The sequence below is a fragment of the Populus nigra genome, chromosome 7, assembly GCF_951802175.1.
Source record: "Populus nigra chromosome 7, ddPopNigr1.1, whole genome shotgun sequence".
NCBI classification, from domain to species: domain Eukaryota; kingdom Viridiplantae; phylum Streptophyta; class Magnoliopsida; order Malpighiales; family Salicaceae; genus Populus; species Populus nigra.
The window spans coordinates 20,929,269-21,073,447 of record NC_084858.1 but is presented as its reverse complement, the minus strand read 5'-3'; the positions used below and the strand labels follow the sequence as shown (position 1 = coordinate 21,073,447).

Genomic DNA, 144,179 nt, shown 5'->3' with positions numbered 1-144,179 from the left:
ACGCAAATGGCCATTAACAATCGAACGGCGTCGTTTCAAAGAGAATCGTTCGTCTTTCTTCCGCTCACCATACCATTGAAACGGACGCCCCTGCCATCACTACTCCTGCAATAATGGTCCTGAGTCTTCATTACCAAGGGAGACGGATGCCATTCTCCGACTATAAAAGCCAGAGAAGGGATGCGCACAGGGGGATCACGGAAAAAGAAAGGGAGACAGACGGGGGAAAAAATGGCATAACCGAAAAGCCACTAGAGAAAAAAAAGACCCAGAGGCTAAAAATCCCAGACGGAAAAAACCCAGTAGACGGGGGGAAGAAAAACTGGGGCAAAGCTGGGGAATTGGACTGAAAAGGGGACGAAAAACAAGTAAGAAAAACCCAGAAAAAAAGCTAAGAAAACGCAAGCCACACACAGCAAAAAAAACCAGACCCAAATTTCGAAAGGAGAAGCCCGCACCGTCCTCTGTTCTTCATCACCAGGAATGAGGAACCAGGGAAAAAATTAAAAATAAGAGCAGAACCGGGAAGCTGAAAGCAGAAACAGAGCAAATACAAAAAGGCAAAGAGACAGAGAAGAGAAGAAAAGAAAAACGAAGGGGCAACCATTTCGTTCCTGCAGAAAAAGAACAACCCAAAAGACAGTGGAGCCACACCGGGAAACAAAATAAAACAGCCACCGCGCCATCGTCTTCGTCGCCGTCCTCCACTGCACAGGTAAGTTTCCATTCTCTGCATTCAATAAAACTTTCAAATGCAGTGTGAAGGTAATTTAATTACCTTCACACTATTCATGAACGCGTGAATTTACTTCACGCGTGCTTCTTCTTCTTTTGCCTAGCCGGGCCATTGGCTGGGCCGGGCTGGCTGGGCCTAGCCCAGCCCAGCCCAAAAAATAAAAAAATAAAAAAATAAAAAACAGAATAATAAAAAAAATAGAAAAAATAAAAAAAAGTATATGCATGAATAAAAATAATATAAATTTATTGGTCTATTCACTGACGCCAGAGTTAGGAATAAAAATACCGTTTAAATTTATATTATTTTTATTCGTTGTATTTTATTTTATTTAGCTAGAAAAATAAAAAAATATGTGCATGCTTAAAAATAAATTTATTTTTATTTATTTATTCACTAGGCGTTAGAGTAAGGAATAAAAAATATTGATCTAATTTTTTTTCGTAGCTACGAATTTTTACCAACGCCAGAGTTGGAATTATTCGAGTTTGAATATTTACTGGCGTCAGAGTCAGAAATATTATAAACAAATCATCATAGCATAAGTGAATAAATGTTTGGCAATTTAAGACAAAACCAGCAATGCAGTCTGTCTCAGGCAGAACGTTTAAGGGGTGATAATATCTTTCTTTTTACGTAACCAATCCCGAGCCATAAATTCTCTGTTGACCAGTTAGGGTTTTTAGTGATCATAATACTAGGTGGTGACTCCTTAAATAAATTTTTTTTAAAAAAAACAAGATGCTAAAAATCTATTTTTTTTTATACACCAAGAGAATTAATTTATAGATTCGCCGTGATGTCCGGTGCGACACTAGTAAACTAATTTAATTGCATTCATAAAAGGAAGATCACATAACATCCATGCATACATCCTTGCTGCTGGTGAGTTCTTTTTTCCTACTAGATAGTCATGCAATATACGATCGTGTTGTTATTTTTCCGATGATATGTCATTAATTCACCACACAGCTCCTTAATTTTCTGAAACATAGAGAGTAGTGTCTGCATCAAGTCCTACATAATAGATGGCACAATTATCTGTAGGTTCATAGCCCGGTAAGTCAAGCAATTCGAATCTCATATTTGTCATGTCAATGCCATGTTTCGTCTGGAGCATCAACCTCAGGTCCCCGAATGTATTGCCCATGTGAACAAAGAGAGTATAGGGAAGGTGAAAGGTTATTCCAATTTTAGTCTGCGCGACCATGCAAGTAATAAAATACATATCTAGGACAGTGATATGAGAGTGACTAGGAATTTGATAACTTCGCAATGTGCTGTTACTCTGCAGGATCACCCCATTGAGCTGTAGCTGTGGAAACCGAAGGCCTAGGGTTTGACGAATTTGGATTTTGAGGTCCTCAACGGTTGCATTATCTTCAACCTCCATGCTAAAGACTCCATCGATTTCAATCCTGACCTGCATGGTGATCTGCGAAAAATATTGGCTAATTAAGCAAGAAAATTAAGTGCTTGAAACAATAAGAAATTGAATCGTTGTCACCTTAGATAATTTTTAGCTTCCCTAAGTTCTTAGGTTTATGTATGTGTGCCAGTACTAAATTCTGAGATAATACGTACGAAGATAGAATTACAATAAGTTATTTTCTTATGAACTGTAAATATCATGCCATGAGGATGTTGGGGTGGTTCCGATTTGATTTGAATGCTTTGCTGATCTGGTAGAAAATATGCAAATTGTGATTGTTAAATAACTTACATGCAAATTAATTTGTAAAATGTACTGAAATTAAATTTCTGAGTATGAGATATATTTTATGTGTAACAATCAATAATTTCTTGCAAGTGGAATTTGTGGTAACTTGATTCTTGATTTCTCTTGTGATTAATTTCTCTCCAGTGATAAATTAAGATTGAAGTCTCATTAGAATTTTTGTTTCTTGATATCATGACCATATTCTTTGATGTGATCTACTAGTAGTATTGGGGCAGCCACTTTCAAGTTTCAAGGGTCAAATTATAAAAAAAAGCTCGCTAATTCGAGATTCTTAATTGATTATATATTTACACTTGAGGATTCAAACTAGGAATATATATTTTCTTCTTCTAATTAACTCTTTATCATTTGACCATTGTCAACCAAGCTTTTCTTCTTTGTTTTCCTTTAATATATAGCCCAAACGATCGATGTTGCACAGATTGAGCTCTTGTTAGGATGCAAATGGAGTTAATTAGATCAGATTCTAGTTTTGACTTAACATTTTATCTTTTATTATCTTTTTTTATGGAAATAATTTTGTGTAACTAGGTTAATTTAATTTAATTTTGTGTAACTAGATTCTACAAATGCTATTGAGATACAAAAAAATATGTATTGATATATATAATTTAATTTAATTTTGTAATATTTATTTTAAATGTATAACACCAAGAGTCTAAAATCTTATTAGATGCTTCACGATGTAGAAATTGTTTTTTATAATTTCTTAAGTATACGAACTAACTGATTAATTATTCATTTTTTATGTTTTTTTTTCTTATAAATATATTAATCTAAGAATTGTTATTTTTTCTTCAATCCAACAATTAAATATACTTGAAGAAATTACAATTATAGTAGCTCAAATTACTGTAAAAACCACAATTGTTTTTATTTTATTGATCATTTAAAACTATCAGGCCCATTTTGTGAAAAAGAAATTAAGGGAAAGACCTTTCACAAGCATCCATGCTGCCTTTTATTTCTACAATAATCTTAATTATGACAAACCGTCAAAGACAGCATATCTCTGCTAACCTTCAAAGACATACTACAGTACTTCCAGCAAAAATGTCATAATCCCCAATTTTAACATCATCCATAAGATAATTACTCAAAAGATTTGGCAGTGTGAGTCTGATTCTTGTAATGTCGAAGCCAAACTGTCTTTGAAGCATGAGTTTCAAGTCCCCAACAGTATAATCCTTGTGGACAATTAGCCCATACCGTTCATTGGATTGTCCACTTGACAGGTTAAGAGGACGAAAAACACTAATACCATACATCTCCCGAACAAGGATTTTATCATAATTATCGATTTGATAGCATTGCATTGTATTTTCATCTTGCATTTCTAAGCCATTAAACTCCAGTTGTTGTTTCTCCACAGGTAATTCTCTGCCAAACGAACAATAAATTCGATTTTTAACTTCCAGGACGGTCTCATCGTCTCCAACAATCATATCATACTCCTTTGCATTAATGTAAACAATCTTGATTATATGCATGGTCTGCAAAAAAAATCAAACATTGGAGCATTTCCATTAGCTTAGAATTTATATGAAATTACATATGGCTAATTAATTAAGCAGTAAAATACCAGATTCAGAGGGAACTTAAATGCGTGCAATATATGAAGAACTAGATTATCACGTTAATTAGTTTCTGGATAATGAAATTTTGAGATATTTTCTTGGAAATTCGGAGATACTATGCAAAGAGAAACAAAAATCAAGTGTTTGCTATATATATTTCAACTAGAGGATCATGCCATGCGGATGTAAGGCTAATTTCAATGTGATTTGAATGCCTTTATGGGATGTGTGGCAGAAAACATGTGATTTTCTTTTCTTGAAAAGAAAATATGTGAATTGTTAAATAAATGAACTCTATGCTAAGTAATTTAATTACTAACCGTACTAAACAACATGTTATTAACATGAAACCAAGCTCCCATTCATGAACATTTAGTTTTGCATAATGTTAGAAATTCCACGAGGAAGCCATCATAACCCAAGGACATTGAAATATTGGCCATAGTTATTAAAATTAACTCGGAATTGATCTAATGCAAGATCCAGGTTTGGGTTTAATTAATAAATTAATTTAAATTGATTTAGATTAATAATTTATTTTTTAAAACCGATCAAACAATGTTATTTTTTAAAAGTTAGCCTATGTCTTCATAACTAGCTTATTAACTCACCAGGTCAAGTTATATTTAATAGAGATGAGCAAAAAAAATTAAAAAATTGATTAAATCGAGAAAACCTGAAAAAAAAATAACTGAAAAAACCGAACTGTAAAAAAAATTGATTAGAATTTTGAAAAAACCGACCGGTCTGGTTTCGGTTTTATAAGCCTGAAATAGAAAAAACCAAACTGAACCCAAACCGAAAAAAATCAAGCCAAACAAAAAAAAAACCGAGCCAAACCGGAAAAAACCAGTTTTTTCCTCAAAATAACTGAACCAAACCGAAACCGATCGGTTTGAATTGGTTTTGATTTCTTTTTTTAAAAAAACCAGTTTTGATTATATTTTTTTAAATAAAAACCGAACCAAACAAAAAATAATCACTCCTTATATTTAATAAAAGTGTTAGCATAATCACAAACATTTGTCCAGCACATAAATTAAATATTTCAAACATTTGTCCAGCCCATAAACTTTTCTCTTCAGGTAAGAGACTAGTTTTATGTTTTGGTTCAATCACCCACTCACTTTTTCGTGAGAGTAATCACATGGCAGACCATCTTGCTAAACAAGAAATGCACAGATTATCTGATTTTGTTGTTTGGCTATGAATCAGCTAGATTATCTGCGGGTCCTCTGTATTCCTCTACAGTTTGCGGTCTTCGGAGAAATGATATGTTTCTCAGGCATGATCCGATTCAGTTAGATTTTGCTTGCAAAACTCCTGTTACTGTCTTTATGTGTAGTCAGCTGGCTTATGAAGGGAAGGATCAGAAATGTAATCGCTTCAGAATCTCTGCCATGAATAGTATCTTATCACGAACCTTTGCCAGAGTTGCCCTGCAAAAAGCTTGTTCACGACCAGATGCTGAAAGGTGGAAAGAAACGCCCTTGATTGGTGTGATAGAAAAAATCTGTTTCTCTGGGGGAGGATCTCAAGTAGTCAGTACTTAGTAGAGGTGATCCGAGCTTTGTCTGCTCTTTGTCCTGTTCTTGCGTTCTTCGTAGCAGGCTACGCTGTTCATAGCTTTCCTGGAGCTTGGTTTTCCTCCAGTTTAGACAGCATATTGTTTTCGTCTTTCTATTCTGTGTGATGTTATGTTAGACTCTCTTGTGATGGCCGAACAAACTTATGTTCTAATTTATTATATCAGCTCCTTTCAAAAAAAAAAAATACGGAAATTGAAATCATCATGTTTTGTAATTTTTGAAGAATATATATGGATCTTGTGCATGACCTTAAATTTCAGCTAGTAGTGTCAGAATTCTTCTAATTTTCAGATAGTAAACAGATGTGTTAATTTATTTGTAATATTAATTGATAATTATCTCAAAACAACTTAATAATGCAAAAGGGAACTTATAATTTTGGAGAACTACTTTTGGGATTAAATTAATAAAAAAAACAAAGAAAAGAATAAAAGTGTTAAACTTATTTTATTGCATTCAAGAAGAAAGACAAGGCACATGCATGCATGCATCCATGCTGCTAGCTGGTGCGTTTTATTCATTCTAACTAGTCACACAAGATTATATTGTTGTGCTTTTTATTTTTCCTATGATATATCATAAATTCACCTCACTACTCCTTATTTTTTAGAAACATAGACAGGACAGCCAGCGTCGACCTTTACACGATGGAGGGGACAAAGATCCGGAGGTTCAAAAGAAGGGATCTCAACTTTCGGATAGAATTTCCTGTTTGTCATGTCAATGCCATATGCCTTGTGGAGCAAATACTTCAGATCCGCAAATGTATTATGCCTATGAACCACTAGGTTATAGGGAGCTGTCAAGGTAACTCCATTTACAGTATCTGAAACCCAGCAAACAATTGAATACATCTCTTGGACAATGATACAAGAATTATTAGGAATTTGATAGCTACACAATGTTTTCTGATCGTCTAGTAACCCCCCATTATACACCAGCCGTGGCCGCATGAGCCCTAGAGTTTGCCGAATTTGATTTTTCAGGTCCCCAACAGTTGCAGAGTCATCAACCTGCATATTAAAGACTCCGTCGAATTCAATCTTTACCTGCATGATGATCTGCCATAGATATTAAACATTGTAAATATATATCAGCTTAAAACGTATCATGAAATAAAATGAATGGCTGATTAAGCAAGTTAATTATATCCATTAAACAGTAAGAAATTGAATCGAGTCACCTTAGTTAATTTTAGCTGCTAAGAATTTGATATTGGTGCATGCCTCTTAGTAATTTTGAGATAATACCTACACAAAGAGAATTACAATAAGCTATTTTCTTATAAACTGTAAAGATCATGCCATGAGGATGCTACGGTAGTTTCGGTTTGATTTGAATGCTCCTCTGTTCTGGTAAAAAAATATGCAGATTATGATTGTTGAATAACTTATAATTAAATAAATTCCATGAGGGAAGCAAGTATCACACATTTACGGAAAATGAATGATACGAATAATAATTTATGTCATTTGAATGACGTCTCCATCGCTGATTCGGCAGTTTGATCGAAGAACCAGTGACCCGCAACCCTATTGAAAAAATATGATGTGTTCATCTTCACTCCTACCGGAACACATCATAATTCATCTTAATGGAGCACAATTTGCTTCCTTCCTTCCTACCGGAACACCTTCAAATATTGATGGGTTCACTATTGAGATCAAAGACATGATCAAGACAGGAGTGCCCCTTAAGATTGCTGGCATTGCTGCTCTGTCTTTTCTCCTGCCTACACTAGGTAAGATTAATCATTTCTTTCAGGGTTTTTCTTTTCTTTTTTGAACTCTTCTTGGAATGCTAAAATGGATGTTATTGCAGGAGCTTATGTTTTTGGGACAAATGGAGAAGTTCAATAGCTGCAAACTGTCACATAGAGTTAAATTTTTCATATCTACTCCTGCGTAGAGAAAATATAACATGATTTACTTTAAGTAATTCTATATCATTTTTTATTTTTTTGGTTTTATGATTATGTGGTATTTTTATACTGTGATTTAATTCATCTCTTTGATGGAACAAAACATATATAATTTAAACTGTATTAGAAAATTCTTAAAAAATTTACTTTTTCATAATGCAGTGAGAAACTTCAGTCTTCGGAGATTGAACATGCATCCTTTATTATTACTAGTATGATAAAAATAATAAAAAATAAATAAAATAACAAATCCCTTATGCTTGGGCTTGGCCCTAGGGCAAGGGAAAGAAAATACCCCAGTGTCCGGGCCAATCCCAAGCGCTGGGAAGAACATCACTGCCATGGCCCAAAGCATTCTAGCCCTGGCCAGCTCAAGTGCTTGACAGGCTCGAGCATATCCCCCGGAAAAAGAAACCTTCTTTCTATAGGTGAGGTGGTGGTTAATTTTTGTTCGGTTCGAGTTTTATTAAAAAAATAACTAAAATTGTTTTTTTTTAAATCAAAACTGGTTCAAACCGATCAGTTTTAGTTAGGTTCAGTTATTTTAGAAAAAAACCGGTTCAAACTGGTATGACTTGGTTTTTTTGGGTTTGGCTCGGTTTTTTCGGTTTGGGTTCAGTTTGGTTCAGTTTTTTCAGTTTCAGGCTTATAAAACCAAACCGGTCGGTTTTTTAAAAATTCTAATCGGTTTAATCAGTTTTTTTCACAGTACAGTTTTTTCGGTTATTTTTTTCTAATTTTCTCGATTTTTCAGTTTTTTTTTGCTGACCCTTAATCCTCCCCTAACCATCCTCAAATTGGGTCTCACACGCTAGCTTACACATAAAATAATATACAAAATATACAAATTCTTATCATTAAAAAAAAAAACATTTTCCATAATTCATGGTCAGATACTCAATTCTGACACTTTCATCTCTTATACTTGCTCTAGATGCACATCTCAATGTTTTTTTTTTTTTTTGAGTTTTCGAGAGTTACATGCATATTAATTTTCTATGCAAAGCAGGTATAATTATCTTGCCCATGATTATTTTTTGCTCACACTTCTTCATCAATGATGCATGCAAGCATAACAAGAGCAATGGCAGAGCCAACTTCTCAACCTACATTACCACTCTTGACGCTACACAACCAAAGTTTATGAATAGCTTGATCATATTATTTGAGAGGCAAAATCAGTTTTTAATATTTAATTACTCGTTTAAGGTCGAAGCTTCATGTGATTTATTTTAGACACTGATTTTTCTGAAACTAATTATTGTTCAATTTTCTTATAAAGTTAACAATTAAGGGAAGAGTGATACACTGACTTTGTTGTGCTAGATTAATTTTCTTATGTGCGTTCGGGAGTTTTGGTGCAAGAATTCGTACCATGAGGTCCTGATATCATAAGATCAGTACTAAAGTTTTTATTTATTTTATTATTGAAAAATCATTGTTACATTGTTGCTATTATATTGGATTCACACACAAATTCAAATTGAACAGACACTTGTATCCTCCTTCGAACAAATTAGTGTTCAAATTTGGTGAAGCTCAGCCTAATTAATGGCGGTCGACCTAAGTAGCCTTAAGGCTTCTTCTTGTTCTTGTTTTTTTTTTTTTTTTTTCATTTCATTTGAGAAATGAACTAAAAGAGTAAAAAATGTTAGACATTACTTGAGAAAACCACCATACCCCCAATGACATTGAACTACCAGCCATACTTATTGAAATTGACTGGATTAACATAAATGTTATTTTCATGAATATAACAGGTTAATCCAGTTTAATTTAGATAAATAATTTTAAAAAATAAAAATAAAAATAATAGTATTACTTTTTATAGTCGACATATATCTTGGAATGAGTTGGATCATGTTAACTCAAGGTAGAATTTTTAATAAATAGTTTAGGACGACAATCTTAAGTAAACTCAACAAGTCAATGAAGATTAATAAAAGTGTAATCAGCACCATTGCAAACATTTGTCCAGCCCACAACTTTTATTGATTTACAGAGGAAGAGTGATTAACAATGCAAAACTTATAGATCAATGGTATTAGAATTTGATTGATTTGGAAGAATATTATGGCATGGTAAGTATGAAATGAAGTTAACAGGCCTCCAAATCAACCGTTAGCTCTAAAGTTTATCAGTAAATTTTGAAGAATATATAATTTCCGAGAACTAGTTTTGGAATTAAATTAATGAAAAAGAAAAGAAAAGAAAAGAAAAGAATAAAAATACGAAGTTATTTTATTGCATTCAATAAGAAAGACAAGGCACATGCATGCATCCATGCTGCTGGTGCGTTTTATTCATTCAAACTAGTCACGCAGGATTATATTGTCGTGCTTTTTTATTTTTCTATGAGATATCATAAATTCACCTCACTACTCCTTATTTTTCAAAAAACATAGACAGGACAGCCAGCGTCGACCTTTACACGATGGAGGGGACAAAGATCCGGAGGATCAAAAGAAGTGATCTCAGCATTCAAATTGAATTTCCTATCTGTCATGTCGATGCCATATGCCTTGTGGAGCAAATACTTCAGATCCGCAAATGTATTATGCCTATGAACCACTAGGTTATAGGGAGCTGTTAAGGTAACTCCATTTATAGTATCTGAAACCCAGCAAACAATTGAATACATCTCTTGGACAATGATACAAGAATTATTAGGAATTTGATAGCTATACAATGTGTACTGATCCTGCAGTAGCCCCCCATTATACACCAGCCGTGGCCGCATGAGCCCTAGAGTTTGCCGAATTTGATTTTTCAGGTCCCCAACAGTTGCAAGGTCATCAACCTGCATATTAAAGACCCCATCGAATTCAATCTTGACCTGCATGATGATCTGCCAAAGTTATTAAACATTGTAAATATATATCAGCTTAAAACGTATCATGAAATAAAATGAATGGCTGATTAAGCAAGAAAATTAGATGCATTAAATAGTAAGAAATTGAATCGAGTCACCTTACTTAGTTTTAGCTTCTGAGAATTTGATATTAGTGCATGCCACTTAGTTTTGAGATAATACCTACACAGAGAGAATTACAGTAAGCTAATTTCTTATAAACTGTAAAGATCATGCCATGAGGATGCTTGGTTAGTTTCGGTTTGATTTGAATGCTTTTCTGTTCTGGTAAAAAGAAATGCAAATTATGGTTGTTGAATAACTTATAATTAAATAAATTCCATGTGGGAAGCAAATATCACACACTTGCGGAAAATTTTATGATGTTAAGACTGCAACTTAGGGCAAGAGGGTACTCATAATCATTGGGCAGTATTAGCCCAATACTAAACACAACGGTATGTTGGCTTGTTGTGGGCTTCACTAATTAGTACTCGCCCAATCTTCCGACAAGATGGCTTAAGCCATTTGGTGGTTTCTTATCGAATGCAGGATGTTACTTTCCAGCAATCCTGTCAGGAGCAACCACTATTATCATAATCGGACCAAACTAATCGATTCAATTAGTGAGAGAGTGAGCTAGCACGACGCCTATCTGATTCTCAAATTGAATCGTTTAAAATACCAATTCAACACCATCTAGCTCTTTCCCCAAAAAATCCAAGAAGAACCTAGACATTTTTTTACCGATGAATCGTCGGCCAAAAGAAATAAAATACTCCAACATTCTTCTCCAAGCCGTCGGCCACAACATATCGATAGTCTATTTTCCCTCACTCCATGACCAACCTCAACCACTGTGAGAAGCGTCCTCTATCAAATCCTCAACACCAGCAGCAGTGATGGATTCTCCTTAACGGCAACGACTCTCTCTGTATTCCTCTTGGCCAAAACAGTCTCCACTAGCTTCAAGCCTTCAACCATCAGCTCCTCAACATTACAGAAACCCCTGCCAGCACCAGATCCAACAACCCCAGTTCCAGCACCATCACCACTATGACGGTGAGTCTCACCGCTAACATAGGAGTGAAGAGCAGAAGGAGATCAACCCGACCCACCCATTTTTTGTCTTCATCGGCGAGGACGCTTAAACCCACATGCTGCCACTATTCATCCGCTTCCCAAAGTCTTCCACCACTGGTTCCTCGCTTATAACAACCACTCTAATTAATTCCCAGTTTTTGGAATAATCTCAAATCATTTTTGTTGACAATTTGAAAATTCTGAAATTTTAGGACAAAATGTTAATATCATGGCGTATAATTTTGGGTTGTTTGAACACATTAATTTTGTTTTGCGTGTGTTTTTTATTTTAAAATAATTTGATTATTCAGGTTGTGATTACTTTTTAAAGTTTTTTTTTTAAAAAAAGTTATGATTGTTTTTTTAATATTAAATGTTGATTCTTGAATTATGTTTAGATTTATATTGGTTTATTTGAATTAATATAAAATTTAAATTAAATATGTAAAATTAATAAGAATTGTATGGATTTTTTGTGCTTCTTAGTTCTGAGTGATGAATATTAATTCATTTTAAATTGATATCGTGGTTAAAATAATTTTAAATAAAATATATTTTTATGTTTTCTCAAATATTATATGTTTGATTTTAATAAATCTTTAAAATATCTTCTTGCAATTAATTTGGAGGAACTTGTATTTTTTATCCCTGCATATTTAGTTCCTGACATTTTTTATCCTATATATTTAGTATTTGGAATTGGAATTTACATGTGAGTGCTCGTTCAGTATTAAATAAATCAATTTCTTCCCCACAATTTTTTCCATAATAGTAAACTAGCTTATTTTATTGCATTCAACAAGAAAGACAAGGCACTTGCATGCATCCATGCTGCTGGTGCGTATTATTCCTACTAACTAGTCACACAGGATTATACTATTGAGCTTTTTTATTTCTCCAATGATATATCATAAATTCACCTCAGAATCTACAACATTGATAGCAGAGCCAGCTTCAACTTTTAAATGATGGAGGGAAAAACTATCCGAAGGTTCAAAGGGAGGGGTGTTCCTGTTACCGTTGCCCACCTTCAAATAGAATTTCCTATTTGACATGTCAATGTCATATCCCGTGTGGAGCATCCACCTCAAATCCCCAAATGTATTATGCCTATGAACCAAGAGGTTATAGGGAGTTGTTAAGGTTACTTCATCTTTAGTATCTGAAACCCAGCAAACAATTGAAAACATATCTTGGACAATGATAAAAGTGTTATTAGGAATTTGATAGCTATATAATATGTTGTTATCCTCCAGTATGAGCCCGTTATACAGTAACCGTGGCTGCATGAGCCCTAGAGTTTGCCGGATTTGATTTTTCAGGTCCTGAACGGTTGCAAGGTCATCAACCTGCATATTAAAGACCCCATCGAATTCAATCTTGACCTGCATGATGATCTGCCAAAGATATTAACACATTTAAACATTGTAAATATATATCAGCTTGAAACCTATCATGAAGTAAAATGAATGGCTGATTAAGCAAGTAAATTAGATGCCTTAAATAGTAAGAAATTGAATCGAGTCACCTTAGTTAGTTTTAGCTGCTGAGAATTCTTTGATATCAGTGCATGCCACTTGGTTCTGGGATAATACCTACACCGAGAGAATTAAAGTGAGTTATTTTCTTATAAACTGTAAAGATCATGCCATGAGGATGCTAGGGTAGTTTCGGTTTGATTTGAATGCTTTTCTGTTCTGGTAAAAAAACATGCAAATTATGATTGTTGAATAACTTATAATTAAATAAATTCCATGAGGGAAGAAAATATCACACGCTCACGGAAAATTTTATGATGTTAATTAAGACTGTAACTTAGGGCAAGAGGGTACTCATAATCATTGGGCAGTATTAGCCCAATACCAAACACAACGGGATGTTGGCTTGTCGTGGGCTTCACTAATTAGTACTGGCCCAATCGTTTCTAGTTATCTTAAACCCATCAAAATTATGGAATTGATAATTTAATTTAGGCTAAATCATGATATTTTTTTATAAAATTATTTTAATTTAATTATTTTAATCATGAGATTGGTGGATTGACTTAATTTCTTTTTTTATATTTTTTTTTAATTAATTTACTTTTCATAAGATTATCTTGATCTTATGACCTAGGTTATAAATTTAACTGATTAACTTGGATTATTTTTTTAAGTTTTTTTTTAATTTATTTTTATTCAATTTCATATATTAGTATTGGTTTGATTGAGAATTAGGTTTCATAATTTATTTTAATTTTCTTTCTATGAGGTTATCATAATCTCATAACTTGAGTTGTAAATTTGACATGTTAACATAAGTTGATCAAAGTTAATTTAATATGTTGTTATCTTAATATAAAAAAAATATCATATTTAATTTTTTTAATCAAACTATTTTTTTAGTAGTTGTATATCTTGCTTTTGGACCCACAAATTCTACCGGGTTATATCATATCAACCTTTATAAGATTTAAATTTAAAAAAATATTAACAACTTCTAAATATCTTTTTATATTTTTTTAAAAAATTAACCCGAATCACTGTATATTCTTTCACTAAAATGGTTTAGTGTATGTTCCGGGTATGATTTTGTTTCTGCTTATGGTGAGGCCATAGACATTATTTTAATACTTTTATTTCTGCTTTTAACGTGAGCTCTAGAAAACAAAAAAAAAACAGAAGTTGAAACTGAAGCGTGCTCAAATAGGAACTTAAGCCATGTGGTGCCCAAACTGAAGCAACCAATATTATCATAATTTGACCAAACTAATCTATTCAATACTCAAATCCAATCCTTTAAGAAATTTTTGTTAAAAAATAATTTAAGTCCTATCTTAAAATTTTATCTAACAATTTAAACTATTGAATTAAAATAGTTCTTTAGCATAATATTAGAGTCATAATAATCAAACAGTCATGAATTTGAATCTTATTATTTTTATTTATTTGATAAAAATTAAGTTCAAAGTAATGTAATATGTGTAAATTTCAAGTTTAAAGTTTTTATTTAATAAAACATGTTAAAGAATAATATAAATCATATCTTACGATTTCATCTAATAATTAAAATTAATAGATTACGGTAGTTCTTTGACAAACTTGTTGAATTTATAATGAATTGACTTTAACTAAATTAAATCGATAACAAAAATAATAATTTAATAAGAACTTGATAAATTGTGGATTAAACAACTTAATTTATTTGATTACTTGATAACTTTAATTAATTACTAACTTGGATTATTTTTTTCCTGTGAGATGTTATGCCTTGATTCGGCTTCTCTTGGAAGTATTAAGCACTTCCTTGTACTACCTAGGCCGTAACCCATTTGATCTTTCTTATTGATGACAGGGATCAAACCATCATAGACAGAATATTCCAACCACCATAAAAATTTAATTTTATTTAAATTTTTAGGCCAAAAATATTTTCATAAATAAGAAGCACTTCCTTCAACTTAAACATACATCTTAATTCTAAAAAACATTAATGTTGTTTTGACAAGAATGTAATGTTAATTCGAACCTTTTAAGTTGATACTTAAGGTTGTTCAATTTTTTGAGTTTAAATTAATATTTATATATATATAAAAAAAGAAACGAGAGAAACAATAAGAGTAATAAAGTAATTATTTATTTTATTATGGGAAAACTAACTTATTTTATTGCATTCAATAAGAAAGACAAGGCACATGCATGCATCCATGCTGCTGGTGCGTTTTATTCTTCCTAACTAGTGACACATAATTAATTATTATACTCTTGTGCCTCATATTTTTCCTGTGATATTATCATTAGTTCACGTCGCAGCTTCTTATTTGTCCACAACATTGACAGAACAGCGAGCACCAAGGCCTGCATGGAGGAGGGGACTGCTATCCGGAGGTTCAAAATCAGGGACTTCAAACAAAATGAATTTCTTATTTGTCATGTCAATGTCAAATGCCGTTCGGAGCATCCACTTCAATTCCCCAAACGTGTTATGCCCATGAACCACGAGGGGAAAGGGACGTGTATGGGTTACCCCAACTTGACTTTCTCGAACCCAGCACATAATTATGAACATCTCTCGGACAAGGATGCAAGAATCATTAACAATATTGTAAGTATACAACGTGTTGTGGTCCTCCAGTTTCACCCCATTACACAGTAATTCTGGGCACGAGAGCCCTAGAGTTTGCCGAATTTGAGTTTTCAGGTCCCCGACGGTTGCATCGTCATTAACCTGCATATCAAAGATTCCATTGAATCTAATCTTGATCTGCATGAAGATCTGCCGAAGATATTAAGACTGTAAACATTAGCTTGAATTTTATCATGAAAATAGAATACATATGGTTGACTAAGCAAGTAAATTAGATGCATCAGATAGCAAGAAATTGAATCAAGTCACCTTATAAGTTGGTTTTAGCTCCCGAAAACTTGAGATTAATGTATGCCGCTTAATTTTGAGATAATACGTACGCAGTGAGAATTACAGTAAGTTATTTTCTTATGAAGTGTAGTGATCATGCCGTGAGGATGCTAGGGTAGTTTCGGTTTGTTTTGAATGCTCCTCTGTTCTGGTAAAAAGGTACAAATATATGCAAATTGTGACTGTTAAATAACTTATATGTAAATAAATTCCCTGTCATGGCCAGCTACTGTTGTTAGAATCAGGGTACTAGACGACCAATAAATTGATAAATCGACTTCGAACTAGTACGGTTCTCTATTAGATCATTTAGATAATTGATCTGATCAATTTTAGAATGAATCAGTTGAAACTCAGCAAAATTAATGATCAAATCGATTTGAACCGGTCTATCTAACATAAGGGTAAGTTATTTTTCAAATAACATTTAGACCTTGTTTATTTTATGAAAAGTAATCTATTGCAAATCACTTTTTAAATTTTCCAGTATTTATTTGTTATTAAAAAAATTAGTTAATATAAAACAATTTTTAATCAAAGAAAAATATAATTTAATTTTTATAAAAATGTTTTTCTTTTATTTTAACCGGAAAACACTTTCTAGAAATTAAAAAAAATTAAAAAATATTTTATCATTTATTAATTGTATCAGATTTGATCCTTAATTTTTTAATTGTTATATATTTTGTTTTAATTTTTTTTCTTAAAATTTAATTTAATTTAATTTTTATTTTTAAAGAATTTACTTTTCATAAAAACTATTTTCTAAAAAACAATATTTGCTAGCAAACACATAGAATCTTAGTTAATATCTTGAGACAGGAAAGATAAAAACAATAAAAAATACATGAAACATGTCTCTTGTACCTTTTTATTTTAAATGAATATTCTAAAATTATTTTAGAGCAAAAAATTTATTATTTACACTCGGCTATTAGGCCTCCGATATGTGTGTGTAAAATGAATGGCTCGTTGGTCACTGATTTGGCGATCTAATCGGAGAACTGATGATGTAACACCTCTGATGGTTCAATATCCGGCCATTTTTTTATAACATTGTGGTTTACTACCATGCTCTTTTGGGGTTCTCAAGTCTTCTTCTTCTTCTTCTTTTTTTCTCAGGCCAGTTCTTATTATATCATTTTAGGCTCTACCATCTTATTGAATTTATAGTTGGCTTACGTTAGCATTTATTGTCTGTGCATTTGAGAGTTTATAGGCCTGTTCTCGGCATCTCTGACCCATCTTCCACCCAAATGCAAGAAGGATATGTTTGAAAACGACGTTGTGAATTTAGAAGTGGTTGCCGTTAATTATTAGTTGTTATTTGCGGTAGTGATGATTGTCCATGTCCACCTAGGCCTGTTCGGGATTATAATTGCCTGTTTGAGATTATAGTTACGGTTATTTTTCAAAGTATTTTTCATGTTGAAATGTATTAAAATAATTTTTTATATTTTTAAAATCAGCGTATCGAAACAATTGAAAACATACAAAAAAATTAATTTTTAGAAAAAAAATTAATTTTTTAAAAATACAGGTACAATCGTGCTTCCAAACACTTACTTAAAACAGAGAGCACCAGTTACTTTGATGTGGTTTGGATAAAAAAAATTTAGTTATGTGTGGTTAAGGTATTTTAGTCTTTTAAATTTGAAACATAAACTAAACTGAAACAATTTTTTGTATTTTCTTATTGGGTTTTTGGTTAGGAATCTCATATCATGTTTTTATATTAATTTTGATTTTTATTAATCATGATTCTTCCATAAGTTCTAGACCCGGGGTATATATGTGTAGGAAATTAGGATTAAGGATCTTAAAACAACCAGAAAAGGAAAAAGATTAAACTAATTTTATTGCATTAATTCATCTTGTTTTATTTATTCTTCCTAGACATACCATATATATTATTTTAATTTCCTCTCCTATGCCAAAACCATGGTACATTATTATAGTATACGTATGACAGTGCCAGTGAAAATTTGATACTCGTAAATATCTCTATGATCATCATTAGCATAAATAGGACCGAAAGGGCTCTCCACTCTTAGTGTCATATTATCCCTAATGGCAAAACCATGATGTAAATGAAGCATATTCTTCAACTCCCTCACCTTATTATTCTGATGGACTAGCAGTCTAAACCGTCGGATCCCATGCCCATCTGTTGAGTCTGCTTCAAAAAATATTTCATACAAATCTCGGAGGAGGATCAATTCGTTGGGATCGATTTGATAAGCTTGCAATGGAGTGTGATTAGACATAATAATGTCACCATAATCTAGCTGTTGATTCTCCACTGGCAAGTCAAGCTCTCGGCCAAGGAGTCGTTTGAGGTTGACAACGGTGGTATCGTCCCTGAGGGCCACATGATAGATTTGGTGACCATAAATAACGCTGACGTGCATGGGCTGTCAAAAAGCCAATTTGAGTTACCTTAAAATTAGTTATGAAGCATAAATATGGATAAGAAAACGAGAAACTGATACGATGTTGTAGGAAAATAGTACTGAATTAAAATCTTACCATGGTTAGAGTACCAGATTAAATGTTGAGAAACTGGATGCCACTTAATCAACTCTGAGCTAATATGTGGAGAGAATTAGTAAGCAGTATAATATATTTTGGTTGTTAATTAAAGTCTGATCATGCAATCAATCAGATATAATGGTAGTTTTGGATTTGTTATTGATGCTTTTCTGGTTCTGGCAAGAGGTGTATGAAATTCTGTTTTCTGTGCTAGACAACATGAAATGAATATGAAACAAGTGTCTACTAGTTCATGCAAATCAAATCTATCTCCCACGGGCCGTTTATACATGTGTATGTAGGTATCTATGAACAGAAACCCATCACACACTCTTTTAATGTGAGTTTTCTGTTATGGCTAAAGGTGTATCAAATCATGCTTTTTTTCTATATAATAGTCATGATTGTTTGAATAAGATTTAATTTTTTTTTTCAAATTTCATTCCACTTTAATCAAGGATTTCTCAGTTAATATCATTTGAGAACAGATAAAATATTTTTTTTTAATTCATCTAGGATGATGAATCATTTCTTGATCATTCAAATACTTTCATATAGTTTATATTATATTAAATATTTATCATTTCGTTACCTCGATTAAGATAACATATAACAGGATCAAAGCATAACATTATCTATATAAGATAACTTAATGATCTTAAGTCTAAGAATCACTTATCCAACCGTCATGTGAGCCTTTTCATAAATACAAGTAATTTATCCATATAGAATTTTCACGCGGGTCAGTTTAGTGTATATGTCTTATGATATCTTTATAATTTTCTTTGAAAAACATTTTAGTTTTATGGACTTTATCTTTACTCTAAAGTCATTAATCTAATATTATATGAATATTAAAGATAAATTGAGTCTTTAATAATAATAAATATATATTTACATGAATATAATAATGTTATGTATAACCAACCGATTGACTATAAAACATATTAACTAACAATCTTTAAAAAGATAAAAAAAAAAATTTACAACTTGGTTATGGACCTAACTTGGTCAAATAAGTTGATTTTATTTTAATTATATGATAAAAAAGACAACGACAAAAAATAGACCAAATAAATAAAATTTGGCCATGATAACCTGTGAAAAATATTTTTCAAAAAGGGAATAGACAATACAACTCAATTCTTAATCAATTAAATACACAAAACTGAAATGGAATAAAAAAGGACAAAAAACTCGTCCCAAGTTAATCTGAGTTTGCATGACAAACCAATAACTCGGGTAATAAAGATTGAGCTAATTAGGTTAACTTGTCAAACCCGCGGTAGATCATGAAACACCAAGACTTTTTATAGGAAGAAAGAGGTTAAAAAAATAGTAATTAAAAAAACTTAGATCAATACTGGAAAATAAAAGTAGAGGACAACTATAATTTTGGATTTTGGGATTGCAAGAAAAATCAACCAAATGAGAATCAAACTAAAAAAGTAACAGCATATGAAAGAATTGGGATTGAAAAATGAAATTGAATAAAAATAAAAACTTTAAAACAAGATCAAGGAAAAAAATTAGAAACCAAAAGAAAAGAGATCAAATATAAAAAAATAATAATAATTGAGAAACAACTTTTAAAATTTAGAGGGCCAGATATTAAAAATAAAAAGAGAAAGAAGAGGGTAAAAAATAATCATAAGTATCAAACTAAAGATCCGTTTAGGACATGTGTTGGTTAGGGATGGAGGAGTTGCTTAGATGATTTAGACATCACCCTAAAAGGCACTATTTGATTGTTCTGACATGTCGCACTTGCTTCTAGAAGACCACAACCATTCTTCAAGTGTTGAATTGTGGAATACACGAATTAATCATTTTTTTTTATAATATTTATTTTATAAAAAAGTACAAATCTACCCCTCACCCACTCAACAATAACAAAAAATATAAAGTGAAATGACTAAAATGACCTTGAACAAAAAGGTTAATAATTTTTTGGTTGTAATGGCAAAACAGTAATGTTACATTAAAAATCAAAAACCCAAAACTGCCTATACCCCAGCACAAATGTTTTTTGTTTCAAGGAAATTTTATACTTTAACTGTTAATAAATAAAAAAATAAAAAGACCCTATTAATTACTCCCATTAGCAAAACCAAATTTATTTGTCATTGAGTGAGGGCAAAATCATAATTTTATTATTATAATTCACAATGTCACTTTAAATAAGCCTATGTACATCACCGTTTATAGCTTATTTTGTTATTTGTTATGTATAAAACCGTTTTTTTTTCTTTTATATATATATACACAGAAATATAAAATCACAAACTGTTTTGTGTGTGTCTTGGACCACCATAAAAAGTAAAGAAATAAAAAATCACAAGTATAATTAATTATATAAAAATACATATGAAATTGGCTTTGTTTGTTAAAATTCAATATAAAAAATAGAACATATAAGTGTTACGCAAAATTGTTGTCTCATCAAAATCCTCAAATAACTCGAAACTCATTCTCTTTTTTTTCTCCTCTCATTAGCCATTACTAGCTATCAAAGTATAGAGAATAAAATCACTCATAAATAAATTTTACCCTAATATATATACACACACACACCACAATTTAAAATAAACTCATCAACCACTAAAAGAAAATTTATGAGAAGTAGGAGTTTCGATTCCATCGTCAACCACTAGAAGAAAATTGGTATAAAGTGGCAAACGTTTCTGCCAATATATATTGTATACTAGTGCAATTACCTCTAAACACTATTTGCGACAATTTAAATGTTGGTTAGGGATGCCTCGGTAGGGAAATGGATATAGCATCAGAACAGCGACAACCATCGTATCTGCCACAACTGTCAAGTTTCTGGCACTTTAATCAGCTATTACTTAGGTCAATAGAGGCATAGTTTTAAAATGTGGCCTGGTCTGGCGAGTTGATCTGGGAACCAACCGACTTGAAGCTGAAACCAGGCTGAGTTGAAGAAAAAATAAAAAAAAAAACCTGATGTGACCTGGCAAGATCCATTTGTAACCCGTTGACTTTTTTTTAACTAAAACGATGTGATTTTGATTAAAAAAATTGACTCAGATGACCCGATGACCCAGTTAAAACCCGGAATCCAGGCCTTGGATCGGGTCAGTTCTAAAAACCATGAATAAAGGTAAAATTTGAGCCACAATTTCCGGTCTTAGAGGCACTTAAATTTGGCCCTGTTTTGCAAGCTTGTCCGACAAATACCCATCATGAATTTAGCCCATTCGCAAGCTTCATTTCATCACAAATATTCATTCATAGAGAACATAAAAAGTTGCATAGGGAAAGAAATAACGATAGCATGAAACTTGTAAGTTTTAGATTGCTATTTTATTTTTGTCAAATTCAAACTTATTTATTCTAAATTCATCCAATACCATACAAGGATAATAGAGAGAAATTGTTACAAACTAAAAGCTATTTTATTTTTCCCTGAATTCATGCCCTTCCTTTATTCACCACTCCTATTTAGCCCATTGGTTTTATTTGAAACATCAAAAGCTGCATTCTACTCCTCAGCTATATAAATTCTAGTGCCACTAGAAATTCTATTAGCCCACAAAAGAGTACGATCTAGCAGGTATGATTCAGGCCCCATCTGGAGTCTTATATTGGTGATGTCCAAACCATGATCCTCACTGAGCTTCAGCTTCAAGTCCCCGACGTAATTATTCCGATGGGCTCTTACTTCGTATCTCTGGTATTGCCCATCTGGGTTTTTCCCAATGATCACAATAGTGAAAAGTAGTCGGAGGGTAATTTCAGAATCACTAACGAGTCGATAAGATGCTAATTTTGTGTTATCTTGCAGCAACAGCCCATTAAAAAGCAACTCTTGGTTCTCTACAGAAAAACAGGTGAACATATCATGGACTGCCTCTTTCAGGTCCTTAACAGTTGCATCATCAGGAAGTTCCATAGGGATCATTGTAGTGCCATCAGCAACAACCTTGACCTTCAATGTCTGCCAAAAACCACATTTTGTATCATAGTTAGTTCAAGAACTTATCATGGCATAAAACTATAAAATTAGAAAGTGAAACACACCATAGTTCAAGAAAATCAAGTTAGATGAAAAACCATACCATGTTTTTTCTCTCAAGTTCAGAATTTCAGATGTGTGCTGCTAAATTCTCATCAGCTAGCACTCCCAGAGAGAATGATAGAGGTCGGCTATGAGCTTTTGATGGGTATGATTATGCCAATAACTCTTAATTAAAGCATATTTCCAATATGATTTGGATGCCTTTCTGGTTTGCTAGATGGCATGTGAACCGACTGTCAGAAGATCATTGTATTAACATGTCAAGGCATGTGTGTGTTTATTTACTTTCAATTGTACAGCATGGTTTATGTGCCTCTCTGCATTTTATTTTATTTTATTTTATTAGTTAAATCATTCTATTTTATGGAAATGGTCTTCCATATTTCTCATTGCCTATTTTCCGATTGCAACATTGTAATATCCTCAGCATGCCCAAATAAAATATTCGTTAATCGTAAAACAGACAGGCTAAGGATTTTAATTGATTCTGAAAACAGCACCATCTGAAAACAGATCTTAAAAACAATAAAAAGATCAAGGACCAAAATTGACATTTAAAAAAAACCCTTTTCACACTTTCAATGTTCAAATGGCATGGAAATATTCAATTTTGTCCCTAAAGTTTCACTTTGTTCATATCCAATCTTCTTTGGGCTTTTACGCTTCTGTTCATAATTCAATTTTTTTGTCATTCATTTTCTCTAGATGTGTAAAGAAGAGAGAAAGTTCTTGTATAACAAATATCAAGCCGTCTTTGAATGCAGGAGAACTTAATATATATGGTTTCTTTTAATGATGTTCAACAGTTCAAAAATCTTTTGAATTTGATTTGATTTAATTTTTTAAAAATAAAATATATTTTTTAGTTAGTTATGAGGTTAGAGATGGTTTTCTTTCATATTATTTTAGTCAAGAAAATTTGAAATATTGGTTTTTGGAGTCAAAAAAAAACTTCAACCCTAATCTTCTAGGGATTGAAGCTAGCTTTGATGGTCATAAAAGATTTTAGATGGACTCCATGTCGTTTATCATGGTAGAGGATGGGTGGTCAGCATTAAAAATATATATATTGGAGCTTCTTTTGAGATAAATATATGGCAGATTGCAATAGAAATAATAATAATAAAACAATTCTGAAAAAAAAAACCCATATATAAATTTTGGCTTTGTTTTTTTTATTTATAATAATCAAGGAATTTTATTGAAGAAAATGATTGAGCCATAGAACAGCAAGCTAGCACGAGAGATAAATACAAGACTATTTACAAATGAAAAAAAAAAAAAAAGCAATCGAGATAGCAACAAACTAGGTAGACCTCTATTTGTTAAACCATAAAAGAATGATTTCCGAACCTCTAAACAAATTCAAATCCATGTATCTGAAGATTCCAGTAACATTCAACCAAAAAGCCAGGCAATGAAGAACTAACTCAAATACTGCATCCCAATGAACAGCCTCTTTCTGGAAAATCAATTTGTTCCTAGCCTCTTTCTTTATAATTTTGGCTCTGTAAAACTAATTCTTACAAATTATAAATATGCTATTTTATTTTTCCCAAATTCGATCTTATTTATTCTAAATTCATCCAATACCATGCAAGGAGAATGGAGAGAGATCGTTACAAACTAAAATCTATTTTATTTTTCCCTGAGTTCATCCCCTTCCTTTATTCACCAGTACTCCCATTGAGCCCATTGGCTATATTTGAAACATCAAAAGCTGCACGCTTCTGATCCTAAACTATATAAATATCAGTGCTGCTAGAAATTTCATTAGCCCACAATAAAGTACGATCTTGCAGGTAATATTCAGGCCTCATTTGGAGATTCATATTGGTAATGTCCAAACCATGGTACATATGGAGCTTCAGCTTCAAGTCCTGAACACTACTACTCCGGTGGGCTCTTACTTCGTACCTGTGGTATTGCCCGTCTGGGTTTTTTCCAATGATTCCAACAGTGAAAAATATTTGGAGGATAATTTCAGAATCATCAACGACTTCATAAGTTTCTAATTTTATGTAATTTAGCAACAACAGCCCGTTAAAAAGCAACTCTTGGTTCTCCACAGCATAGAAATTAAACATACGATGGACTGCCTCTTTTAGGTCCTGGACAGTTGCTTCATTTGGAAGTTCTATGGGGAACCTTGTACCATCAATAACAACCTTGACCTTCAATGTCTGCAAGAAACACATTTATATCATAGTTAACTCAAGAATTTATCACGGCATAAAGCTATGATATTAGCAAGTGAAAATACTACACACGTCAAGAAAATCAAGTTCGATGAAAGATCATACCATTATTTTTTCTCTCAAGTTCAAATGTATGTAGCTTAATTCTGACCTAGTACTGCCAGAGAGAATGATTTAGGTCGGCTATGAGCTTTTGATGGGTATGATTATGCCAATAACTCTTAATTAAAGCATATTTCCAATATGATTTGGATGCTTTTTTGGTTTGGTAGAGAACTTGTGAACTGACTGTTAGAAGATCATTCTATTAACATGTCAAGGAATGTGTGTTATTTGCTTCTCCAAGAGAGAAAAAAAGGGAAGAGAAAAAGAAACAAGACTTTCAATTGTGCAACATTGTTCAAGTGTGTACTGATTACTTGTTAGTAAAGAATAACATATATTCATAATAGAACAACATATATTCGACATACTTTTCAAGCTCTAAAAAAAATAGCAACTGGGATTAAAATTGACTTTTTTAATGTCAATAAAGAAACCACCAACGATTTGTTTTGCCTATATGAATCAAAACAATTTTTCACTCAACAATCTTTCAATATCACTATTGATGGAGACCATTTGTGTAATGGTGGATTTTTCTCACCTTAAACTCTCATATTTATTATCTGAGTTTAAAAAATTATACCCTTCAAAATATATATATATATATATCACGGTATACTCAGTGCTGAGAAACGGATTCGATCAGTACAATACCACGCCTTTAGAGTTCTTTTCGTTCTTGTACCTAAGTACATTGAACACCAAGCCAATCTCGAAAAATAAAAAGAAAGTGAACTTTGAGAAAGATTGCATCCTCGCATAAAAGAAAGGACTAGCTAGGTTAGTAAAGATTAAGGTTTTCACCTGAACGGATCAAATAGAACCCTCTTGCTGCTGTAGGTGCGCATCTACTATATTTCTTGGTTTGATTTATTTTTTTCACGCATCTATTAATAAAGGAAGAATCCACACTTTTATCATTTGAAAATGCCCACAGGGTGTCTTGTACCATCAATAACAATCTTGATTCAGTTTATCATCTGGGATTTCCACAGGGTGTCTTGTACCATCAATAACAATCTTGACCTTAATTGTCTGCAAAATACCATATATTTCAAAGAAATAATAGTCAAATTCATTTATAGAGAGAGATTATTGGATTGGATTGGATTAATTAGTTTATATACTGAGATTATTGGATTGGATTGGATTAATCAGTTTATTTAATTAGTACAACCATAATGAAATAATTAGGAAGACTGCGCATGCTTTTCTGTCTTTCATGCCTTGAAAAAATACGAGAATAGCATTGCCACACACAAAAATGAAAATTCCTAAAAGGTAAGATGTACGGTTTCTAGTGGCCACAATCAATAATGATAAAAAGAATAATTAATTACACAATTATACTCCTCTTTCACATAAATATAGGATTCAACATAAAAAAAAATTATTTACGAGTTTCATGATAAACTGAATAATTCCTTTTATAGAGGTACAATTTATTTTTTATGGAGTAAATTATAAATTTAAATTTACACCAATTAATAATATCGAAGGTATGTGCCCATAATTCCAACCAAATATTCAACATTTTACAAATTAATTATGGGTTATAAAAGCATGTATTAAATCCCAAAGCATGCACGTAAGGAAGATGCTTTCTTGATTTTGCTAAATCTTTTGAGACATTAACAGGGATGACAAAAGAGAAACAAATTAATTACCATTGACTTGAAATATTGATCAAATTCTCCAAAAATTTGGAAAAATGAATGAAAGAAAGAAATTGCTCAAATTAAAGAAAGCATCCTATGAATATGGTAGAAAGTATTCATAAATATATACCAAAAACACTGAAGAATTTTTAACATAATCTTGAACAAACTATCGAGTAGTGTGAAAGTAATTTCTCATCAGGAAGGTTTACGTCTTAAAAATCGAAGCACAAAAGCAATATATGCTATCTAAGTATTGAAAAGGAAATTTACTAACACTGCATGATCATAACTTGTTCAAAGAGTAGAATGTTGATGCTGAGCCTAAAGTCAGTGCTTGAGCCTTGATTTATACAGTACTTAACAACCCTAGAAAAATTGAAGCACATGTCATGGAAAATTACCCTAAGGAAAATTCAAGAAATACTAAGATCCACTGGTTACTCTTCCATTGAAGACATCAATTGTATCACCCTGGTTAACACGGTGCCACCGAAACGATCGATCATCGTCCATAACATCCTGTTTATGTATGAAAAAGTACCCTTCTTGTGGAAGATGGAATTGATTTTGCTGTTGCAAATCTTGCAGCTCTTTTCTAAGCTCTCCAACATTATCCGATGGATTCACTTCGACAGGAATCTTCTTAGTGCCACACCTGGTCACAACAATCACCCTCAGTTTCTTGAAACCTGTAGAGCCCCCTTTTGATCCTGAGCCAGATGGTGATGGCTTTACGCTGACGCTAATCTCACTATTATACTTCAACTCACATTCATGTAAAGACTGATGATCTTGCAACTCCGCACCATTCGATTGTAGCACTAATCTTTTAACTGGAACTGGCTCTATCTCACGAATCTTTTCTTTTAGATGTAGCACAGTATCGCTCATATCCATTTCAAGAGGGACAAGATTTTGGTTTGATGGAATCTTGATACGCAGCTGAACTTTCTTGGAGTGTGAGGTTTGTTCAACCTTGTCTTGAGGTATTTGATCGGTTTCAGGGGTTATAAGGAGTTGAATGCGAGAGTTTTGGAAGATTTCACAATATTCTACATCTTTATCATCTTGAAGAACTTGGCCGTGAAAAACTAGGGTTTGCTTGTTTATAGGTATACCATGGTACTTGTGTACCTTCTCTTTGATCTCCGAGACTGTATCAAAGAAACCCACTTCAATGGAGAATGGCCCGCCTCTTTGGGGCTCAAAAATGACATCCATTGACAATGATGGCTGTGGATAAGGTATGGATGGCAATGGAGATATTGTGGGGGTTGGGATGTGAGGAGGGTTTTTATGTGTTGTTGTAACAGTATGCGATTTTGCCTAACTGTGTGGCGATCGCGAGATGGAGGGTGAGATGTGAGTATGGATATTTGTAGTGTGTGTGTATATATATATATATATATATAGGTGTGTGTGTGTGTGTGTGTGTGTACATATAGGTATATTAGTGTTGATTTTTGAAGGTTTTGAGAGGAGATAGGAAAAGTGTTTCCCTTTTGCCATCAATCCTGCTGGCAGCATATCTTATTTTACTTTCAATTCTATGGATTTGGGTAGGGTTGGATATTATCTTCTTTTTTTTTGCCTTCCTCGCATCGCTCTTTTATAATCTTATCATAATATTTCCTCTAAAAAAAAACTAAATCTATAATGGGAAACAGATAAAATTCTAGCTCATCCGAAGAAAATCTCTTTTTTACAAGAGAAAATAGCAAAAATAGAATGTAAAAGGCTGTTTGCCTTGAGCCATCACATTGCAGGATCATGTGAGATTTGTTCTTAATTGAATCTCATGAATCTAATGGCTCGTAGTTTTCTTGTAATCTATTGTCTTTTTTTTCAATGAATTATCCTCAATTTAAAGATAAAATACTAAAAATAGATTTAAAAAAATTAACCTAGGATCACATAAGATTTATTCGAATCTAATGGCTCATAGTTTCCTTGTGATCTGATGTTTTTTTCCACAAATACCAGCAATTTAAAGAAAAAGAGCAAAAATAGATTATAAAAAAAAAAAAATTAACATTGCAGAATCACTTGAGATTTATTCGAATCTAATCACCATAAGCATTTTTCTTTCCCTCTTTGCTTCTTTTTAAGTGTTGTACAGAAACATTTTCACATAGCAAACTGTTTCAAGTGTTAAGATTTTTTAATGCTATTAAGAAAACAGATTAGGGGCTGCTTAATCATGCATGTTGAGATTAAGAGCTATGCATCAAACATAAAAAATCCAGATATACATTAAAAATGAAAAAAGAAAATGAACCTCTTCCCCTTGGCTTTAACAATATTTACAGAGAGGTAAAGCCCTTTATGGTTGAAGGCAAGGAGAACGGTAAACGAACAGATGATGTATGTTATACTATTCCTGAGAAGTATAAAGCTGTACGGTCCTTGGCCAAACCTGGCCGTAAACATCCTTCTTGCTATAGCGCCGGTCCCAAGACCAGGGAACATCTGCCATGACGATAACAGAAGTCAGATGCATGCAACAAAAAACAGGCAGAAATGAATGGGAAAGAGATAATGACCTTCTGAGCTGTATGGTATAGGAGGGAGTTCATAAGGCACTGGCAATGGAATCACTTTGGATGCCGAATCGCTTGTTCCTTGCCATTTCAGAGTCACTAGTGTTGTTCTCAGCTCTTCAGAATCAGCTAATGATCCACAATTATCCTGAAACTCAGAGGGCAGTAACTTGTCAAAAAATCTCATATAACAGGGGTAGACTTGTCATTAAATCACACTAAAAATTAGTATCAAAAGGCCCAGATATAGCAATTACCATGGATGGACCTCCATTACTTGTGCAAGAAAATCCAGAACCATATCTTCTTATGGAAGATGGTAGAAAGAGCACTCCCAGCTGGAAAGAATCACACAAGATGAATTAAGGCACCGATGTTTCTAGGGGATCAGAAGGCAGGAAACACATGAAATTGTTAACGTATGAAAATTAACCCTAAAAATATGAAGGAAAAAATCATAATTTGTTAGCGTTTGCTTATTGTCACATTATTGTCATAGAAACATGATTTGATGCTCAACACTAACTTTAACCTTTTTTGGGGGTGGCATAGTTCCTCATGCACATACCTCGTACGAACGGATCATCAACTGAGAATTATTCTTCTGCAAAGCCCCCCAGGCTGCTTTGCTAAGATTTGATGAAGTAAGCAAAAACCAACTGTTTGGAAAATGTTTAAATTCAGGTTCAATAGTAAAAAATTGATTGACTTCTTGCAGTCATTTAGCTCTTCTTCAGGCCACGCAAAACTCTTAAGAAACCATTATAAGTGAAAGAAAGCAACCCTTACGCAAGTTTCTGGCCGTTATAGCGAGTGAAAGTCTTTATATGAGGCATCGCCCGACTGAAACAATGGAATACACAAAGTTAAGTGTCTTTCCCCCAGTTTGAAGAAGCAACCACAGCAAAAGAGGCAATGCATGTGCTCACAACTTAAGTGGCCATGAATGAAAAAACCAAGATTTGGTAATGGAATTTAAATGATACAACTCCAGTTAGCATTTTGTAATCCAAACTGTCACTGGGAATGATATGGACATATACCAGCGGCCAGAATGGGAAGCCTTCCATTTAGCCCAATACTTCTTCAAAAATCCTTTCTCAACATTCTTTAGTGGGCCTGGAATAGCATTTCCAGCTGCATAACCCTGAAGAAAAAAGTAAAACAATCATAAGAGAATAGCATTGGATTTTTACAAGTGCAAAGCATAGCAATAACACTAGTGGAAAAATATGAACATAAAATAGGCTCCTAGAGCATACAACATGAGAATTGAACTATTCAACTTCATTTTCGAAAATTAACAATAGATAACATTAAACAAGACAACAACGTTCCAATAGCTCATAAAGCAGCACAACAAGACCCACATTTACACATTAAAATACCATGAGTTACAAGAAATCCCATAGAATTAGTGTTAGACTTGTGTTATATGATTGGTCAAACCAAGTCAACTTGACTTTTTCTTTACAGCATTGAACTTCTCCACTGGATCAATCATAATTGGTTGTTTATGACCATAATTTCTTTAACATCTTGTTCGCAAAACTACACAACCACGCAATCTTTTACTTTCTAGCAATGGGAACTTCAAATCAATCAAAGGATAATAATAAATAAAAATACTTGGCATCCAGGGCAAGAGAATTTTGAATTGACCATTCATATCCAAAGGCAAATTCATTTGAAATAAAGATGTGGGTTAACAGTGATGGTTGTTTCCATCTGGCTTTACTAATGATAATGTCAAAATCACAAACAAGATCAATGCACATAGCCTCATTTGACCCACATCTCAATAATATTCAGAAGACAGCTGAAAGCAATCCCTAGCCCCCCTTCCTCCAACTAAACCCCAAAGTGGGGAACATAAGTTGGTTCCTGGCTACCATGTGTCAAGTTTACTGGCTGGCTGTTTTAATGCTTTCAACATCTTATAACTCCATAAAAGACAAGCAATCTAAAATGATACCCAGGTCAACCTATTATTCAAGAAAAGCCAAAGTTCAAAACCTTAAAATGTTTAAAGATAACCAAGGATTTCTGGAAAAAAATGCAAGGTGCAGTGGAAAAAGCTCAAAGAAAAGACCTGCATGTTAGTACCTCTAAGGAGCATCTGACATCCTCTACAGTAGGCCATATTATTTGAGGCACTCCAAGACCAAGAGGTGTTTTATCTTCAGCGTATCCGGATGACATTGAAATGGCCAGTTCATTCATCCACTTTTCATCCAAAGAACCAAGGGAAGAGAACTGCAACAAGGAAAGAATACGAAAGAATTCAATAAAATTTCTCAAAGCGGAAGAAAGTGCATGGCAGCGCTAGTAATTTCCAAGATTTCACCCACAGCCCATTGAACAGTTCAAATAACTCTCTCATCTGTAACACAGGAAGATCAGCAGACTGCATCGCATGAATCAACCAGTCAGGTTTAAACTTTTTTTACAAAAGAAAAGAACTAAAAGAAAACTACTGATTAAGATGACATGTTATTTCACTTCAGCACCTGTTCACATCAAACCTCAATTCTCACATGATCAGTACTCATTATACTAGTAAAAGAGGAATCCACCATACCTGATAAACAAGAGGAGACCTTTTAAACTCATTGTCGAAGGTGCATTCTTGAAGAACACTTTGTAGCTTCATATGTCCCCACTTCCTTAGATTGGCACCAGTATGATATCCAGGAACAGATGCAATTAACCTGACCTGAAAATTGTGTAACTAGGTTCATAAAGATATAACATTCCCAGACAAAAATTCCAGTAAGGATAAGAGACGAATAACATACCGCTGCATGGCTATAATCAAATTTCTTGAAAAAGGATGCATTGATACTAATACTCCCAAGGTTTGGTAACTTTACAGTAAATTCAGGCCACTGTAGAAATTAAAAAAAAAGGATTAAACTTGTACAGAAAGAAATGCATAGGGGAAATATCCCTAATCATCTCCGCTCCAATATAATTATACCTTCAACATGCTAAGATAATCAACCAAGTCATTTTCAAATCCACATCCTTTTCCAGGCTTCTTCTCCTCCTTCCAAGGGAAATCTTGCATCCACAAACCTTGGCTTTTGTTATTCCAGTCAACATATATTAAATTTGCTGTATGTACAATAATTCGCACTCCTCGAGGATAGACAAGAAACATAGCCTTTGAATGGTGTGTCCCAAATGAAATGGGTAGCCGGGGTTTGTGCAGAATCCAATTTGCAGGCTTCCTTCTCTATAAAATACTACCGAAATCAAAATCCCATCACCCAAAAATAAATCTTCAAATGCTTAAATTGAAGACTCCTATAAAAACCATCTACAATCAAACCTTCATATGCTCCAATGTACCATCACCCTCCCCATGAATAACCATGACATTAGGAACTTTTGCAATTGTTGGACATGCTGCATCAGAAAACGGAAAAAACAACGAAATAAACCAGATTAAACTACCTAAAACCAACACTATGCAGGGTGAGACAAAAACAAATAAAAAATAAAAAAAAGCTCACCAGACAGTAACCAATCCATATCCACCATGTAATTCGAAAGTATAGCAACAAGTATATCTCCCTACACAAAGAAACCAAAAACCAATCACTCAATCAAAATCTTCCATCATCAATATACCAATAAACACTACAATATAACTCTTCCACATTCGCACAAAGTCTCATGCTCAAATATAACATCCTTATCCAATTCAGTCACAACAACAACCTTACTTAGAAACAACAAGAAAACACCATTACCTTAATCACATCATTTATCGAAACACAAGACGTATTAGCCCAAGCTGGCAACTCTTTCACTCTCAAAAGCCGAAATGTCAACGCCAATTCATCCTCCGAAACACCAAAATCCCTAATCGCCTCCTCCTCGCAATTCGTCGGCGGTCCACCACTTTCCATCTCAACCTATAAATTCCAATCAAATAAACAAATACACTAAAAAAAAAAATTACACAAACAATAAATAAATCAAATACCTTTGAGCTACTACTAATCCCTTCTCGAATCTTCTTCCGCTTGCTCTCACCTATACCATTTTCTCTTCCCTCGAAACAACCTCGCTTCTGTAAATTACTATTAGGAGTAATTAACACGTACTTATAAAAATAATTACCAGGGATTAACTCAATAATATCATCGTGAATTATCTCCGCTTTCTCTCCGGCTCTCAGTTTCCTCCTCCGTTTCCCCGATTTAACCACGGCCACCGGATTAGTCCCCTCCTACAAACAAACTAATCATTAATTTTTTTAAAGACAATTAAATAGTAAAAACAAAAACAGAGAGAAAAATAATAACTGACCACGGTTATAGTGGATGAGGTTAGGGATAGGGTTAGGGAGAGGTGGTTACGGCTGAGTCTTTTATCGGAGGCCGAAATGTCGTTCCTGCCGATGGTGTTTTGGCCGTTGGAGAGAGGGAGTTTAGGGATTGAAGCGTTTTCTTCGAGATTTGGACTCAGTGGAACTAAGTAGGCGATAGGTGAGTGAGTCATTGTTTCCGGACTCGGTGTTTCGGTCTCAGGCACCGAGAGAGGGTTTTGGAGAAGAAGACGGTGTGTATATTGAGGTGTCTTGTTGGTACGAAAAAGAAAGGGCAAACTTCAAATTTAACCCCTAACTATATAGATAGTTTCAATTTCACCCTTAAATAAATTTTGTATCATTTTTATTCATCCAATATTTCGTAACTAAGTCTTTTTATTAGCAATGAATTCCATCTAAATTATAATTTATTTGCAAGAAACATTGTCTTTTTATAGAAAAAAAATTATAGTTAGCTAGCACAATTTTGAATTATTTATTTTTTTATGTTTTTGTAATCTAAATTATTTAGAAAATGGATAAAGAACTTGTTTTGGAGCCAAATTGATACTATCCCAATATTCGGGGATATATTTGACATTTGCCTAAACAGAAAAAACAAAACGGTGTCGTTTGAAGAAAGATTCAATTTTGAGACCAATCCTAGCCTAACCATTTCTGGAATAAGAAAAATGTCAGAGCTGACAGAATTCAAATTTATATTTCATTGGAAAAAAAATTAAGTGATCCGAGAAAGAATTCATACAATGTCATAAAACCCTCTAAGAGGGTACTCAAAGCTTCATATATTGGATGTTTATCAATACATAACTTTGTTTAAATTGCAAAATTCACGTTGCTTTCATATGATAAAATAATTAAATAGATCAACTATTTCCGTACAACATTTAAGCAGGAACTCATATATTTGTTATCTATCACCAAAAAATTGTGTTGTCAGCATTTAAGCAGGAAAATCTGCTATCTTCTACGCTTGGATTCTTTACGAAGATCTGCAAAATAGGTCTCCAAGTTAGACTTCTCCCATAAACGTCTCTGAACAAGATCTTCCTTCGTCGATTCGTCTGAAAAACACGAAAGTTAAAAGCAGCAACTCAGTGAACCAATTACTTCTAAGCTCCGGACATGTTAAATCAGAGCGAGAACAGAGTCTGTAAGCCACTGCTGATTGCATCCATCACATGATTCCTACACAGCTAAAAGACATGTTTGACGATGCCAAAGTTCGAAATATTTGGCCAACTGTGTACCATGGTCATGAAATCTTACGAATACTGAGCAACCTTTAAATGATTAAAAGACAAGCTTGTAAGGCTATCCATAATTAAGCTATCCTTTAATCTGTAAATCAAACCCTACTTAATGCCTTGGCAAAGTTTCCTTTATATTGATTAACACAAACACAACGGATGAACATTTAAGTTGGTAGTTGGAAATATCTGTAAGTGATTACCAATGCTGCCCCATGCATCAAGAGGCACTCTCAGGGATCTTTGTGTTAGGTAGACGGCATCTTCCCAAGAATATGGTGCTTGTTTCACCTTGTATCTCCAGAACCAACAACCATTCCACAGTAATAGCTGGATGAAAAAGAAAATCAATCAGGAATGTTCATAGTCACAACTTAAGATTCAATTCTAAATGAGCATTATGTGGAGACAACAATAAGAACAAAGAAACAGATCGGTAACAATATTCTAATATACCAAGGTCTCGCCTGAGCTGGAAAAGAGATTTAACAAGATGGGTATTCTAACCTTGCCAATAGTGTAAGGCAGAACTATAAATCGGACACCAAGAAGTTCCCAGATGGAAGGTTTATGAGCGCCCTTTATGTCCAGTTCAAGTTCTTTGCTGAGATCTTCCTCCACTTTCCTGCCACAAAAATATATCTTATGATCACAAAGAGAGTCTGGCAAGATTAATGCACACACTTATCAGACATACAGGTTAATGAACAGATTCACAACCGTCAGTCAGATGTATCTCATAAAAGATCAAAATAATTTCATACTTGTCCATCTGCTTGTTGCTCTTCTTCTTATTTGTAACTCCTCCACTGCGTTCAAGTTCCAAAGCCCGTAGTCTATTTTTATAAGCTGGAGTTTTCTTGACCATTGCTACAGCCTGCAATGACAAGAAGAATTAAAAAAAAAAAAAAAATCTGCATATGAGAAGCTTTTTTTTCCGACAAAATATTTATACATAAAATCACACTGCAAATCCTTCAGCCTATAATTTCCTTGCCCTGCTTTACTGACATTCGATACATATTCATCACAAAAAAGAACACTGCAAATGACAGAACTTTCAAAACAAAAGAAACAGCCACCATTACAAGTGTATTGCAATAAATCAAACTAAAGTTTCTGCAAATAGAACCCATGCTAGGTCAACTACATCCAAAAAGCACAACAATATCAAGTTTAGATGCAGTTAAGTTTCGGGACAATACCTGATTATACCTTGTCATCTGATTCATATACTGAAACCCTGAGAGAATCAGAAGAAGACCAACCAGAACAAAACGTGGATCCTACAAAACATACATATCAATGTTAAAACACAAATTTAACCCAACTGCTACATCTATCAGCTACTACCAGCAGCAAGAACACTAAAATTCCAATAAATCAACATAGGCATTCTCACCGTTTTGTGACCATAATATGCATGATAATAACGAGCCGTATTGTAAAACACCTATAAGAATGAAAAGCAAACACCTTTAATAATTTTATTAATCTCAGTTTCAATAAATGTGAAAACTCATGTATAATAAGCACATGAACGGTCCATATAAATACAAGTGCTTAGTATATTCACCAACTAATAATTCAAATCATTCACCAAAATCTTCACTCCCCCAAACTTTTTTGCAATTCCTTTGAATTAAATAAAATTATATAAAACTAAATTAAAAGTTAAAAAAAAATCTCAATCCCTTCCTATTCAATAAAATTATATAAAACTGAATTAAATGAAAAAAGAAGAAGAAGAAGAAGAAGAAGAAATGCACCTCCTCTGGATGAGCAATTGCATAATCATATTGCTCTCTTGTAGCTTCATCTTTTAAAATCTGCACTTCCCAAAAACAATTAAAAAACTAAGCAAAAAAAAAAATTATGAGCAAAACTAAACAAAATTGACCAAAAATACTTTTCTTTACCTCATAAGCATTAGCAATTTTCACAAACAGCTTTTTGGACTCCGGATCTGGGTTTTTATCCGGGTGACTAACCATAACCCATTCAAAAAATATATATCAAAAATTAAAATTAAATAAAATTAACAAATAAAAATATGAAAAATAAAACTTACTGTTTCAACGAGAGTTTATAATAAGCTTTTTTTATCTCTGAAGCATTAGCAGTTTGCGTAACGCTGTAAGAAATAAAAGCAAATTCAGTAAATTGACAAAATCAAAAAAAAAAAGAAGCAAATATAGTAAAATAAGAAAGCTGACCCTAGTAGATCGTAGCAATCATCTTCATCACAATAGATAGCTGATGATGATGGAGAGATTATGAGGATAGAGAACATCAGAGTTAGTGCTGCTGCGCAACACCGAATCGTTGCCGGTGGCGCCATGGTAACGGAGTAGAGTTCAATTTTGATTTGTTGCTGTTTTGGAGAATAGAAGAGGAGAAGAGAGGCTGTTGGTTTTTGTGCAATTACAAAAGTGTACAATTTTATTAAGAGGAAAGTACAGAAGCCGAGGGGAAACTGTCATTTCACAAAGGAAGAGAGTCAACGGTTTGAAATACTGGATATGGGCCGTTCAATACATAGTTATGAAATCCGTAAGGGGTTTGACCCAGCCCAAGGTGAAGGTCATGGGTTAATCATGTCAAATTCAGGGTTTGCTTAAATTTTTTTACCAAAACCATTGATAAAAATAAAATATTATGTGAAACTAAATCTAAATCAAGTTTTAAATTATATTTTTCTGTATAGGGGTTTAAAACCATGTTTTAGATGTTGAGATATCAAAGCAGCTTAGATTTTTCTTTAGAAATTGATGAACCAAGATTTTTTTGATATATCTTTATATATCCTTGCCAATAAATATTGAATCAAGAAAAATATATAGGTATAATTTTCTTGAATTCTTGGATGTGTCGGGTTAGCACGCGCCAATACCAAACACACTCCAATGTAGGGGTGATATGTCTGGTGTTAACCAAACCTAGCCTTGCTAAGATTAGCAGTGTGCTAAGCCCAACTTTAGATGAGCTTGGCAATGTACCAAGCCCACCCCTGAGTGAGATTAAGTCTATCATGACCAACTATGTCTCATTTTTTAATTGGATAAAATAAGTAGAATATAACTCACATTGCAACTCAAAATATCACAAAGATGAAGTTATACTCTAATCTCTTTTATCCATAAAATAACAAAACTCATGGGTTATAAATACATAATAAGACCTTCGGAACAGAGATTTACAATCTTCGTTCTCTATTATATATATATTTTTAGAGTACTTTTCTCTAGAATGTTATTGTATTTTTCTCTTTAAAAAGATATTCATTTAAGTATCGGAAAGTCCCTATCTCCACAAAAAAAAATCTTTTACAGATAATAATCACAAGTCACCTTGTCCTACCAAATATCAAATATAAGCTATCTTAGCTAGGGGTAAGCAAAAAAACTGAAAAACTGATTAAACCGAGAAAACCAAAAAAAAATTAACCGAAAAAACCGAGCCGAAAATAAAAACCGATTAAACCGATTAAAATATTTAGAAAAATGTCTGGTTCGGTTCGGTTTCCGGTTTTGTAATGCTTAAACCGGATAACCCGAACCGAACCGAACCGGTTTGGTTTAGAAATAAAAAAACACTTTCTACCCATTAACCCTAGCAGGTTACAGCCGCCCCCTCCCTCTAAAACAAGTATAAATACCATATTTTTTTCTAACCCTAAATTTCAACATTCTCATTTCTCAGCTGCCCCTTCCCTGCTCTCTGTCTCTCACTCTCAAATCTGTCTTCTTCTCCTTAGATGGCAAAAATCTCTCTTTCAAAAACTTATTATCCTGTGCATCTTTGTCATTCTTACTTGTTCCCTCTTGTTGGGCTCTCATGTCTGAGTGTGTGCTGGCTTTTGTCCTCTTCGATTTGCTTTCCTTTCTTTTTTGGCATCTCTGGTCTCTCCCTAGCTTCAAATCAATTAGTGATGAAAGGGTTTTCTTGAATCAATACCAACACAACTACCACCAAACATCCCTGCACCCGTTTTGCTTACCATGAAAGGGTTTTCTTGGGATTTCAGAGAAACTAAGATCTAAAAACTCTGCACTCTCAACAGTTTCTGTATCAATGCTATCGATGCTTTTCTTGTCTCTCATCTCTCAGATCTGTATTCTTCTCCTTCATGTTTTTTGATGATTTTACATTTCAATAACTTTTGATTTTCTCTTTGTTTTTTTACAGGCAAATCCTTTTGTTTTGTGTATTTTTTTGCTGGGTTCAACTTCTGGACAAGGAGAACAAAATGAAAATTGGAGTTGATTTTTTGGAAAATGGAAGCAAGTATAAAAATTTCGGTTTGAACCGGTTTGGAAGGGGAAAAAACCGAACCGAAATTAATCGGTTTGAACCGGTTTTCGGTTCGGTTCGGTTCCAAAACTAAAAATAAAATAAAATCGGTTTGGTTATACATTTTGGTCCAAAACCGGACCGGACCGAAAATGCTCAGCCCTAATCTTAGCTAGGGAGAATTGATGAGATTACTAGAACTAATGGATTAACCAATTATCCAACGATATGATATAATTAATATTTAAATTAAATTCAAAGATTCCAAGATAGTGGCGAAAAGCAAATTATTACATGATTGACAAATTGAGCAGGGTGAAAACTTGTGTCATCCACTAAGTTCACCCCAATATTTTGTCAATTTTATTATTTTATCCTTAAAATAAGCAAAAAGTAAAATGACGAATACATAGATAAATAAACTCCCGTCGATCAGATGCCCATCACAGAGCTCACCCATCACAAGCATAGGTTATGTTGCAAGAATTACCAACATAAAGGGTATATTGATGTGCAGGTTTCGAGAGGAATACAGGGAGGCGATGAAGCAGGCCACACACACACTCTTTATCTAAAGCTCCCAACCATTTGCAACAATTTTTTTCTATAGATCCATGATGATTCTCTTTATGTATCATCTCTCGATGCTCGTGTTCAACATCAAGCGAGGGTGATGGCGGGGAGGGCGTGGGTGAAGGCGGACCCGGGGAGGGTGAGGGTGAGGGTGGGCTGGGAGCTGGAGAAGGTGGAGATGGATGTGGAAATGGTGTGTATGGAAGCATAGCACAGGCATAGCTTGCTAAAGAAAATTGATTCATGCAATGTGGAAGTAGAAGGTGGTGAGCATAGGTGTTGGGCAGAAGTAATAATAAGAAGGTTGCCAAAAATGTTAGTGTCGTTGTCTTGATTAATCTTTCCATTTTGGGCATTTGAGCTTGTGCTCTACATGTTATTTCCTGTCCTAATTGCTCCTTTTATACTTGAGCTAGCTCGTCTTGAACTTCTTACTAGCTAGTAAACGTTGTGGAAAGGTCTTGTTATCTGTATTCATTAGTTTTGTGTGATGAGTAATTGGTGCTTAATTTGTTAATTAATGACGTTATGGAAGAGTTATGTTAGCACTATTCATTGGCTTTGTGTGATATCTAGTTAGTTAAAGATTCGATCCTTAGGAGAAGATGATTTAATTTCAGACATTTTGTAGCATGGTTATGGGCAATATCAAGAGAGTGGACCAATTAATTACCAATATTGCTGTAGTTTCTATGTAATTTATAGATAATTAACATATATGTTTAACTTGTCATTAAAGACCGAGTGAATATTTTTATCAATCCTTTAAATAAAATGAGTATTTTTGCTCAAATTCATGTGAACTATATTGCTATTTAATATATTTTTTTATCTATTCAAAACTTACATAAATTCATACTAGTTTGTACTATTAATTTAGACTAAAAATAAATAAAAATAATGAAATTAAAATTTATAACTGTTTATCATTAAAAATTTGATATCATATCGAATAATCAATTCAACTAAAAAACTTAATTTATTATAAAATTTTAATATATGATTTATTGACTAACAATTTTTTAGTACTCTTAAATTAAACCTAAGCTTTTGGCAGCGAATTAAGTTTGGGTTGGAGTTTGCGTGGAATATTGGCAACAAGGTTGTGCATTCGGAGTGGGATGACCATCACCCATGGATGCAGTACTGAAGCTAATACATGCGTTGATGACTTGTTTTCCAGAGCCTCCAGCTTGTTCGAAGGAAAACCTGTAGAGATTTTTGTAGCATATGGGAGCCTAGGATATGCAAGTAGCTAGCTTGTGTTTTGAGCTTTGAAAAATCAGAAATTCACATTTATAATTTTATTAAAAAAAGATTTATATTTAATTGTGCTATCAATTAATTGATATACTGAAAAACTATCAATTAATTGGTTTTTTTAGTTTCCTCGAAAAACAAATCTTGCATAATTGTTTTTGAACTGTTCGATTTCTGTCACTTGTAAAGATTAACAGATTCATATCATAATTAAATTTTAATCATAAAACTATTTATGAAATTTATTTAATTACATTAGAATTGAATTGGGTTCATATTAATCCATTAACAACCTTAGTTAGTAACAATTATAGAAATAACCTGATACATGACTAATTAATTAGTGCTTGTATTGTTTCACGTTTAAGATTGTTAATTACCGCAATTTATGTAGATTAACCTTAGTTAGTATTAATCTAGGAATGGATTATTTGCTATGGAGGAAGATCTAGACCCATGTATAACATGCTTAGGGAAAAGCTCAAATGATATTCAATTTCTTAAAAATAATTAAGAAGATATTATTGAGCTGAAATTAATTATTGAAAGATATTTCTCGGAATGAGAAGGAGTGTAGTCATAATGTCGAAATCATTTCATCATCATTGTTTACAACCACATGAAGATTATGATGCAGAATCCGCCTGTGTGGTGATTTTGGCTTGGCTCACAGAGTCTTGATGATAGCTGCATGCAGCCTGTAACTAATTTTCCTCATCTTTCAACCTATCAAGATCCTTGCTTGCTTAATTTAATATTCTTTTTTCTTTTTGGTTTGGACACATAAAGCTTTTTTATATATATTGAAAAAGATTGGTGGATTATTTCACGCTTTTCGATAGAGAATATCGAGTCAATATCACACTACTATTTTATTTAAAATTATCTCATCGCGTTTATATAAAAGTCAAAACGTAAGATCTTTTCAATAATAGTTACGATTATATATAAAGATATAGATATACTATCAACTATAAGATTTGATATGTAGATTTGAACTCTTGATTTTAAGAGCGAGCGTTTTACAAGACGTTCATTTATGATAAATGTCTATCTATTTATTTTTTTTAAAGTTTTTTTTTTCACATATAAAGACAGATGCCAAAAATCAAAAACACAAAAACAATTTCAGAAAAAAAATTATGTATTCTATAAAATTAATTTGCAACCTCCCCCACCCTTAAAGGTCACAAATAGGCAAAAATCTCTCTTCCTCATTTTTTTTTTTTTATGAATTCCATCTCAACTGACAATCACGTCCAAGTAATTATATGCACTTCGAGGGGTGTGGATCTAAATTCTTCACTGTAAAAGATATTAGTTAATAGCCTCCTAATAAAACCATGAAAGAAAGAAGAAAGAAGGCATACGTGTATTTTATTTTATTTTTTACATCATCCATGAATTGTTTGTGGAATTTTAGAACTATTTCTACTCGCCAAATTTGCATATAAATGTTGTGTGATTCACTCACAAAGCAATGTGCCAAAACATGGAAACGTCTCTATCTTCACTTTATTCTGACCCTAGCCCGTGATTGCAGGGTCAAGTTTCTCTCATCATCAGGGGGATCCAACCCTGTCAAAACCTTTCAATAAGGTTGGCAATGTTCTCTGACAAATATCAGGTGGGCATGTAGCCTTGCCGACTACTCTTGAAGATAGTTAAATTAACAGCATAACTAGTTAGCAACTAATACACCAGCAATCCACAAGATTATTTTTTTTTTTCAGGTGGGTGTCTTCACTCATTTTCTACCCTTATTATCAACATATTTTTTAAGGAAAATTTGGAAAAATACAAAAAAAATACCAAGATTCACAAAAAATGTATTTTTGATGTAATTAATTTGACTAATTTTTGGTCATTTTGTACTTTCTAATAAATCCACATATTGTTTTTGTATTGACAAACTTTTCAAAAATAAAAGAAAAATTCATAAGAAAAAAGAAGAGAAGGAAAGACCAATCAAATGATTTTTTTAGTGATTAAAATGTAATTTGAAAAAAATATAATGGTTGATTCAGTTTTCAGTTTTAAAATAATAACCGCAAAAGAAAGGAGAGAAAACTAAAATTAGCTTAAAAAAAATATTAAAGCTCATTACTCATCATTTATCTCATAATACTTCTTCATCTTTTTATTGTCTCATATTTCAATTCAAATGAAAAAAGTGAACAATGTTCACTGTTAATCACTAACCTCGTTATTTCCTTGTTAATTAATAATATATATATAATCATGCCACACATTTTATTTTCACTTAAAATATCAATATTTTTTTATATAGACAATATAGCAAATCCAACTTTTTCTTTGATGGATAACCATCATAATCATTTAAAGACACAAGAAGCTTTATCACATATATCAAAAGAAATGTTCATAATTCAATATTTTCTTCTTTATTTTTTTCTCTTTTTTTTATTCTTGCCTTCATCATCGATTTTGGCATTTGCTATGTCTTTCTTCAATTAAAATCTCTTTTACCCCTTCTACACTTGATAGACATTTTCCTACCTTTAATCTTTTCATAGCATCACATCAATCATCAAAACTTGATTTTTTATGCCCTTTATACTATCTTCCTCCATTTTCTTTTCTTTTTTTTGCCTCCTTCCCTGATTTTCCAGCAAGTATTTATAAAGTTTGAAGCTGGGATTTTTTATAGATTTGATCAAAGATTGATACTCATTCATCAAAGCTTGGCTCTTTAATCAAACTGGAAGAGTTTTGGGTATGTTTTACAATTATGAACTTTGTACCTTCAATGATTTTAGGATGATGGTTTTATAACAAACTCAATAAGGCATTATATATATATATATATATATATATATATATATATATATATATATATATATATATATAACTTAGAGGCCAAGGTAAGGTGTTTTTGACCTTCTAATTTTGAGAGAAAGGTTTTAAGCCCTTGATAAGAACCATCTGAGCAGCAAAATGGGTATCACAGTCACCTAATGACTTAGTTATCCACTTTTGAGGCTTCTTCAGAGCAACTTTAATGTCATCGTCATTGTATACCACCTGAAGTTGGTAGAGTAGGTGCACACCTTTAGTTTGAATCCAATCTTACTCGATTTGAAGGTCTGTAGCTTCATATTTATTCGTTTGAAAATGTCAACTCGATCACCCTTGAACTTGAAAATGCAGTAAGGCTGATCGGGGACAAGATGTTACTAAGATCATTGGAGAAAATAGGATTTAAATGTTTGATGAGAGTAACTAATCTTTGTAGAGCAGATGTTTCTTAATCGAATGGTGGTGATTACAACCCCTGAGATGGTTGGAAACACCACATTTATTTGCCTGAAGATAACTAATTGATCAACCAAAATTACTAAAGAAGAAGATATATAGTGGCTGAACGACACGTCGTCTAGGATAAAACCTAAAAATTAGGATTTTTAATTTGGGATTTGAAAAACTTTAGTTTAGTTTCTATTATTCCAATTGCTTTTATTTGCACCTATAATTGCCTTCCAAACTTTCTACCCTGTCAAACTCAATTGTCAACCTCAAAGTTGACTACCTGTTTCATTTTAGTTTTTGGTTATGAAAGTGTGTATTTTGACCCTCAATTGATCAACAAATTTCTATTTTTCTTATTTGACCATTGATTTGATCAATTTCAACCCCTATATTCGTGCGTCCTTTTCGATTGGTTTTAGATTTCTTCATTTAAATTCTTAATTGTTCATCAAACTTCAATATTTGTGCAATTAAGTCCATGATTTGATCAAATTAACTATTTAAAATTACAATTCAACCCCCAAACTTTAATTTTCTCTAATTAAAACCTAAATTGACTTCAAAAATTAATTTTTCTTACATTTAAACCCTTAATAAATTCAGTCAAACCTTAAAAAATTTCAATTGATTCCTTAAACATCTAATTTTGATTTTTCCTCTTTAAATTGAATTTTCATTACCAATAGAGCTTTTATTAGTCAAAATTAAACTGTCATATTTTTCAATCTTGTACATTTTATTTTTTTTCAACTAGTTTTTGGCATGTTCTCCTTATATATATATAATACTATAAATAGCCACACATTAATCAATAAAATTTACGGTTACCCTATAACCACTTCAATGTTTAGTAATTCAATTCATTGTTTCTATCTATCTTTCTTATGATATAATAAATCTCTTAATTAGAATTTTTAAAGACTAATTAGTATTTTTAGTTACAATAAAACTAAATAAGAATTTTATTTTTCATGTTTTATTATTTTTACACGTAAAGTTGTCCTGATTTCTCCACGCAACAGTGGGCATGGCCCAAAAATGGACTATCGATGTGCCCACGATTCAGAATGTTAGTAGTAATACATGGATGATGATTAAAGTTGAAAAGAGCAGACTCTTAGGGCAGTCCATAATGATTGAATGCTGTGAAATTAAACACAATTATCTTCCAATCATCAAGACCTGAATGCAAAGACAAAACCTGCCAAACCCATTCTACCACTCAAACTTACCCTCAAATTGTCAAACACCCACTTGAACGAGAAGGGCTTGTGAATGACCACACTAAAAAAATCACATATAGTGCAATAGGCACCGTCGGCAATTACGATCAAGACATTCATTCATCGACCGTGCATGTGGCTGCAGATTCAACAGCAATAATTCAAGCGTCCTTTAACATTTGATGATAGGGTTTTCTCTGCGATGCAGGCCTTGAATTGTATATGTATTTAGCCATGTATGCTGGGAGCTCAGTTGCAGGACAAATTTACGACCTTAGACAACTCATGCCTTTGGCCCATTTATAAGTAAAAAGCGCTGCTCCTGTAGAGATGCATCACATGCTTTCCGTATTAAATCCTGGGCCATGCCCTATCCCTCGTATCTCCTATCTTTCTTTTTTATTCTTAGGCACCGTTTGGGAACGCGGCTGCGGCCGTGTTCCCAAAAAATTTGAAATTTTTTTTTTTTTGCTAAAATTTAATATGGTTTGTATGTTTTGGATCGTTTTGATGTGCTGATATCAAAAATAATTTTTAAAAAATGAAAAAACATCGTTGGCATGCATTTTGGCATGAAAAATTATTTGAAAAGCACCCGCAACCACACTGTCAAACACGCTCAATGTGCAAGAGTTGGCGTACCTTGTGGTGGAATGGTTGGCTTAAAATATTTCAGTAGTAGATTTGGGGGTCCAAGTTCCCCCTTCCATAAATATATATTGCAGTTATTAGATCCACCCGAAGCAAAATTTAGGTCATAATCAATCGGATTAATTATAATTAATTAAAAAAACCAAAACAATATTATTTTAAAAATAAATTTAAAAATAAATTTTATTTTAAAAACAAATTAAAAAATTTAATGATTTTTTTTATTGGGTCGTAATTAAGTCAACTCTCCTGATTGTTGTAAAAATTGAATTTCAAATTGATCATCAAGTCTTTCCGTTTAATAAGGGATCATTTAGAAACACAGTTTAACCTGCGTTCTCAAAAATTTTAAATATTTTTTAGTATTTTTTAATTATTTTGATGTCTTGAGATCAAAAATTATTTTTTTTAAATAAAAAAATATTATTTTAATATATTTTTAAATAAAAAAACACTTTAAAAATAATTATAACTATACTCACAATAGTCATTTCACTTGTATGTTGCATCAACATGACTATAGATGCATTTATTTAAAAGCCTAGCGGTCAGAAAAATGACTCTAAAATTATATATGAAAAATTTAAAAAACTTAACATTAATTCATCTAGCCTACATCTAAAAGACGGAGTTTGAGTTCCTTATAAAAAATCTTATTTATGATTCTAGAAAATATATCGCCACTCTAATCAGGGCGGAGGGAGGGGGGGTTAGTAGGGGACCAGCCCCGTCAAATTTTTTTCCCTACCTCCTATTTGAATAATTTGAACTTCTGGCCCTCTTTAGATTTTTTGTCTAATTTGGTCCCCGAACAAAATTTTCTGACTCCATCCCTGACTTTAATTCAGGTAATTAGGGAGTCTTAAGGATGCTTAATTAACATGATAAAAGGGACAAAACTATAAGAGAAAATCATCTAGTTAGATCATGACTAATCCTATTTACCAAACAATACTTCAATCTTCATCGGTTAATATTGTAATAATGTATTAATAATTTGATGTAAGAATTTCTGATCCAACAGACTGGGATATTCGAGAAGGTCAAACTAAAAAGAAAAGTGCCTTTATTTATTTATTCTATATACTTTTCAATATTTCGTGAGGGTGAGTAGAGATTATATATAAATGGTGGAAAGTGGCACAACATGGCATGCATGAAATACCGCAAATATAGATGAAGAGTCCATTTATTTTTATGTTTTAAAATTTTATTTTTATATATTTTTATTTTATTTTGATGTGTTAGTATCAAAAATAAATTTTAAAAAATAAAAAATATATTATTTTAATGTATTTCAAAGTAAAAAATATTTTGAAAAACAATTGTTATTATAATTAAAAAGGTTTGAATTTTTCTAAGCCTTAAGGTGACATTTATTGGGCCAAATATATAGTTTCAATTATTTTAATTTACACATAAAAATATATCACCATAACATAATATTAAATTGGTTGCAGGGCACGTTGCCCAATTGAAACCTTTGGTTTTTTTTTTTTTTCACAAATGATTTGTTTTTTTGACCATGGAAAGGGAGAACAAATTGTATTATGAGAACATCATGTATACCTTTTGATGATATTTTGCGTAGACAAGTGTTTCAAGAAGCTACGGCATGAGTCCATGAGTGATGATCCACATGTCCTTTTGCTTTGCACGTTAATCTAGAATATTTTTTTAATTAAAACTATATTAAAATAATTTTTTTAAAAAATAATTTTATTTTTGAAATTAGCATGCATGTCTATATTGTAAATATTTTTTAAAAAATACTTTTTGTTTAAAAATATATTAAAATGATGAATTTTTTCAGATTTATTTTATTTTTAACATTAACCATCAAAAACATTAAAAAAATTAATTTGATATTTTAAAAATACCGAAAAGTAAAAGTTAACATATTCTTACACATGCATGTTCTACCGAAAAATATCTAAAAAATAGTTTAAAGAACTGTTTATGCTTGAACCTCAATCTCATACATTGATATTTCTCCCTTAACACTGCTTAGAAATCTTGACGTGCAAAATTTAACATGCATGTGACTCTAGTTGCCTCCACGTAGGTTCCGACATGGAATCAGCAGTGACAGTTATACGGTTGGGTCCAGTACTAATCATGTGCCTTGCTTATCAGATTTCATTTCAGACAGACTGAGAGATAGGGATCGGTAGAGAGAGATAGGGAGGTTATTGGCACGCACCAAGCATGCCAATAATCTACTTGGCAATTCTTGGTGTGGCACCAAATCTACATTTTTTATATTTTTTAGCTGCTATTTTATTATTTTATCATCATATTTGTTTATTTTAAATGCTATTTGTTTTTTTAATTTTTTAGGTTGTTTATCATTTTATTTCATAGATCTGTTAAACTTGCTGTAAGCAAATTATTTATGTTTTATATGTTTTTTTCGCCAAATCTTGACGTATTCTAATGTAATATTATACTTCTAAAAAAAAAGCAGGAGGAGGGAGGGAGGGAGGGGGGAGGGGTTTTTTTTTGGCGCAGAGAGAGAGAGAGAGAGAGGGGGGGGGGGTTAAGTTCATTCAAAGTTGATACCAAAAAAGAAAGTCGACGATACCAGAAGTTTAATTGGTGGATATTGAACCAAGTCTCCCCTTATTGGCTCCTAATGTTTCAGTCACAACATGTCTTTTGGTCCTTATTGTTCCAAGTCTACCACTCCCTTATCTCTTTCTCAAAGATATCGACACTAAAAATGGAAATTGTACTTGGCAATCATCTTTATCTACACTAGTGCTCTTCAAAAAGAGGGGAAAAAATAAATAAAAAACAACCAGACACTTCTTATTTACGCTTAAATATTCAATGACAAGCTTCGAATTTCCTCACTTAATGCTTGAATTCGGATCCTGCTATGTTCATCGGTCATGTCAACTATACATAAAATATTTTTTAAAGAATCGGTGCATATGACAAGGAGAAGATGCCTCTAGATGGATGGTATAGCAAGTTTCACTCCCATTACTAGCCTTTTGAATTGTTAGAATATTTAGGTTTGATTCAGTTACGTCTAAATATATACTTCCATTAGCGACCGGTCTATTTCTAGCTACATCTAATTTTTTTTTTTAAAAAAGAAAAAACTATACATTAAGTAATCATATTTTACGTTTAGAGGCACTTTGCATAAGTTTTGAGCAAGATATGAGTGTATTGGGGATTGAATGAGTGTTAAATGTGCTTTATTATAAGCTTTGGATCGCTTACTTGTCTCTAATTTCATTGCCCAAATTAAAAAAAAATAATTCTAATACAATTATTAGCACGCGTGATTTCCTCTCAAGCAAATACTCCTTACCCTTACATATTATCTTCTTCCTGCAGTACTGTGCCGATCATAATCATTGATGGTCTAGCTTTTCTTCCCTATAAAATATCTCCCCTCCAAGCTTAGTGGACGACACAAACGCCCTTTCTCTAGCTCCCTCCCTCCCTCTCTCATTCTCTTTGCGTCTCTCTTTTAGGTACCATATCTCTTCTCATCAAATAGTCTCTATGTTCTTTCGCATATATTTTCTTTGCTACTCTAAACTCTTGATCTTATCTTGCTATGAACGTTTAGATCTTTTTCGTTTCCTGTCATCGTCTTGTATTTGTTTTCATAGTTTTGTTCTCTCTATATATCTACACTTGCGCGCTTTCAACATGGATAGGATTGTGCTTGTCACGATATTGTACTTGAAATTACATGATACAATCAGCTTAATTCTTTTTTTCCCCTTTGCCGAGAACTACTTGTAGCTCGACGTTAACTTTACCCGTGCACTGCCATGCAAGTAATTAGCTAGCTAGATACTTACCAAGCCTTTTTTCTTTTTTATTTTTCACAACAGTAAAATTACTTATACCGCATCGATTATTTTTATCGGGATAAGAATCACCGATAAATTTTCTGCTGGAAACATTTCGTCAGAGAATGTCTTGTCGAATTGATATTGTATATTTTGTGTTTATCCATTGCAGCAACAAACTACAGTAATTTTGTTTTCCTATATTTTGTTTAGAGACTGAAATAACATATAGTTTATCACTTCATTTTCTTGAGAATGCAGACCACAAAAGGTTTAACTCAAGTGCATATATAGGAAAGCTTTAATGGTGGAATCTAGCAGCTTTTTGCAGATTATAAACCAGGTAAGTTTATTAAATGAAACACTGCAGTTGTGATTCATGCATGTAACATAATTCCTTCAAATACACTGTTTTAGATGGGTGATTCATTACGAATCTGATAACCGATCATCCTATAGGATTCATAATAACATTGAATCCATTGCATCAATCATACAGTTTTGGCCCACTTGAATCTTTATATAATATTCATATATTATCTATCTCCTTCTATGATTCATACAAAGAAATTATTGGCTAGTTTCTTTCTTTCCTTTTCTTTTTATTTCTAATAATGCGAAGGGAAATTTGAGTGTATAATATATATTCACTGCCCAATATTAACTACTATATCTAGCACAAATTAACTAGGCCTTTTTTAAGCTAGACTCATTAATTTATTTATTTGATTTTTTATGGGTCCATCAAATGACTAAATTTGACATGATACCTGAGACAGCAACAGGCAATAGGGAAGTTGTTTGGGAGATATTAATATTTCTTAATAGTGAGTGGTTTTTTTTTTTTTTTTGAATTATGAGTGGCTTTATACCATCATTTGCTGCATGACCTTAGCATTTAATCTGACATTAGAGTCAAGACGTCAAAACCAAAACTTTGCCAAGTACCCTTAATTATGCAGATTAACAACACGAGACCAAATTAATGCTCCACACAGGAGAAAAAAGAGTGGCCACATGTTTAGAGAAGGCATGCCATTTTTATCTTTCAATTTGTGAATGAGATCATTAATATGTTAATTACAAAATTAGGATTTAATTTGTACATATATATAGCCTACAAGTAGATGGCAAAGAATCCAAAAGACGTCTTCAAAAAGAATAGCGAGCAGCACATGCACAACTAAAACCTTAATAATCCGATAAATTAATTATATATAGCTCATGCGATATTAATTTTTTCGTTTTCTAAGAAGTTTATTGAGAGTCCTAGGAATTCCATGGGTTAATCAAATAGAACAAAACTAATAATATTGAAAGGAATTCTCTCATTTCATGTCTACTACTAAAGAGACAAACTCATAATAGTTGATTATGTATGATTTGATAAGTGGGGCATAAAGAAATAAGTAGGAAATGAAAGGAACCCAGTCAAACATTTTTTCATTCACCTTACCTACAAATTGTATGGTCGACAACCGAAACATCATCATTATTTTTAAAATTAATGTAACCCCAAATTCTAGTATAACTTAGTAATTAATAAAGCTAGAAACTCTTAAATTATGTATGAACTTTTAGTTAGAGAAGGAGATAGAGTAGAACATGGAGTCGGATTTTGGGTCTATGTGATTTGGAGTGGATAAAAGGATTCCAAGTTAAATCATAGCGGGTTTAAGATAATAAGATAAGTAATCGGTTGATTTAGGTCAATTTAATTTATTTATAAAAAAAGATCAACTTTTTTTTATTGATATAATTCAAGTTAGACCACAAATTAACATGTCATCTAATTAACATGCTAAACAAACAATATCTTATAACTATGGTTATAATACAATGATTATGGATTGTTATTTAAATAAATTTATTAGGAATTAAAATATTGATTTAATTAGACTTTTTTTTTTTTTTTGGTTAACATATCACATGTCTTGTAAAAAAAAGACATTTTGTGCGCGATAACCTGTTCTATATGATTTTGCTTCTAGCCACAAGCCAAAAAGGGCTGAAAGAAGCAACCCGTTGTGATGACAAATGTCCAAATTTTGTGGTAGGGACCATCATCGGTCCAATGGCCATGTAGGCATGACCGACATTTATAATGAGGCCCCACTTTATAAATTAGCCTGTGATTGATTTCACCCGTCCCTTCTCAAGTGCGGTTAATTTGAAGAGTGCTAGTTACTAGCGAAAAGAAAATTAATTCTAGCATTAATTTGAAATTAATTGAATTGAATATTTTGTTTTATTTATTGGGTAGTTTTGGTTAGAAATTCTTTAAAAAAATTGCTTCAGTTGGTTTTAGCTTTAATTAAATTTTAAGAATAAAAAACCAACTTGAACTAATTAAATCAAACTAAACCAAGCTTGTTTACTTAATGGAAAATCATGAGAACATTGTTTCTTATGCTCTTTGTGTTCATCATATGAATTTAATATATAGTTAATTGGAATAAAACGCATCAAAATAAAAATCCAAATTTGCATAGCAAGAAAACATGAAAATATAGATATCTTCAAGTCTAGAACACAAAAAGACATGAAATCAACTTTGTCTCCAAGGTCCAAAAACTTTTTAATAGACGATGAAGGAAACAAAAACCTCTTGTCCCAGTCATCTTTTCCTCTCTCTTTGTCCCTATCTCTCCTTGGCTAGAAAGCCCACATCCATACACCGCCATATTTTTATTTTTCCTAGGCCTTAATTTCCTTTTCACATCTCCTTTCAGGCTCAAAGGATGGACGTTGACCCACCTTTCCAACAGACCTACAAGACCCTCTTGGAAAAAACCACAGAAGGGGCAACCGATCATAAAGATGTTGTGGATATCATTGAGGAATGCGAGCTTCCATTGATCGATCTTGGCCGTCTGAATCTTAAGAACTTGGAGAAAGAAAAGTGCAAGTCGGAGATTGCTAGGGCATCACAGGAGTGGGGGTTCTTTCAAGTTGTAAATCATGGGATTTCGCGTGAGATTTTGGACAAAATGAGAAGTGAACAAGTTAAGGTTTTTAAACAACCTTTTAATGAAAAGAGCAAAGAAGAAAAGTTTCTGAATTTCTCTAGGGGGACTTATCGATGGGGGACACCTACAGCTACTTGCCTTAAGCAGTTGTCATGGTCCGAAGCTTTTCATATTCCTATGAGTGAGATACAGGTTTCCAATGGTTTCAGTACTGCTCTCAGGTAATTGCAAATTCATTTCTTTAAATTTCTATAAATTTTTTTCTTCGAGTGGAATTTATACTTTATTTAGTATATCTCTTTTTTTTAAAAAAATTATACTCAATATTTGAAACTTTCATTTTTTACCCTTCAAAATTGAATCCCTTAATTCTCACCTATATGTCTTAACATTTTAACATAAAAATCTTTTAGGTTGAAATATTAAATTTAATCATTCACTTATCATAAGATTTTGGATCACAGATGATTATCTGTAGCTATTGAAGGTGATGAACTATCCAAAAATCAGATTTTGATGGATCACATGGTTTTATTTAGATGCTGATCCAAATTGAATAAGCAAGTGAAAGCATGGAATCAAATTTATTTTTTTATGCTTACAGAATAGGGAAAATTGTGCACTGCTTACTGCTCACAATCACATACGAAAAAATCATAAGCCATGGCATCAAACCTTTTAGGTTCAGCTTTCACGTGATAGAGTAGGACTTCTTCTTTATCTTTAGCCTTATCACTGTGAAATGTCTTAGAAACTTTCCTGCAATGCTTAATTAGGCAATACACACACCATAAAACTACTGGTACATAATTAGACTAGCAAAGTCAGCATCTGCTTCACATATATAGCACATCAAAATCATATAGTGTCTGTGTGTGTGTATTAATGCATGCATGGCCTGGTAATTGATCAACACAAAGTCCACACTTCCTAACGTGAAAGAAATGTCAAAAGTTGAATAATGAGCTATAAATGATCAGATCGACCATCCCATCTGCAACAAGCTAGATGATATTGTTTTCTGGAATTTGATCAAATGGACGCATGCATGTGCATTCATTTTTTTTTATATAATTCTCACTTCTTTCCTTGAAATATATGAATTGATAGGTGCTTTTTTGTGATTGTCCATTTTGTTAACAATTTTCTTCTATCTGTTTTTCTTTTTCAAATATACTTCCAGCTCGACAATGGAACAATTTGCTACAACAGTTGCCAATCTAGCACATAAATTAGCTGAGATTTTGGCTGAGAAATTCGGCTGCAAATCTGATTTCATTAAACAAAATTGTCTGTCAAGCACTTGTTATCTACGAATGAACCGATATCCACCATGTCCAATCCCTTCAGAGGTATTCGGACTCATGCCACACACTGATAGCGACTTTCTCACCATTTTGCACCAAGATGAAGTTGGAGGATTGCAGTTAGTGAAAGATGGGAAATGGTTTGCTGTCAAGCCAAACCCAGAGGCACTGATAATCAATATCGGAGACTTGTTTCAGGTAATTAATGGAACATTTTCTTAATAGGAAATTGAATGATCCTTGGCACGAAAAGGGCAGAACCAGACTTTGCTGCCATGGCACCTCCGAAGTTTTGAAAGTTTTCAATTTGACCCTTACATGTTTTCGTTTTTGATGATAGTTAAGCACTTTGCACTCCCGAAGATATCTTTTTTTTCTCTCAACCATCCTTTTAATTTAACTTATTTTGAAACTTGTCCTAGTACCTTTTCAATTTTAAAACCCTGTCTTGTGAATTCATTGTTTCATTCTTGAACATTGATTTGATGGAACCAACTTGTACACCCTACCTACTACTAAATAGTGGGAATAAAAATTATGTATGGTATAATTTTTATAAATTAATTTAAGTTAATTTTTAATTTTTTTTTAAATCATAAGATTATTTGCTTAGAAATAATTTTTAACTTAATAGAACGTTTGTTACCAATTGAGTTAAGTTTTTAATTAATTAAAAGTTAAAAATATTAAATTTAACTTATGAATTATAAATTATAATACATTTCTTTTTTCAAAACAAATTGTTTTTAGTCAATTTTTTCTTAGCATACTTTCAAAACAAATGTATTTTAATTCATTTTTGTTTTAATTTACTTATACAAATTAACTTTTAGATTATGATTCAAAAGAAGAAGAAAAATCATAAAATCATGCCCAAAAGGACCCAGAAATTTACTATGAAATGTTGTTAGCATGATTCTTTCCCTATATATATAAATGCATAAAGAGTTATTTTTCCTTTTTTTAAAAAAAAAACCAATAAATATCAACTCATTAGTTGGCAGACATGATGAAAATTTGCAGGCTTGGAGCAACGATGTTTATAAGAGTGTCGAACACCGTGTAGTCACAAATCCACGAGTTGAAAGATTCTCAACAGCATATTTCTTCTGTCCTTCCTATGATACGGTGATACAAAGTTGCTATGAGCCTTCAGTTTATAGGAAATTTAGCTTCAAAGAATATAGACAACAAGTGCAAGAGGATGTTCAAAAATTAGGTCACAAGATAGGGCTCCCTAGGTTTCTTGTATAACAATACTAAATAAATTTTGTGATTAAACAAGTAGGTTTTCTTTTCTTTTTTCCAAGAAAGAAAATGCATATCTTTAATTATTGGTTGTTTTGGAAAATGAAAATAATTGTTAGCAATTTTTAATTAACATGATAATTATTAGCAATTTTTCCAAGAAAGAAAATGTATATCTTTAATTATTGGTTGCTTGGAAAATGAAAATAATTATTAGCAATTTTATATTGTAACTCACATAAGAAAATCTCTAAAAGTCATTAATTTATCAAAAGATTACTTCCAGGTGAGGTTTTTTGAAGTCTTAAAATTGAATTTCTGGTTAGAATCTAGGATATATACAAAATTTTTAGGAAAAGGATTTTCCTATTGTTTAAAATTAAATTGAAAATCTCGAAGTAAAGTTATATAACTTTAAATTCCTTAATAAACTAAGGACAGTGAATATTGTTATATACTACCTATATATTGTTAATTAGTTATTAGACTAGGAGCCAAAATATTTCTTGGTAAATAAAAAAAAATATTGAATCAATTACATTTTTAACTATAATTTTCATAACAATAAATCAGTTGAGGCCTCAACTATACACACACACACACACACTTTAAATCTTAAAATGCATAGATATCCCACATTCTAAACACCGGCGAAGGACAGGAACATAATGCATTTTAGATGAAGTGAAAAAACAATTATTGATACATAGCTTTTGACTGGATTCTTCCCGTGCTATGCCTGGATCGGATTAATTTTTTTTCTTAAATGTAAATTTGTGTAGATGATTTGTTATCAATCACAAGCATGTAAATCAAAATTAACTGAGAAGATATTTAATTAGACTAGTCAACATATATGAGGCTAATGACATTAATTAATGAGATTGATGACCAACATAATTAATTTAATTAACTGACTTGTTTGGGGCTGGTAATATCAACAAGGTTGATGACCAACATATTAGAATTGACTAGTTGACCTGTTTGAAGCTAATGACACCAACGAGGTTAATGACCAATATATTTATTTGGCTAGCTGTCTGGAGTTAAGTTAATGACATCATTGTTATTGATTATTAGAATACTTGATTGACTAAATTGCTCAGAATAGAGTTGGTAGCATCAATGCAACTGTCTTGCCAGATTATTAATGGGTTATTAGATGTAATTAAATAGCTGACCGGTATAATAAAATAATACATTTGTGTTAAAGTGTTAACTGCAATTTAATAAAATAAAATAGAGGTGTATATGGTTTTTTTATATATTGTTGAATTCTATTCATTATTAGTAATGTAATGGTAAATGTCCATGATGGTAGGACCATGGATTTGTTTGGAATATTTGTAAATTGTTGATGTCGATACTTGGAATCATTTAATTTTTAGAGGAGATATTGCCGAAATTTTATTAAATTGAAAAAGTTTTCATTTGAAAGTAGTAAGTTGAGGTAAATTGTAAGCCTTAGATCTTTTTGGAAAGGAGTAAAAATAAATATTGTGAAGGATAATAGCATAGTTTATATGAAAAAAAAGAAAAAAGATGAATCATGATAATGATGATAATGAATATGAACTCTGTGAGGTTGAACTAGACAAATAATCGTATAAAAAGTTAAAACAACAAAATATATTTTAGGAAAACATGATATTGCTCATTCGTGTAAAATAAGTAAATAACAGGTCAAAAACATCACAGTAGTAGTTTTTTTTACTAATATCTTTTTTTAATAGTTCATGTTTCCAAGGAGTAGCCATATCAACTCATAGCTATATCAACTCAGTCCGTCCTAGTTAGAACAGCCTACCAATATATGGATTTAATGCTAACAAGCTTCTATTCTCTCTTTTATGCACACAGAAAATTCCACAATTCATTCAATTGAAAATTAATTCACATGAAATACTTTAAGGGTTTTTCATAATAGTTATGACTTCCCAAAAATAATCTATTCACTCTCTAATTATTTTTCTTTATATTTGTTCCAAGTCTGTTCTTATAATTTTCTGGTGGTATCCTCACTCAAAAAAAAAAAAAAATTCCAATTTCACTCAATTGGACTTCAAATTATTCATCAAATGGGCAGTCTCTTCAAATCTAAACGGTTCAATTTCTTGTGAGTTTCTTTTGGATAGTTTTCCTTTTTTTTTTCCTTTTCTTAAAAAGTATGAAGTGACAAATGATTTTTGTGATTTTCTTTTTGTTTACGTTGTCTTGTTCCCCTAAAGATCAACGATGGAAACAGTTTGCTTCCACTGTTATCGATTTAACATAGGTGAGAGATGGTTTGCTTACTTTGGGCAATCATAACCAATAATGTGAGCTTTTCTGTGTGGGACACAAATTTGGATTTGATTTATTTATTTTGTCCACATATATATGCCTCCCCTTCACTATCATTTAATTGCTTCATTAATTGGATATGATTGCATAAACAATTTTAAATTATTTAAATTATTTTATCAAGATTTAAATTATTTTTAAATGTTTTATGGAAGAAAGTGTGAGAGATTTTAGAATAAAAGCAATTGACTTGTGAGTCAATAAAGAAAGAGGGATTGAATGATTACATAATTAGCACATAAGAAACATAAAACTCGGGTGAAATAATATTTTTATTAATATTATTGGTCATGTATAGTTCATATGACATCATTCATATTTATATTATACGTAGGTTTAGGTTTTTATATATAGATTTGTTCTTATACTTCCAAATGGTTAAATCATGTTAAGTTAGACTAAGATGTTTGATTTTTTAGTATAAAGATTGTTGTAGGGTTTTGTAGATAAATAAGAATATTTTGATGGATTTTTGCATTGAAATATATAAATATGATTTTGTTAATTATCCCTAAAAACTATATAAAAAAAAAGACTCGGAGGAACAAAACAATTGTGAAAAATTAATATGTGGCTAGAAGCCTAAGCACAATTTTTTTTTTATTAGCATGAGTGTCCAGGCCTGCTTGCTTGTATTTCAACTAATTTTATGGGCCCTAAAGTTAACGACCATGTAAATCTTCAGTAACCCTGAAGTTTGTAAAACTTGAACTAATAACTTTTAAAGAGCAAATTTAAAACTTAATCAGTTAAGTTATACCTTTTAAGTTTACTTAAACATGGATTTTATACCATAGCATTGCTAACCCACATTAAAAAATACCAACTCAACTTATATAGTTCATAAGATTTTGGGAGATTTTGGATTCATAGATTAAAATCATATATGGAGCTCTCTGAAACATAGTTATTAAATTTAATTCAAACTAGTAAGATAATTTTATAACATATTGCTTTGTAATCTAATCCAGATGGAGTTTCATTTTAAACCAATTTAATCATACTCAAGTCAATAACATATAATTACATTAAGTTATTTAAGAGGATATATAATTTGCATGTAAAAAATAAAGGGATCTTCCCATTTATTTTTTCTTGAAATTGTTTTGATTAGAACCTTATAAATTTTTCTTTCACATTGATTAATCTCTCTATTCTTCATTTGTTTTTTGTTTTGTTACCATTCTAAGTTTGTATGCCAACGCAGTATATTGTTGTTAAAATCTCACGATGCACAATATGTTATATGTGGGAGTACAAGACTTCAATTAAAATAATTTGAGAAGTACAAGGACCAAATAAATGAAAAACAAACTTAATTTTCCAAACATTAAATTCAAAATTAATTTCAAAAACTTAAAAAACCCAGATTATAAAAAAATTAAAAGACAAGAAAAAAATGAAAAATATAAAAACAAAAAAACTAAGAAGATAAAAGAAGAAGAAGAAGAAATAAACCATAAATATATATTTAAAAATATCATAAAAAATGAAAAAAATAGAAAAATCCATGTCCTGCAAAATTTATTTTATTACTATAGACATCTGATTTTTTTAATTTATCTGATTTTATAAGTTAGTATTTTTTTAATATTTTTAATTTTTAATGTTTTATGGGTTTTTTTCTGGAAAATTTTATGAGTTTTTCCACGAGTTTTCATGTTTTTTTTCTAGGAGTTTCAAAATTAATTTTCCTTTTAGGGCCAGCTGGTAACAAGAAAAATCAAATTGGGCTGGGCCAGTTGGTAACAAGCTATGGCCACATATTTCAATAAAAAAAAATATCAGAACATAAAAATTTTTGGAAAAAATGATTTCTTCTGCCACGTTGGGTCTCTCGAGCCACCGTCTACCACCTCCACCACCACGCTCTTCCACTCCCGAGCTTAACCCCAAATCTCTCTCCGAACCTCAGGCTCGGAAACAAAAAGGCAGCCCTCAACTAAACCGGTGGTCGAGAGCTCGGTCCATTCGGTCTGGTAGAAAACTAGACCGGCTGCATCAGCGAACCACGCAGCGTCTGGAGCTGAACCCACAAGTTCAAAACCCAAAACAGAGTGAAAAAGGAGAGGTTAGTTCTTTAACGGGGAGTGACGGATATGATGACGTGGAGGCTACTTTTGGGAAGGCTATTTTCATGGTTTCCGACGGAACTGGATGGACTGCTGAACATTCCGTTAATGCTTCGTTGGGTCAGTTCGAGCATTGCTTGGTTGATCGTGGGTGTCCTGTAAATACTCATCTGTTTTCAGGGGTAATCATGAACTTTCACCTTTTCTTTTTAAGTTTCTTGATTGACTTGTCGTTTAATAATTTCGTGGAATTCTATAGGGCAACATTAGAAATGCTAGTTTATAGAGTTCAGATTTTAGAAATGCTTATGTTACTTAAGTGGGCCCCACTACCTGCAGTGTTGACTCGGGTAATAAGCTTGTTTGCACATAGCTATTAGACCCGGTTAGATTGGATAGGTTAGCCTATCCAAGGTTTGTGGATCAATATATATTCTAAAATAGTGTTGTTTTGGAAAAAAAAGGTGTTTTAAAAAATCAAAGTGTTTTCGATAAAAATTAAAAATATAATCTTTAGGGTTGACTCGGTTGGGTTTTCTCTGGGTTTGGCTTATAAATCAGATCAAAATCAATCTATTAACTTTCTCTAGTTTGATCAGATAAATTTTCAAAACGGACTAAAAATAAACTCAACCTGAATCAAAATTTGAATTAGCAAATCATCAGGTAAGGTCGGGTTTGATAACTATAGTTTGTAACCCACGTTATCATATGTGTTTTATTAGGAATTCAAAACATTAGATTTTGTTTTTTTTATCAATTTGAATGTATAAAAAATTAGCAAAAACTGGTTCAATTTGGACAGAATGTGTTGACATTCATTCAAGTTGAACAACAAATTACATATGCATAATGCGTGCTCCAAGTTGAACCGGTTGTATCTAAATTTTTATACATTCAATTTGAATAAAGTCAATGCTTTTGTATCGAACTGAATGTTCAAAAATTTATTTGATATTATTACAGGAAACAACAGTCTTCTGCTTTTTATCTTCTATTTTTTGGTGAAGTTCTTGAACAACGATTTGTTTACACCTTAGCAACAACACTAGGATTGAACTAATTATGTTGTAGTGATGGTTAGATTGATGATGTGGAGAGGTTAATGGAGATAATAAAACAAGCAGCAAAAGAAGGTGCATTGGTGGTCTACACATTAGCTGATCCTTCATTGGCTGAACATGCTAAACAAGTCTGTAAGTTATGGGGCATCCCAGCTACAGATATACTAGGCCCTATAACAGAAGCTATTGCTTCACATCTTGGTGTCTTGCCTTCTGGTCTTCCTCGTGGAGCTCCTGGTAGGAATTTTCCTCTTTCAGAGGATTATTTTCGACGAATAGAAGCCATTGAATTCACTATCAAACAAGATGATGGGGCATTACCTCAGAACTTGCACAAGGCTGACGTTGTTCTTGCTGGAGTTTCTCGGACCGGGAAGACACCGTTGTCGATTTATTTGGCACAGAAAGGATATAAAGTAGCAAATGTGCCTATTGTAAAGGGTGTAAAATTGCCAAAAAGCCTTTTTGAAGTCGACCCAGAAAAGGTTTTTGGTTTGACTATCAATCCTGTAGTGTTACAAACGATAAGGAGAGCAAGGGCGAAGAGTCTGGGTTTCAGTGAAGAAGTGAGGAGTAACTACTCTGAGATGGATCATGTCAGAGAGGAGTTGGAATTTGCTCGCAGGACCTTTGCACAGAATCCTGTTTGGCCAGTAATTGGTAATGTGTTTCAATCCTTAAATGTTCTACTTATTGGAAGTTTTGAACATATGCTAGTGACTGAACCTTTATGGTGTTTTTCACTTGTTTGCGATTGCAGAAGTGACAGGAAAAGCAATTGAAGAAACCGCAGCAGTAATATTAAGGCTATACCATGATCGGAAACACAAATGTTCAATGCCACGAATCTCAAAACTCTACTAATTGAAGATTGAAATTTATGCATATGTATTCAAAGAATGAGATATGGATACTGTATAGTGTTAAGCCCTTCATGGATCCACCATGAATCCGTATTTGTTATGGAATATAGCGAATGCAGCAAAGAAGTGTACCCCTTCCGTCTCTGTGATTACTGAGAGTTTCCGTTTTTCACTGTAAAAACCATACAATAGATCATTAGAACTGTCTTACAATTTCTTCTGCTGAAGCCAGGGTTATCTTGTTTACTTTTGTTTACATCAGACTCATACTTGTAACATGTCATATTACGTTTTACCCTGCACTAATCCTTGAGGAAATTGCTGTCAGTTTTTCAATGATATCGGTGACAGGCATTTGAGGTTTGTCTTCTGATGTCTCCCAGCTTAGATTCTCTATGCTCTTCAATTCTTCAACTTTGAGTGAGTATCCAGTTTATTCAATGGTAGGCATGATGTTAGTGTTCATTTTTAAGCCATTTTTTCTTCTCTGAGCTACCCCATGAATGCACAATATGTGGTAATAGGTGAAAGGCTTCGGGTACGCATGCTTTCGAGCACAGAAAATATCTTATTGACTTAAACCTTACGGTTGTTTGCTGTCTTGATCTTGTTTCACTCACATGAAAGCCATGTATAACAAAAAGGCAATCCAAGTGGGATTTTCGAAGAGAGGAAACACAATACGAAGGCATGGGGCGGCAAAATAAAGGTACAAGAAAGCTAAAGTAACTATCTGACCCTGCCCTCCATTAAGCTGTGTAGGGTTGCATAAGAGTAACGCATCATGTTTATCTTCCCTGTATTCTTTAAAGAAGATTCTTCTCCTTGTCACATCATTATATGCTCTTGTCTGCATCAGTAAGATCTTAGTGAGGCCCTGAAAAACGTTGAGCGCTGGAGAAAGTAGAAGCCGTGGTTATGGAAGGTCTTCGGTTAGTGTTCGCCATCCCCTTATCTTCTGTCATTCTTTCTGCTATGCGGCAAACCCCCTTTGTAAAGAAGCATATTGTTGCAAAAGGGACCCTCATCATCATCTAATTACATTCATCTCTGTTTCAGTCGAACATCATGCTCCAAGTGTACACTACAGTTATTTCCTCCTTATAGAATATGGTGCATGATGTTGCTGGTTTCAATCAAGGGAATTATCAATCTGTTTTGAGCTTCCTTATTGAAAGAGTGAGGTATATCAGCAACATTGTTCCCATACTCGACCTGTTGCAAATGAAAATACCTAAAATAAATTGCCTGTAAACAAATATCATGACATATGATCGATCTTTTTGCAGCTTTTTCAATGGTTGGTAAGCTTACAGTGTGGCAAAGAAGAAAAGAACCCTTTTGGGATCAAGGACCCAGGAAGGTGATGCGCGCTTGAAACTGCTTCTCCTAATGCATCTGCCTTCTGGGGTGCCATTGATGCTGCCGGTCGTGATAGTGATTTGATGATGAACTTGTGGGCTACTGGAATGATCTGGGGTCCCCACCGTTACCACCGCAGCCTTTTCAGGCGTGCTAGGCCCTATTAAAGCAGTTACAGATCAGTAAACACTATACTATATAGGTGTAAGCATTTGTTTATGGGTAGCTAGCATTTTCATCAACTTAACAAGTGCACATGCCTTCAACAATGGAGGGTGACCAACAAAATGGATGATGCTCTGTAATCTGTACTTTCTGTTTAATTAAACCCACCCATGTTTCATTTCGGTTGACCTAACTGTTTGGTAACATCTCACTCTCACCAACTGTAAATATTGGCCCCATTAACAGTGGTAGAGAGGGTTTGTTTTTGGGCACACTCTATCTTATCGAGGCCACCTAACCTTCACCAGTTAAACCTATATCTGTCTTGTTCTCCCTATATAAATTTATAAATTAACCAAATGTGTTTATTTATTCTAAAACTGTTTTTGAAATAAAATTATTTTTATGTCTCTGTTTTTTTATTTTAACCAAATGTGTTTTTATTTCTTTTGTATTTATCATTTCTAGAAAATTAATTAAACGCAACTTAAATGTCCTGAAAGGTTAAAAAAAATTAACAATAAAAAAACTTGGAAACCTACTGAGTCACCTATAAATCAACCAGTCTAAAATATATGTAATTTTTTTAAAAGATCCATTTATCATTGAAGAATAGAGACAACGGTATCTACAGCTTTTCTAAAAATCTATCTGAAAATGGTGACAGGTATACTATCATAATGACAGCACAACCAACATGGACATGGCCTCCGCACAAAATTATCAGAGTTTGTAATGCAAAACTAATACCTCTGGGCGAAGCTGAAGCAACAATAGCCTCTTTATCACAAAGATGAGAGAGATTAGAATGAATCTTCTTCTCGCCGCCGCCACCACCGCCCCGTGGTGACCCTTTTCTTGAAAGGTTCCTCTGCAACTTTTCATTCATTAAAAAAAAAAGAATCATATAGATAATGATGATTTGACAAAAAGACATTGGATTGTAATGGCATGCGTGTTGCTGAATCAACTACAAACAAAATTATCCACAAAAGAAAAAGGAGAGAAGAAGAAAGGAAAGGAGAAAGAAAAAGCAGAAACTCACTGTGATTCTTTGATTTGTATTGATATCTTTATTGATGCCATGAGAGAAACTTTCCATGTCAATAACAAAGCTATCTGATTTCTCCTTTGTGTATTGAAATCCATCTACACGATCCAAAACAGTGAGTTTTTGTGCTTCCATGGTTTCTTCTAAGAGCAATCCACCATCTCCACCAGACGAATCCATAGTCTAATCCAAAATCAAGAACCCAAAAAAGAGGGAAAAGAAGAAGAGAGAAATGGAGGGATATAAAGTTAGAAACAAAAAAAAAATGGTTATTCAGTTAAGGAAAGAACAACATAAATGAACAGAACAAACAACAAAACATTAAAAAAAGAAAGACTCGGAATCCAATAGAACAGTTGAAAATTTTGAAATTTACGAGGAAGAAAAATTATTGTTATAGAGAGAGCCCGGATAGCAAACAAAACAATGCTTACCACCTTTGGATTATACGCCATTTCCATCACTTTCTCGGGAAAAAAAATATAGAAAAGAAAATAAAGAAGACAGCTTTATTTATAGTGGAGTAGAGTGTCACAAAATGCGTATCCAATGGGTCAATAATCACTTTCCACCGCCTGATTAAGAGAAAATAAAGACAGACCCCATATATAAGTCAAGACTTAAGAAAAATATTTTCCTAACACATAAATTATTACAAAAACAATAGAAAATTGTGAGATAAACAAAGGTAACAAAGACTTGTTCTTTTTATTTAATTTTTTTCAACTACTACAATTCATTAAAAAATAAAAGAGAAAACAAGAACCCACAAACCTTAACAGAGGTAAAAATGGAAAGAACTTGTCAGCTAGCCCAGATAGACTTTGTTTGACAGGAGTAGGTATTGCATCTCCTTCAACAGAACCCTGTTAGAATTCAGTATGGAAAAGGGAGATGCATGTTTGCAAAGTTTGGTTCTTTGTTGATGAACTGCCTTTTAACTACTCTGTGTTTTGTCTTATGTTATGAGAGAGAGAGAGAGAGAGAGAGAGAGAGAGAGAGAGAGAGAGAGAGAGAGGGAGGGAGGGAGGGAAGGAGAGTTTTTCGTTTTCCTTTTCTTTTCTTTTTATTTATATTTTTTTTGGAAGAGGAAGATTGAGAGGAATTCTGTTCAGAAAAGAACAGAGGAGGGATAGCAGAGAAGTGGGATTATGGCCATGTGCTGGTGTTTGCAGTGAAAAAAGAAATGAAGACAAGCAGAGGAATTGTATATGGGGGCTTTTCTCTTTGGTATTTATACAATTAAGTTATTTACTTAGCTGTTGTTGTTAGCATTTGTCGTTGTTATCGATTTATAAATTAGGTGTGTGTGTGTGTGTGTAAAGAATCATGGAAAAATAACCATTCTTTAATCTCGTTGTAAGGAAAGATTATATGTTACTCATGGGAGTAATTAATGGAATCCGCAAGAGTAAATTTATCCATTATTAGTGGTTTCATGCAATAATTGTTTTTGTTAATTATTCTCTTTGTTTGAATCAAAGTTATTAAAGGTAGCCTCCACTCCGCTACTTCGAGTTGATATGAATTAATTAAATTAATTTTATTTTTTTAAAATAGTATTGATTTTATTATTTTATAAGTTAAATTATGTTGATTGGATCGTAAGTTAGGTTGATTTGTAGGATTGATGAGGTCACATTAGCTTGATTTCTACTCATTTTTTAAAAGTCAATCCAGGGCAAATTCTAGATTCACCGAGTGTTGAATTATCTATCAAACTAAACCGAATTTAATAATATTGATTTGAATTAAGGGAAAAAAAAGATAATGAATCCAAAAAGATATTGAATGAATAAACTAAGTTTATTAGGAATGACTGGTTTAAGATTTGATAAAAATTAAATTCTGGTATGTAAAAAATTCTTCAGTATTTAACCAATTAAGCATCGAAAAAATACAGTAAGAAAAAGAAGAAGAAAAAATCAAGTTAATGATAAAACATTTTTAGACACAATTGATGTTGTCCATTTTTCTTTTAAAATATGACTTGAATTAATAATTAATATAGAAGTTCAGAGACTAATATTATTGGAACAAGGAAGAACACATATAAGTTGATTGTGTTTGATTTTTGTACTAATAATTTGCTTTATTTTTTATTAAACCTGTCTCCTCCATGTTAGATGATAATATTTTAAATACTTGAATTCAAAAACAATTGTGAGACATCAAAATATATATACATGTGTGTATGCGCGCGTGTTCCTTCCCTTTTCTCTTCAGAAAAAGAAAAAAGTTTGCTTAAACTAATACTTGATTTTCATTAGCACAAGGCAAGTAATTAATGTTAATCTCACTAATATTCTTGCCAAATTCATTAATTTTTTCGTAAGATCTCATTCATTGATCGAGTTGATTTCACTAGAGAATCTCATAATCCAAATATTAAGAATTATCACTAAGATTAGCATTATCTCGAAAGATCATAAGAATTAATTTTTTAATTTTCTTTTATACATAAAGACTCGATTATTTTCTGAAATCAATCAAGTTACTCATAGAATATCGACACAGACAACAGCAACTACAGCAAACATGAAAATGACTACCTTAAAAATCATGTTTTGTATGATTATTCTTTGAACAGCCATGGTTATCATTCATTAAAACAGATCGATCGATCTGTCTTAGCTTTAGTGGTGGACCTCTAATCTCATACTAGATAAAGCAAACAATCAATAATCAGTGCTTGCGTGCTAACCTAAAATTCTAGAATATTATACATTCGGCAAGCCTCACCGAAAAACAATCTTGGCGGCGACAATGACCATGACATTATTCACTTACTGATTTATCAGTTTTGAAAGCAGGGCTTTATTAGTTAATCATTAAGTTAATTTATGCTTTGACAATTCATGACTGCTATGAATTATTACTGTTGTTTGAGAAGTTATATTGTTTTCCAGATGTGATTATGTTAATGCAGTTGATCAAGTTTAGTTGTAATTGTTTTTTAAAATATTTTTTGTTTGAAAATATATGAAAATAATATTTTTTATTTTGTTAAAAAATTATGTTTTACATTAACATATCAAAATAATCCAAAAACATAAAAATAATAATTTAAAGCAAAAGTATTTCTTATAAAAAATCATAAAACACAATTTCAACCACAAAAACAAACAACCCCTAATTTCAATACTTACAAAAAAAGTGTAGAGTTTTACATTCGTTTCCCATTAAAATTTCATAATAGCCATCTTTTGATGTGCTACTTTGTTTAAATTGAACCATTCTTCATATGGGGGATTTAGATCAAGGTACAATTATTAAACTTGACATGATCCAATATTTAGGTCATGCATGATCATAAGTTAAGTGAATTAATTCGAGTTAACTCGAGTCAATTTAAATTGATATTGTTTTTAAGATTTTTGTTTAGAAAGCTTCTACAAAGTTGTTTTTTTTTTAAATCAAACCGAACCTTACTTGAGTTTTGATTGGGTCATAGATCCCAACAAGTTAACTAAGTTTAACCGAATTAATTTCATTTAATTTAAGATAAAACCCGATTCGAATCAAGTTTTAGATTGATAGATCATCAAATTAACATGTGACTTGAGTTTAATAACTTTCCATTGCAATGATGAGAGACAAAATTAATCTAAATTTGATAAAATAATTTCATATAATTTTGGTTTTTTTTTCTTTTTAGAAAGTAGGTTCTTAAAATACCATAAATGTTTTTAATTATAAATTTGAAAAGGAGTTCTATAAACTCTTAGAGGGGAGCTAGAGCCTAGAGCCAACCCTAATTAAATTCACCCCTAATCGTAATGGACTAGTCAGGCCAAAAAATTGGATAGCCCTCCACCACCACCACACATACACACATATAAACAAATCCCAAATTCTGTTTTTTTCTTTAAAAGATAATCCAAAGGGTCAATTTTTTATTATACATGCAAGCAAGCGGATTTATTTGCATGTGCAGAAATTCACTAGAGTTCGCAAAATAGCCTAAGCTTTCTCTTATTAAAAAACAAAATCCTATGGAACTGCTTTTGTATCAAATAGGGGGAAAAAAAGAGTATTTTCCATTGTTTGATCCGGTGATGGGTCACCATATTTTCTAATAAGGGTTAGACCTCCACCACTACTGCATGCAGACACCAACACTTCACCTCCAATGCTCCTATCATGTGGTTGATTGATTACAGGAAGAATGCAGAAAAAAAATCAGAGTATGTAGGAAAGTTCTTGCTTTTAGAATTGCAGACTCCACTATAGCTAAAGTAATGACATATAATTTTGATTTCTTTCTTCTTTTTGGGGAGGAGAGAATTTCTTAAAATACCATAAATTCTTTATTATAAATTTAAAGGGGATTTTTGAAACATTTAAAGGGGAGCTAGTGCCTCCCCTGATCAAATTCATCCCTGATCAAATTCATCCCTGATCATAGTAATGGACTAGTCAGGCAAAAAAACAAAAACAAAACTTGGACACCACACCATCACATCAATAGTAAAAGACAAATTCCGAAATCTGTTTTTTTTTTTAATTAATCCAAAAGGTCAATTATTTTTATACATTCAAATATCAATTTAATTTGAACCATGAACATCAACATCAACATCAACATGGCCTGATTTAATAGATAATAAATAAAATATAAATATTATCAAATCCGACTCAACATCCATGTAAACCTAACATAATATACACAATATATATTTGAAGTATGTATTTGATTACAGAAAGAATACAAAAAACAAAAACATCAGAATTTGTAGGGAAAAGTTCTTGCTTTTAGAATTGCAGGCTCCACTGTAGCTAGCTAGCAACGAAGATGCCAAAATATTGATTAATTTATACGGGCGGTAATATAACTATAAATAAAGTTTCAATCATGTAGAATTCTTAAATCTGAGACGGCTAAAGTGAACAAGATTTTTAAAATCAGGAGTGAGACTAACTTTCTTTAATTTATATTAAAAAATAAAACAGTATTTAAAATAACTTATTTTGCTCATACAAGTGTTTCTAAAATCTTATAAAAAGAGAATTTAATATCCTTAAAAATATTCTTTATCATTGAACAAAAAAAAACAATAGATGACTAGATGAGTGCTTCAATCACCGCTAGATAACTATAACAAGCACATGAAAGCAGCTGCGGCGCCTGTCAAGGAAGCATTCTTGCAATATTTTTCTACCAAATTCTTCCATTTAATTACAAGGATATGGAGATCGTGCTTATTGCTTATGTCTTTTCTTAAACCTAGCAGATTAATTAAATGAATAAATAAATAAACAACCCATCTTAGTTCTTAAATAAATATTTTGCAGCTTTTGCTTAAACAAATAAAGAATGAAAGCACATCCTTGACGACAGGCTAACTATTAAGGGAAACAGCTAGCAGCATTAATGATTGTTCATAAGGCACTTCTAAGCGATCCCATTATATCATTTAATTATATTGGATAAGGCATGATCTTTACTGTTAACTTGACTCTAAGCAATGCATGCCTGCAGTTTCATTTTAATAAAATCCAAAAATTTGATTCTATAAAACATGATTTAAACTACCAATAACAAAAATAATAATTATGTATACAAATTTCTCTTGAAATCATTCTCTTAAAAATTTAAGAAAGTTTTTAGTAAGTGGTTTCGATAGGAAACTATTTTCAATAAAATTTCATTCCTTAAAAATTTCAGTAGTTATTTTTTTTTTAATAAGAAACATGGTTTAAGTAAAAAGTAGTAGTGTGTTTGTTTTTACTGTCAAAAAATATTTTTGAGAATTTTTTTATTTTTTTTAAATTAAATTTTTAATGTTTTTGGATTATTTTAATATACTAATATTAAAAAAATTATTTTAATATATTTTTAAATAAAAAATAACTATTACTTCAATCCTAAATACTATTTGAAAAAACAAACTACCCAGACAGGGTAAAGCGACCCATCCAGCATCAGCTTGAAGCAAACGAGTATAGCCACAGGACAAGCAAGCTCATGAAACCCAAGCTTCATATGATCAAAATTAGCTAATAAATATGCATAACAATTTCCTTCTCGTAAACCATCACCTCCCAGGGACTTTCCAGCAGCTTCGTGTTTGGTTGATGTTGTATTTTTATTTAGGTTCAGATTGAAAAATTATTAATTTGATTTTTTTTAGTATTTTTTTTGATAATTTAGATATGCTCATATAAAAATTAAAAATAATATGTAAAAATAAAATATTTTGATATATTTTCAAATAAAAAATCAATACTTTTAAAAAATATCTTATACCATAATACTAAACAAATATTACAATATATTTATTGAAACAAAATTTCAACCACCGAAAAATATTAATATTTTTGGATAGCTAAAACCAAAGTTTTTAAACCTGGCATGATCCAAGGCCCGAGTTCTGGGTTATGACTAGGTCACCGGGTCGGTCAGGTGAATCTCTATTTTAAAAAAAATTCAAAACGACGTCGTTTTAATAAAAAAAAAAAACAAAAATCAACGGATTGCAACTGAGTTTTTAACCAAATTTTTCCGGGTCATCGGGTCAACCTGCCAAGTCACATCGGGTCATGACTTTTCCTTTTTTTTATCAATCCAGTCCGGTTTTGATCCCGGATCAACTTGTCAGGCGAGACCTGGTTTCAAAACTATGGCTAAAACTACATTTTAACTATCATGACAAACAAACCCTTAATTTTGTTGGTTCTACCAAAAAATAGTTGTTGCTTTTATGTAAAACTGTTTCCATCTAGAATCGGTAAATGTTTTATTTCGGGAGATGCAGATGCTAGAAAATTTAACCAAAATAAGGATCCTTGGTGACTCGTCACTGTCCATTAAAATTCCAGATTAGCCATCTTCTAGGTTATAAAGAAAAGACTGTACTTGTATCCTATTCTACTAAAAGAAGAAAAGATCAATGGTATAAAGACTGTACTTGTATCCAAAGGTCACTCGTCACTGTCCACTAAAATTCCCCATTAGCCATCTTCCAGGGCTACTTTTCCTCTCGTATTGAATCTGTACTTTTCCTAACCTTCAGACGAGGGTTCTAGTTCATACTAGAGGATACTCTCAGAAAATTAGTAAATATAAATAGATATATCAATGAAATTTTTTTTTTAGTATATTATAATGATATTTACTGATAAAATTGTTCGTTGCTAAATCTGTCGGTAAACACGGATCGAAATATTCTCATGGTATTTATCGAGAAAATTGCAATGAGAAAAAAAAAAAGAAAAAGCAAACAGTACGATGACATGTATGTTTTATAGACATAGTTACCGATGAAATTAACCCGATGATAAAATTTGTTCGTGAATACGCCGACGGAAAAATTTTGTTGGTGTATAACGACGATATTACGGAGGGTATTTCAATGGGATTCAAGAAGGAAAATCGTATGGTGACATGAATTTCTACTGATAGAATGACTGACGCCGTTTCTATCAAAATAATTTTGTTGATCAGTCTGTCGGTAATACTTAATTTATGACCTAAGTCTCGACCCTCCTTCATTTCTACTTCTTCCTTATGCAATTTTTTCTACATCAAATAGCCACCCCCTTCCCCACAATCTCAACACAATTCAATCTGAGAAATATTAGTAGAGGCAGTATTAGATGCTCATATAAGAGATGTAAAAAATAAAAATTTCTTGATCTAGATATTGTAACGATGTATCTTTTATAAAAAAGGTTAATGGAAAAATATAAGTGATGGTATGCACACAAAAAACCATATGTTCCTTACGATAATATGGTAGAAAGGATGGTTGGGTCAACTTATAGTGCTAGTAATGTGCATGGAATTGTAGATGACAATAGTAATCCTTATAGGAACATGGATATGAATGCGATGAGAATGAATCAAGGTCATACTAGTCAACATCCAATTGTAGATGAAGAGCCTAATGTAGATGCAACCAGGTTTTTTGATCATTTGAAAGATTTTGACGAACCATTATGAGATGGTTGTATAAATCACAGTAAATTATTGGTCATTGCATAAATATTCACCATAAAATTGGATTATAGGTTGAGTGATACCAGTTATGAAAAAATTATCAAATGAGCGAGAAACATTTTACCTGAAAGGAATAGGATGAAAGCGAACTTTTATGGTGCTAAGTCCATGATGAAACTTCTTGGTCTAGGATATGAATGCGATGAGAATGAATCGACCGTTGGATTCTTGCAATCGGTCTCGAACACTCAATCACCAGAGTTCGCGACCTTGTTAGATCAAGGAGTATATGAACGTACGACCCATTTCAATAAAAAATACGAACAACTCACTGCAGCTTATGAAAAACTCTGTCAAGTGGTAATTGAGATGAGATCATAAATGGGTGACACATGTGTACCCCCTAATTAGCCCCACAATCCTAGTGATGACTAGACTCCCCCTCCTCCTCCAACGCCGCCTCTATTTTAGTTTTATTGTGTTTGAACATACATATATTTAAATTTTTAATTTTTTATATTAAGATAATTTATTTTTATATTATTTAAATTTATTTAAATTATTTTTCTACTTTTTTTCAATATATTAAAAAAACATATTTTAAATAATTACTGACGGAATAAGTCTGTCAGTATATTCTAGAGAGTTGAAAAAGAATTTCAGCAAATGCTATTGCTACTGTTAACTCACCGATGTAATAAGGCTGTCGGTATATGTTAAGGAGCTGGAAAAAAATTACTGCAATTGCCATTGTTATTGGTAACTCACCGTTGGAATTATCAATGACATTTTGTCGATGATATATAACTTTTCTGATGAAATTATATATTGTTTTTTTGTTGGTGATATGTTGAACTATACTAAGACAATTACTAGTGGAATGAAGCAGGTAATTTTTTTTAGGTGTTAGAAGTTCGAAGAAATGTTTAATAGTTGCAAACTTTGATAGACTTCACACTGAACAATTTCTTCTGTTCAGTTGTAACATGTCCCCAGAACATAAATGATTCATCGCAAAGGTTAGTGTATCGAAAAGTCATTCGGTTTGTCTTCTTGCTTCTTAAAGTGTGATGATCAATACAACTTGTGTTATTGTTGACTAATTGATCTTGAAGAGCAACCAAGGCAACCTTTTATGTTGAGGGCTATGAAAATATCGGTTGACTCGTATAATTAAGGGTGCTATTTGCATTATTTTTTTAAAAAAAATAAAATTGGAAAGCATAATTTCATATATAGAATAATAAGGGGACAACGATCTAGTTCAACATGAAAATTTCTTTTTGGATACCCTAGCTATTTTGGAGAAGAATTAACTTGATATATATATATATATATATATATATATATATATATATATATATATATTATTTTAGTAGTAAAGATGGTGCTTGATTATTTTTAGACATAATTAAATTGAAGGTTTGGCTCATTCTTTCAACTATGATGGCTGTAAGTAGATTCACCGAAAGGCAATAGGGTTTCAATTGTTGAACAATGATACAAAAGATAGTAATAATTAAAGATGTGAAATTCCAACATCAAAGCCTCAATTCTGGTAACTAATTAAGAAGCATCATGGATTTCTTTATTTTTTTTTCAATTTTTCATCCCAAAAGATGGTTTCAACTCCAGATAAAGACACAAAGCAAGCAAAATTTACAGCTGCTTCCCAAAATCAACATTGACAAAGTAGCTTCAATCTGTAACAGGGCCACCGATGTCCAACGTGACCCCAACGCTGGAGGCCAACTAGCCATTGTAATTATTCCGTCTTTCAATTTTCGGTCCCCTCTTTCTGGAGATTATCAAAATTCAAAGGGAATATAATATAATATAATAAAACAAAACTATACTTGTACATCACATGGAGAACAACCCTAAACCAAAATGAAAGGAGAGTGATGTGCATGCTCGTTGTGTTTCTAAAAAATTTATTTTATTTCTTTTGTAAAATATTAATTTTTTTATATATATTTTAAATTATTTTAATGTATTAATCTTAAAAATTAATTTTTTTTTATATATTTTGGATCATTTTGATGTGCTGATTTAAAAAAAAATAAAAAAATAAAAAAAAATATTATTTTAACATATTTTAACATAAAAAATTATTTTAAAAAAACAATAACTACACTTCCATACACTAACACCCTTTCAGAGATGCAAAAACCTACACCACAGCTTAAGTCATCCAGACATATCGTCAATCAAATCAAACCCAATCTTTTTTCGCATCATGGGATTATCTAGCATGGGGAAATAATTAAATACCCAGAATCAAGTTTTAAAATAAACAATATATACAACAGAAGATCAAGAATTCTCCCTACATAAATAAAGACATTGAAAATGTTCGTGCAGTGTTTTCGAAGCACTTAGGTGCATACTCTATAATATTTTTTATTCAACGTGTCAGGCCAACAGCCTTACCATAACCGTGGTATATACTATCAACGATGCTGCATATTTTCAAAGTACTTTCTTCAGGATTTTTTTTTTGAAGAGGGAACATATATATCTCGGTTATTACATAACGTATCACTTGATTCTTAATTGTGTCCCAAAACAATTTACTTTATCGTTTTCATCTTCAATTTTTCGGACATTTCTCAATCAGGTTCTTCCACCTAAAATCATTACAATTTTTATCCGAGCATGTGAAATTCTCTTGAAAAAAGCGTCAGTGTACGTATTGCATAAGATATCAATAATAGTAATACACATGGATGTGAGGACTAAATTGAAGAATGCATCGTACTTTGGGAGCCAACTGAAAAGATTTTTCATTTTAAGAACCTAATTAAATAAAAATTAGTTGATAGGTCGGAGCTGGTACAAGGTTCTTGCTTTCTTCTCTCGATGATTATCAAAAAAAAAAAAAAAAGGTTCTTGCTTTCTTCAATACTTTAATTTTATCTATATGTATAAGGTCCATGATCTCAAGTCGGGCCGGCTGCCATGAAATAAAATATCAACTGGAGCAGTTGTGGTTAATTAGGCCTCTAAAAAGTCCAAAGAAAGTAATTAATTATAAATGCTCACAGGATATTTACAACTCCCCATTTCCTGGTCTATGTTGGTTTCTCCCTTGCAGCATGAGAACTCCTGGGTGGATTACTTTCAATGGAAGTAGATGTTAAGTTTATTTTTTGTGTTTTTTATAACGTTGCTTTTTAATTAAAAAATTATTAAAATGTTTTTCTATTTTTAATATTAACACATTAAAATTATTAAACACATAAAAAAAATCAATTCCATACATTTTCAAATAAAAAGTAATTTAAGAAACATTTTAAAAAAGTATTACAATTCCAAACATCACATTAACTCTATTCTTTGCTGATGCATGTAATTATTACACGTGACCTCCTTCCAAGTTGCAATTTTTCTGAATATCGAAGTCAAATCTTTTCTATGTATGTTAAGAGAAAACCATATACTAATATTTTTCCAAACTAAAATATAGCTAAATGTGAATCCCCTAATGCACTTGATATATATGCTGAACACTACATAATACCATATATATATATATATTTATGGTATTATGTAGTGTTCAGCATATATATATTCGATGATATAGATTAGTCACAAGATGATATGGGAAGATACAGTTTTTTTAATAAAAAAATTAATCTTAGTTAATAAATAAAATGATTTTAAAATATACAGTACTACCATTAAATAAAAAAACATATTAACTTAACATAATGTTTAGTTCCAGTCCGACTACCTAGTGATCCTAAGCAAATCCAACATTATTGTCCCACCAATGAAGTTCTCATCCAATGACCTATCGACACACATGTCCAGTTTTCTCGAACACTGTCTACTACACAAGGGGCGGAAAGTCTGGAGAAGGAAGCATGAGGTGGATGGTATCATTATAGCCTCCACTTAAAAAAATGAAAATAAAAAGCACGAGGTAGCTTCGTGGATGGTGGAGAGTGACCGGAAGAGATGATACTATATCATATATGCTCTATCAAATGTGATCGTCGATTGGATATTGGGGAGCCAATACCATAATCAACAAATAATTATATTGTGTGTAGGGTACAAGATCAACTATCGTTTGATTTGTACTTTGCAAATCAGTTTACCAAGCCATTTTATTTTGCAAGTGCAGTTACACATCACTTTGTGTGATTCAGCTAGTTGTGCTTTTTCTTGAAGACTCGACTGAATTTATGTCTCCAGCTGACTGTTAATCATCATTACGTGATGTTCAGTAGAAAAGTTCATATCAATGGATTGCAGATCAACTTGTGTTTTTATCCTTTTTTCCTCCAATAAAACCTTTTACTTGCGTTTATTTTGCGAGAAAAAAGAAGAAGAAGAAGAAGAAGAAAGAAGAGTTCATGGAGTAGATTGGTTTGCTAGATCTTTCGAGGCATTCTAAGTTCAAGTGGCCACAATTTTGGATATGAAAAAAGTTGAAGAACCAACTCCTTTCAAGTTCTATTTAGAGATTGACGCTACAAATTTAACCACAGTAAACGAGAAATGACATATGCTGTCATTGTACAATGAGATCATGCATGCTAAGATATGCATCGTTTTTTCAATCTGACTTTTGCTTGGAGTAGATCGAACCCACCAAGAGACTTGTACAAGCACTCTAGCTAGGGTGTGGTAGCCTACGTGCCTAACCCTTTTCCATGGCAAAGAAGGGAACACCAATGGAAGATCGAATCAAATTATTCTCTTTGATATTTTCATCCTAAGAAAGGCCCAAATACTCATTAAGAACTGTGAATTTACTTTGAGTGACGTTTTCGAAGGTGACAAATTCCAATGTTTTTTATTGGAATGGTTTTCTAGCACAAACTGTCCTCCGTGTTATGTTTTTATATGTGCGTTATATATATATATATATATATATATATATATATATATATATATATATATATATATATAGAGAGAGAGAGAGAGAGAGAGAGAGAGAGAGAGAGAGAGAGAGAGAGAGAGACCACATCCACATTTTGGTGCCCTTGTCTTAAAAAGTATAAGAATCAATTGCATATGTTTTTTTTTAGATTAACATGAGTGTTCGGTCAGTTTGTACACATCTCGACTAATTTCACAGATCCTGAAGTTAACGACCATGTAAATCTCTAGTGACCATCATATGAGTAACCATAGGGTTCGAACTTGAGACCACAAAAAAAAAACAAACCCTTTAATCCCAAATTCTTACCACTAGATAACCACCTAGATAGTTATCAATTGCATATGTTGACATTGATAATGGTGATGTCCTTATGCAAACATATACAACAAAATAATAATAATAATAAATAACAAATTATTTTACAAAAAAAGTATGAATATTTTAAATTATCGAATCGTTACAGTGTACATGTTCATTATACAAGGCAAGATATATAACACTAGGGGTGTTTATGCATAGGGTTGATATCTATAATTATATTCAATTTTATTTCAGATATTTTATAACTTATAGAACGATTTATTTTAAAAAAATTAAACCCAAATAGGTTAAACTAAGATAGCTACTAGGTGAATATATAAATCTCTTTATTCTTTGACACTTTAAAAAACATATAATTATTTCTCTTTAATTATAATTGATATTGAGATGTGTTTTACAGTATTTTAAATATATAGTTAACGCTAAACTTAAAAAATGATATATTGAAACATGTAAATGAAAAATGATATATATCAAAAAATAAAGAGAAAGAAGGACACAAAAAATATTTATATTGAGTATTAACTAAATGTCATGCGGGTTGGGTCTTGTTGATTAATTTCTCATTTTTTATCTTTCTTAAGAAATCACTGTATGTGAATATTTAGTCATGGTTTGACACATATGATCCCTGGAAATTAGACATCTAAGGTATGTTAAAAAAAAATAGCATAAACCAATAGGCAGGTTTCCCTATCAGGTATGTTAAATTGACATGTATGTGTGTATATACTAAGGTAAACACGTACTCATAATTCGCATATAACTATACTATTATCAATATTCACACAAGATATATTAATAATTAGTGTTAAATTTACATTTTAATAAATGAAATGCTAAATCTATTAATTAAATTTCCTTTCCTTCGAGAAGATGGATGCAAGACTTGGGAATTAATCTTTTGAAGAGACGGTAACGAGTTACTTCGCGCGCGATCAAATGAAAGAATGAAAGTTCAAATAAGAGGTTAGAGTTTAAAGAAAACCCAAGTGAATTAAAAGGTTTAAATTGAATAAGTTAATGAAGGGTTTTTGGTAGAGAAAGCCTTAAAAATTTAATAACTACACTACAGAAAGCGGTAAGAAAACTGAAAAGAAAGATGAATTTAATAACTACCAGACATTCAATTCCAACATTAAAAAAATTATGGCAAACTATTTTTCAAGAAATAATTGAACTACCATCCAGATAAATAATAACAAATACATAAAAAATAAAGATAGAAAGGTAATGATTAAAAGATCTCAAGATGATGAATTTTCTTTTCCAATCGATTGACTAATAAATTTTGGATATTTATGATTCGATTAACCAAAAAATAATTAAAGCAAAGAAGCAACAACTTCAAGCGCTTTGAATGGAAATCAAAATTGCTTAGAATGAATATGAGATAGTCGATCATAAACTATTTTTCATAAACAATAAACATTATTAACAAGATATGAATTTATAGTGATAAATTAAAGGATATTATCATCATTGAAAAAACTCTTAGATCATCGACATTAAAATTTAATTTTATTGTTGTTTAATAGAGGAATCTAAAGATTTTGGAGAACTCTATATTGATGAATTACAAAGTTTCTTGTTAATTTATGAGCAAAAATTGAAATAATAAAATAAGAAGGAACAAGTTTTATAATTTTTATCTAATAATTATTTTTCTTCCTTACAAAGAGGGGGCTGGGGAAGAGGAAGGAACACGAAAAAATAATGGTAGATTTTCACATAAATTTTTTTAGAGATAACCGGTCTTCTAATTCTCAAAGAAGAGAAAAAATAGGATTAATTCCAGTAAATATTTGTAGGCGTGTGTGTTTGAGACAAAAAAAAAAAAAAGAGACAAATATTCATGCATTTGTTAAAACAGATTTGTCCAAATCTCATTTAATAAAAAATAAAAGTTTTCTCCCATTCAACAAAGATATTAATTAGCAAGGAGTTAGTTGGGTCGTGGGTGGTTAGAGAGATATATTTTACTCCTTAATCTTTTAGATTTAAATTTTGAAATTAGTACTCCGAAAAATTTATTTAAATTCATGTAAATACAATATACCAATATAATTAAAGATGTGCCATCGAAGATCCTTTTTTTTTTTTTTTTTTATCGTTGGATCGATAAATCGCACTTAATTAAAGTTATATATTTTTCAATAAACGAATACCTCTGCCTTATCATACAATATTGTCCTTTTATATTACTGCACGCCCAGAAGATTAATTATGGTCAGGACACGTTGATTTCTATGATTAGAAGTAGTAAGAGATAATGAGACCAATGATGTCTTAACTTCAAAATTAACGAAGGAAAATTTTAGTCATTAGCATGACATGCATACCTGACGTAATTGCACTATATCCTCCTAGTTATTAAACCTAGTCTGGAATTAATCTAGCCAAGAAATCAGTTCTTAGATTTTATAAGTCAACCCGAGTTAACTCGAATCAACTCGGAAAAATTAAAAAAAATTTAAAGTTTTAATATTTTATATAAAAAAATCCATGTAAATATAAGCTATATAGATTGTAAATAATGAAATTTAAAAGAATATTTAAAAAGTTTTTTATTCTATATTAAAAAAATAGTATGCTAAGCTTTCAAGTTGAAGTATTTAAATCAAAAAAGTTTTTATCCTATATTGAAAAAACATAGATTTTTTTTTCTTGTGAACATAGAGTATATATATTAATGGATTTCAAATCCCACATTGAAAAAAATAGCTTTTTTTTTTTTTGAAAACATAGAGTATATATATTAATGGATTTCAAGTATATATACTAATAGGTTTCAAATCTCACATTGAAAAAATATAGTTTTTTTCTTATGAACATAAAGTATATACACTAATGAGTTTCAAATCTCACATTAAAAAGATACTATATTATCCTTTTAAGTTGAAGTATTTAAATTAAAAGGTTTTTTTTTATCTTAGATTGAAAAAACATAACTTTTTTCTTGCAAACATGGAGTATATATACTAATGGGTTTCAAATCTCACATTTTAAAAAAAAAATATCAGGTCTCACCCAAGTCGTCCAGATCACGAGTTAACTCGCTGAATCGACCAGGTTGTTAAACCAACCGGTCTTTTAATAAATTCAGATCGGTACAGTCCCTAGATTCCGCATTGAGCCACCAAGCTGTCCCGCTTTTAATAACTATGGATATACCTAACTTTGTTTCAATCATAATTAGCCCATATGGCATTTGAGAGAAGCCGCCATCCATCGTGTCAACGGCCAATTGGGATGTTTCTGAATTAAAATATTTGTTCCTTTAATTTGAGCAATGAAATCAAACTTTCATTCCAGCCACTGATATCAATCGCAGGCAACATTCCTACTCTGTCACTGATCATCGTCGAGCTTTCTTTTTAATATTAAAAAAAATAAAATGGAACCATCATGATCTTTTAACAATTAATTAAGTCTACATCAAATTAAAATATCAAATTAAAGCATCTAACGAGTTTAATTCTTAAGGGAATAACATATCAAATGTCTTGTAATGACAGCTTTTTCCATGAAATGAGCTGATCAAGGCTAGTTATAAAAGAGTTGGCATGTGTCCTTGTGTTCTCATCAGGAAATTGAGGTTCACAACATAGTCATTATTGTCTCTTAGACATGGATAGTTTAAAGCTTTCTTCAGGTTTAATCTTTATTCAATTGGTTTTGCTAGCATTTGTCTTTAACTCGGCAAATGCGCAATTGAAGGTAGGGTTTTACAAGGATACATGTCCACAAGCTGAAGCTATTGTGAAAGGGGTTATGGATCAAGTGTTGAAAGTTGCTCCTAGTATTAGTGGCCCTTTGTTGAGGTTGCACTTTCATGACTGCTTTGTTAGGGTACGTAAGCCATTAATCCATTTCTGATCATTTGAAATTCTGAAACAGTTTATGCCTTTTTGCTTGAATTATAGCGAAACCCTTATGATCACTAGCTAATTATATATGTCTGCAGGGTTGTGATGCGTCAATTCTTTTGAACTCTTGTACTGGCCAAGCTGAAAAAGATTCACCTCCAAATTTAAGCCTTAGAGGATATCAAGTTATTGACAGGGTCAAGGCTGCGTTAGAAAAAAAGTGCCCTGGAGTGGTTTCCTGTGCAGATATCTTGGCCATTGTGGCTAGGGATGTCACGGCCGCGGTAAGAAATATCTTTCAAATTCATTAGAGAGTTTCTTTTGCAAGCAAAATGTTTGTATTTAACAAAAATTTATCCTCTCAGACTTTGGGACCATCCTGGCGAGTTGAAACTGGAAGAAGAGATGGAAGGGTGTCTAAGTTTTCAGAGCCTTTAACAAACCTGCCACCATTTTTCGCCAACATTTCTCAATTGTTAACACAATTTCGTTCTAAGAACCTAAGCAAAAAGGACCTTGTAGTGCTCTCAGGTATATAAACATTTCAAGTTCAGTTTCTTCATAGAGATTCTTGAAACAAGAAATCGAACTCGAATAATTCTATTTATTCTTCCTGGCACGTAGGTGCGCACACCCTTGGCACTTCTCATTGCTCTTCTTTCGATTCTCGGCTTTACAACTTCACTGGAAAGGGTGACACTGATCCCACACTGGATTCAGAATACATAGCACGGTTGAAGAAAATATGCAAGGCAGGAGATCAAATTACGCTAGTCGAAATGGATCCTGGAGGCGCCAGGACATTCGACAACAGCTATTATAAACTCGTAGCTAATAGAAGGGCACTTTTCCATTCTGATGCAGCTCTCCTTGACAACACTTACACAAAAGCTTATGTTAAACGTCAGTCTGTTACTACCGATGGATCCACTTTCTTCAAAGACTTTGGTGTTTCCATGAGAAAAATGGGAAGGGTTGAAGTTCTTACTAGTAAAGCTGGTGAAATCAGGAAAGTTTGCAGCGAAGTTAATTAACTAGACAAAGTTTAGTGTCATTATGGAATATATTTTTCTTGTGTGCATGGAAAGATATATATGGCTAGTGGCATGCAATAATTGTATCAAGTGTGGAAAGCAATTGATTCGTTAATCAATAATAGTAAGCGTAAAATAAATTTTTTTTCCATTAATTGTAAGACCTTATAAGCTTTCATATGAAATTTGCAAGATTAGTTTTTTATTCTCTTTTATTAATTTTTGTCTAATTGTTGTGCATGCCAACCTCTCAAACCCAATGAAACTGCATCCATTCAATTTCTAAATTGGACTGGCAATTAATGAAGCAATACCCTTTAAAATTAGTTGACATGTAGACACTCGATGATTAATAGCTTACATTTTGTTGTTGAATGGCAATTTTTTTTTTTAAGAATCGATTTAATTTAAAAATTTAAATTGTTAGATGATGTTTTAAAATATAATTTATATTATTATCTAATATATCCCCTCAAGTGAAAGCAATTTAAATTTAAAATTTGCATAAATTCATATTATTTTATGCTTAATTTTTATCAAATAAATAAAAATGATAAGATTCAAATTTATGATTACTTGGTCATCAAGATTCTAATATCATGATAAAAAATTAATTCAATCCAAAAATTTAAATTGTTAAATAAAATTTTAATATATAATTTATATTATTTTTTAATATTTTTTAACTTCTGACGTGAAAAGGAAAACATGTGGCAGGCTCTAATTATGGTAAGTTACTCCAGATATAAGACCTGCTTCATGAAGACCAAATTAATTGACATTGCAGAGATCGATTGCAGTAAGGAGTAATAAGACTGAAATTCCACTATATTAACCAGTAAAACAATTTTTTATCAATTCGAACGCAATTCTTGTAATGTTTTTCCAGATTTTTTTTATGAATAACGAGTGCTTAATTTGTACAGACGTTAGTCAACTGTGCATGGCAAGGACAGATGTTTTGAGAAACAATGTTGGCAAGTGTCCATTTAATTTCACTCTGGCACTTGGACAGCAAAAATTAATCTACAAAGATTTGGAATTAGAAGAAAATCTATAAACTAACAGATTTTGAAATTGCAGAAGAAAGGTTCTTGTTTATTATTTGTTACGAGAACCGTGAGCAACACACTCAAAATACTCGCGTTCTTTTTATATACAATAGGCAATAATTATCTTTCCATAAGAAAAGGCTGAGCAATATTCTTTTCATTTATTTGACAGCCTCCATACTGTCTTCAACGATGATTTGCTTGATCTTGATCTAGTGTTTTCGGATTGTACAGTTGTTGTTTCCTCATCTGCGACACTGCCATTCTGGCTAGAATTTGTTGCCGTTGAAACACCTTCATCACCAAACAGATTTCTATCTTTATCACCCAACATTTCTCCACTAATAGAAGCAGAACTATAGCTAGTGCTGTTTGAGTCTTCAGCTTTATTACTCCAGGAATCTTGAGTTACCTTATTACTCCATTGCTTCACACAATAGCTGATATGATTGGAGCATGTTGTGTTAACAGAGAGTAATAATGTGAAGTGGATTATCTCATTTACCAAAACACAATTGAGCTGTAAAGGACACAGCAAAGGAACAACTTTTATAGGTGGGATTAAGTTAATGAATTTATTAGCAGGGAAGAATCCTATTTAGAACAATGCTTATTTTGTTTTTGAAAACTTAAAACAAAAACACCATGATCATTATTATCAAAAAAAAAAAACACCATGATCATCTTTGACTAGTTAGCCTGTTAGCATCTTTGAAGCCTTCTACAATCCATTAAACCTGTTTTTGATAATATAATTTGGATCTCCAATTCCGCAGTAGCTGTTGTGTTAGCATCAAATTCCAATCATTCCACATCACCCATGTTTGCATAACCAATCTTCCTGGTCCAAATATAGACGATGAGCTATTATAACTTCCTCTTGTAATATAACATTTTTTAAACTTAATTACTCTGAAAAGAGGATTTATATTATTTTCTAACACATTTTTTTAAGTGAAAATTTTTTGGACTTGAAACTTACACATGTTCATATTACCTTATGACCGTAACCGTTTGATTATCAAAACTTTGATACCATGTTAAAGAATCAATTCAACATAAAAACTTAACCTGTTAAGTAAGGTCTTAAAATATAATTTATATTATTCTCTAACAAATTATAATTGATATTGCAATGTGTTTTACAATATTTTAAACATATAGCTAGCACTAAACTTAAAAAATGATATAATGAAACATGTGATAAAAAAATGATATATATAAAAAAAATAAAAAGAGAAAAGGATAAAAAAATATTTATATTAAATATTAGGGTTACTCATTAACTAAATGTTACTGGGTTGGGTCTTGTTGAATGGCTTTTAAAAATCTCAACATATATCTAACTTGTAATATTCATTTATTTGGTTTTTTAATTTGCTATTATTTGTAATATCCACAAATCATTTTGTTTTTATAATACCCCTCTATAACACTAACTAAGCCTAGTTGATTAATTTCTCATTTTTTATCTTTCGCTAGAAAACACTGTATGTGAATATTTAGTCATGATTTGACACATCTGTTAAAAAAAAATGTTCTAAATTTTTCAAATAAAATAAAATTATTAACAATTGTTTTCAGAGAACGAAGAATTTTCTCGTAAATAAGAGGGTAGAAGAAGAGTCGATGGGTTAAAAAAAAATAGCATAAACCAATAAGCAGGTTTCCCTATCAGCTATGGGCCTCTTTAGTTTTGGATCTAATGCAGTTCGTTTTAGTTTACAGGAGCTGGCCTTGTTTGGGCTTCTAAGAAACAGAATATATTTAGGTTCTCACCTCTTTCCTGCAATTTTGGCTGTTTCGCAAAAATCAAAAACAATATAATTTTTTTGGGGATGTTTTTTCCTTTTTGATTTCTTTTTTTATTTTTTTTTATTTTTTTTTATCTCGCACTTCCTTTGCTGTGGCTGTTGCATCTTCTGGTTTCTTGCCTCTCCATAAGCAAAGAAGAAAACAAAGGAAAACCACAAAAAAGAATTAATGCCTCCCTATATAAGAATGTTAAATTGACATGTATGTGTATATATTAAGGTAAACACGTACTCATAATTCGCATATAATTATACTATTATCAATATTCACATAAGATATTTTAATAATTAGTGTTAAATTTACATTTTAATATATGAAATGCTAAATCTATTAATTAAATTTCCTTTCCTTCGAGAAGTTGGATGCAAGACTTGGGAATTAATCTTTTGAAGAGACGGTAACGAGCTACTTCACGATCAAATGAAAGAATGAAGGGTTCAAATAAGAGATTAGAGTTTAAAGAAAACCCAAGTAAATTAAAAGGTTTAAATTGAATAAGAATTAAGGTTTTAATGTAGAATGAAGGGTTTTTGGTAGAGAAAGCCTTAAAAATTTAGTAACTACACTACAGAAAGCGGTAAGAAAACTGAAAAGAAAGTGGTAACTTGTGAAAGTAAAATAAGATAATTTTGTTTTTTGAAAAAAGAAAGAAGGTAAAGGACTTGAAATTTAACTTTGTTGAAAAAACATATATTATAATGGGGGAAATTATCTAAAGAATACTAAATTAATTTATTAAATTCATGTAAATGTAATATATCAATACGAGAGATGTGCCATTAAAATCGTCGAATTTTTCATCTTTTTCTAAAGATTCAAATAACACTTCAATTATTATTTTTCGGTAAACGAGTACCTCAGTCTTATCAAACTATATTCTTTTCTTATTATTGCAAGCCAAGAAGATTAATTAAGACCAGGACAAGTTGATTTCTATGATTAGAAGTAGAATTTTAGCACTAAGTGATAATGAGATCAAAGATGTCTGCAAAATTTTATTCAGCAGTCGTTAGCCTGACGTTATTGCGCTATATATCTGACTTTGGTCAATTAGCCCATATGGCATTTGAGAGAAGCCACCATCGTTTCGAAGACCAATTGGGATGTTTTTGAATGAAAAAAATTGCTCATTTTGAGCAAGGAATTATTAAATTTTCATGGCAAGAACATGTTGCCGCCCGCCACAAGGTCAACTGTTCATGCACAAATCAAATTGCTCAGATGAGCAAGGAATTATTAAATTTTCATGGCAAGAACATGTTGCCGCCCGCCACAAGGTCAACTGTTCATGCACAAATCAAATTGCTCAGATTTTGATTGTGTTAACTGTTCCTTCACGCCCAAATAAAATTGTTCAAATTTTGATTGTGTATAGCTTAGGTGCTTGTTATATAATCTGGCTTCTCATAGCAATCCCATGCAACGTTTCTATTCTGTCACAGATTCGAGCTTTCCTTTTGTATTGCAAAATAATAATAATAAAATTGAGCCATTATGATCTTATAACAATTAAGTCTACATCAAATTATAATATATTTTGCACCACCACAATATTAAAATATCAAAACTAAATAATCTAATTAATTTAATTTCTTAAGGGAATAACACATGAGATGTCTTGTAATCACAGCTTTTTCCATGAAATTGTCAAGGCTAGAATAAAAGAGTCAGCATGTTTCCTCGTGCCCTCATCAGAAAATTGAGGTTCACAGGATCATTTTTGTTGTTGAAAAAGAACTAGAATTTTAGTTTTTTTTTAAAATAAAGAAGTCGGTCTACCGGGTAGGAACCAGTCAACCGGTTCAGAAACAATCGATCGGTTAAATTGATAGAATAACTTTTCCTTTTTAGATTAGATCTTCCATTGCTTAGTTTAATTTCTTGATTATCTAAGACTTGAGACCTATAAATAGTCATAAGCATAATTAATAAGTGTAGAGAAGAACACATAAAAAAATATTTAATAAGATTGTCTTCCTCTCAAATCTTCTTCTTGTTCTTTAGATCCAGGCAAGTTTATATAGATTTGGATGGGTTTCGAGTTAGGTTTCAGCGAGTTTTAAGTCGGGTTTGATAATATTCATACTTTATCCATTATCCATCGGGTTTAAAAAATACCTATCAATTCAGGTTGGGTTGGGTCGACACTCATTAGGTTCAGATTAAATTGTCATCCATATTCAATTACAGTTTCTTATATATTTTGTTTTTCATTTCGGTACTTATTTTTTTAATTTTTTCATGGCATTGTTGTTGAAGTTTTTTAGCTTTCAATTTTATCCTTCAATCAAATATTTTGTTGTTTTGGTTTTTTCAATTTGACCATAATTCTTTTAATTTGTTTTTCCTTTTATTATAGCTATTCTTCAATTCAATTTAACCCTCCAATTGAAATTTTATATCCATCTAATTAATGTTTCTTTTTCACCCTAATTGTTTTAGATCATTTCATGTAATTGATAGTTTTTTCCTGATTTTATCTTTCAATATTTGATTTGTTGGGGATTCAACTTCGTACGATCTTATCATTCTACAATCATACGATCTAGATCATGCATTTTCCATACCTTTTTTTTAATCTATATTTTTTTTTGTTTTATAGAAATTAATTTTTTTAAAATATTCGTTTTAAAATAATATTGCTGATATGTTCAGCCTTGCATAATATTTTTTTATGGCGTGAGTTTATTTAGTCAATTTTATTTGTATTTATCTTTCAAGTCATTGGTTTATTAGTGTGTGAATTTATTGATTTAAATAAATAATTTCAGTATATACAATCAGATGAATGTCTCATTTTATATAATTAAGTATTTTAATTTATATTTATCTCTTAATTGTTTATTATTAATGATTCTTCTCTGTTTATTTAAAAAACAAATAGTCATTGATTTATTTAATTAGATATTTATGTAAGTTTTTTAATTTACATTTAAAATTTTTTCAATATTGTTTTTAAACACATTAAATCAACTTGTATATCCGATATTTTTCTAATATTGTTTTTAAGAAGATATTTATAACCCCTGGATAGCTATTGTACATACAGAAAGAGAACACACCCACCATTTTGCTGTACTCGTCTTGAAAAGTATAATGAATCAATTGCACCTGTCGGTGATGTCCTTATGCATATATATACACAACAAAATAAAAATAATAAATAAATATATAAATAAATAATTATCTGATAAAGAAGTATTTTGTAAACAAAAAAAGTACGAATATTTCAAAAAGGCAAACCATTATAGTGTGCATATGTCCCTTTATAGAGTGGGACATATATAACACTGACTAAGCCTAGTTAATTTCTCTTTTTTTTTAATCTTTGGCCAGCAAATACTGCATGCGAATATTTAGTCATGATTAGACATATTTGATCCCTTTAAATTAGAAATCTAACGTTTGCAAGAAAAATGTCCTTAATTTTTTTAATAAAATAAAATTTTGGACAATTTTTTTCTCATAATAAATAAGATCGGTTACAAGAAGAAAGAATTGTCTAAAAAATATAGCATAAACCAGTAGGTAGGTTTCACTATCAGAGCTGGGCCTCTTTAGTTTTGGATCTAATGCAGTTCGTTTTATTTTTCCTTTCTGATTTCTTCTTTTTTATAGCACTTGCCTTGCTGTGGCTTGTTTGTTGCTTCTGGTTTCTTGCCTCTCCATAAGCAAAGAAGAAAGCGAAGGAATACCATTAATTACAGCAGCACCTTGAATCTCCCATCAGTAGTTTCACAATGATCGATGCAGTAGCTTTCCATCGATCTCTTCAGTAGCAGCAGCAACATCAGCTTAAGAATCAACACCTCAAACTGGCACAACAAAAGGTCATAACAGCCTCTAGTAGCAGCAGCTCGAAGTATAGTTGACTTGACATTGCAGAAGCCTAAACAGCAGCACCTTGTAACAAATTACTCTATCAGAAAGTCTAGTAGCAGCATTGTTTCAGCGCACCAAAACAGTTGTTTCAACATACCAAAATAATTGAATCAAACACCAACACCAAACATAACTTTGTTCAATTACAATATAAAAAAATCATGGAAAATTATTTTTTAAGAAATAATTGAACCACCATCCATTTCAATAATAACAAATGCGCAAGAAACAAAGATAAAAGGGTAATGATTAAAAGATCTTAAGATGAAGAATTTTTTTTTCAATCCATTTACTAATAAATCTTGGATATTTGTGATTAATTACTTAGAATGAATATGAGAGACTCAACCACAAACTATTTTTTATAAATTATAGAAATTGTTAACGAGATACGAATTCATAGTGATAAAATAAAGAATATTACCATTATTGAGAAAAAATTTAGATCATTAACATTAAAATTTAATTTTGTTGTGTGTTTAATAGAGGAATATAAGGATATTGATGAACTCTACAATAATGAATTACAAAGTTCCTTGCTAATTCATGAGCAAAAATTGAATCAACAAGATAAAGAGTAAGTTTTACATATTTCATCTAATAATCATTTTTCTTCCTTACAAAGAGATGGTCGGAGAAGAGGAAGGAACACAAAGGAAAAAAATGATAGAATTTCACATAATTTTTTTAGAGATAACCAGTCTTTCAATTCTCAAAGAAGAGAAAAAAATATATGACAACAATCATTGAATTTTTTACAAGCTAAAATAAGTGGACAAATCAAAAGTTAAATGCTTCAGGTATCATAAGTATCAGGGTATGGACATTATAAATTTGAATCTTAAACTAATTTGAATATGAGTGGTGGTAGAAAATCTAATCTTATAAAAAAGAGAGATGAAACATCTTATTGATGGTTTGTCATTTATTTAAATGAGAAAAATCATCAAAATTTATAATACTTAGACACTAAATATAGCAATCACATGAGTAGAGATAATTTATTCTTCTCTGGTCTAGATGAATCTTATTAAAATTTTGTGAAGTTTGAAAATAAGTCTAAAGTTTCTATTATAGGAAAATTAATGATAGTAATCAAAACTAAGAAGAAGAATATTGTCCATACTATCTCTCATCTTTTTTTTCTATAATTAAAAATAAATTTACTTAGCATTAATTAACTTCAAGAAAAGAGGTATGAAGTATATATAAAAAAACAAAGTATGTAGAATTGAAGATAACAAATTGAGTTTAATTGTTAAAGTTAACATAACAAAGAATTGATTGTTTCCTCTTTATTTAAAATATTACTCATTCAAGTTTTTCTACGAGATTAAAGGAGGATTCTTATTTTAGACTAAGAATTCTTAATAAAAAAAGGATTTATTTTAAATTAGTTAATTAGAATTCTTTTTTAATGAGCTAGCCATTATTTTTATTAGATTATAATAGTTAGAAATTGTAATCTTTTTTATAAATATAAGGAGTAATAAATCCAGAATTTTAAGAGTGTCGAATAAATTAATAAAAGATTAGAAGGTTAAATACATACGTTCTTAGTGTTTTTAACAAGTTTTACCTTCAAAATCATTAAAAAAGAGAGTTAAACTTCACTACCACTTTTTCAATTTTGTTTCTGATTATTTTTTAAATCACTGACTAGAAGGTTAAACGTCCGTGTCAGTTAAAAAGTACTTTAGAGAGTATATCGTGCCATTGACTACACACAGAAATATAAGCACACAGAAATTTGTTTGAAAAGTATGAGTAACGTACAGAGTAATGCTCCTCTTATGAGAAATGAGTCAATAATGGAGTGCTTTGGAGGGTTCGTCCCTCAGATTAAATATTCAAGATCATAATGGTTAGTTTGCAGTCTTTTAAGATTCTTTAGTTAGATGCAACCTAGATAAATGCATGCCTGCAAGAGCTAGACAAAGGAGCAGATGGACATGATTGTTGTAATTAAGAGAATAATTTAAAAATATTCTGAACAAATTAGGATTAATTAATTCTAGTAAATGTTTGTAGGCGAGTGTGTTTGAGACAAAAAGACTAATATTCATGCATTTGTTAAAGCAGATTTGTCCAATTCTCATTTAAGAAAAAATAAAAGTTTTGTCCCATTCAACAAACATATTAATTAGCAAGGAGTTAGTTGAAAGAGATATACTTCACTCCTTAATCTTTTAGACTTAAATTTTGAAAATAGTATTCCGAAAAATTCATTTAAATTCATGTAAATACAATATACCAATATAATGAAAGATGACATCAAATTTTGATGTAATAAGAAATCTTAGATAATCTTTTTGTTTTTGTTGTAGTAAATTAATTTTTATTTTTATTTCTTCTAAGTCTGTTTTTTTTTTTTTGTCTTGTTCTTGTATTTTGCTTTGACTATTGATTTTATGGTCTTTTTAATATACTCTCGATGATTAAAAAAAAATGTGCCATCAAGATCGTTTTAGTTTTTTATTTTATCGTTGGATTGATAAATCGTTATATATTTTTCAATAAAATACCTCTGCCTTATCAAACAATATTGTTCTTTTATGTTATTCCAAGCCCAGAAGATTAATTATGTTCAGGACAAGTTGATTTCTATGATTATAACTAGTTAGAGATAATGAGATCAATGATGTCTTAACTTCAAAATTAATTAAGGAAAATTTTAGGCATTAGCATGACAAGCATACCTGACGTAATTGCACTGTATAGTAACTTTGTTTGAATCATAATTAGCCCATATGGCATTTGAGAGAAGCCGCCATGCATCGTGTCAACGGCCAGTTGGGATGTTTCTGAATTAAAATATTTGTTCCTTTAATTTGAGCAATGAAATCAAACTTTCATTCCAGCTACTAGATGGCATGGACATGTTACCGCCTGACACAATTAAGGTAGCTGGAATTAAAATCAATTTTGATTCCAGCTACTGATATCAATCGCATGCAACATTCCTGTCACGGATCATCGTCGAGCTTTCTTCTTAATATTAAAAAAAATAAAAATGGAACCATCATGATCTTATAACAATTAATTAAGTCTACATGAAATTAAAATATAATTCCCACAACCATATGATTAAAATATCAAATTAAATCATCTAACGAGTTTAATTCTTAATTAAGGGAATAACATATCAAATGTCTTGTAATGACAGCTTTTTCCATGAAATGAGCTGATCAAGGCTAGTTATAAAAGAGTTGGCGTGTGTCCTTGTGTTCTCATCAGGAAATTGAGGTTCACAACATAGTCATTATTGTCTCTTAGACATGGATAGTTTAAAGCTTTCTTCAGGTTTAATCTTAATTCAATTGGTTTTAGTGGCATTTGTCTTTAACTCGGCAAATGCGCAATTGAAGGTAGGGTTTTACAAGGATACATGTCCACAAGCTGAAGCTATTGTGAAAGGGGTTATGGATCAAGTGTTGAAAGTTGCTCCTAGTCTTAGTGGCCCTTTGTTGAGGTTGCACTTTCATGACTGCTTTGTTAGGGTACGTAAGACATTAATCCATTTCTGATAATTTGAAATTCTGAAACAGTTTATGCTTTTTTGCTTGAATTATAGCAAAACCCTTATGATCACTAGCTAATTATATATGTCTGCAGGGTTGTGATGCGTCAATTCTTTTGAACTCTAGTACTGGCCAAGCTGAAAAAGATTCACCTCCAAATTTAAGCCTTAGAGGATATCAAGTTGTTGACAGGGTCAAGGCTGCGTTAGAAAAAAAGTGCCCTGGAGTGGTTTCCTGTGCAGATATCTTGGCCATTGTGGCTAGGGATGTCACGGCCGCGGTAAGAAATATCTTTCAAATTCATTAGAGAGTTTTTTTTGCAAGCAAAATGTTTGTATTTAACAAAAATTTATCCTCTCAGACTTTGGGACCATCCTGGCGAGTTGAAACTGGAAGAAGAGATGGAAGGGTGTCTAAGTTTTCAGAGCCTTTAACAAACCTGCCACCATTTTTCGCCAACATTTCTCAATTGTTAACACAATTTCGTTCTAAGAACCTAAGCAAAAAGGACCTTGTAGTGCTCTCAGGTATATAAACATTTCAAGTTCAGTTTCTTCATAGAGATTCTTGAAACAAGAAATCGAACTCGAATAATTCTATTTATTCTTCCTGGCACGTAGGTGCGCACACCCTGGCACTTCTCATTGCTCTTCTTTCGATTCTCGGCTTTACAACTTCACTGGAAAGGGTGACACTGATCCCACACTGGATTCAGAATACATAACACGGTTGAAGAAAATATGCAAGGCAGGAGATCAAATTACGCTAGTCGAAATGGATCCTGGAGGCGCCAGGACATTCGACAACAGCTATTATAAACTCGTAGCTAATAGAAGGGCACTTTTCCAATCTGATGCAGCTCTCCTTGACAACAATTACACAAAAGCTTATGTTAAACTTCAGTCTGTTACTACCGATGGATCCACTTTCTTCAAAGACTTTGGTGTTTCCATGAGAAAAATGGGAAGGGTTGAAGTTCTTACTGGTAAAGCTGGTGAAATCAGGAAAGTTTGCAGCAAAGTTAATTAACTAGACAAAGTTTAGTGTCATTATGGAATATATTTTTCTTGTGTGCATGGAAAGATATATATGGCTAGTGCCATGCAATAATTGTATCAAGTGTGGAAAGCAATTGATTCCTTAATCAATAATAGTAATCGTAAAATAATGTTTTTTTCCATTAATTGTAAGACCTTATAAGCTTTCATATGAAGTGTTGAAAGATTAGTTTTTTATTCTCTTTTATTAATTTTTGTCTAATTGTTGTGCATGCCAACCTCTCAAACCCAATGAAACTGCATCCATTCAATTTCAAAATTGGACTGGCAATTAATGAAGCGATACCGTCTAAAATTAGTTGGCATGTTCAGATTCTAAGGGACTTTGATGTAAAAGAAAGGAAATGAAGAATTATGATAGCATGATGAAGACACTCGATGATTAATAGCTTACATTTTGGCAACATTTTGTTTTTTTTTTTTTGGTTAAAGAACCAATTTAATCCGAAAAACTTAAATGGTTAGTTGAGATTTTAAAATGTGATTTATATTATTTTTAAATAAACTCATTTAAGTGAAAGTTTTTTGGGTTTGAAACTTACAAAAATTCATACTGTATTGTGCTTAACTTTTATCAAATAAATAGGAATGGTGAGATACGAACTCATGACCACTTGATTATCAAGATTTTTATACCATATTAAATAATTAATTCAAGTCAAAAATTTAAATTATTAAATAAGATCTCAAATTATGATTTATATTATTTTTTAAAAACTTCTATGGTTAAAGGAGAAATTTGTGGTAGGCTCTAATTATTGTAAGTTACTACAAATATAAGACTTGCTTCATGAAAGAACAAATTAATTCACATTGCAGAGATTCGATTGCAGCAAGGAGTAAAAAGACTGAAATTCCACTATATTAACCAGTTAAACAATTTTTATCCATTCGAACGCAATTCTTGTAATATTTTTCCAGAATTTTTTTTTATGAACAACGAGTGCTTAATTTGTACGGAAGTTAGTCAACTGTGCATGGCAAGGACAGATGTTTTGAGAAACAATGTTGGCAAGTGTCCATTTACTTTCACTCTGGCACTTGGACAACAAAAATTAATCTACAAATATTTGGAATTAGAAGAAAATCTATAAATAAACAGATTTTGAAATTGCAGAAGAAAGGTTCTTGTTTATTATTTGTTAAGAGAACCGTGAGCAACACACTCAAAAGAGTACTCGCGTTCTTTTTATATGCAATAGGCAACAATTATCTTTCCACAAGCAATATTCTTTTCATTTATTTGACAGCCTCCATACTGTCTTCAACGATGATTTGCTTGATCTTGATCTAGTGTTTTCGGATTGTACAGTTGTTGTTTCCTCATCTGCGACACTGCCATTCTGGCTAGAATTTGTTGCTGTTGAAACACCTTCATCACCAAACAGATTTCTATCTTTATCACCCAACATTTCTCCACTAATAGAAGCAAAACTATAGCTAGTGCTGTTTGAGTCTTCAGCTTTATTACTCCAGGAATCTTGAGTTACCTTATTACTCCATTGCTTCACACAATAGCTGATATGATTGGAGCATGTTGTGTTAACAGAGAGTAATAATGTGAAGTGGATTATCTCATTTACCAAAACACAATTGAGCTGTAAAGGACACAGCAAAGGAACAACTTTTATAGGTGGGATTAAGTTAATGAATTTATTAGCAGGGAAGAATCCTATTTAGAACAACTTGTTTGATTGTTTCTCCACCATCCTTCATCGGGTTGCTATTTGGTTGCATACTCAAGATTCAAACTTTAATTATACAGGAAATGACCTCTTAAGATCTTCTGATGGCATCAAATTATGGTGTAATAAGAAATCTTAGGTAGTCTTCTTGTTGTTTGCTGTAGTAGATCAGTTTTTTTTCTTTTTTCTTTTTTCTTTTTTCTTTTTTATATTGCTTGTATTTCTCTTTGGCTATTCGCTTTATGGCCTTTTCAATATACTCTCGATGATTATCAAAAAAAAAAAAGAATCCTATTTAGAACAATGCTTATTTTGTTTTTGAAAACTTAAAACAAAAACTCCATGATCATCTTTGACTAGTTAGGCTGTTAGCATCTCTTTGAAGCCTTTTACAATCCATTAAACCTGTTTTTGATAATATAATTTGAAATTTGGATCTCCAACTCCATAGTAGCTGTTGTGTTGGCTTCAAATTCCAATCATTACACATCACCCATATTAGCATGACCCTGGTCCAATATAGACAATGAGGATTTGAACAGAACTTTTTTTCACCAGTGCAAGAAAACTCACTGTTACATGTGTTATCATTTTGGATTTTCTTTTTAAAAAGTACATGAGAATTAAACTTCCCATGATTCATGAATGCTTTATATTCAAAATATAGATACTTATGTTGAAACTATCTTATGAATATTCAACTCCGTCTCATTTAAAAATAGTTTTTTCAACAAATAAAAAGTTCTTACATTATTGCAACGATTTGGCAGGCTGTCCTAGTCCACTGGTCCAGATTCAATAACAAAAATGTATGATTTGGCCTTGCATTTTCTTAATCAAATATATAACAGAAACATACAAGGCATACCCTAGAGTAGGTTTTCTCAAGGAAATAATATTGAAACATGGCGAATATCCCAGGGCAGGTATTAAGTACAATTTAAATCAATAGGCATTAAACAAATCTTAATGCTTGCGAAATGCCTGAATCAGAGCAGTACTGAGCTATTTTCTTAATTGACTGATTGTGATTAAGTACCGACTACTGATAACCCCCACAATCCTGAAAAAAAGAACAAGAAGAAGATAAAAGAGCTGTTTGGATTCAGCACTAGATTTATTCTTTTGAATTCCTTTGTCTGTTTGCCAGTGTCTCTGCATGAAGTAGCTGTCGTGTCTGATTCTCTTCAATCTTCTTTTTTTAGAAGATTAGTGATGTCTTATTCTCAAATCTCCGAGTTTATCACAATCAATACGCGCATTTCGGGATTTAAAATTAAAATCTTTAATTTGAAATCTTAATATCTCAATACTATATTGCCCTATGATAGTATATAATAGTAATTGATTTACAGGCTGTTTTAATAAAAACCTATGTTCAAATTATTTTGAGTGTAAAAATTTGAATTTTAAATAAAATTCACTCTTTAAAAATAGTATAAAAGTAAATTAAATGCGAACTTCTCTATTTTATTATAATAAAAATTAATATTGAAACTAACTTTTCAAAATACTCATCTAATTATTTTTTTTATTTGAAATATCTTTAAATGAATAAGATGAAGGTCATAAATATAATATAGAAAATAAAATGAATTAAATTTTATTTTATTTAAATATAATTATTAATTGAATTCAAATTAAATTTTATAATTGATAATATATTAGAATGAAAAGGTGGACAGAACAAATGTTTTGTTTCTTTTTGTTTTCTCCTTTTTTTTCTTTGTTAAATTAAACATTCAAATCATTAATTCTTCAAAGAAATGCTTTAGTGCGCTCAAAGTAACATTTACCTAATTAATTAATAATAATATAGACATCAGAAAAAAAAAAACAAGTTAAGGAAACTGAATTATTTTCTATACCTCGTTTGTTTGTTGAAAAGTAGTTTTTTTTTTAAAAGTGAATTCTGGGAAAGTGAATTATTTTCTAATATTTGGTAGTATAATGGAAAATAAATTGAAAAATACTTTCCAAGTGTTTGGCTATGTCATGGAAAATGAACTGAAAAATAACTTATTAATATTTTATTTTTCTCAAGTTTATTAAAATAATGAGAAACAAATCTTACAAATTAAAAGTTGAATGAGAATGAAATTAAAAAAATAATATAATTTCATAAATTATCTCAAATAAAATAAATAATAATCAAAATAATAAAGATCAAATCTAAAAAATTAAAAAAAATAAAAAATGAAGAAATTAAAATAATAATAATCAAAATTTTATAAATTATTTCAAATAAAATAAGTAACAATCAAAAGAATGAGGACCAAATTTGATAGATAAAAAATTTCAATAAAAAAATGATAAGGAAAAAGCAAATAGCAATTATAAAAATAATGACCAAAGTTAATATAAAAATTAAATTTTAAGAGAAGAAATTGAAAAATAAATATTCAAAACAATATATATATACAGTAATCAAAAGTTTGAGGATCAAATTTGATATAATCAGCAAATAATGACATTTCTAAATTTTTCACAGCTTCCGGAAAGTGTTTTCCGTCCAAATTTTCCAGGAAAACACTTTCATGAAAACCAAGCCAAATTTTTCTTTGTCTGGAAAGTGTTTTTCGTTGATCAACTTTTATAATGGCAAACAAACACAGGAAAGTTTGGAAAGTGATTTCTCAGAAACCACTTTCCGGAAAACAAACACAGCCAAAAAGAAAAATATTTTTCTGGAAACCAAGCCAAATTTTTCTTTGACTGAAAAGTGTTTTCCGTTGACTGGAAAGTATTTTTTGTTAACTAACTTTCCTACAACTTTTCTAATGGTAAATAAATACAGGAAAGTTTGGAAAATAATTTTCAAAAAAGTACTTTCCAAGAAACAAACATGGCCAAAAATACGATTTGAAATTTCTACTAAAATAGATTTAGGACTGCTCATTAATTAGTTATCTAAATTCGTTCACCTACATGACAGCTTAAATGTTATTGTAAGTTAAGGCTTACGATTTCCACTTGGAGAGGTTCAAGTGGAACGCAGGAAGAAATTTGATAGGATTTTGGAAAATTGGATCCGATGCGTGGTGCATTTGGCTACTGATGAAAATAAACACAAAAGGTTTCAGTTCATTTAGAAATCACTATTCTAAATTTTAGTTATTTTCTTTCCTTTTTTATCTCTACATTTTTATTACCGATACCTATTTATAATTGATTTTAGTAATATCCTAACTAAATTTTTTTCAATAAGCACCTTAAATTTACAATTTTCAATGCTTATAAGAAAAACAAAATTTATTTATCTTAGATATCATTTAATATATATGATAATTAGTTTATACTTATGTGTGACGTTGTTGGTCAGATTAAAATTTTTTTAAAATGTAAAAAAATTAATTAATTATAAAGATTTATTTAGCGTTGTTATTAAACCTAGTCTCATTTATTACATTTGAGACTTTTTAATCTAACTTTTTATCTATTTCAAGTTTAAAATCAAGTCATGTAAAAATTGTTCCAACATGACCCAATCAACTTGGTTAGTCTAAAAGTAACCCAACCTACCGAAAAAAAATTCTAAGAATGAAATTGATGAGAAAAAATAAAATTGATAGAAAAAATAAAATTGATAGAAAAAACTTCTTGCTAAACTTATTTCCTAGCATGGGTTTAAAATTAAGTTGTATGAGAATTACCTTAACATAACCTAATCAACTTGATTGGTTGCTTTAAAAGCAATTGGCTTGACTAGTAAAAAAAGTTTGAAGATGAAATTGAGAAGAAAAAAAAGATGAAGTTGACAGAGAAAGGCCTCTCGACTTGACCCTTTTCCTAGTCTGAATTATTAAACCATGTAAAAGTTATCTCGAATGATCTAGTCTATTGTTAAAGAATAATATATATTACATCAAGACGTTGTGGCAACCATAAAAAAAATTGTTAGAAAAAAAAAATATCTAACATCTTGTTTTTTGAAGAAAGATCTAGTTCAACACGTTGTCAACTACTATTATAGTCACTAAAAACCCTAAAAACCCTAATTGGTTAACAAAGATTTTATGATGCGAGACTGGTTGCGCAAAGAAAAAGATATTATCACATCTTAAACAATCTTCTTAGAGTAAATTATATTGCTGATTTTATTTTAAATTGCTAAGAGTTTATTAATTTATGCTATAATAATCTGCCTATAATATTCATAATACTAGTGTTAGTGAATATTCCACTACGGATATTTCTAATTCTAACATTTGCAAATATTACATAGAAAAAAAACATATGGTATTATTGATTTTGACATTTATAAATATCAAAGATTAGAATAATTCATAATTCTAATGTCAATATCCCTAACTTCATCGTTCATAAATATCGAGAGTATTTTTAATTTTAGCATTAATAAATATTAATATTTTTAATTTTGATGTAAGTAAATAAATTAATAAAAAAAATCTTATATATATATATATATATATATATATATATATATATATATATATATTGCAATTGGTATCAACTTATATCCAAAAAAAAATTAAAATTCCTCATTCACCGCAAATATTCAATTAAAATCAATAGCACACCATACCAAATTAACAGTGCAAATATCATACAGGAATAACAAACACATTTGTTCCAAATTCGCAATATATAATCAATTTGTTCAAAAATGGTTTGAAATCATGAATAGACCTTCCGAGGTGTTTAGTATGTCCCCAGTATACTGAAATGGGGTCCAAAGTGTTGCTGGAACAGTGCTGGTAAGGTCCTTAGTCCAGGGAAAAAGTGGCGGCGCGTGTACCCACGCGTCACGCCACTGGCACGCTCCGCCGTAAAAAACCGGGAACGAGTGGATCTGGATTGGCTTCTTCCCCTCTTCCCTTTCCTTCCGACGGTGGCTTTCACCGCGACCTGCAAAGAGAAAAACGCAACAAGCAGTCGATTTTATTTCTTTACTTTTTACAGATATATTCCCTTCGTTTTCTCAAACAATTTCTTCTCCTTTTTCCGGTGGCCAAGGTGCTGGTGATGGTGGGTTTCGGTCCAGATCTGTCACTGTGGGGGGGGGGGCGAATCGGGGTTATGGAGAGGCTGATGTTGCTGTTGCTGCAGTCGTCGTCGGTTGAGTGGATATGGGTAATTAGATCTGAGAGAGAGTTTTGTTCTTCGGATCCAAGTGAAATTTGGTTTAGGAAGGGGGTGCTCTGGTTTGCGGGTAGCGAGAGAAGATTTGAAGGAGAAAAGCAAGAGAAGTGAGGGGAGGCGCACCCTCTGCGATTCTAGGCCGGGGAAGACAAGTGGGGAAGATGAATGGGGCCGCGGCTTCTAGTATCGGGTTCTCCGGGGGTAGCAGAAAAATTGGGAAAAAGACCAGGGCTTCTGGTTCCTGTGAGGGTTACTGGAGATGGAGCCGAATGTCGTTGGCCAGGAGAGGGACAAGTTTCAAATAAATTTATTTTTTAAAATTTTAAATTTAATTAAAAATCAAATTTAAAAGTAAATATATACCATTATTTTGATGATAATAATAGAATGGCAAAAACACATTGTAGTCTCTAGTTTTCATATAAGTTTACAAATCATATTTTTTATTGAAATAAATCTATATTCTTTTAATTATATATTTTAACCCTTGTAAAATTAAATTAAAAACCAACAAATTAAAATTGGATTATAATAATATAAATCATATCTTGTTTTTTATTTTTAAATCTCTAGTCTTTTAATTTTATATTTTAACCCTTGTAAAATAGATTAAAAAACTACGGATCAAAATTGGGTTATAACAATATAAATCATATTTTGAAATCTCATCTAACATCTTAAACTTTTAGGTTGAACTGATTCTTTGACATAGTATCAGAGTCTTGACAACCAGGTGGTCATGAAATTTGAATATCACCTTTCTTATTTATTTGATAAAAATTAAGTAAAATGTAATATAAGTTTATATAAGTTTTAAACTCAAAGTATTTTTAATAATTTAAAGTTTTAGATTAAATTGAATCTTTAATATTTATTTAGTAGGTATAGAAACAAAGTTAATGACTATTAAAACAAAGTTTTAAGCATAAAATGGAGAAAAGAAATGATCAAGGTAAGTATATCTTGTACGAAACATCTAAAAGTGAGATACTCAATTAGCAACAATTCACGTGGAAAAAAGTAAGAGGACTAACTATGGGGTTATAATAACTATTCATATACCCTATCCCTTCCATGATCTGGAGGGAACCTTTATGCCTTGTTCTCGTACAACACCAAAGACTAGTATATGCCATCACATGTTGTACTCCATTTGGATTATTCAATAGAGGTGCTTTAACCACAATTAATGATTGCTTATATCCGAGAATGGGTGCATATCGACAACTTTTCTTCTCTTTTTTATATGGTTTTGGGTTTTATACTTGATAATTCGGAGTCTTCATAGATTTTCTTTCCCTTTTCATGTGCTGAGAATTGATTTATGTGGTTCGAGAGAAGCGATGTACTTTTATCGAGTATATTAATTATCACTTATTACCAGCAAATGTTTAAGACACTTAACATGAATGCTTTTACAAAAACAATAATGCTTTTACCATTTATATGCAAAAGCAATTGAACAAACAATGACAAGAATATGTTCTTTTCTTCCCCATGCAAATAACTCCAATCCTTAACTTCAAGCCCCGCCTTCCTTGCTACACTACATAACTCAATTCCACGAAACACTTCCATTCATCCGAACTCTTTCGAAATTCCCTTCATTTTCTTGCCCATAAAAGATGTCCACCGCCCAACAAGTACCAATTCAACATGAACGAGAAGCCCGGCCACTGAAACGCCACCATTCCGCCAGCTACTATGTCCATCGAGCCCGTGATAGTTTGACCACTCGGGTCTCCAAGATTATATGTGGCATATTCCTAACCCTTCTATTCATTGTTGGCATTGCTGCATTCATAGCATGGCTCAGTTTGCGCCCGCATCGTCCTCGGATCCACATCCGGAATTTTTTGATTCCAGGTTTGGATCAGCCAACTGGGTTCGATAATGCTGAGATAATTTTCAATGTCACAGCTCGGAACTCGAACCAAGTAATCGGGTATTATTATGATTCAGTGGAAGCCTTTGTTCATTACAGAAATCAAGTGGTTGGGTATGCACCTTTAGTTGACTCGTTTTATCAAGAGCCCAAAAATACAACTATTTTGTACAAGGTTTTGAGTGGGGCCACCCTAAATGTGACTAGTGACAGTTGGTCTGAGTTTAGGAATGATCGTGCGCTCGGAACAGTTGTTTTTCGTTTGGATGTAACGGGGATGGTTCGATTTAAGGTGTCCACGTGGGACAGTAAGCGCCATCGGATGCATTCCAATTGTGAAATTGGTGTTAGCCCAGATGGGTCCATCTTGGCAAGTTATAAAAATAAGAGGTGCCCTGTATATTTCAGTAATTGATTTGTCAGAGTGTAAGTTATGTAATTTTCTTTGTAGTTCTCTTTATCTTTTTAATTTGAATATATTTTACTTGGATATTGATTTTTTTTCCTAAGAGATAGAAGGGTGTGATTCATACATTTCCATCATATTTTTCCTTCAAAATGATCCAATTTCTAATAGTTTATTAAGTTATTAATTACTTTATTAAGTTTTCCATTAATTAAGTTCTTCAATCAATAATGATTCACATTTAAAAAATAACTATAACTAAATTAATATTAATATCTGAATTAAAATAAAGCCATCTCCATTTATTTTTGAAGAGAACTAGCTTGATTACAAAATTATATCAAAATTTATCTTTGGTACTTTCACCTTTTAAGTTTGTATTTGAGAATGTGGTGGTGATTATGATTCAAAGTATTTTTCACTCAGAAATATATCAAAATATATTTTTATTTTTAAAAAATTATTTTTTACATCAGTATATCAAAACAATCTGAAAACACAAAACAAATTAATTTTAAGCAAAACAAATTTAAATTTCTAGGAAACGTGATATCAACCGCAGCCCCAAACAAACTCTAAATTCCCTTCTACATCTTTAAAGTGGTTAGTATTGCAAGAAAAAAAATAGATATATAAAAAATAAAAATAAATTTAATTAGAGAGATATAAAATAAATTTTCTTTTAATATAATTTTAAAATTAATTTTTATACTTTCAAAATAAAAATAGCATACAAAAAATTAAACTATTTGTATTATTTTTGTGTAGATAATAACCAAACATTATCCAAGAAAACAGTCAAAAGACACTTCTTTTTCTTCTTTCCGAAACAGTCAGACAATCCTGACAAAGGGTTCATTCCTTGTTTGAAATGGACCTTAAATAATTCTACAAAAGAAAAGAAAGCTATGATTCTTCCTCTTTGCTAGACTCGGATTAAACTGTAAAGTGCTTTTAAAAAAAATAACCCTTTACTGCCACCAATATTCTCCTCAATGTCCAAATCCAAATAAAGCTGAGGTTGTAACCCAATAATAGATAATAATGCTAAGCAGGAAATTGAGCATCCATAGACTACTTGAACAGCACTTCAGAATTCTTTGTAATTCTTCATTATTTTACTTGCTTGATTCTTTCCTAACTAGCTAGGTTGTGAAAGAGAACATGTTTGACTGTATGATTATAATTGTTTTTCAAAGTGTTTTTTACTTAAAAATATATTAAAATAATATATTTTTTTATTTTAAAAAAATCATTTTTAACATAACATATCAAAATGATGTAAAAACACTAATAAATTATTAATTTTAAAAAAAAAAATTTAAATTTTTTTAAAAATACTTTTAAAATATAACAACAAACAGTTCGAAGGTCGAAGTAATTTATATATTCCAGGCTTGATGGAAGAAGCTTCATGCCCTTTTTTTCCTTCTAAAAATTCCTTCCAAAGCAAAGCATGTATTCTCTGTTCTTCAACCTCCACTAAATATTCCCTCAAAACTGCCACCTTTGGGCACAAAGCATCAAACTTCTCACTTTTCTTAATTCTCACTCAAAGCACTATTGCCTCATGCACAAACAAATCATATTTCAAGCTACCTTTAATGAACCCTTAATATACCTCAATCTCTTATTCCACCTCTCAACGAAGGTTATAATAATGTGTGAAACTAAACGTTTCCACCTATGGCTTCTCCAAATTATAGGCCTCTTAGGCCTCCTTGCCCTTTGTTTCTGGCTAAGTTTACGTCCCAAAGAGCCAAATTTCGCCATCATCGATTTCTCCATCCCAACTTCAGTTAGTGATGAGAATCCAAGGGCTACCTTCAATTATGTTCTTCAAGTTAAAAATTCAGACAAAGAGTCCAGCATCTACTACGATGACATTTTGTTGAGTTTCAAATATAAGCAAGACATGGTGGGAAACAATACAATTCCAAGGTTTGATCAAGGCAAAGACAATAATGCTTATCAACATGTACCTACAGTGGATATTAATCCACTGGTATGGAGAGCTCTTGCCAAGGAAATTTCTCATGGAACGGCTAAATTGTATGTTGAGTTAATTACTAGCATTAAATACAAAACTTGGGGTATCAAGAGTAAGCATCATAAGGTGAAGTACCAAGGGGTTCTTCCTATTGGTTCGGATGGGAAAATAAAAGATAAGAAGAAGAGGGTTAAGCTGCATCGTTCCAAGAAATGGAAAATAAGGACTAGTGGATTTCTTTCAGCAAATTAATTAATGTCTTCTTCTTCTTCTTCTTTATTTAATTAATGTATTTTCTCAAAATTAAATCATTTTTCCATAGCCTATATATTTCAGTTTCTTTGTAATATAACTTTTTTTTGTTTTTAATGCAATCTTTATAATGATATTGAATGCCATCTCATGTTTTTAATTACACTAGAACAAGTATTATGCCCTTCCGATGATAATGGTATTGAATGTGCATCTCATGTGTATCTTCATTCCTATGAATCCTGAAAATTATGGCAGATTTCAGCAGAGAACAATCACTTTACTATCCTATGTAATATTGTGGGGAATTTGAAATGCCAGAAACAAACTCATTTTTTAAGATAAAGACACTTGCAGTGGGAATCTAATCTCATTTGCAGTGGGAATGAACTGGTAAGAGGTTCTGAAGACATTCTACTCTGGTTTAATTAATGTTGGCTTGTGTATAGCTTTTGCTCTTGTTTTCCTGCCTTCTATTTTGCTATTTTTCTTTCTTCCTTGTTCAGAACTCCTTTCCCTTACCAACTAGATTGTCATTAACTTATTGGTAATTTTGTTCTCTTTTAATAAAATCTCGACTATTATTAAAATAAGAAGAAGCAATCTTTATAATGTAAATTGGAGAAAGTGATTTGTTTTTTATAGAATTATTCTTTTTTTTTTCCAAGGTAATTAAAACGAAGCCGTTCTTTGAAGCATTGTAATTGTAGAATTCGACTATAGTGAATATATGTGAATTTTGTCTGCCAAATTTGGGAATAAACTGAATAACATGATCTGACTGTTTAGCACTTTCATAAAAGGATTTTTTTTATTTTAGGCAGGGTTATTCCTTCCCCTCTATTTAATTTAGAAAGATTCCCACTATTTATCTTGTTGAAATAACTTGTAACCTTTTTTGTATTTGATTTTGTATGACTTTTTTTAACTGTCATAACTTAATTTTTAACTATTTTATTTTATCTTATTTTTTTTAAAAAAAATGTGAAATACAAAAAATAAAATGAATAAAGAATAAATTAAAATTTGGGCTAAGTCAACATAATTGGAAGTTTGAGGACTTAATTAAACTTGGGAGTAGTTTCATTAATCAAATAAAGAGCTTAATTGAAAAATTGATAAGTTTGGGGACTTAACTGACCTTGGAATTAATTTAATTAAATGAAATCAGGGGCTTAATTTAAGAAATACAAAAGTTTGGGGCTGATTCGGGTTACAATTGCAAGAAATTAAAGTCTAAGGACCATTATGTAAATAGAGATAAGTTTTAGGGGTCTAATTACAATTTACCCTGGATTGATTACAAAATTTAAGGACTTCAGTGACCAAATTGAAAATGGCTATTCCCATCCCAAAGCGGCACCGTTTCAAAGCAAACTGTTCATCTCCTCCATCCCGATTCAGCGGAAACGGCAGAGAACGTGGTAACGTCTTTCCCCCACGATGTGCCACTAATAGTCCAATAATGGATGCTATCCCAGCGGCTGCACGATCACTCTGAGAGGTGCAAGGGCGTTCTCTTGCCTATAAATACGAACACAACAGGACGCGAATAGGGGGGGCGAGGATGGATGAGAAACAGAACCAGGGAAGGCAAACAAGCCTAACACAGAGACGACAACGAGAAAACACAAAGGAGGGAGCTTCCATTCAACCAGAAGCACCTCGTGCCTTTATCACCATCGTCTTCGTCCTGAGCGAGGGGAAGGCAGGAGAGAGAGAGAGAGAGAGAGAGAGAGAGAGACCGAGAGAGAGAGGGCCGAAAACACAAACCAGAAAAAAAAGAAAAGAAAAGAAACAGAGAGGAGGGGACGGACGGAGAGAAAGTAGAGAGAGTCAAGAGAACAGAGAGGGGAAGAGAAAAAGAACGAACGAAACAGAAGTGGAGGGGAAGTTTTTGGCCAGCCACCACACCTTCATCACCATCGTCTTCACAGTCTTCGGCAACCAGTGACGAGCGAACAGAGGAAGGAACCAGGGAAGATAGGAGAAAAATAACAGAACAACAGAAAAAGAAAGAGCAAGGAGAAGGAAGGAAGCTTGAAGACAGGAGCTTCGCCCAGCGTCTGCCGATTCGTGCAAAGTCCCTGCAAAACCAAGTTCTTCCTTCTCCCTGCTTTGCAAATTCAGTTTCATTTGTAACTGTGAAAAGGTAATATAATTACCTTGTTACTGTTGCAAGCATGCGTGAATTATTTACGCATGACTGCAACAGTGCCCAGCCGGTCACTAGCTTGGGCCAGTTACCGGTCGGCTGGGTCTAGCCCAATCTATACAGGCCGAGTCAGATCCAGCCAAAAAATAAACATAAAAATAAATAAATAAAATATATACATGTATAAAAATAAATTTATTTTATTTGTTTATTCACTGATGTCAAAGTCAGGAATAAAATACTGATTTAAATTTTATTTTATTTTATAACTACTTAATTTTTACCAACGCCAGAGCTGAAAGTATCCGTAGTTGAATATTTACTAGTGTCAGAGTCAGGAATATTCTAATCAAATCATCATAACATAAACTAATAAACATTTAGCAATTTAAAACAGAACTAGCAATGCAGTCTGCCTCAGGCAGAACGATTAAGGAGTGATAATATCTTTTCTTTTACGTAACCAATCTTGTATCATAGAATCTCTATTGACCAGTCATGGTTTCTAGTGACCATAATACTAGGTAGTGACTCCTTAAACAAGATCATTTCCCATCAAAGAACAAGATGTTAGAAATCTGATCTTTTCATTGAAATATTTTTAAGGTCGTCGCGATGTCGGGTGCGACAATCTTGAACAAACTTTTATCTAGTAAGGCATAAAGTTTTTTCCAGAGAGCATATTCTCTAACCTCTTTTATCAAGACCTCTAAAGCTATTGGCTCAAACAATTCTTCTACCTTGAGCATCTCATCATCGAACCTCTTCAAATATTCCTATATAGACTCGCTTTGTTGTTAGGTAATAATAAATAGTTTCGTGGAGTTTTTCTTAGTAGATATGCTAGTGTTGAAGTGTGCCAAGAGCTTAGCATATAGGTCATTGAACTCATCAATGAAGTTTGGCTCTAAACTATTGTACCATGCACATGCAGACCCCCGGAAGGTTATGGGAAGGATTTTACACATTGAGTCATTGTCATAAATAACCAACTCTAAGTTACCGCATGTATTTTATACATGCTCCCTTGGGTCGGCCATGTCATCATAGTTATCTAGACTTATTTTTATGAAAATATAGTCCTTCGAAAGTTAATTGTTCAATACTCATTTGGATAAGAGATAACCTCTTTATTAATAGGAGTTGTAGTTATTAATTCTCATGGGTATGCTTATGTATCAATTTTCTTTTAATTCTTTGTTTGTCAAGCTCTTGGAAGCTCGGGGATTTTGACATGGAACGATGGTTATAGTAACTGGTGTCCATCTTACGGTATCCTGGAGGAAGACATTTAGAGTACCAATTCTATTTATGAGTATAGCAAAGACATGAGTGACCTCTTAAGGAACTCTAAGGATTGTCATTATGTTTAGTCTTTCTTGAGTAGTGTAATCATCTACGGACGCCTGATACAGCCAGTGGTCGTGACACTAGGATGTTGTATGTTGCTAAGGGTGTTAATGTCTAAATTTGACCTTGGGTTACAAACACATTTTGAGTGAGGAGTTCCAACTAATTGATGAGTTTTTAAAGATCTAGCTGGGTAGAAGTGTTCGTGATAACAAGTAGATTTGTCTTGCGTTCTGACCTATACTTGGTTTTGTGTAATGGAATTGTTTGGAAATATATCAAAAACAAGTTTTAGAAATTGATGCCTTTTTTATTAGTTCCCATAGACAACGCCAATTGATAAGTGAAAAAATAAAAAATGTTTAAGAATTAGGCTAATGTGTTGGATAATTGATTGATCTTTTAGTTCAAGCAATCCGATCCATTCTTCAAATTCAATGTATCTAGTAACTTGATATGAAAAGCTCAAATGGTTGGTAAGTGGTAGCAGGCGATACCTAGTAAGTCAGGTGACTGGTAATTGTTGAAGTAGCAGGTGATGCCTAGTAAGTTAGGTGACTGATAACCGGTACCTACAAAAGGTCACATTTAATGGACATGGGGACTCTCTAATAAAAATCAGTAACTTTATAGAGAAAGAAAATACAATGATATTTTATAGAGATAGACTCTGAAAATATATATGCTAAAAATGTTGAGAATAAAGAGATTATGAACCTTTAACTTGAAGGATTCATGATGTATTTATAACTCATGAATCTTATCATTTTGTGGAGAGGAGGGGTCAAAGTGTAATTTTTACCCTTGTGACATTTTGAGTTGTATTCTACTCAAAATAATACGTATTAGATCAGTATAAAATATTAAAATACCCGTGTGGGGTCTAGGAAAAATTCTTTGGCAAGTGTTGAGCTTGGGTAAGGTACCCAAGCCCATTAGATGTGAAAGTGGTTCCAAACGCACTATCGGACCCAAACATGCTGGGTTAGGGCATGACTGCCCGAGCCCACGAGTGCGTGGGGATGCATGCCCAACACCCTTGGTGTTGTGCGTACGCCTAATGGGGTGCATGGCGCCCATGCACTGAGAGTCCATGTGCCAATGCTTTTTAGGAGTTGGGCTGAGGTTACCATGTTCGAGCCCATGTTTCTTGAGTGTTTTTTTAGCTTTTTTATTTTTTAGAGGATTTTTTTAGTTCTATTTGAAGAATTGTTTTTAGTTCATTTTATTTAGATCTATCAATAATTAAGATAACTTCACAGAAGCTTTAAAAAAAATCTCTCAAAACTCTACAAAGAAAAGAAAAAAGAAGACAAATCCTAAACTTACGTAATGCATGGATTTAATAAATGTTTGTGTATTAATGTTTGAGGTGAAGGTGAGGTGTGAGGGTGGAGTTGTTTATGTGAGGTGATGCGGGTGCTGTTGGTTCTGGGATGCTTGGATGTTGTCATGGGGTCTTTGATTTGTTTTTAGTGGTTTTTTATCTATAATGGTTTGGTGTCCTTTGTTCTAGTTGTGTTTTATTATTATTATTATTATTATTATTTGTGTGCATTTGATAATTTCATGATAATATTTTTTTAAAGTAATTTTTTTTTATAGATAATACATTAAAATAATATTTTTTTTCTTAAATTTTTTTAATTTTTTTATATAAATATATTAAAATTATTAAAAAAACATCTAAAGACATCAATTTAATATTTTTGCAATGAAAAGCAATTTTAAATTTTTTTTTAAAAAAACTTATAAATGCACTCTTTCTCTTCAAAAAAGATGTGTTATATTAAGAAATCTTTAGTGTTTAATTCTATCAATTTTATTAACAAAGAACCTTCAATCTCTGATATGATCTTGCCCTCGTTGATCACATTTTTCTTGATATGAAAGCCCGGCAAAAAGCTTAAAATACATACCTAGTACGTACTATGATTTGGGCTTAATAGATGAAAGCCCAGGATAGGGTGGAAAAAATCAATTTTGGTCCCTCTTCTCATAAGATGTGGTTAAATCGATCCCTCAACAATATTCTGGTTGTGTTACACACAGAAAATATATAATCCAGAAAAAGCTTCCCGTATTTTAGAATTTGTCAACAAAGGCAGGCATCAATAAGCAAATGAGAGTCTAGAATCTATAGTCACAGAAGTGTCAACAATCTAGAATTGATGAAAATCCAGGGCAGTTTCCATCTCAGCAATCTCAAAATACACATGTTGAACTGGTCTTTCTAATTCTTCAGAGGAGTTATAAGTCGTGGCCATGAAAGATGACATTGTTCAGGAGCAGTTTACAGGACAGTTGCAAGAAGTGAATTGAATTTAAGAGACGAGATTAGTTTAATATTTCAATATTACACAAATTTGAACGGGACATCATTGATGACCTGTCCGTCGCGCATCAAGCAAATTCTTACAACAACCAGCGAATTAGAACCCTTAATTTCCCCTCTTATACTTGTTCAAACATATCCGAAACCGCAGCGCTGTACAAAAACATCGATTGACTCTCTATTTGATATCCTTAATTTCATTGTTACATCACTTCTGCCGTCCTTTCATATTTATTTTTATTTAATATATCGTTGATCTTAATTTGTCTATTTTCAGCTATTTCCCTTTCAAATTACGTCTATTAAAAAACTGAGTTTTTTTTTTCATTCAGAGTATGTTTTGGAATATAATAATGGTTATTTTTTTAAAATGTTTTTTCTCTTAAAATATATTAAAATAATATTTTTATATTTATTAACATTTATTTTAAATATTAACATATCAAAATAATTCAACAAAATAATTAAAAAAAAATATTCAGATTTTAACTACCCTTCATCTAGCCCCATCCCGAAACGGGGCTCGAGAAAAATGTAATTGACGGCCTCAGTCGAATGCATTTGTGAGAAATATTAGCATCGTCATAGATTTGAAAATTAAATGGTAATTTGGAAAGTATACCAACTTACCGTCCCATTCTCGGAATAAACCCTCAGAAAGCAGCCCGCCTACTCTTTTGCTTGGGAGAATGGAAAACCCTACAACATTTGAATAAGCGGTTTTATTGCTTGTTGGGGTACTTTGGTCTGGACCGAAACACACGTTGTTTGACTTGGTACATTGCTGGTTGCTGTTGTTTGCGTCAATGATTCAAAGTGGATGTTTTTTTAAGAAGATATAGCATTAAGCCGACAGACCACTTGAAGTGTCGGTAAATGGCTTGGAATTAGATAACTCTTGCAACCATATTATATATTCTCCCCTGTGGAAAGGGAAAACTTTGTTCATAAAAATACATTTTGTCTAAGGTAGCTGAAAGAGCACTTGGTCGCTAGAATGAATTCTCCGATCAAACTCTCCAATACAATCCTCCTATACTTGCTTACCCTCTGTATCATTACTAAAGCACAGAACCTCAATAACCCCAATTACCTCCATCATTTTTGCGACGACACAACCACTTCCACAACAATCTACAAGGACAATTTAAATACTCTTCTCTCATCACTTGCTTCTAATGCCACCAGCAACAGTATTGGATTCTTCAATGCCTCTGCGGGCCTGGAACCTGATGATGTCTACGGCCTCTTTTTCTGTCGTGGTGATCTTAGCACCGACGTCTGCCAAAATTGCGTGGCCAATGCCACCAAGGATATAGTTCAACGACATTGTCCAACCCAAAAGGTGGCTCTCATATGGTATGATGAGTGCTTCCTGCGTTACTCGAATAAGATCATGTTCTCCACCATGGAAAGAGACCCTAATTACACTTTGTGGAATACAAAAAATGTAGCTGTCCTTGCAGATTTTAATCGGGTACTTGTGAACACTATAGTCACTGCAGTTAATCAGGCAGCAAATATGCCAGCAGGTGCTAAGAAGTTTGGAGCCACGAAAGCTAATTATACAACGGAAGACTATCTGTACGTCTTGGTGCAGTGCACACCAGATCTATCTAGCGGCGATTGTCAACAATGTCTTCTAGCAGCTTATTCTGGGTTGGAAATTTGTTGTAATGAAAAGCGAGGAGGAAGAATCTTGTTTCCGAGTTGTATTGTTAATTTTGAAACGTATATAAATTACAATGAAACTTATGTCGAGTCTGCAGCCTTGGCACCATCACCTGTACCACAAGGTAAGAGTTTCATTTTCTTCGTTATGACTGCTTGATTTTCATGTTGCACCCTAGACCATCATAGGTTATTATCTACCTGTATAACTGCCTCGTACAAAATGAATTAGGAATTTGTCTAATTGAATTAGTTCTGAAAGTTGGAGTTAGTACTGCAATTTGTCTTTGCCTCATGTAAAGCACAATACACATTCAATTCTCTATAACGATGTTGAAGAAAAACATTTTTGCTATCCAGGAGACAAAGGAAGTAGCAAAAAAACTTGGATTATAATCGGTGCAACTCTATCTACAATTGTCGGGGTCCTACTGTTAAGTTCTTTCGCCTACATCATGTGGAGAAGGAAGAAACGAGGTAAAAAAAAATTATGTCTACCATTATTTATTAATCATGGTCCTGATAATCATCATCATTGTTGTTATTCTAACTACTATTATTTCGTAATCTGCACCTTAGAGGAAATACGAAACAGCCAGGTGATTCAATTACTTGATATGGAAGGAAGGACAATTGAAGATGACTGCTCGAATGAAATTATGTATGGGGAGGTGAAATCCCAGGATTCTCTTTTGATCCAGCTAGATATTGTACTCAAAGCTACAAATCAATATTCTAATGAAAATAAACTTGGTCAAGGAGGTTTTGGCCCGGTGTACAAGGTACTCATGGCTATAAAGTCCATAATTATATGGTTGGTAGCTGTACTAAATTGAAAGAAAAAAAAAGTCGTTTTTTGAAAACATAATTCAATCTTCACTATGTTTTTTGATTATTATGTAGAGATGACGCTTTTTTTTTGGTTCATCGAATATTTAATTGCTTATTAGTTTAGAAAATATATGTGCCTTCAGGGTGTAATGGAAGATGGTAAAGAAATCGCAGTTAAGAGGCTTTCAAGAACTTCTGGTCAAGGATTAAGGGAGTTCATGAATGAAGTCAATTTAATTGCAAGACTACAACACAGAAACCTTGTCAAACTCTTGGGATGCTGCCTCGAAAAAAATGAAAAGCTGCTTGTCTATGAATACATGCCGAACAGAAGTCTTGATGTCTTTCTCTTTGGTTTGACTCTAAAACTTCAAAGAACCTGATACTGTATATTCTTTTTTTTTTTTTTTAAATAGTTTAGTTGATTTTTTGTGCGTCTATGGGCAACCACAACCTGTTAACAGGGTGGAAAAACTAACTAATTGAACTTTCCATCGATGTTTCTTAGATTCTACCATGCGTGTGCAACTTGATTGGCAAAGACGGCTAAGCATTATAAACGGAATAGCTCGGGGGCTCTTGTATTTGCACGAAGATTCACGTCTCAGAATTATTCACAGGGACCTCAAGGCCAGCAACATTTTGCTGGATTATGAGATGAATCCAAAGATATCAGACTTCGGAATGGCAAGGATTTTCGGTGGAAATCATAGTGAGGCTAATACGAACAGAATTGTTGGAACATAGTAAGTATTACTCTCCATTTTGTCCAATGGCCTCTCCCAACCCTACCGGTCTAAACTTCAAATATATTACGAATGCTTCTCATCAGACTCCTCTTTCATGCTCAGTTGTTCTTTTAGTACCAATGGATTGTAGTCTTTTTTCCTTATATATTAGCTTCATTAAAGATAGGCACCATAACTTTGAACATATTCTATGAACAATTCATTGCTTTCCAGGAAAAAGGATCACACTTGGTGAATATTCCAAGCATTGCACAAAACCTTCACAACATTCACATGCCTCTAAATTGATTTTTTGTTATTATATTTGGATTTAACAGTGGATATATGGCTCCTGAATATGCCATGGAAGGGCTATCTTCTGTAAAATCAGACGTATTCAGTTTCGGAGTTCTCATGTTAGAGATAATTAGCGGGAAAAGGAATGGCGGGTTTCATCTTTCGGAAGAAGGGAAAAGCCTCCTCAATTTCGTATGCTCCTATCCTTGTATTTCGTCCATAGAAAAGATATTACTCTACTATGTCTATCAAAGAATAGTCTAATATTAATTCAGGACATTTTTAATATTTCAGGCATGGAAGCTGTGGTCTGAAGGTAAAGGACTGGAATTGATGGACTCTTTACTAGAGAAGTCAAGTGTAGCAACTGAGGTGCTGAAATGCATCCACATTGGGTTGTTGTGTGTGCAAGAAGACCCAGTAGACAGACCAACAATGTCATCAGTTGTTGTTATGTTGGCAGGTGATAACTTAAAAATTCCTATCCCTTCAAAACCTGCATTTTCTGTTGGGCGAGTTGTTGCGGAAGAAACTACATCATCAAATCAGAGAGTTAGTTCTGCTAACGAGGTCACTCTTTCTAACGTATTACCACGGTGATTGTGGTGCAACTCTTCGTTTTTTCTGGTAACAAAAATATTGAATGGTGGAAAGCAGCAGCTAATCAAATTTATCAACAAGACACTTGGCTTTTTAAGATCAGATTTTGCTCGCAAAAGATGGATTAAGCCATTTTGGGGATCATAGGGCTGAATATCTTAACAAATTAAAGGTTGCTGCCTAAATATAGTGCACAGTGTGACACGGACGCATATCAACAAGTTTTATCTAAGAAGAAATCTGGATGCATTAAACAAGTTTTCCGCTGAAAAAGGATATAAATTTTTATTTGACCATTAGATCATGGAAAAATTCTACAAGAGTGTTCTACTGTTACGTATGGAGGTTGGCTGGCTATACTAGGCAGCCAAGGTCAAGAACTGTCCAAATTCAGCTCAGAAGTTTCTGTTTAGAATTTTTTTTTTTATTTTCCTGGTTAATTTTAGATTTCTTTTCTAGTTAGATTTTAAGATTTTATTTGATTTATATTTTTTAGATAGATCAGGTTAAGCTCCTATTTAAACAACCGTGTTTTTGTTATTTTCCATGAGAGATTATTATTATTGACAATGAGCTTTTTTAAATTAAAAATTCACAATCTTATAGTTTAACATATAATCCGGCCCCTCATAGATTTTTTCCAATAGCCTAGCCAAAGAAGCATTGCCATTTTTTAAAGAAAGATCCTATCTACTTGGCTGAAGCCACCAATCGAACACTTGGCTGGTTAGGTAAAAAGAAACGGAAGCAAAAATTACTCAGACGTCTATGATGACGAACAAATTGTCAAGCCAGACGACATTAGCTTGTTCCTACTTCAAAATTTCTAGAAGAATGTGATGCAGACGGAAGCATATCAAGATAGTACCAAGCATAGAAAGATAGACTACAAATAATTTTAAAATCTTATTTTATTTATGCAAAGTTAATTTGACCAAATCTACTTCTAAAAAACATGAAAAAGACTTATTGAGGAGGTAAATTATGTTTAAGGAGAGAAAATAATCCATATAAATAAGAACGAACTTTCATGCACCAGAATAAAAACTTGGCATATCGCTTAATACAATAGAATAAATTGCAATACGAGAATGCTCCATAAGAATAAATTAGCCAGAGCTTGGGCTGTGTTTCTTTCTTACATCTCCTTGTGAATTTGCAGTCAGAATGTGGCCTCTGCTACCAATGCTTCATAAGAATCCTCCGTGATCATCCTGGTAAGTAGTTTCAGTCTTTAAAAGACAATCATTCTCAAATCAGTCTTAGGTTTTATATTTTGATTTTCTTTTTTTATCTATATATTTTGATTTTGCTTTTCTTTTTATTTCAATTTTAGGAATATTGGGTTCTAATATAAGGACTATGTACTGAAAAGGTTTATGAAAACCACCGTGTCTTTGTCTAGTGGTGCAGTTCTCATTTATAGAATTTCTTTAGCAATATTACAGCAAGGTAATTACTATACAAAGTTAACGTATTCTTCTATATATAGCTACTGTCTATAATCAAGGAATTGCCTAGAATCATGGGATTGAGTTTTGTTAACAGATACAACATGATTTGAGGAGAATCTTGGGGATCCTGCTATATGCATAATAACCCCCGCAAGCCTAGGATCTCAGAATCAGAGATGTGAAGCTTGGAACGGAAAAAAAATAAATGCAGGGTGGCCAAGACTTTTGGTGAAAATGTCGGCAATTTGTAAGTGAGTGGGAACGTAACGAATGGTGAGAACTCCTGAGGTCACCAACTCTCGCACAAAATGATAATCTAAATCAATATGCTTATAACGCTTATGGGAGATTGGGTTGACAGCAAGAAAAATTGAGCTTTGATTATCACAAAGCAGGACCAGAGGAGATGGAGAAGAGACATGAAGGTCCTGAAGAAGATGTCTCAGCCACTTAACCTCTGTGGTAGTATGAGCCAATACTCGATATTCAGATTCACAGCTGGACCGAGAAACCGTTGGTTGCTTCTTAGAACTCCAGGACCCTAGAGCACCACCAAAATAAATGGCATAGCCAGAAACTGAGCGACGAGTATCTGGACATCCAGCCCAATCGGCATCCGAATAAGCAAGGAGTTCTTTAGAAGAAGATGGAGTGAAAGATAAGCCAAAGCGAAGAGTCCCCTTAACATAACGTAGTATCCGTTTAACAGCCTGAAAATGAGAAATAGATGGCTTGTGCATGAACTGACTGATAGCACTTACAGCGTGAGCAATATCAGGACGAGTAATTGTAAGATATTGAAGAGCCCTGACAAGTGACCGCTAAAGAGATGGATCATCAAAATCAGGGCCAAGCACGGAAAGATGCTGGGCAACTACCATGGGAGTGCCCACCGGTTTGGAGTCAACCAACTGTGCACACTGTAGAATCTCATAGGCATACTTGGCTTGGCTAAGAAAGAGACCAGTAGATGTGCGATGAGCCTCCAAGCCTAAGAAATAGTTCAAAGAGCCAAGGTTTTTGGTTGAGAATTCATGAGTTAGCTTGCCAATAAAGGAATGAAGGAGTGTTGAGTTGCTGTCAGTCATGACAATATCATCAACATACAGTAAAAGGTATATTAAGTCATCACCCTTGGAGAGCACAAATAAGGATTGGTCTGCAGAACTACAAGTGAAGCTAATGGCCAAGAGAAAGGAGCTGAAGTGATGAAACCATGCGCAGGGAGCTTGCTTGAGGCCATAGAGAGCACGACAAAGCCGACAGACATGTGTAGGATGTTTAGAATCAACATAACCGGATGGCTGATCCATGTAAACTTCTTCCTGTAAAAGTCCATTAAGAAAGGCATTATTGACGTCAAGTTGCCAGAGAGGCCAATTATTTAGACTACCAGGGACAAAACAACTCTAACAGTGGAAGCCTTGACAACAGGGCTAAATGTATCGGTGAAGTCAATGCCCGGTTGCTGTGTGTAGCCCTTTGCGACAAGACGAGCCTTAAAACAATCCACAGTACCTTTTAGTTGGGTGATCTAGGCACTAAATCCCAAGCGTGATTGTGATGAAGGGCCTGAATTTCTGCATCCATAGCAGCAATCCAGCCGGGATGCTTAGCAGCGGACTTGAAGCCTTTGGGCTCGCGCATGGTGAGAAGAGAGTGGAACAAGCTGGAGTGAGGAATTGTGCACACATGGGAGTGGTGAGAAAGTTTGAAAATGCTTGATTTGGAACGAGTCTGCATTGGATGAGTACTAGTCTGGGAAGGATAGTTGGGAGCTATAGGAGAGGATGCATCAGGGACAGGATCTTGGTCAGCAGACATAAGAGGTGAGGCAGGCAAAAACTCATGCATCAAAGGAATAGTGGAGTCAACAGTAGGAGCCTGCAAACCTGAAAGAGGCACAACACTAGCAGATGGGTCAGTTAAGCAAAATCGACATGCACGTGGTATAGGATTAGGTTGTGTTGGTAGGTCAGCCACTGAAATGGAAGCAGGCTCAAGGAATGCACTAACAGGGGAGTTGGGCAGGGACCGAGAGCAAGAGGTTCCTTGAAAGGGATAATTAAGTTCATCAAAAGTAGCATGCCTAGAAATAAATACATGATTAGTAGAACGATCAAGGCAACGAAAACCATGATGGGACATACTTAGCCAAGAAAGACACATGGACGACTGCGAGGACTTAATTTGTGAAGAGCATGGTCACGTAAGTAAGGAAATACAAGGCAGCCAAAAGGATGAAAATTGGAATAAATGGGAGATTTACTGTACATAAGCTCAAAAGGAGACAAGCCATCAAGAGTTGGTGTTGGCAACCGATTGACGACGAAAGCAGTTGTGCTAAAAGCATTAACCTAAAATCATAGAGGAATATGTGAGTGAAAAAGCATTGCTAAGCCAGTTTCAGTTGTATGTCGATGTTTTCGCTCGGCTCGGCCATTTTGGGCTGGTGTATAAGGACAAGACATTTGATGATGAATGCCACATTTTAGCAAGTGATCCCGAAATTGATGATTTGTATATTCAGTGCCTTCATCGCTTTGAAATGATTTGATTTTAAGTGAAAACTGAGTTTCTACAAATTTCTGGAATTGAATAAAAATGCAGAAAAAATCTGATTTAAATTTTAAAGGATAGAGCCACGTAAATCAAGAGTGATCATCAACAAAAATAACATAATATTTATAACCTAAATTTGATGGAACAGGAGATGGACCCCATAAATCACAGTGAATAAGATCCAAAAAATTAGATGCCCGTTTGTCATTCTGATGAAATGGTAGTCTATGACTTTTTGCAAGTTGACAACTAGAGCAAATAGTGGGAGTGGGCAGTAAAGATGTCACACATAATTGACGCTTTTTATTTAAAAGAGAAATAATAGAGTGTGACACATGGCCCAAACGCGCATGCCAAACATCAAATGAAGCTCAAGGACAATTATTTGGAAAAACAGAAAGCAAAGAGTGATGTCCACGCTTAAGCACATAACGATCTTTTTCACACCGCCTGATTGCCACCACCTTTCTTGTGACTAGATTTTGTATAACAAAGCGATCATCAGTAAAGGTGATAGAGAAAGGAAAATCAGAGGTAAGTTTGCTAATGGAAATCAAATTTTTGGTTAAGCCATGCACGACTAAAACATCCTTTAAAGTAAGGGAAGAAGTGGGAGAAAGGATACCAGTATGAGAAATGGGAAGAGTGGCACCATTACCGACAACAACACAATCCTTACCAGTGTACGTATCAGACTTGTCCAACTGAGCAACATCATTGGTCATATGTGCAGTGGCGCCGGTGTCTGTATACCAATCAGAGGCTTGAGTAAAAAACTCCACAAGGTTGGCAGATTTTGAGGAATGAGAGTAACGGTCATGACATGAAGTAGCATAATGACCTTCCTCACAACAAATCTGACAGCGAATAGGACGGTTGCGTTGAAAACGACCATTTCCACGGCTACGATCCCCACGAAAGGGACGATTACCACCACGAGCAAAAACAAATTTATTACTGTGATAGGCAATGAAGGCAGCAGAAGTGGATCTCATGGGAGGCAGCTCCAATGATTTAATAAAATTTTCATAACTCTCCGCCATGGGAACAATCTCAGTAAAGGAAGTGAGAGATGGAAGAGATAGCTGTGTAGTAGAAAAGGTGGAGAAAGTAGAGCCAAGTCCACGTAAATACCAGTATATTTTGTCAAGATCATCTACAGGACGACCCATTGCAACCAGCTGGTCACAAACAGATTTGAACTCATGGCAATATTCAACAACAGATCGAGAATCTTTCTTCATGTGCTGCAGTTCATCTTTGAAACGTAACTCCCTGGATTTGGAACGATGACTGAAGGTTGTCTCCAAAGTAGACCAGACAACATGTGAAGAGGTTAAGCCAACAATAGCAGACATGGCTTCTTTAGTCAACGAAGTAAGAAGGAGGCTTAGTATGAGTTGATCGGTCTGCTGCCATTTAGCAAATGCTGGATTGATAGTGGCAGAGTCATCAGAACCGATAGTTGCAGAAGAAGGTTTAATAGAGCCATCAACAAATCCAAGAAGATGTTGGCACTACAGTAATGGTAGCACTTGGCTACGCCAGAGGAGGAAGTTGGAAGAAGATAACTTGATGGTCAACAGATGGACCATTGTGTTGAAAGACAAAGTGGAGGACGGAGTTTCAGAGGCCATTTGGATCGAGGAAGGAGAATCCTTAGGGAAGCTCTGATACCATGAAAAGGTTTATGAAAACCACCATGTCTTTGTTTGGTGGTGCAGTTCTCATTTATAGAATTTCTTTAGCAATATTATAGCAAGGTAATTACTATACAAAATTAACATATATATAGCTACTGTCTATAATCAAGGAATTGCCTAGAATCATGGGATTGAGTTTTGTTAACAGATACAACATGATTTGAGGAGAATCTTGGGTATCCTGCTATATGCGTAATATGTACATTTAATGGACACATCATTAGCTATCTAATAGATTCTAATGAAAAATATTTAATTATAAGAAGAAAAAATAATACTATACAGAAATTCATAAAAACCTAGTATTTTCTTACTGGTTTTATTCTATGACCACTTGAACTCGTGAATCTTGTTAGGCAGGGAAGAAAGAAAATACAAGATAAGATGGGGAATGTCATGGGATTGGTCACCCGAACCACAAAGAGTTTCAACTCCAAAATTCCCAGAGAGATGGCCCCAGTAACAGGGAATCCGTATTCATGGATTTAACATCCATTTATGCAGCTACGAAAACTTCTCTGACTCGAATTTGCCTGGAGAAGATGATTCTGGCCTGTTTATAAGGTAAAAGAAACATATTCCCTTCATGTCCTGGCTCAAATTCACACTTCGCAGTACTCTAAACGGAGTGCATACTGAGCGATGGAAAGGAAGTAGCAGTAAAGAGACTTTCAACTTTGTCTGAGAAAGACACAAAGGAGTTTACAATTGAAGTTCTGCTAATCATGAAAATTCAGCACAAAAATCTTGTCAAACTTCTCTGTTTTTGTGTTGATAGAGATGAAAAGCTTCTGGTTTATGAATTTATGCTTGACAGCAGCCTTGACGCTTCCTCTTTGGTTAGTTTTCTTCAATGCTTTCGATCAGAAATTTCCATTCATTGATATTTAGATACAATCTGCTTATTTCTCTTCAAATACTGGATTTTAAGTTGTTATTAACTAATTCATTTCCACCGATATCGAACACGAACTTGTATTGTAAATAGAATTGCGAAGGGAACTCTTTATCGCCATGAGGATTCTAATCTCAGAATCATTCATCGAGACCTGAAAGCTAGCAATATCTTGTTGGAAAAGGATATGAACCCAAAAAATATCTGACATCGGAACGACAAAGATGTTTGCTGGAAGTGAAGGCGAGGCCAATACTGCTAGGATAGCTATAACAGAGTGCGTTTTCATCTCTGATATTATTTACTCAAAACTATATTAAACAAGATAATTATTACAAGGTCTTCAATTATGTGAAGAACCGAGAGATGTATGGGTCTCCCATTCATATTGGGCTTGTGTGTACGAAAGGCTTATAAACAAGTATGGACACCTTAAACCTAGAAGACTGCGTTGTTGGGTTATGGGTATGGGCTTCTATATCTAATATTGGGTCTGTGTGTGTGAAAGCTTATACAATATGGACATACTCCAACCCAAAAACCTAAATTACTGGGTAATGAGTACATTTTATATATAAATAATTTTATTTTATCATTTATTTTTAAAATGGGATAATTAGAACTCATATGTGCACCCAAAAAATCTCACTCAAAGTAGCCCGCGTGATACCGTGGGTTGGACAAAATTATTTTAACCCAAAAAAAAAAGTTTAAGAGATTATGTTTTTGATAAAGAAAATTTAATTATAATTAAATTAAATCTTGATTAATTTGATAATATAATAAAAAAATTAGACAATATCAACAACAACAACCAAAAAAATAAAATTTAAAAAATATTACCCTGAGCAATGTTGGGTAACATGTAAAATTTGTGACTTGTATATGAGATATGTTTAGATTACATGTCTATTGTGTATTGACTAAAGTGATGAATATGGATAAAATAGGTGATGAATTTAAAACATAATTGGGTATTAATTTAACTTCTCTTCCTCCTAAAAGACATAATTGGGTATTAATTTAGGTTCAAAATGGTTAAATCATACAAAATAAAATTAAGTTCGAGGATCATATTAAAAATTAAAAAAAAATAAACTACTTTAAATTCTCAATCCATAGATCCCTTTAAATTCTCAATCCATAGATCCATAGTGATTTGTGAGATGATGAATAGTGATTAATTTACAAAAAAAATATTAGTATATATTAATATTTAACAATCATTTACTCAACCATGAGAAAGCAAACAAAGAATGGGAGCCTCACCACAGTCCTCGCCTGTATTGATTCTAATACCAATTTGATAGAAAGTTTTTTTGTATTCGGAGAGATACATGGACCTTCTCGTTCATATTAGGTTTGTGAGTATGAGAACTCATACACAAGGATGGATATATTTTCAACCTAAAAGAATAGATTATTGGATCCATTTCGTTTTTTCTTTTTCTTTTTTCAATATAAGATAATTATCACACGTGTGTATATATATACCTAATAAATTATTAATTTGTGCACGTACCATAATTTCCCTATACAATAATGTCAGGAAGTTATAAACAGAATTCATTATTTTTGTTAGCTGTGTTTCATGTTTCAACTCTTAAATTCTATCTCCAAAGTGTCCAGAACATCTGGGAACACATGGGGTCTGCTTGATATTTATGCCTTTTGTTTTCACGAGTTACTTATTATTCCTGAAGTGATAGTGGATACACAGCACCGGAATACGCAGCGGAGGGACTTTACTCCACCAAATCTTATTTTTTCTTTTTTTTAGTTTTGGAGTTCTTCTCTTGAGATCATAACTAGAAGAAAGAAATCTGGATCCCACAAATCAAAACGAGCTCCTAGCCTCCTGGCTTATGTGATTTTACTCGGCGTAAATGTAAAATACACCCAACTCACTATTTCTGACACTGATAAAAAGGTTAACATTTAGTTACCCCTCTAAATGGTGAATCAGGCATGGCAATTACGCCATGAAGGGAATGAACTAGAGGTGGTAGATCCACTGTTGGCCGATTCATGCAGTCCAGATGAACTTTCAAGATACATGCATATCGTTTTATGAATTATGATGCGTTCAAGAAGATCCTTAATAAAGACCTACCATGTCATCTGTTGTTTTGATGCTGAAAAGTGAAAGTCCAACTCTTCACCAACCTGAACGGCCGGCCGCATTTTCTGTGGGGAGATTCACACACCAATATAAGGCTAATGCTAGCAATTGGTCCCTCAATATATGGTTTAACAATTTCTGGCATTTCGTCTTCCGGTGAGGAAGCTGATCACTGAGCCGTAACAATCTCTGATATTCACTGAAGCCTGACCTGCACTGTATTCTGTAGGGTTCGGTAATTTGCATGTTCTATTTACTTGTAGCATATATATATTGCTCAAGCAATTCTAGAAGTGGACAATCCCTCACTACCCTCTTTTCGGTAAATATGCATGATTTCGATTGCTGTGTCTATATATCTTGAACATTTAAACAAGGAAAACTTTGTGATATATATTTCCTCTTCATTTGTCAATAGCTAATTATCATAGAGTATTATCCTTCGTTTTTAATTTTCATGGATACGAAAAATCAGAAAATCTTTACTGAAATGGCAAGTTAGATTACCAAACCTGAGATTGTAAGAAATGGGAAAGGCCTGCACAGCTCAAGGGAAGGCCTGCATTGTTTTTTTAGTAGAAACATTGCTTTTTAAATATAAAAAATTATCATGATCTGAAGTATCAAGTAAAAAACATTGAAAATTATGTCTTAATATTTTATAAATAATTGAAAGTAGAAAAGAACAGTTAATTTGAAAAATAATTATAAAATATTTATAATAAAAAATAAAAAATAAAAATTTTATTTTTTATTGAATATTAATGATCACAATTTAATAAGAAAATCACCTTAGATTCATATATAATAATTAATGGAATCCTCGCTAATATTATTAAAACAAATGCTATTGTCTTATTTTAAAACAAAGCAACATTAAATGATATTTTTAATTATTTTATTGATAATAAATTTTGATTAAAATTTAAGAAAATAAATGGATAAAAAAAGGGGTGCATGAGCCTCAAAGTTTATTCTCACGTGTCTAGCCCAATATAAAGAAGCTTGGACAAGCGTGGGCCTCTTAGGCCCAGCCTTCTCTCTTAACCTTCTCACTTTTTTTTTTCTTTTAATTGAGTAAGTCGACGAACATAAACTTTTATACGAGAATTTGAAAATAACCCCGTTATTTTTTTTTGGGTAAATCTTTGAATTATTTTTATATTAAAAATTTAAATCATATTTCATCAAATTAATTTCTATTTCAATTCTAAAATTTTAGTAAACATCTTGAATTGTCAATTGTCAAGAACATTGAAAGAGATGAAAATATCAATAAATAAAAAATCACGAACATCACATATAAGGTTGAAATTAGAAAAAATCATAATTAAAGTTCATTGATAAAATTTAAAAAATAAAAAAACTTTATTGTTCAATGAAAGGAATGGAGACATTTCTACAAGGACAAATAGTGAAAGCATGTTAGGTTTATTATGTAATATATTTGAGTTATATAAAATATTTCATGAACAAAAACAAAGAAGGTAACTAACATGTATACGAAGATGAATCCATATCCCAACAGTCTAAATTTTTAAATCAATTTTCTCACCTCTTTGCATTTATTACTCTCTTTTCGAGGAATGGGCCATCTAGGGTTTGCCCCTCCAACCCCCGGTTCTCTCTCCCCAAACAAATTCACTTCAAACGATCAACATTGTTCTGAGTGTCAATGTGTAATAAAATTAGTTCAATGACAATTTACTATGATTTCTTATCAGGATTAGATTTTCTTACTGTTTATTTTTATATTTTAAAAGTATTTTTAATTTTAAAAAAAAATTAATTTTTTTGGATATTTTTATATTATTTTGATGTACTTATATCAAAAATAATTTTTTAAAAATAACAAAATTATTATTTTGATGTATTTTCGAGTAAAAAAACACTTTAAGAACAGACAGGAATACCTTATTTTTTTATAATATTTACCATCAATAAAGTTTAAAAATTTTTGTAGTCAAATATTTACTAACGCTAGAGATAAAAATATTATAGGCAAATTATTAAAAGTATAATACAACAAATCCTTAGCAATTCAAGACAAAACCAACAATACAGCTTATTTTAGATAGAATGTTTAATATGTGATAATATCATACCCTTTCACATAACCAATCATGTATCATAGAATATCTACTGATCAATTAGAGTTTTTACTAGTTTACAAATCCTTAAACTAGATCTTTTTCCCTCTAAGAATAAGATGCCAAATATTTATTTTTTTGTTTGAAAATTTTAAAAGTCATTGTAATATTGGGTGTGACAATCATGACCTGAAAATAAAGTATCAAATAAAAAACATTGAAAATCATGTTAAACTATTTTATATATAATCAAAAGAAAAAAAAAGTAATTAATTTGAGAAAATTTTATAAAATATTTATAATGAAAAATTAATAAAATATAAATTTCATTTTTATTGAATATTCATGATTACAATTTAAAAAGAAAATCAGGTTCATATAAAATAATTAATGGAATCCTCGCTAATATTATTAAAACAAATGCTATTGTCTTATTCTAAAACAAAGGCAACATTAAATGATAGTTTTAATTATTTTATTGATAATGAATTTTAATTAATTAATTTGGTGCGATTTTGGTGGGTTTTTCTTGAACTGATCCTCCCTTAGATGAGAAAGAAGGAGATGAATAATTGATTTAGAAACGACATTGTTTCTTTTTTATTGAATTTACTTCCTACTTTATAATTTTATCTTTATTAGTTTTTTTTGTCTTGATCAAATTCACAAATTATTTTTTAATATTTATTCAACAAAATCTTAATTTGTTTATTCACCTGTTATTCTGAATGAAAGTACATACCTTATTAATCTGAGTTATATTATTATTATTATTATATTTTAAATTAAATTATTTATGTTTTTATATATTGTTTTAGAAACTCAAAATGACAATACAAATAAATATAATTATTTATAGTGGTGCAAGAGAAGTCATACTTAGCTTATCATCTTTGCCCTGGTGTTTGTATTAATTCTCTATCAAGCTCGGTATCTTCTTGTTTTTTTTTCTAAACCTAACAACTAACCAGTGAAAAAAAAAAAAAAAAAAACTAGTTTGATTCATTCATCAAATAACCCGACCTTAGTTTTTTCAAGTACTCGTGGGCTTGGAAACTACGAGGACAGTGACAGATTCATTGAAATTTGCTACAGCGTACAAGTAGGTCACGGTTGATGTCTTGATCCAGTGATTTCCATATATATATATATATATATATCAACAGTGACAGATTCATTGAAATTTGCTACAGCCTACAAGTAGGTCACGGTTGATGTCTTGATCACAGTGATTTCCATATATATATATATATATATATATATATATATATATATATGTAAAGTCAACATCTTCTTGCACTGGCTCCCATCATAAACATAATGACAATGTGACAAGTGAAGAAACAACTGGCTGAAACCAGACTTGATTCAAGGGGAATGAGATGTAGATAAAATTTATAAATAAAATATTTTAAATTATGATTTTATGATTTTTTTATTTATGTCTGACAAGTGAATCTTTTGATAATATTTATTTTGTATTTGAATTTTTTTATTAAACAAAAATAATTTTCATTTCATTAAATATAATTGATAAATATAATTTATTTATTTATTTTTAAAGCTAGAAGTCATTGTCCAAGTGATTCTCAGCTAAAATCTGATATGATTAAATGGCATGACTATATTACTTCATTTTCAAGGCTCTTAAGCCCTTGCTGGAAAGTTTAGCCATGAAATATGGGCGAGGTTAGTATTCTTCTAATGCTAAGGTCATGTACTGTTCTAGTCACTTTATTTTGGTATTTAAAAAGAAGACATTTGAATAAAATATTGTGAGATTAAATAATTATATTAAAAAATATGTTTTTTTATTAAACTTGTTTTTTAAAATATTTTTGCTTGAAAAAAATATTAAATTATTACTTTTATTTATATATATATATTGATTTTAATGTGCTGATATAACAATAAAAAAATCTAAAAGAAATATTTTAATTAATTTGTAAGTAAAAAATACTTTTAAAAAACACTATATACCATATTATAAAACCTACACCGCGTATTGAGAAATTAAAATCAAGGATTGGGTCAATGTTAAAGAAAGAATTGTTAATCAAATAAAAAACATTTGTCCTTGTAGTAAACGTTTGAACAATAATTTTTAACCTTCAAATTTTCAAACTAATGAACAATAATTTTGCGAAGAAAATCCCTTAATCTTGATAGTCTACGGATCATTATTACTGACTGCATCCAATAGTTTTATTGATCAAGTAGATTCTAAGATTAGTCAGTCATCCCTTTAGTCAATCATCTCCCATAAGGTATATTTGTTATTTTAATAGTGATTTTAAAATATTCTTTACTTTAAAATAAATTAAAATAATATTTTTTTAATTTATATTTTACATCAATATATATATAAATTAATATAAAAATATTAAAAAAAATAAATTTTATAAAAAAACACAGTGCAACCAGGTAGACTATCGGTATCTTAAGAAAGTCTGCACCACTAACCTCCAAATTCAAGAATAATCTCTTCACAATAGAATGGTCAAGCAAGACAACTTAATAATAATCTATTGCCCATTTCGTGTTACACACAAGGATTATGTATTTTATTAATTATCCATTTAATTGATAATGATAAAAAAGTTTTCATAATGGTTGGAGTTTTTTAAATTTAAAATTTACATGATCGAACTAATTAAATTATTATTTTACGTCTAATTTTATCAAATAAAATTTAAATAATAAAATTTAAATTCATAATTAATTGATCAACAAATTTTTTATACAATATAAAAAAAAACTATCTCAACTAAAAATTAATAGGCAAGATTCTAATTTTAACATAACAAAAACAAAAAGAAATACACACTCAATTATAGGAGTGATCATTTTTTGTTTCGGTTTGGTTTGGTTCGGTTTTTTAGAGCAAAAACCGGTTCAAACCGGTTTGGCCTGGTTTTTCCAGTTTTGACTCGGTTTTCTCGGTTTTGGCTTGGTTGTTTTGGTTTGACTCGGTTTTTTTTCCGGTTTTTTTGTTTCGGTTCGGTTTTTTGCTTATAAAACCAAAACCGAACCGAATCGGCCGGTTTTTTCAAAATTTTAATCGGTTTAATCGGTTTTTTTTGTTCGGTTTTTTTAGTTTTTTTTCCGGTTTCTCGGTTTAATCGGTTTTTCGGTTTTTTTGCTCATTCCTACTCAACTATACTCGGAAAAGTGTCCATGTATTAATTTGAACTTATAATATAGCAATACAAGCCATACCCCATGTATTTGAACTTAGCAAATAAAAGGATAAGCTCTGCTCAGCAGGATTCATATAGAAAATTTTCATTTGAATGCCAATTTATTCCTGGTCAACCAATTAAGTCAATGCTCAGGCCGTTCATTTTTAATTTACAAAGTAAAACGTATTCTCAGGGATGATTACAGTTATTCTCTCCCCATGATATCACCTGTACAGCTTTAGCTTTAGTAGTTCCATTACTCCACATGGTTTCAAGTGAATTTCCAAGCCCCTTTTCATTGTTTCGTTAAATTTGCTCCAAAATGATCCTGATGACAACCATAGATGTAAATTTAGTCATGTTTTTGCTGATCATACCGTTTTCAGCTCTCCCAGCCATTACTGTTGCAGACCATCTTGTTACATCATGCTCCGATAACACAAGCAACTACACTCTCAACAGTCCATTTGAGAGCAACCTCAAGCTTCTTCTTGAGAACTTGCCTTCCATCACGTCATTAACAGGTTTTAACCACACCTCTGTTGGAGATTTCCCTGCCAAGGTCTATGGCCAAGCACTGTGCAGAGGTGATATTGTCAACTCAAGTTCTTGTCAGGCTTGTGTGGAGAAGGCAAGCCAAGAAATCTTTAATGATTGTAGAAATTATAAAGATGCAATCATATGGTATGAACTTTGCCAAGTTCACTACTCGTTTCAGAATATGACTTCCTTGTATGTTTATACAGGGAAGTATCCAGACTGGGATTCTCAGGAGAAATTTCTATCAGATCCAAAACATTTCTCTGATGTTCTAATCTACTTAATGACTAACCTGTCAACTGAGGCCGCTGTCAATCCTTCCAAGCACATGTTTGCAACTGGGTCAATCAAATTTAGAAGCGAAACCGTATATGGTCATGCACAGTGCACACGAGATATCGTAGCAGATGATTGTCAAACATGTTTGACAACTGCTTTGGCTGAACTCAAAGGATGCTGTTCGTCACGGCAAGGTGGAATTATTGTTAGCAGGAATTGCGGCGTGAGATTTGAGCTGTACAAATATTACAATGCGTCGAGTTACTCGTTAACATATCCGAATCCTAAAGGTTAGTGAACAGAAATTTTTTTGCTGAAAATCTGTGAGCGAAAAGAAGTAATCATGTCTTGCATTAATGACTGATATGGTTATTCTTAATTCTTGCCCGTGGCGGATAACATGTAGCGCAAAATTGTCCAGAATCTTAGTTTATTATTTTTGGAGATTAAATATTTTTCTTCATAAATTGAATCTTATGCAAGTCTCTGCTTTGCATGGCAGGAAGTAATTGGAAGATTGGGATAGTGGCATTTGCTGCTTGTGCTCCTGTAGTGGTGATTGTAATTGTCATTGGGTCTTGCATTGTCTGTCTGCTGAAAAAAAGAGGACAACAAAGAGGTAAATTAACAAAGCGATCAGCAGATTGTTAGGCTAAATTGATATGATCAGAACTACAAAAGAGTAAAACTCCGATTCTTTGTCAGGCGTGGAAAGAAGTCACCTAGCATTATTACAGGAATTGGCCTGTCCAAGAGGGGTCACAATGACAGATGAAGGTCAGTTGGTAAGTTCTGAGGACCTGCCTTTCATGGACTTGACTACTATCAGAGAAGCTACAGACAACTTCTCCGATTCAAATAAGCTTGGACAAGGTGGGTTTGGCACTGTTTATAAGGTAAGTGGTCAAGGGGCTTTGCTGTCATAATCCACTGAGATTCAGGAGTATGTCTTTCCAATCCATCCCTCTAGGAAAACCGAGTTTTTTGTTCAGTTTGCCATGGCTTAATATTGCTTCAGTTGATAATACTTGCCTCATTGCAAATTTGTTTCAGGGTGTGTTACCAGATGGGAAAGAAATAGCTGTTAAAAGGCTGTCAAGGAAGTCATGGCAAGGCTTAGAGGAGTTCAAGAATGAAGTCAAAGTAATTGCAAAATTACAGCACCGAAACCTTGTGAGGCTATTGGGATGTGGCATGGAAGGAGAAGAAAAGCTGCTCATATATGAATTCATGCATAACAAAAGCCTTGATATCTTTATCTTTGGTCTGTTCCTTTCATTTAATTTGCCTTTGAATTCTTAAATATTACATTTTCAACAATTAAACGATGCAAGAGGCTGAAGTTTTTTCTTATTCAAATTTCAGATGCCGAAAGACGCGCACTTCTTGATTGGGAGACATGTTACAACATAGTTGGTGGGATTGCTAGAGGACTTCTTTACCTACACGAGGATTCCCGGCTTAGAATCATTCACCGGGATTTGAAACCTAGCAATGTGCTACTAGACCATGAAATGGTTGCCAAGATATCAGATTTTGGCATGGCTAGAATTTTCTGCGAAAACCAGAACAAAGCTAACACTAGAAGAGTAGTAGGAACATTGTAAGCCCTCTTTTAATTTCTTTTTTTTTACCTCTAATTTCTTTTTCTAGTTTGGTGATGATTTTAGTCCTAAATTCTTATAACTTATCCAAAGTACGTCTTACGCACGAAACAGCGGATATATGGCCCCGGAGTACGCAATGGGAGGGCTATTCTCAGTGAAATCAGATGTCTTCAGCTTTGGTGTTATACTACTGGAGATCACAAGTGGAAAAAGAAGTAGTGGCTTTTATCTCTCAGAACATGGCCAGACACTCTTAGCATATGTTTGTACAATACATCGCAGCCATCAAAATTTCCATTCAAATAATTTTCAACCTATCAAAAAGAATTTGAAGCCTGAAAATTATAACTAGGTACTGTTATGATAGTTTTTTTCATGCAATTTGACAGGCGTGGAGATTGTGGAATGAAGGGAGAGAAATGGAATTAGTGGATCCTTCGTTGATGGACAGAAGTCAAACAGAAGGGATTGTGAGGTGCATACATGTTGGGCTGTTATGTGTGCAGGAAGATCCAGCAGACAGGCCAACAATGTCATTTGTGGTTCTAGCTTTGGGAAGTGACCCAATAGCACTTCCTCAGCCGAAACAACCTGCTTTCTCTCTAGGTAAAATGGTTCCAATCTACAAGTCTTCACCGACAGATCCTTCTGTAAATCAAATGACTGTTTCTGGTATCACACCGCGCTGATTGTTAATAAGATTGCCACTGTTCTTGTCAATGTCTGTGCGGCAATTGGTGTGGTTCAGAATAGCTAGTTTTCTTAGCCATTTTGTTAAGATCTCAAAATGGTCAATAGAAGACCTCAAATTGTGTATAATAACAACGTGTCAGAATAGCTAGTTGGAATTATAAGGGGTTCTGACAAATTATAAGCCAGAAATAAATAGCATGACGAGACACTGTCCACTAATTTTAAGGTGGTACTGATATAGTTTTGGTTCTGGTCACGTTGGTCTCTATCACTAACCAAAGCTAAATTGTAAAAATACCCCTCTGATCTTACGCGGGAAAAAACATAGTTTAATAAAAAACATAATTTAATAATATTTTTTTTATAAATATTAAAACAGAAACATATTAGATCAATCTAAATTAATTCAGATTAAAATGTAAACTTAGACTATTATAATCTCATAAAAAAATATATTAAAATAAAATTATCAATCAATCCAAATATTAAAGGATGATATAAAAAAATTAATTAAAAAAAATAAAAAAACCCTGAATCAACCAAGTTAACCTACAAAACTCATGATCTGGATCATAAGATTATGATAACCTTAGAGAAAGTAAACCAAAAAAAAATTATAAAGTTCAATCCTTTAATAAATCTAATATTAAAGGATTAAATTAAAAAATACTAAATTAAAAATTAGAAAAGAAAGGAAAAAATTATTGTTTCAATTAACACTACTTTAGGAGGAGGTGATAAATGATTTTAATTATATTTTATATTTGTATAAATATTAAATTTCCCTTCAACCAACCTAATAATAACATAAAAATCAATGTGAAAATATAAAAAAATCTCTTAACATCAGTTTTAGATTTTTTACTTACAATTATATTTTAGTAATTTTACTATATATTAAAAATAAAAAAAACTTATTTATACTCAATGAATTTGGTCATGACTAATGATTCGGAGACAAGATAAAATCATCATTGCATTATTTTATTAATCATTATTTTCGCTCACAGTAAACATTGTTTACACTTATAGTGAATAGTTTTTTTTTCAAGGGGATTAATTAGGCTTTGTTAATGTTTTTCTAAGTAGGTTGAGAAAACGATAGGAATTGATCAGAGGGTTTTTATAGATTTTTTCCTTCAGTTTCTCAACAAAATCCTAATGGAAAGGAAACATTAAAAAAATCATATTGTTTAAGAGGTAAAATCAAGGATTTTTTTAGTTCAAAGGTTTTAAATTTTTTTGTTGTTGAATTGCCAAAGAGAGAGTTGGCTCTCTCGACTCACAAGTTCAACTAAAGGATTCATAAATTGGCATTGTCAAGGAATAATTAAGAGGTTGTATTTTAATAATTAAATCTATTCTTAAAAAAAAAGTGCTATTACTTTCATTAATAATAGTTAAAAATATTATTGGTTATGCTATTATTTCAATTTTTGAATGGTTCCAGTATGCTAGTAGAGTTTATTTAGCATCGTTGTAATTTTTATTTTTCAAAATACTTTTAAAATTATTTTTCATTTGAAAAATGCATCAAATTAAATTTTTAGATATTTTTAATGACTTTGACATGCTGATATTAAAACAATAATAAAAATAATAAAATAATATTATTTCAATATATTTTCAATTGAAAAGCACATCTAAAAAATACTCTATACTACAATACTAAATACATAATTAGTTGAGTAGTTTAATGAGTGCCCTCATCATAGGCATATGTGATGCAGTTTTTTTTCCTTTGTTTATTATAATATAGCTAAAATACGTGATAAAAGTACTTTAGTTTTTTTTATATGTTATTGTGGATTGTTATAGTGTTTTTTTTTGTTTTTTTTTCAAAATTATCTTTATTGTTTTTTTTAATATTAAAATATTTAAGAATTTAGCTTTGTAATGTTTTTTCTTTAAAACATTATAAATTGTTACAGTGTTTCCCCACATAGTTTTTATTATTTTTTTTCAAAATTATTTGTTGATTTTATTTTTTTAATATATATTGAGTTGGTTGAGAATTACAGCTGTAGCTTTTCTCATAAAACACTGTGGATTGCTACAGTGTTTTCCCATATGATTTTTTTTTGTTTTTAAATTTTTTTTTTTAAATTATATTTGTCGATTTTATTTTTTTAATATTGAGATGGTTGAGAATTTAGCTTTGTATTTTTTTTCCTTAAAACATTGTGGATTACTACAATGTTTCCCCACATGTTTTTTTTTTGTTTTTTTTTATGTTTTATAATTTTTTCCAAAATTATCTTTTTTGATTTTATTTTTTAACATTGAGCTGATTGAGAATTACAATTATAATGTGGGGAAAACACTGTAACTTTCCTCACAAATTACTATGGATTGCTATAGTGTTTTCCCCACAAGATTTGTTTTAGTTTTTTTATGTTTTTTTTTTAAATTGTCTTTGTCGAATTTTTTTTTTATATTGAGATGGTTGAAAATTACAATTACAAGCAATATAAAAAGGGCTAAATCATGTGGGGAAAACATTGTAGCTTTCCTCACACAACATTGTAGATTGCTACAGTGTTTCCTCATATCTTTTTTTCCCGGTCTTTTTTGTTATGATTTTTTCTAAAATTATCTTTGTCGATTTTATTTTTTTTAATATTGAGTTGATTAGAATTTAACTTTGTAATTTTTTTCTTTAAAATATTGTGGATTGCTACAGGGTTTCCCTACATGATTAGTTTTTTGTTTTTTTGTTATCATTTTTTCTAAAATTATCTTTGTCAATTTTATTTTTTTAATATTGAGTTGATTTAGAATTACAATTATAAACACTGTGGTTTGCTACATAGTCAACCCACATAATTATTTTTTCTTATGAATTTTTTAAAATTATCTTTGTCGATTTTTTTTTTAATATTGAACTGGTTAAGAATTATAATTACAAGTAATTACAAGCAAGGGTAAATCATATAGTAAAGCACTATAGCTTTCCTCGCAAAACGCAGTGGATTGCTATAGTGTTTCCAACATGGTTTTTTTTTGTGTTTTTTTGTTATGATTTTTTTAAAAAATTATCTTTGTCAATTTTATTTTTTAATAATTAGATTTGTAAATTTTTTTAAAACATTGTGGATTGCTGCAGTGTTTCCCCATATGTTTTTTTTTGTTTTTTTATTATGTTTTTTTTTTAAATTATCTTTATCAATTTTATTTTTTTAATATTGAGTTGGTTGAGAATTACAATTACAATAGAGCTAAATCATGTGGGAAACACATTGTAACTTTTCACACAAAATATTGTGGATTGTTATAGTAATTCCTTACATGGTTTTGTTTTGTTATGATTTTTTTAAAATTATCTTTGTCAATTTTACTAGGAAAAACATTGTAACTTTCCTCAGAAAACACTGTAGATTGCTACAGAGTTTCCCCTCATGGTTTTTTTCTTTTCAAAATTATCTTTGTCGATTTTTTTTTAATATTGAGCTGGTAACAAATTAAACTTTGTAATGTTTTTTTTAATTAACAGAAAAGCTAAATCATATGGGAAAAAACTGTATCTTTCCTCACAAAATATTGTGGATTGATATAAATCATTCTATCTGGTCTCTAAATTTTTTTTATCATCAACAGAACTTTTTTGTCTTCTTGAAATATTAGCTCCATCATACCTTCAGTTTTTATTACTTATTTAGTGCTGGTTTGCAATTATAACATCATCAAACATATTTATTTCATAAGCCCGCGGCAGTGCGCTGGCATGCCTTCTAGTTCTACACTATATCCCATATATAAAATATTTGGATATGTAGAAGGGGATATAAAATATTTGGATATGTAGAAGAATTCTACATTTTTATACATATTTTTGAATTTTATGTCCACAATGATATCATAATTTGTAGTTCAAACGATATTTTACAATTTAATCTTTCATTAGACTAAAAGAGTATATCCCATATATAAAAATAATAGAAATTACAACTTGGTATTTGAAAATTTCGTTGAGAACATTAATACATGGTCTTCTTGGCGTATGGAGAATATAAAAAACTCTTTGAACTTCCTAAATTTGGATTGTTTATGTAGAAACGATTGCATCGCGCATACATAAATGAGTTTAAGCCACCAAGAATCAACAACAAACGAGCTGCATAAGTAATAACTACCTTACGTAAAATATTAAATTTCAAATAAAACGATGGAATTCTACGAATCAGCTTGCATTGATAAAACTAATTTAAAGTTTTTTTTTTATTGTTTTCGTCTGTTTTTTTGGTGAACATTAACCAACAAAAAACACAAAAGTAACAACAAGCACAACTAACATAGAATCACCATACAAAAATCTTAATTTTAAATTTTATTATTGGATAGTTTATCTTCAAATAGTCTCTTGAAATACAAGCAGAATAATAATATTTATATAAGTCCAACATCTATCTTGAAGAGAAAAAAATCCTAATAAATAATTACATAGTTATTCTATGAATTTTTAAACTAATTAGGAAAAATAAATTTACTAAGTATAGTATTTAATTTTCTAAACTAAATAAAAGATATAAAAACACCATTAAAAAATAATTTTCCAAACCATATAGAAATACAAATAATTAATAAAATAAATATTTTAATTGCTAAAAATCCCCCGCATCCTAAACTGATAGACGATCAAATAAACTGATTTATATATGTTTCAATACACACAGCATAGTCATTACAATGCCTATGACCACTCAGAGGTTCTTTGGGTTGCGGTGCAACCTCTATCTCATGATTTTTTAAATTTATTTTTGTTTAAATTTATTTTTTATATTTTTAAATTTTAATATAATAATATTAAAAATAATTTTAAAAGAATAAAAAATATTATTTTAATGTATTTTTAAGTAAAAAATATTTTATAAAATAACCGCTACCACATATTTAAATACTCTTTTAAATATTTAATTTTTATGTATCATTAACTATATTTGAATACTCTCAAAATACATTTAGTTTAAAAAAATATTAAATTTATATTTTTTAGTATTTTTAAAAATACTAGTTTGCCTTGCACTTTTTGTTTTTAAACTTCTGCTGCGTTTTCTTTTCACAACGCACCTCTCATATATATACTTGTGATATTACGGGAACTGAATGTATAATTTTTTACCCATAAAATTTGGTTTTTCGATCCGTAGATGACAAGGGAAACATTCTAAGTAATTTGTGTTTCTTAAAATATTTTTTTTGTCCAAAAACAAATCAAGCTTATATAATTTTAAATATTTTTTAAATTATTTTAATATGTTGATATAAAAAATAAAAAAATATAAAAAGTTATTATTATTATACATTTTAATTAAAAAAATATTTGTAAAAATTACTTCATACAAATCACCGAATATGTACCTCGAGGCTGAAATTTAAATTCATGAAGAAAAAGTGGGCCGATCGTAAATGCAGATTCTTACACTTTTCCAAGTACGAAATATGAATCACAAAACAAGTCCTGTTCAAACTCGGAATTGTTGTTCAAAGACGAACATTGAATATTCATGAAGCATTGGTTAAAACTTTGAGTCCAGGTCAAATCATTAACGTCCAGCCATGTTCTTAACAAAACTTACAAATTACATAAGACCTTCCTGGAAACTACACACCACGAATAGATCGCTGTAAAAAATTCAGTATTCATTGTCTAATATAGTTTTCTTGACCATAGCAAGTCCATTTTTCGATGATCTTTAAGATCTTTGCTAATGTGTTGATTTTTTTCCAAGGATATGACATTAAATTTGATAATTAAATATGAATTTAATCCAAAATATTAAAAGTCAGTGGTGAATGACTCATTAATATTACCTTATATTCTTATAATTATTTGACGAGGGACTTCGTTCTATAACAATATTTTTCTTCTTGCCTTGATTTATCCCAATTCTTCCAAGAAAATTCCCATCTGCTATGCTTTTGGATGACCAACCATATTTGACTGCTTTATATATATAAATATGGTCTCCCGGCCGTAAGGTGAAGCAAGACAGCAAACAATTTCAGCTACAAATTATAGCTGATTCTTGATAGCTAGTGTCGAAATCTCAAAACACAAGATATGGGTCACAATTTCCTTGTTAAAAAAAGTTTTCAAATTCTTCTGCTGTATTTTTCCATTGCCAACCTTCTTGATCTTGCTTATGCTGATCCTCCTTACAGACTTTGCTCGAACAAATCTGACTATATAGATAATAGTCCATTTCAAAAGAATCTCGAGACCCTCATGGCTTCTCTTTCTTCAAATGCTTCAGTTTCAAAAATTTTCAATACCTCTACTGGAATTGATCCAGACAGAGTGTATGCTCAATATATGTGCCTCAACTATGTAACAAATGAAAGCTGCCGTACCTGCGTAGCTGCAGCATCTCAAGATATCAGGCAGCTTTGTCCAGGAGATAAGGAAGCAGTTGTGTGGGGAGACCTATGTCAATTGCGCTACTCGAATCAAAGATTCTTAGGCCACTTGGATGTTTCAAGAAACATTCCCCAATATAATGCAAAGAACATTTCAAATCCAGAACATCTTAGTTTAGTAGTCAATAAAACCTTGAGTAGTCTTATCAAGAAGGCAGCTTTTGATTCTTCAGCGAATATGTATGCTACTAGAGACGAACCTTTCACTGATAGTGACAGCTTTTTCTCTCTAGTACAGTGCTCTACAGACTTGTCTCCAAATGATTGTTACAGATGCCTTGAGGTTGCCATAAAAAATGTTACGACTTGTTGCTATTTTTCTCGTGGAGCAAGGGTTTTCAGCCGCAGTTGCTATTTAAGGTATGAGTTATATGCTTTCTATGACGGCGCATCCGACTCTTCTCAAAGTCCGGTGACCGGAAAAGGTACTAATTTGCTTATAGATTAATTAAGACGTAATAAGTGGTTATATTTGGTTGTATTTGCTAATAAAAAAAAACTATACTTCATGCACTGAAAATAATTTCTTTTCCCTAATGACAGGCAACGAAAGCGAAATATGGATAATTACCATCAGTACTGTGGCATCAACACTTTTGGTGGTAGCAATTTTAGGCTCCTTCTTCTGCCATCTTGCGATGAAATTCAGAAAGCGAAAATGCAAGGATGCTTCTTATGAAATTCACTCACATGTTCTTTTTGGTTTTCTTTGTAACCCTTGTTGACTACTTGAATCTTGTCATACAGGTAAGAAAGAAAATACTAGTCAAGATGGTAAATTCAGTGGGTTTGATCACCCAAACCGCAATGATTTCCAGAACCAAGATTTTCAGAGAGATGGCCTTAATGATCGGGAATCCGCAATTATGGATTTGGCATCCATAAATGCAGCTACCGAGAACTTTTCTGAAGCAAACTTTCTTGGGCAAGGTGGTTTTGGCCCAGTATACAAGGTACATGAATTACAATATCTTATGTTCAAGCTCAAATTACCTTACGAAGTACTCTAGAGAAGAGATAGAAGGAGGTTTTACTAATTCCTTTGTTGTGAATTTTTGAAGGGTATACTGAGTGATGGAAAGGAATTAGCAGTAAAGAGACTTTCAGCTTCGTCCGAGCAAGGCAAAAACGAGTTTACAAATGAAGTTCTGCTAATCATGAAACTTCAGCACAAAAATCTTGTTAAGCTTCTCGGTTTTTGTGTTGATGGAGAGGAAAAGCTTCTGGTCTATGAATTCATGCCTAACAACAGCCTAGACATGGTCCTCTTTGGTAACTAGTCCTCTTTAATAAGTTTCTTAGTGTTTTGAAATCAGAAATTTCCATTCATTGATCTCAGAGACAATATGCTGAAATTTTATTTCTCAAATACTGAATACAAGCAATAATTTGATTTCCTATCAATTTTGATTTAACTGTAGATCCGAGGAAAGGTGCTCAACTTAGTTGGAGAAGTCGTATTCATATTATCAATGGGATTGCAAAGGGAACTCTTTATCTCCATGAGGATTCTAGACTTAGAATCATCCATCGGGACCTGAAAGCTAGCAATATCTTGTTGGACAATAACATGAATCCGAAGATTTCTGACTTCGGAATGGCAAGGATCATGGAAGCTAATGAAGGCGAAGCCAATACTGTTAGGATAGTGGGAACATAGTAAGTGAATTTTCACCTGAATTATCTTTGTATATTAAGTATAATCACTTCATTAGTTACCCGATTTCCTAGACAATAATAATATAACAAAGCATAATGACATGATCCATCATTTGCCGTGTTTCATGTTTCTAACTAATTTTCCGAGTCTGGAGTTTTTTGGGCCACCTCTGTTGGAGCACAGCACATAGGGCTTGTTGGATATTTACTTTTTCCAGGATTACTAAAAATTTCCTGTCCCTTCTGTTGAATAGTGGATACATGGCACCAGAGTATGCAATGGAGGGACTTTACTCCACCAAATCTGATGTTTTTAGTTTCGGAGTTATTCTGCTGGAGATCATAACCGGAAGAAAGAATTCTGGATTCCACAAATCGAAACGTGCTCCTAGCCTCCTAGCTTATGTAAGTTTCTTCGGCATAGAATACACATAATCACTTACTTGACACTATGATAAAAATGTTTAGTTAAATGCACTTCCGAATCCTGAATCAGGCATGGGAATTATGGAAAAATGGAAAGGAACTCGAGATGATAGATCCAGTGCTGGCTGATTCATGCTGCTCTGATGAATTTTCCCGATGCGTGCATATCGGTTTATTATGCGTCCAAGAAGATGCTAGTGAAAGGCCAGCCATGTCGTCCGTTGTTTTAATGCTGAAAAGTGACAACTCAATTGATCTTCCCCAATCTCAACGGCCGGCCATTTTTGCTGGGAGATATACAGACCACCACGAGGCAAAAGCAAATGATTGTTCTGTCAATGGCTTAACAGTTTCTGATATTTTACCTCGGTGATGAAGCTGGTGAATGAAGTGTGTGACCACGAAGCTCTCTTAGGTATGTCCGCGGCTATATAGGATGGGGCAAAACACGTTCATTGTTTCTCAGTTACAAAAATTGGTATGAAAGAGTAAAAATGGAATGAAATCAATTATCTGTTAAAAAATTTGTTTAATATAATTGTTTTTTACAATATTTTGAATGTGGATACTGAATATTTGATTTGGTATTTACAATGATAATTGAAAATTTTCTTTGATAGTAATGTAAAAGGTATACACATGGATGGAGGGACCATGAGTCACCAATCACTGAAAGTATAGGGACTTGGATGACCAAAATTCCAGTAAAGGAGTTGATATGACTAATTTTCAAAACTTGAGGGATTACAAATAATAAAACTAGTTTTATACTAACTAGCTCACACAACACTCACTATGAATAACTAAAGCACACTCAAAACACACCACACCACACCAGGGGTGGGGATTGGAGAGGGTGGTAGGCAATCACCACCTTAGTGTTCTCTAAACCACACTCAATTGATGGATGCAAAAAATTGGGAGAGGAAACTATTTATAGTATCTTTTTAACATAAAAAGCAAAACTAAAAAAGGTGCATTAATTCACCTCTCCCGAGTCCATGCAGATCGCACGATGAGATTGTGCATGCCATGAAATTTCAACTTTGTCAGGTGAAGACAAAGCATGCATTACACAGTTGAAGACAAAGCTGCTGGTTCCCTTTCATGTCGGTGCTGAGTATCGGTAGAAGATGCGAAGCAAGGGCAGACAAATACCGTGTTGATAACAAGTCAATTTTCATGTATTGGATTCTTTTGCATGAATTATTAAAAAAAAAGAGAGTATCAATGACAAGAGAAGAAACTTTTTTTAGTCAATAATTTAAATTCAATGTTACCTTTTATCTAATCTTTGTTTAAAATGATTAACAAATTGAAGTCAAATTATTCATGCGTCACATGTACATATGAACTTCATTAATGTAATGAAATTGGAGGATTACACACGACCAAGTTGGATGACCCCACCCATTTTACAATTACTTTTTTATCCTAGTCTTATATAAATAATAAAGTGCACGCGTGATTTTAGTGGGTTTTTTCTCTCTCTTTAATTTCATTAGTTAATAAAGCACATGTAAGGAACATGTGTAAGTAATTAATAATATTTGGTTATTATATTAAGGTAAAATAGATAGGGATAGTATGGATGAAAATGACATGTCTATCTTTTATTTCTTACTTTAAAAGTCTACATTCAAACTTAGGTGGGGGCATAGCTTCCTTTTCTCTGATAATCCGAATATCCCTTTTGTTTCTTCTTTTGAAATTTAAGTTCATGGATTAAGTTTTGAAAAGTAGACGGCCAATACTGGATTGGGCAAGAAATGGGAAAAAGCCTTAGTGGCTATTGGATCTTCTTGTGGAAAACGCACACCAACCTTTCGGCTTTTTGATCTTCTTGTGGAAAAGGGCAGAGATATGAGCATGTTAGGGTGTGTTTGCGAAAACATCACCTCCGGACCTGCTAAAAAATCATTATGAAATGATGAATTCACCCTGCAAAGTTCAAGATACTATAGATGCCTGTCGAACTTGATGCATGTCGATGTTATGAAGTAGATCTATTCCTTTGGATTGCGATGGTGAATTTAGAAGTATAGAGCTATTTTTGAAGCTAATATATTAGTGAATGAAGGGGATGTAAAGATCACGTTAGGAAATTTTGAGATTATGCACGAACCATGTGGCTAATAGACCATTAGGAAACATGGTTGGTGAGAAGCACCAATCCTGGAATAAAGTACTAAATAGTGGCTTCGCTTTGGTAAAAGCACTTCGTTAAAGTAAGTAAGACTGAAAGGAGCCATCAACGGGTAAAGTAGCAAATGCCTGCGAGCAGGAGAATCTCAATATCCCTTTTTATGGATTAAAGTTTTGAAAAGTAGATGGCCAATACTGGATTGGGCAAGAAATGGGAAAGCCTTAGTGGCTATTGGATCTTCTTGTGGAAAACGCACACCAACCTTTCGGCTTTTTGATCTTCTGGGAAAACATCACCTCCGGACCTGCTAAAAAATTATTATGAAATGATGAATTCACCCATGCAAAGTTCAAGATACTTAGATGCCTGTCGAACTTGATGTCGATGTTAAGAAGTAGATCCATTCCTTTGGATTGCGATAGTGAATATAGTGAATGAAGGGGATGTAAAGATTTTAGGAGCAATGAACCACGTTAGGAAATTTTGAGATTATGCACGAACCGCGTGGCTAGAAGACCATTAGGAAACATGGATGGTGAGAAGCACCAATCCTGGAATAAAGTGCTAAACAGTGGCTACGCTGTGGTAAAAGCACTTTGTTAAAGTAAGCAAGACTGGAAGGAGCCATCAACGGGTAAAGTAGCAAATGCCTGCGGGCAGGAGAATCTTAATGGCTTTCCAACAATTAAAGAGTCATCCATTACAGGACTTTCTTTTCTTGTAACTTAAATGTCAATTGTTTGATGACTTATTTTTTCAATTTTATAGCAAAGGGAGACTTTAATTTTTTATAATAAACCAGAGGACGAGTTTTTCTCAAATCCGGAGAGTGTATTTTATAATTTCAAGTACATTTGTCTTTATTCTAATCTTGTATTAATTGTAAAGGCTTCCTAGAATTTCTTACCTTTAATTTATCCAGACAAGTGTTATTAGCAAATTAGTACTCTAGCTAGCATTTTATTTTAATTTTTCTTATTTAGTATTATTAGAGTATTCTATTTTTTAGTTATTTAAATAATTATAATAGCCTTTTGACAAATAAAAAAATTAATGAATAAAAGTTAAATTTTTGCGTTCTATTGTGTTTTTTTTTTTTTTTGTAAATTTTAATTGTCCTGGGGTTTATTTATATGTTTTCTAGCTATATTTTACCTAAAAATTTTAATTTATTTTAATTAATTAGATCCTGTATTTTTTTTTCACTTTGTATAAATTTCAATTTCGTCTCCAACATTATTTATGGAAAATCTCAATATTACCGAAAGGTGGAATGAAAAAATTGAAAAAATCATCAAAGAATGATAATTTTTTAATAAAAAAATATGATAAAAAGTTTTTTTTTTCCGCCAACATTATATAGCAGTCTTTTGACAATACAAGAATAAAATTGAACTAAAAACAGATATGAAAAAAATATATTTTTAATTAATAAAATTACCTACCACCATTATTGCTATCTCTTAGACACTCTTTCACTAGCATTATACACACACACTTTTCATCCATTTTTCTATTAAATTAATCTTGAAAAAAAAATCTAGGCAAAAAAAATTAATATCCCATATAAATGGAATATGGTAGCTTGAATACCCGATTTTACCCGATTTTACTAACTAGATATATT

The 144,179-nt window shown here is 32.0% G+C and overlaps 12 protein-coding genes and 1 pseudogene across 15 annotated transcripts; 9 read left to right on the top strand and 4 right to left on the bottom strand.

Moving 5' to 3' along the window:
* Positions 1-26,853: 26,853 nt before the first annotated feature.
* Positions 26,854-27,655, bottom strand: LOC133699285 (ubiquitin domain-containing protein 7SL RNA1-like). Its single transcript, XM_062122491.1, has one exon. The coding sequence runs from the start codon at positions 27,653-27,655 to the stop codon at positions 26,858-26,860; it is 798 nt and encodes a 265-aa protein (XP_061978475.1). The 3' UTR covers positions 26,854-26,857.
* Positions 27,656-28,625: 970 nt separating this feature from the next.
* On the bottom strand, positions 28,626-33,565 carry LOC133698399 (tyrosyl-DNA phosphodiesterase 1). Its single transcript, XM_062121299.1, has 15 exons — positions 33,295-33,565; positions 32,969-33,214; positions 32,733-32,897; positions 32,493-32,553; positions 32,309-32,385; positions 31,955-32,212; positions 31,773-31,862; positions 31,556-31,690; positions 31,081-31,230; positions 30,018-30,121; positions 29,764-29,817; positions 29,543-29,633; positions 29,232-29,312; positions 28,978-29,122; positions 28,626-28,903 (listed from the first exon to the last, which is right to left on the bottom strand). Exons 1-15 carry the CDS (start codon positions 33,484-33,486, stop codon positions 28,809-28,811), a joined length of 1,944 nt encoding a protein of 647 aa, XP_061977283.1. The 5' UTR covers positions 33,487-33,565; the 3' UTR covers positions 28,626-28,808.
* Positions 33,566-34,063: 498 nt separating this feature from the next.
* LOC133698728 (chaperone protein dnaJ 50) lies at positions 34,064-36,962 on the bottom strand. Its single transcript, XM_062121761.1, has 10 exons — positions 36,783-36,962; positions 36,638-36,700; positions 36,486-36,552; positions 36,336-36,395; positions 35,969-36,019; positions 35,772-35,852; positions 35,331-35,443; positions 35,074-35,191; positions 34,770-34,896; positions 34,064-34,380 (listed from the first exon to the last, which is right to left on the bottom strand). The coding sequence occupies exons 1-10, from the start codon at positions 36,905-36,907 to the stop codon at positions 34,277-34,279; spliced, it is 909 nt and encodes a 302-aa protein (XP_061977745.1). The 5' UTR covers positions 36,908-36,962; the 3' UTR covers positions 34,064-34,276.
* Positions 36,963-52,285: 15,323 nt separating this feature from the next.
* Positions 52,286-55,311, top strand: LOC133698423 (gibberellin 2-beta-dioxygenase 8). The gene is made up of 3 exons (XM_062121333.1): positions 52,286-52,844; positions 53,807-54,128; positions 54,954-55,311. The coding sequence occupies exons 1-3, from the start codon at positions 52,396-52,398 to the stop codon at positions 55,182-55,184; spliced, it is 1,002 nt and encodes a 333-aa protein (XP_061977317.1). The 5' UTR covers positions 52,286-52,395; the 3' UTR covers positions 55,185-55,311.
* A 3,985-nt stretch (positions 55,312-59,296) lies between these two features.
* LOC133699316 (probable pyruvate, phosphate dikinase regulatory protein, chloroplastic) lies at positions 59,297-61,883 on the top strand. Its single transcript, XM_062122527.1, has 3 exons — positions 59,297-59,775; positions 60,678-61,317; positions 61,418-61,883. Exons 1-3 carry the CDS (start codon positions 59,332-59,334, stop codon positions 61,519-61,521), a joined length of 1,188 nt encoding a protein of 395 aa, XP_061978511.1. The 5' UTR covers positions 59,297-59,331; the 3' UTR covers positions 61,522-61,883.
* Positions 61,884-62,068: 185 nt separating this feature from the next.
* LOC133699317 (uncharacterized) lies at positions 62,069-65,311 on the bottom strand. 4 transcript variants are annotated; one of them, XM_062122530.1, is made up of 6 exons: positions 64,873-65,311; positions 64,533-64,673; positions 64,093-64,281; positions 63,798-63,918; positions 62,835-63,042; positions 62,069-62,735 (listed from the first exon to the last, which is right to left on the bottom strand). In XM_062122530.1, exons 2-6 carry the CDS (start codon positions 64,557-64,559, stop codon positions 62,669-62,671), a joined length of 612 nt encoding a protein of 203 aa, XP_061978514.1. In that variant the 5' UTR covers positions 64,560-64,673; positions 64,873-65,311; the 3' UTR covers positions 62,069-62,668. The 4 variants fall into 4 exon arrangements, with proteins under 4 accessions (XP_061978514.1, XP_061978512.1, XP_061978513.1 ...); XM_062122528.1 differs by having other exon boundaries at positions 63,798-63,924; positions 64,873-65,310; XM_062122529.1 differs by having other exon boundaries at positions 63,798-63,924; positions 64,536-64,673; positions 64,873-65,310.
* Positions 65,312-80,773: 15,462 nt separating this feature from the next.
* On the top strand, positions 80,774-82,346 carry LOC133699985 (peroxidase 27-like). The gene is made up of 4 exons (XM_062123535.1): positions 80,774-81,110; positions 81,226-81,411; positions 81,493-81,658; positions 81,752-82,346. The coding sequence occupies exons 1-4, from the start codon at positions 80,889-80,891 to the stop codon at positions 82,159-82,161; spliced, it is 984 nt and encodes a 327-aa protein (XP_061979519.1). The 5' UTR covers positions 80,774-80,888; the 3' UTR covers positions 82,162-82,346.
* A 9,723-nt stretch (positions 82,347-92,069) lies between these two features.
* On the top strand, positions 92,070-93,666 carry LOC133699920 (peroxidase 27-like; annotated as a pseudogene).
* Positions 93,667-101,800: 8,134 nt separating this feature from the next.
* On the top strand, positions 101,801-102,654 carry LOC133699964 (NDR1/HIN1-like protein 26). The gene has a single exon (XM_062123506.1). The coding sequence runs from the start codon at positions 101,903-101,905 to the stop codon at positions 102,575-102,577; it is 675 nt and encodes a 224-aa protein (XP_061979490.1). The 5' UTR covers positions 101,801-101,902; the 3' UTR covers positions 102,578-102,654.
* A 1,574-nt stretch (positions 102,655-104,228) lies between these two features.
* Positions 104,229-104,810, top strand: LOC133700159 (uncharacterized). The gene has a single exon (XM_062123706.1). It carries the CDS (start codon positions 104,229-104,231, stop codon positions 104,808-104,810), a length of 582 nt encoding a protein of 193 aa, XP_061979690.1.
* Positions 104,811-111,583: 6,773 nt separating this feature from the next.
* Positions 111,584-115,388, top strand: LOC133698132 (cysteine-rich receptor-like protein kinase 10). The gene is made up of 7 exons (XM_062120961.1): positions 111,584-112,446; positions 112,682-112,798; positions 112,901-113,103; positions 113,296-113,506; positions 113,661-113,898; positions 114,219-114,369; positions 114,472-115,388. Exons 1-7 carry the CDS (start codon positions 111,648-111,650, stop codon positions 114,775-114,777), a joined length of 2,025 nt encoding a protein of 674 aa, XP_061976945.1. The 5' UTR covers positions 111,584-111,647; the 3' UTR covers positions 114,778-115,388.
* Positions 115,389-128,957: 13,569 nt separating this feature from the next.
* Positions 128,958-132,140, top strand: LOC133699177 (cysteine-rich receptor-like protein kinase 10). The gene is made up of 7 exons (XM_062122335.1): positions 128,958-129,894; positions 130,107-130,223; positions 130,310-130,500; positions 130,658-130,868; positions 130,970-131,207; positions 131,323-131,473; positions 131,601-132,140. The coding sequence occupies exons 1-7, from the start codon at positions 129,108-129,110 to the stop codon at positions 131,898-131,900; spliced, it is 1,995 nt and encodes a 664-aa protein (XP_061978319.1). The 5' UTR covers positions 128,958-129,107; the 3' UTR covers positions 131,901-132,140.
* A 5,725-nt stretch (positions 132,141-137,865) lies between these two features.
* Positions 137,866-140,959, top strand: LOC133699311 (cysteine-rich receptor-like protein kinase 10). The gene is made up of 7 exons (XM_062122522.1): positions 137,866-138,746; positions 138,865-138,981; positions 139,069-139,274; positions 139,383-139,593; positions 139,743-139,980; positions 140,235-140,385; positions 140,477-140,959. The coding sequence occupies exons 1-7, from the start codon at positions 137,966-137,968 to the stop codon at positions 140,777-140,779; spliced, it is 2,007 nt and encodes a 668-aa protein (XP_061978506.1). The 5' UTR covers positions 137,866-137,965; the 3' UTR covers positions 140,780-140,959.
* Positions 140,960-144,179: the final 3,220 nt, after the last annotated feature.

Bases quoted from the DNA above. Each gene is read 5' to 3' on its own strand.
- LOC133698132 (XM_062120961.1), top strand. From the start codon at position 111,648: ATGAATTCTCCGATCAAACTCTCCAATACAATCCTCCTATACTTGCTT. The intron at 112,799-112,900 runs GTAAAAAAAAAT...TCTGCACCTTAG, and splicing joins GTGGAGAAGGAAGAAACGAG to AGGAAATACGAAACAGCCAG. The intron at 113,104-113,295 runs GTACTCATGGCT...ATGTGCCTTCAG, and splicing joins GTTTTGGCCCGGTGTACAAG to GGTGTAATGGAAGATGGTAA.
- LOC133699285 (XM_062122491.1), bottom strand. From the start codon at position 27,655: ATGGATGTCATTTTTGAGCCCCAAAGAGGCGGGCCATTCTCCATTGAA.
- LOC133700159 (XM_062123706.1), top strand. From the start codon at position 104,229: ATGTGTGAAACTAAACGTTTCCACCTATGGCTTCTCCAAATTATAGGC.
- LOC133699964 (XM_062123506.1), top strand. From the start codon at position 101,903: ATGTCCACCGCCCAACAAGTACCAATTCAACATGAACGAGAAGCCCGG.
- LOC133699317 (XM_062122528.1), bottom strand. From the start codon at position 64,559: ATGGAAATGGCGTATAATCCAAAGGTG. The intron at 64,282-64,532 runs GTAAGCATTGTT...ATTTTGGATTAG, and splicing joins TGGCGTATAATCCAAAGGTG to ACTATGGATTCGTCTGGTGG. The intron at 63,925-64,092 runs GTGAGTTTCTGC...ATGAATGAAAAG, and splicing joins ATACAAATCAAAGAATCACA to TTGCAGAGGAACCTTTCAAG.
- LOC133699316 (XM_062122527.1), top strand. From the start codon at position 59,332: ATGATTTCTTCTGCCACGTTGGGTCTCTCGAGCCACCGTCTACCACCT. The intron at 59,776-60,677 runs GTAATCATGAAC...AGTGATGGTTAG, and splicing joins ATACTCATCTGTTTTCAGGG to ATTGATGATGTGGAGAGGTT. The intron at 61,318-61,417 runs GTAATGTGTTTC...TTGCGATTGCAG, and splicing joins TCCTGTTTGGCCAGTAATTG to AAGTGACAGGAAAAGCAATT.
- LOC133699311 (XM_062122522.1), top strand. From the start codon at position 137,966: ATGGGTCACAATTTCCTTGTTAAAAAAAGTTTTCAAATTCTTCTGCTG. The intron at 139,275-139,382 runs GTACATGAATTA...GAATTTTTGAAG, and splicing joins GTTTTGGCCCAGTATACAAG to GGTATACTGAGTGATGGAAA. The intron at 139,981-140,234 runs GTAAGTGAATTT...TCTGTTGAATAG, and splicing joins GTTAGGATAGTGGGAACATA to TGGATACATGGCACCAGAGT.
- LOC133699985 (XM_062123535.1), top strand. From the start codon at position 80,889: ATGGATAGTTTAAAGCTTTCTTCAGGTTTAATCTTTATTCAATTGGTT. The intron at 81,412-81,492 runs GTAAGAAATATC...TTATCCTCTCAG, and splicing joins CTAGGGATGTCACGGCCGCG to ACTTTGGGACCATCCTGGCG. The intron at 81,659-81,751 runs GTATATAAACAT...CCTGGCACGTAG, and splicing joins GGACCTTGTAGTGCTCTCAG to GTGCGCACACCCTTGGCACT.
- LOC133699177 (XM_062122335.1), top strand. From the start codon at position 129,108: ATGATCCTGATGACAACCATAGATGTAAATTTAGTCATGTTTTTGCTG. The intron at 130,501-130,657 runs GTAAGTGGTCAA...AATTTGTTTCAG, and splicing joins GGTTTGGCACTGTTTATAAG to GGTGTGTTACCAGATGGGAA. The intron at 131,474-131,600 runs GTTTGTACAATA...GCAATTTGACAG, and splicing joins GCCAGACACTCTTAGCATAT to GCGTGGAGATTGTGGAATGA.
- LOC133698399 (XM_062121299.1), bottom strand. From the start codon at position 33,486: ATGACTCACTCACCTATCGCCTACTTAGTTCCACTGAGTCCAAATCTC. The intron at 33,215-33,294 runs GTCAGTTATTAT...GTTTGTTTGTAG, and splicing joins CCTCATCCACTATAACCGTG to GAGGGGACTAATCCGGTGGC. The intron at 32,213-32,308 runs GTTTGATTGTAG...AGTATTTTATAG, and splicing joins GTACATTGGAGCATATGAAG to AGAAGGAAGCCTGCAAATTG.
- LOC133698423 (XM_062121333.1), top strand. From the start codon at position 52,396: ATGGACGTTGACCCACCTTTCCAACAGACCTACAAGACCCTCTTGGAA. The intron at 52,845-53,806 runs GTAATTGCAAAT...ATATACTTCCAG, and splicing joins GGTTTCAGTACTGCTCTCAG to CTCGACAATGGAACAATTTG. The intron at 54,129-54,953 runs GTAATTAATGGA...GAAAATTTGCAG, and splicing joins ATATCGGAGACTTGTTTCAG to GCTTGGAGCAACGATGTTTA.
- LOC133698728 (XM_062121761.1), bottom strand. From the start codon at position 36,907: ATGGCGCCACCGGCAACGATTCGGTGTTGCGCAGCAGCACTAACTCTG. The intron at 36,553-36,637 runs GTAAGTTTTATT...GGTTATGGTTAG, and splicing joins TATAAACTCTCGTTGAAACA to TCACCCGGATAAAAACCCAG. The intron at 35,853-35,968 runs GTGAGAATGCCT...TATGTTTTGTAG, and splicing joins CATATTATGGTCACAAAACG to GATCCACGTTTTGTTCTGGT.